Raw genomic sequence first — 113,660 nt, 5'->3', positions numbered from 1 at the left:
CCTATCTGCACCCTTTGTCACTGTAAATTCAACCTCATAGATCCTGAAAGCTTCAACCTTAATTTATCTAGGGCAGCAGCCAAGAGCAAAAGATTAAAAACAACCACTACAGAATAACTTCTCTTGCAAGGATGGGTTATTGCCCCATACATCAGTCTTTATGACTTGAAACTGTTACAATCTTTTTATTTGATGATGTTAACTTGATCTTCTGGTATTCACGTATCACTTATCCTCATCAAACACGTCAGTTGATACATTTGCCTCATAATTTATCTTTACTGTTCTCTGTGCACTTCAGTGTACATAATTTCTATCAGACCTGAAAGGTTGCACACATAGTCAAATCTCAATGATTCAAGTAATAGTTATGCACTTTAAAATTACAGTTGACCCTTGAACAACACAGTTTTGAACTGTGTGGGTCTACTTATATGTGGAATTTTTCAGTAAATACTGTAAATGTATCTTCTCTTCCTTATGATTTCTTAATAACATTTTCTTTTCTCTAGCTTACTTTATTGTAAGAATACAGTACATAACACATGTAATATACAAAATATGTTTATGTTTATGTTATTGATAATGCTTCTGGTCAACAGCAGTCTATTAGTAGCTAAGATTTTGGGGATTCAAATGTTGTTCATGGATTTTTGGGCGTCTGCACTGCTAACTGCTCTCCCCACCCACCTTGTTAAAGGATCAACTGTATTTGTATCAAATATTCAATTCTCTGCTTCTCACAGGCTCTTCTTTTAGGGGCAAACTCTTACTTTTCAGTTTTACCCCTGGATACTCTTCAGTATGCATTTCAAAGGAAAAAAAAAATGTTTTCTCACATCAGCACACCACATCTAACAAATTTAACAAAACTTCTCAGGATGAATCTTCATTTCATAATATTTTATCATGGCTATGTAATTTAGTGTGTGAATACCAGCAAAGTACAGATGGTACAACCCTGGTTTTCTGTAAAGATCTGGAGCAAATCTGGCCATTCCAAGATTAGCAACATCTGAAGATATGACAGGGGGGTTAGTCACCACACAGTGAATAGCTCCCTTGTATGGTCTGCAGCCCATCCCAAAAAGGAGTGAGACATGATTTACAATAGTGTATCTGGAAACAACTCAAGTCTTCAGCAGCCTTCATCATGTAAAATGTAATGAGGGGTTTAAAGACTGATTTAGAATATGTTTCTGGGCTGCTGGATGCACAACCCTTTTTATCTCAAAATAGTACAGTCATCATCAAACGTCCCTGTAGGGCAGGAATCCAGGAGCTGCCTTGAATGCTGCTGACTATGCTTTTAAGGAGGTGTGCCAGAAAATGCGATTAGGAACAAAAGTCAGTAGAAAGAAAGCCACATCAAGGTGCCTCCAGAATTTGGATATCAGGTCACCTTTTGAGAGTAAAGCTACTGAGAGTTAGCATATGCTTATTTCAAATAGCTACCTGCAGAGGGAATATAATTGTGGATGAAAATACGGAAAATACTCATTTCTAACAAATGAGCACTGAGATATTTGGTGGTGTTTAAGGAGTATGTGTCTAATCATACTTGGCTTAACTCTTTCGCTGCATTAATTGATTTCAAGTCTTTTTTTTCAAAATGTGTCAGAAATCCACAAAAAAACAAAAGTCAGTATTTTGACTATTTTATGCATTTAATAATAACAATATAAGTGATATTATTTGTATGTATAAAATTTTCCTATTGTTGTTCATTCTTGAAAAACAAAAAAAATACATAAAAATGTACATTGCTTTCCTAAACTTCCTTTCTGGAAGTTTCCATCTGCATTCAGTGGATGGAAATATTCATTCATTCAGGGGTAAGAGAGACAGGTCTGGAAAGAGGAAGATCTGGGTTCAAATCCTATTGTTTTCACCTAATTTCTATGAAACCTGGAAAAAATGATCTAATCTCTCTAACCCTTAGACAGTTGTATTAAATTAAAAATTAAATGAAGTAATTTTCAGTTTCTTATATACCTGATATGGAAAAAGATATTCCCCAAATGGCTAGTATGAATATTCTGGTCTCTTGAAATCTGTAACCCCATTGTCAATCGATGTATTATCTTTTAGTTCTACATAGCAATCTCTTTTGAGTTTGGTTACCTTAAAGTAGTATTTTATGGGTTCTGATAAGACCTACAAAACAGAGAACTACCATATGACCCAGAAATTCTACTTTTAGGTATATACCCAAGAGGAATTAAAACATATGTCCACACAAAAACTTGTACACGAATGTCCATAAACACATCATTCATAATAGCCAAAAAGTAGAAACAACCTAAATATCCATCAACTGATGAATGGTTAAATGAGATGTGGTATATATATATGATGAAATATTATATAACAATAAAAAGGAATGAAGTACTGATACATGCTGTAACATAGTTGAACCTTGAAAATATGTTTAGTGAAAGGAGCCAGTCATCAAAGACTACATATTTTATGATTCCATTTATATGAAAAGGTAAATCCATAGATACAGAAAGTAACTTAGTGGTTGCCTAAAGCTTGGGGGAGGGAGGCAGGGGGGAATGGAGACTGACTACGAATGGGTTCAGTGTTTCTTTTTGATGTAATGAAAATGTTCTAAAATTGGCAATTGTTGCACTACTCTGTGAATGTACTGAAAAACATTGAGTTATATACACTTTAAATGGGTGAATTGTATGGTATGTAAACTACCTCTCAATAAAGCTGTTATATATTTAAAAATAAAAACAGAACAAAACAACAACAAACAAAAACACAGGAACAGACCTTGGGGTTCCATCAAACCCCTCTTACTTTGTGAGGCTCTGCCTGAGATAGCTAGGCTCACTCTCTGACTTTTCTTAATTAAAACAACAAACAAACAAACACTGTCAATAAGTCAAAGAAGAAGAGTATGTTATATTAGCTTTTTCTACATCTTACTTTCAACTCAAAGGTTTTCAAGTAATTTAAAGCTTTGCGGTTTCATAGACTAGCTAAACAACATATATTTAATGATGCATAAAATAATAAATGGAGTACCAAAATAAGGATCCCAGGAAAGACATTTTGGAAGGGGGAAAGATGAAGTTTTCCTGGCAGTAAGATCCAAACTAAAATGAATGTTGAGAAATATAGTCACTGACATTGTCTATTTCCTACCTAATATCCTTTCCCCAATTCTCCCTTCCTATTTGATTTTCAGTTATCACCCCCCCCCCCCACACACACACACACACTTCCCTCACCTCTATATCTTTGGGAGGTCCTGGTTGACTTAAGACGCTCAGCAGATTGTATTTTTGCCCCTCCTCCCACCCCATCTCTCAGTTATTGACTCAGGAATGGGTATGTGACCTAAATTTTTCAACCAGAGAATCTCAGGACTCTTGCTTGCAAGGCTGGGGCAGGAGCTGTCTTTTCTTCTGGACCATTTCCTGTTTTGATTTAGTGTAGGATCTGAAACTGTTGCAGATAACTCATTGTTAGCCTGTGGATGAAGCTGCCACATGAGGACCAGGAGGATCACAGAGATGTGTGTGGAAATCCTGATCAGAACCGTGCTTGCTCTCTACCCCTTCACCTCTACATTTTTCTAGTTATGTAAGCCAATAAATGCCATTTTTGTTTCAGCCAATTTGACATTTCTGTTATTTACAGCCAAATACATAAAAATGAGACAATTCTAATAAACTCTAAACTCATATCTAAACCTAATACCTATTAAGATACTTAGGACAATGACTGGCGCATAGTAAGTACTTTCTAAGTGTTAGTTATAGTTATTATTATCAATAGAAGTGTTAGTATTATAAAATGGAGATAATAGTAATGACTAAGCTATCTATTTAACAAGGCATTATTAATAAGACAAAGAAAAACAAAAGAAACGTGTACCATTCCTCCTTCCATTATAAAAGTAATTCATATCCATTATAGAAAATTAGAAAAGCACTGAAATATATTAAGAAGAATAAAACAATCATTTACAATCCAACCATCCAGAAAAAATTCATGTGTTGGTTTTTTTCTTGTAGGCTACTTTAAATGTACAATTGAAATTATTCTGTATATAAAATTTTGCACTCTGCTTTTTAAAAAAGTTACCATATCTCATAAACATTTTCCATTATTTATTCTCATTTTGGGCTATTTTCCTAAAATGGAGTCCTAGCGATGAAATAAATAAGTCTTACAGAGTTCTTTTGAACATGAAATGAGATAATGGATACCAAAGAAATTTGAAAATTGAAAAGCACTATACAAATATGAACTCCTCTTATAATATCATTGTCTCTTCCACAGACTTGCTCTTCCTGCTTCTCTATTTTGCTGAATTGCACCAGCATAATCACCATCACTATAAACAACTAACCACAATTATCTACTACTGTATCAAGCACTTGCTATACAGTATACACTGGATAAAACATGTAAACACTTTATCCATTGTTTAGTCTGTATAAGATCCCTGCCGTAAAGGTGATATTATCTTATTTTGCAGAATGTTAAGGTTTGATGAAATTAAATCATTTAAGGTCACACAACCTGAAATTCATCTGAATCTAAAGTACCTGTTTAACCGGTATGTTATCTGCTACCATTCCCTACCTTCTCTCCAATGTGCATTTCTTCTGTGTCTCTCAGGTCATCAAGTGGGGCAGTTTCTAACCCTGTCACTCTCCTCTGCGTTTCTATTTCCTCTGTCCTGGTCCAGGTTCTCACTATGTCTCCCCTGGATTATTTTCACAGTATCCTGGTCTGGCCCATTCTGACTCTGTCCTGCTGCTGCCAGAGTTATCATCCTAAAATGCAAATCTGACTATCATTTAGTAGTTCCCCATAGCTGTCAAGATAAAGTTTAAAATCTTAAGTTCAGCACCTTTATTTCTCACAGTCTCTCTTCTCTCTGTCATTCCTAAATGGCGTCATGCTGCTTCGTGCTGCCCTCTCCATACTCAGACTGATTCCTCCACTTGGCTGACATCTGCTAACCATAGCCACCTTCTTTGTCCATGTGACTCCTATAGTTTCAAACGCAGTTAAAGCATCTTCTCCTTTGGGAAATTTTCCCTGTTATCATAACACTTGAACAAAAAGATCCTTTATTTATTAATCAAATTGAGAATAAGAAGTACATCATATTTCACTTTATATCCCAAGTAAAGCACATGGCATGCTGTAATAAGTATCTATTGAATGAATCATTATGTGACTTAGGCATTGATGTCTCATCAGGAAATGTTAGGTTGTATTAATAAAACATACACTGTCCAGAAAAAGGCCATTATACTCCATATAGCATGTGAAATATTGTGCTTTTTATTTACCTCTAAAAATACACATTTTTAGAGGTAAATTGGAATATATGCAGATGCACATAGATAGTAAGACGGTCTAGAAACAATGTCACAAATAAAATTAATATAGAAACGAGTCTGTTTACATTAAAAAAACACTTTGAGAATGGGGAGGGCTGAATGGGATATGACAACAATCTTCAAATATGTGATGAAGATCAGCTCAATAAAAAGACAAAATTTCTGATCATAGAGTTATGAGTTTCTCCGCCCTTCCATTATGGATGTTTTAGGAAGGACTTCTGCACAGGATAGAAAGATGACACAAATATCTTCAAACTCTTTGATTTGGGGCTTCTCAAGCTGAGTAATTTTCACATCAGCTTTCCTGAAAAGTAAGTACCATGAGGAAATCACCAAGAGTAAGAAGTTTGAGTGCAAGTTATTCCCAACACTGAGGTTTTTATCATCATTTTATGTTTTCTGCACTGAAGGCAAAATAAATCATTCAAAGAAGCACCAAATGAGAGCGCTAAAAAATGTGGCATCATTCTGGATGAGAAAATAGCCGTAGCACAGAGGCAAAACAGACCAAGTACAAGGGATGGGATGGCTTCTTTCAAATAAACACTCAGGGACAACAAATGAAAGTAGGTAAATAAAGAGGGTCACATGAAATAACAACTCCTCTAAAAGTGATTTGCAGCCAGAGGCAGCTTTTCTCAGAGCTAATAAAAAGATTAAGCTTCAGGGCCACTCTTTACTTCAGTCTCCTCCAGCGCCTTGGAAGAGACCTTAACAATTTTACATTGTGTGTCTTTACAAGGGCACCGAAGAGTGTATAAGTTTTAGGTCTTACAAACCTTCTTTATTTTAAGCCTGTAAACGAGTTTACCAGGAAAACAAAACTTAGTATATGCGTAGTGTGTTCAAAATTATTTTGTAAGCATTGTATTTCATACACACCTACATACCCAGATTGTAATCAGCTAAATCAATATTATTTTTGGAAACAAAAGATATTTAGAGGTGTACTTTAGGGCCAGGTTCTTTACTATGTCTAGACCCTTCTCTGGCATTATTGAATTTGGGTGCTCTGTCTTGATTTTAAGTACTGGACCTTTTTGTCTATTTGACTTGTTTGAAAACCAGATCCTTGTTTTAGTCTAGACCAGTAGGAGGTAGAAAGAAAGGCTTTTTAAATTAAAATATTTAAATCTTAATTATCTAGTCGTGTGGTAAAGGTGTAAATTATATGAGGTTAAACCTGTTCTGCTTCAAGCCCAATGTCCTTCATAGAAGTGATTCACCTGTTCAGCATCAGTGACAGAGGGAACACGGAAGCCATCTAAGCAGAAGAGAAATTTGGGACAGCTAAGTAACTTTCTAACTCTTTGAGTAACATTTTTATAGAGTGGCATCTCTATAAAATGTGATTTTACAGAATATCACAAAGCTACTTTAAAAATGCAAGCAAAAATAATAGCCAGTCATTGATACATTTTCTATGTCTCCACTGAGAGATTTATTAGACTTATACTTTCTGACATCTGGTATGGAGCTGGTGAGCATCATGTGAACAGAAGACCTTAAGTCTTTGAGTCACACAAACCAAGATTCAATTTCCTTCTCTGCTGGTTACTGGTTTCGGCTGTGGGCAAATTATTTAACCTCTCTGAGCCTCAGTTTCCTCATCTTTAAAATGAAGATAATACTCATCTTACAAATCTCAATGGTCTGTCTTGCATTTTCAGTTTCTCCCTTTCTCCCAGTGCCTCCTTATCAATGACAAACAGCAACAATAACAAAGCTCTCCACCCATACCTCATAAGAGCTACGCTACTAGTTAGCTCTTTCAACAGGAAACAGAAGAGACAACTGTACTTGTTAGCTCTCCCTTAGGAGCAACTTAAACCTTTACTTATTGCAAGTAAAGGTGTTTTCCTTACAGAGAAATGACCAATGGCCAAGTTCAATGGTCTCCAAGTTCAGTTTTCCTTTCTTAGTCCTCATCCAACTTGGCGTTTTCTAGCTTTTAACTCTATGCTGTGATGACAAGCACTGCTTAAATAGAAAAATAATGTATCCTTCTGGGTTTCTTTCTAACTCTCTTGCTGCTGTCCCATTGGCTATCTCATGGATTTAACTAGTAACTTGTGGCTAGATGACTTCCCAAATTCTAATTCTAATTCCAAGCTCTCTCTGAGCTGTTTTCAAAATAATTACTATTCACCTCATGCTGGAAATTTTGCTGGCATTTCATCATCTCAGCTCTCACCCCATCTCCATAGTCTTCTCATTTCTGCCAATGACATTGTCATTATCATATCCGCCCAGGCACCATGTTAGGACACTTAAGGTTCTTTTTATTCCTCCTCCCCTTCTGTTTTACTGGCTCCTGGGGCCAATAACTTACTTTTTGCATCTGTCTCCTTTCCAATCCCACTGCACCTCTCTTAGTTCTACTCATGTGTACTCTTTCCCCAATATCGCAAGAGGCTCCTAGCTGGCCTCCTTGCCTCTAGGCTCTAGTTTATTCCTTATATAGATGTCACACTTAATTTGCCTAAAAGCCAATTCTAGTTATAGCTTTGTTCAAAGATTACTATGGCTCCTCAGTATCTTTTTAGGCAGTCATAGTACCTACCATCCTATCTTTGCTGTTTATCACACTATGCTTCAATTAAGTAAAATATTGACATTTTCTCTTACCTGCCTTATGTTTTTCCAGTGCTATGTTTCTGCTCACATTGTTCCTTCTATGCTTCTTGTCATCTCTTGATACCATATATGCTCTACTGTGTATATTCCTAGGAAACCTCAGATATAATTTCTGTTATCCTTGCCTCATATCCTCAGCCAGATGTAACCAGCTTCCTCCTCCTCTTCATTCCCTAAAAAACTTAGGTGACTCTCCTCTTAGGCCATATACGACTTTCCACCTAGAACTATATTTATGTATGCACAGTTTTATCCTCTCTGCCAGATTGTAGAGCTCATTTAATTATGTGTTCACCCAGCAAATATTTTTTGAATGCCTATTAAGTACAACTAGTATCCTGGATTGTGAAGGGAAAGAAATGAACAAAACATGGTTCTTCCCCTCAAGGGACTCATGGTGTAATTAAGGAGACAGTAAAGAAAGCAAATGATTAATATTTATTTTACAAATAGTGTGTCAGAGGTATATACAGAATATTTGGAGGAGCACAAAGGAGGTGCACCAACTCAGTCTTGGAGAAGAAGGGGAAGAGCAGAAAACTTCCATGAGCAGGTAACACTTGAACCAAATCTTAAATACTGAATTCATTGTGGATGGGGGGGGATTGGAGGGGGATGCATTCTAGGTATGGCATATTTAAAGACTACCTGTTATAGGCCACAACCAAGGCATATAACCAATTCACATTTATTTCCTGTACTGTAATGTTACAATACCTGTGTTAGACCAGGACTATTCCAGGATAAAGTGTTCACCATTCTGATTTGTAATGAAACAAACAAAGGCAATGTATTGAGTGGTCAAAACAAAATCACATTGTATCCAGCTATTAAATTTTTAAATTATGACCATTTTTACTTTTTTTTGGTTAAATGTTCTTTCTTTAATGAAACAGTGGTGATAGTACACAGTTGTGTCTTAATGTAATGTTTTATTTGGAAAACGATAACATTGGTAATTTAAAATTAGCAGCTCCAATTAAACCATTTTTTTAAAAAACTGGTCCATGATATTCAAGAATCAAACTCTCAGGGCGGCCGGACGGCTCAGTTGGTTAGAGCGAGAGCGCTCAACAACAAGGTTGCTGGTTCAATTCCCACATGGGATGGTGGGCTGTGTCCGTGCAACTAAAGATTGAAAATGGCAACTGGACTTGGTGATGAGCTCTGCGCTCCACAACTAGATTGAAGGACAACTTGGAGCTTATGGGCCCTGGAGAAACATACTGTTCCCCAATATTCCCCAATAAAAAAAAAAAAATCAAATTCTCAAAAGTATTAGTGGATTAGAATTCCCTGGAGAGCTTTAACAAAACTGATTCCTTTATGTCAGCTTAGCCTTAGTGATTCAGAATTTCTGAGGCAGGGGCTTAGGAAGTTGCCTTTTCATAAAACTTCTTAGTTGATTTAGAAAAGCATCTTGATTTGGGAGCAACTACCCTAGCCTGGTTTACCTCACTTGAATAGGTGTTGGATAACTAAGTGTCAAATGAATGAGTGCGTGCTATTCATACAGGTATACATTTAGGGACATAAACTTTACTTTTCCCCCCAACAATGAATTGCACACATCTTAAGTGTACATGGAAGAGAACTCTTAGGAGAAAGTCTGACTCTTAAGAAGATAAAAGAAAATAGGAGGTTATTTTAGGACCTTTTACTTTTATGCCCAAAAGGTGATATAACGAAAGCACAGTACTCTTCATATGACTTGGTAAGTGATATGAGCATATTTAAGATGAAAAATTATTGTTTGAGAACTGCAAGACAAGGTATGGGCCTGTCAGTGACATGTAATAAAAATAGGGTAACATTTTAAAGTCAAGAACATTGATGAACGGGGCAATAAACTCTTATTAATGATCCTTCCGTGACCAGAAAATGCAAATAAACTTCTTTCAGGACCTAACTAATTTTAAATTGCACACTCCCTAAATCATTTTTCTATATTTCCTTGTCACATCCCATGATATTAGAACTCAGTCTTGAACAGACAACCCCAGAAGCATGAATAGTGAAGCCACTGCCCTGAACTCAGGTAATTTCACTTGTTTTATTTTCTTGGCATTTAGATTTGTAGGAATTTAGCGATCCCTGAGTTTCAGTCCCTGATTTTGTGGGCAGGGAAACAGGCCCCAGAGGTACTATAAGATTCACCCAAGGCTCCACAACAGAACTGGGACTTGCGCAGTCACTTGATATTGTTTCCACACATAACTTTCATAGAAACTTGCATTCAGTAACATGTTGCTTCACTCTCCTTTCACCCCTTAAAGTTTCTTGATGATTTTCACTATTGTACATTCAGTCTTCGTGGAATTACACAAATTGGTGAAGTGTGACAGGTTTTTAATATCCACACTTGACAGAGAAGGAAAGAGAGCCCAAATGATGAAGGGTTTGCCCATAGTTACACAGCTGTACTACTCAGCTCCAGCTACCATAAGGGATTACTACAGGCTGGGTGGCTTAAACAACAGGAATTTATTTCCCACAGTTGTGGAAGCTGGGAAGTCCAAGATCATGGTGCTGGATTTGGTTCTTTGATGAGAGCTCTCTTCTTGGCCTCCTTCTCACTGTCTCTTCATATGAGGGTGAGAAGGTTGAGGGGAGGGTGAAAAGAAGAAGCAAGCTCTCTGGTCTCTTCTTATAAGGACACTAATCCCATCATGGGGGCCCCACCCTCAGGGCCTTATCTAATTCTAATTACCTCCCAAAGGTCCCATCTCCAAATACCATGACAGTAGGGATTAGGGCTTGAACGTATATAAACTCTGGGGGGCACATAATTCAGTCCACAGCAACATTTCCAGAACTAGGACTGGAACCCAGCATAATTGGTTTCAGTGACACTGCACCTGACATACTGAAGTCTTGTCAGTGGCATAAGAGAGGTATGGAACTAACTAGGGGAGCAAGTGCTATAATGGGAAACAGCACTCTGGGGATTCAGGAGAGAATGACATTACATTCAATTGAGCAGAGGAAGAATGCAAATGCTTTCAACAGGTAGCTAGTTGGTGAAGAGCGGATATTGCAGGCCTAGGAAAGGCTCCTTGAGGGAAAGGTGTGGGTTGTCTTTAGGGAATGGGGCAGAGTCTGTTAATCCACCAGGAACTGTACATGTCATGCAGTGAGGCTGGAAAATCCAGCGTTCTTGTCATTGCTCCACTCTGTTTAATTTGTGGACTCCATCTTTTCCTTTTTACTGTTTCCTGACGTAGAGACCCTGTTCTCTATTTTTTGGATGAACCTAAAGGGACTAGCAAGGACTCTACAGCGGGTGGGATATAAATCACACGGCTATTGAAAGAAAACAAAGCCATGGTGAAGCCGTGCCAGTTGTGAAATGGGGCAGAAGAACGTTTTCCCAGTTGAAGTGGAAATGCAGTAGAGCAAGAAGGTACAGAGAAGCAGGTCTCTTGCTAGTGATCTTAAACCTCAAGATGAAAGAAAAACGATCTTTTCCTATACACAGGAAAGGGACCTGGGCTTTAAGGTCAAACGTGTTCCTTGCACCACTGGTCTCCAGTGGGAGGCAGCTAACTCTGGCTCAAGTGGCCGCTGGGAAGGAAGGGTAAGGATAGGGCCTAAGGAACAGAGGTCAAAAGCCTGGAAAACACCGCCTGGGAGAGCCGCGAGGAAAGGGCGAAGCCGGCTCCCGGTTAGCCGCGCGCTGGAAAGGGGCGCGCCCTGCGCAGGGGTCGGGAGAGGAGGAAACTGGCTCATTTACCCTTGCCCTGCTTCGCGGGAGGGCCTTCGGTAAACCTGCCAGGACTGGGAAAAATTCATCCTGGCTTTTTAATCCTGTTTTTAATAAAAACCATTTTTCAGAACCCAAAAGAGGGAGGTACCCAAAGAAATCTGAGAAATACCCCGCAGGGTGGGGGGTAGCGAGGCATGGCCGTATCACAAGGCTGCAGGCACACTGACTAACGCAGCGCAGACCGATAACCACGCGGGCGCTGAGGGTTGGAGAAAGCCCCCGTCAGGGTCCAGGCGGACCGCGAGCCCAACCCGCTCACACCCCTGAGCTTCGCCGCGAAGTCGGGCGGGGGCGGGGCCATCAGCGACCTGGGGGCGGGGCTGGCGGGGGGCTCGCGGCTGGGGCGGGTGGGAGGTGCAGCCTATTCGGTGCCCTGATTGGGTCTGAGCTGAACAAGGGGACGTGTCTTGGTGCAGTTCTTCGGGACGCTATTGGGCGGTGGAGGAGGAAGGCGTGGTTCTGTGAAGTCAGTTCCGGTTGGTGTAAAACCCCCGGGGCGGCGGCGAACGGGCTTCAGATGCTTCTGGGTCGCGGTGGGGAAGCTCTTTGGTACCTGTGTGTGAGAGTGAGAGCGGAGCGTCAGAAATACCCGGCGAGGGATGGCGGTGACCGGGACCGCGGCCACGGGCAGGTTCCTGGTCCTGCTGCTGCTCGGGCTCACGGTACCCGCCGCGGCACTAGCCGGCTACATCGAGGTGGGGAGCGGGCGAGCGCCCGAGCGTAGTCTCCTTCGCCCGCCGTGGAAGCGCGGCCTGCGGAGAGGGTAGCACCGCGGGGTCCAGGACTGGCCGGGCTGGGGGTGGGCACGTGGGAGAGGTGGTGGTCCGGCGCTGCGGCGGGTCTGGCGCTCCTTCCCCCGCCCCTGCTTGGCGCAGTGCTTAGCGCTGGAGGTCGGGCTGCCTCCGCCGCCGCAGAGGCCAAATGAAAGGCATCGGGCTGCGGGGGGCGACGGACCGCCCCGGCGGTCCCTGCCCCCATGCCTCCCGTGGCGCCACAATCTTCTTGGGGGGACCCCGCGCGGCCCAGAAGCCCACCGCGCCCTCCCCCGGGACCGTGCGAACCTTGGTCCGCAGTCCTGGACCTCGGGGGCGGCCCGGGACCGAGGGGGCCGAGGGGGCCGCGCGCTCCCCCCGGACGGTGGTGGTCTTTCTCCCGGGAAGCGGCAGATGCAGCCTTTGTTGGCGAGGTGGGTTCCGCTGCAGGATGCAGCTTCCCGGGTTGGCCCGTGGAAGTGCGGCGGTGTCGAGCGAGTGCGCTTGGGCTGCACGGTGAGAACCCTCCTGCACCGGCCGCGGGTGTGTCTGCTTCCTGCGCGCCTGTCTCCCTCTCCAGGAGGTCCCCCGCGCCGGCACCAGGCCTTGGAGAGGAATTGTTACATATAGCTGTTTGCCTGAGTCTAATAAACAGGGGAAACTCCTCTCTGATGTCCTTGTTGCTCCCTTTTAGAGTGAGTTTCCGCGAGTAAGGAAGGTAAAAACGGCTTTGTGTAATTCTTCTTTTCTGGTGTAAGAATTTAAGTAATTCTGCATCTGATAACCCTGTAAACATCTTTGTGCTGCGAGGTGGTTAAGTGGCCTGGATTCGTGGACGATTCTCTGGAGTTGAGGCCGCGGGAACAGGCGGGTCGCTGAGGTCTGTGTGGGTTCTGCGGCGTATCTGGACGACGCCACTTCACAGAAACCTTTTTGTTTCTGGGGAGACCGGGATCTTTGTTTTTACCTGCTTTCTCCAGATAGCACTTGAACTATTGGACTGGAATGTGTATTTCTGGTGGTGTCGTTGATTTCTTTTCCCTCTCCACTATTTTTCAAATTACAATTGATTTTGCGTATTGAGCTAATTTCAGAGAGAAGTGAACTGGATTTGATTACGTAGTCATTGACAGAACTTTTTAATAAAAACCCCAAGTTAGACTGTGTTCTGCTACAGAATATTTAAGTATTTCCACGGGAAAAATTAATAAAAAACAAGCCTTGTCCACTGAAATGGCCCAAAACGTTTGTATTCATTCTGCTTAAAGTTTTGTGAGTCTTTAGGGGGAAAAAGGGAGTTAAATTTTAAATAGAAATTGTTAATGTTTACATACAAATGCTTTTTTAGATTATGATTATTTTAGCTTCCACACAATGGTTAGATTTATATCTGTGGTTCCCAATATGTCCCTTGAAATCAAGCTAGAACACTGGGATAGCAGGGGAAGGGAAAAAAGGATTTTATATAGACTACAGACCTTAAGGTTTGGCGCAGGGTGTCGAAAACCATTGTTCACACTCTTTAACCTCACTTTCCCAGGGGTATGAGTAACTTCAGGCACTAGTGAATTCACAATAAAGGATTAATCAATTATGAAGAACATCTTCCGTTCAAGTTGAAGCAGAATATTAACACTTGTATATCTGCAAGGAAAGAAGGGCTAACAATATCAGCATTAGTTGTTGTGGATTAAATGTGATGTTACCCACAACATTGTTCGGTGGACAAGTCTGGCTAGACAGAAAGTAGGAATTAGACAATTTCCCTAAAATGGTTTTTAAATGCTATTTTATGGTTAACTTCTATTTTTTGAACTATGCTTTTGCCCACACTAAATTATCTTTCAAATATTTTTTTCCTTTGTCAAGCAGACAAAATTATATTCGCATGTATATATTTTTTCTTTATTTGTTGTTGTCAGGCAAAGGACTGCCTAAGCCTTAATTTAGATGAGAATGGCCTAAATTGGGATGTCTTTGGAAAGGTCCTCATTGAGATTAGCCAGAGGGATTCTAGCCAAATCCCTGATCAAGTTGCTTGGCACAGAATTATTGATTGGCGAATCTTTAGTGTTGCTTGGTGTTGACTGAATTAATCTCTTACACCTGTTTAAAAAGAAAAACCACCTCTGTACTCAGGGTCACTTCCTCTTTTAAATCCGGGACAAGTCCTGTAGTGTGCATGCTCCCATTTGGGATTCTCAAACGGTGTTTGTGCTGAAACTCTGTACTCTGTGCAGTGGACATTGAAGCTTCTGAGAGCCAGAACTTGAGTTCTTTCTCCCACATTTAAAAATAAGTGGGCCATTTAATAGCCAATTTCAGGAAACTCAAAGTATGACACCTGCAGCAGAGGATAAAGAAGGCTTTGTGTTGGTGTTTTTGAGTGTTGGTATAGGGAATGTCTGGTTCTGATAGGCGTATCAGTCATTATTTTATTATAACTCTGTTAAAAGTCTCTTGATAAATCTGATAAACTAAGTTTTATAAATCAGGTCTTCCTTTAATAGAGGGAAATTGTTTCATCACCTAAAGCTGTGCTACCCCGTAATGTAGCTACTGAGCTTGCAGTGTGGACATTGTGACGGGGGAATAAATTTTTCATTGAATTGAATTTTAATTTACGTTAAAAACTGATATTCAAATTGGTGATTGGAAAACTTATATGTTTGAAACAACTTGGTTATGTGAATCCACCTTTTTAACTACATTTTATGAAATCTAAATGCAGATAAAGTATTTCCTATGAATAGTTAGCATCTGCATGGAGATGTACTGTAAATGTAAAATGCACACCAGATTTCGAAGACTTAGTATGAAAAAATGTAAATTATCTCAATAATTTTTACGTTGATTACATTAAAATAATATTTTAGACATTGGCAAAGTGAAATATATTAAAATTAGCTTTACTTGTTTCTTTTGATTTTTTAACGTGGCTACTAGGAAATACTACATATATGACTCATACTATATTTCTACAGGACAGTGCTAATTTAATGTCTTGCTTGAAGTTGGTTCTGCATGAGTATTTTTATTAGTAGTTTCCCCCCCAGTAAAGTCTTGCTTGAAGTTGGTCCAGCATGATCTTAAGAGTTTTTTTTAGGACAATCTTAAATATTATTTTTTGTTTTGTTTTCAATTAAAAATTTTAGTTAGAAAAAATTTCAAGCTTACAAAAAATTGCAAATATTGTACAAACAACTCATACCCTTTACCCAGATTCACCAGTGAACATTTCCCCTATTTAGCATTTGCTTTATTATTCATTTTATTATTATGCATTTTTTGCTGAGCTATTTGAAAGTAAGTTGCATCTGTCATGCCCCTTTACCCCTGAAAACTTCAGTGTGTATGAGTATTTCTTAAGAATGGTGTGTACCAGTGTTTCTTAAGAACCAAGGACATTGTCTTTCATAACCTTAGTACAGTTATCAACCTAAGAAAATTTAATGGTGATAGAATGATCAAATCAAATACTGTCTATATTCCAGTTTGTCTGCTGACCTGATAATATCTTTTATAGCATTTGAAAACATAGTTATTTTTAAAGCTGAAGAGCTTAGAATTCTTGGCAGTAATATGTGAAGGGTTATTAATTATTTCCAAATATAAAAATCAGATTTTTAAACTTATATGATGTTGTTTGACTTTGGAAAATCTGAACTTGAAAATCTTTCAAGATTCTTTATGTTATTTACCGTTACTGAATTCTTGGGCTTTTACATTTTTTAAAAAAGATTTTATTGGGGAAGGATAACAGGATTTTATTAGAGGACTTTATTGGGGAACAGTGTGTACTTCCAGGACTTTTTCCAGGTCAAGTTGTTGTCCTTTCAATTTTGGTTGTGGAGGGCGCAGCTCAGCTCCAGGTTCAGGTCCAGGTACGGTTGTTAGCGGCAGGGGGCGCAGCCCACTATACCTTGCGGGAGTTGAACCGGCAAGCCTGTGGTTGAGAGCCCACTGGCCCATGTGGGAATCAAACCGGCCGCCTTTGGCGTTAGGAGCACGGAGCTCCAACCGCCTGAGCCACCAGGCCGGCCTGGGCATTTACATTTTCTTTTTAAATAATAGAAGAAATACTATATAGGTAGTACATGTTCATTGTAAAAATAAAAAATACATGTAAGCACAAGGAATGAAAAGTAATCTGAAATCGTATTATACAGGGAAACCTCAATGTAAACATTTTGGTGATGTGTATCCATATAGATCAATCAGTAATGCATTTTATAAAAGTGGCATAGATTGCATATTGAAGCTGGCACCTAACAATTATTTTGAATTGTCTTAAAATGAACTACTGAAAGAAAATAAAGTTTTCTGTGTGATGAAGCATAGGAATAAATATGGGGCAGCTGTTTAGCTTAGTTGGTTAGAGCACAGTGCTCTTAAAAAGAAGGTGTCTGTTGATCCCCACATGTGCCACTGTGAGCTGCGCCCTCCACAACTAGACTTGGAGGTGATGGGTCCTGGAAAAACACGCTTAAAATAAATAAAAGTTAAAAAAAAAAGTAGAGTTAAATATTTGTACAGTAATTGTAGTTTCTGCGGAGGGGGCCATTTGAGAGAATTTGAAATCGCCTACAATCCAATTTTCATGAGTTGTTTTATTTTTAGTGAGATAAACTAGATTACTCTGATGCTTTAATTAAATTTATTGTAGTTGATTTATGGCCTGGGATGGAAGTTGAACCATGGAGGCGCATTCAAGTAAAAATGAGTTCCAATCCTTTGTATCCAGTATAACAATAATTAGTTTTCTCTTTCTTTTTTTTTTAAAGATTTAATTGGGGACGGGGAACAGGACTTTATTGGGGGACAGTGTGCACTTTCAGGACTTTTTTCCAAGTCAAGTTGTTGTCCTTTCAATCTTAGTTGTGGAGGGTTCTGTTCAGCTTCAAGTTGTCCTTTCAGTCTTAGTTGTGGAGGGCGCAGCTCAGCTCCAGGTCCAGTTGCCGTTGCTAGTTGTAGGGGGCACAGCCTACCATCCCTTGCGGGAGTCGAACCGGCAACCTTGTGGTTGAGAGGACATGCTCTAAACAACTGGGCCATCCGGGAGCTCAGCGGCAGCTCAGCTCAAGGTGCCATGTTCAATTTTAGTTGCAGGGGGCGCTGCCCACCATCCCTTGCAGGAGTTGAGGAATTGAACTGGCAACCTTGTGGTTGAGAGCCCACTGGCCCATGTGGGAATCGAACCTGCAGCCTTCGGAGTTAGGAGCACGGAGCTCTAACCACCTGAGCCACCGGGCCGGCCCAACAATAATTACTTTTGCTAAGAGAATTTTTCTTACATAAGTAGTATCATGAAGTCTTTTTAAATGAATTCTTTTTAAACGTAACTATAATCTTTTTAAAATACGAGTTTTTATTTGTTATTCATTCTACTGGTGTTAGACTCTAAACAGTATAGTGCTAAAAACAAATAATGCATTGTGCTTTTTACTCTACTAAATGTACTTGCATGTGATTTCTAGGCCCCACTCCCAGAGATTCTCATTGAGTACATATGGGATTCTCATTTTCAAATGCTCCCAGGTGATTCTTATGTTCAAGTGGAGAAAAACAAAACATAACTCCAGCAAACCAAAAAGTGCCAACAGAACTCATTTGGGTACATTATCTTATATAAGTTCCCAGTCTGGTGAAGTAGGTATTCTTATCCCACCTAAAAAGGGAGTCTTTAGAGGCCAAGGGTTTAAAGTCATGCATCAAGGCCCAGGGTATGAATCAGTATGTGCTATTCTACATCTGTTGCTCTTTCTTTCCTCTATCAGGGTGTTTCATAATGTTTCCCTTTTGATTGCAGATTTCTTTTCATGCATGTCTACCTGTCCTCCTCACTACCAAAAACCCTGACAAGAGTATTTTCCTTAAAAGAAACTAATTTCATAGAAGCTACAACATAATATACCAAACTGCTAACAGTGGTTTAAAGGATATAATTACAGATGACTTTGTGTTTTTATATTTTCTATGGACTTCTAAAAACTTTTAACGCCTTTTAATATAATATGTAAGTTCTTTTTTATATTTTAATAGTCAGCTTGTTTCATCTTTGTATTCTGACAAAAAAATTTAAGAAAATGTGACCCCCTGTGGGGAGGCTTATGAAAATCAGGATATGGCAGACAATTGGATAAAGAAACTGGTACTTCATTTATACAATGGAATATTACTCGGCCATAAAGAAGAATGAAATAGACCCTTTGCAGTGACATGAATGGACCTAGAGAATATTATGCTAAGTGAAATAAGTCAGACAGAGAAAGACAAATACTGATCTCATTTACATGTGGAATCTAAAGAACAGAATAAATGAATAAACAAAACAAATAAGTCTCAGAGATATAGGGAAAAGAAAAACTGAGGGTTGCTAGGTGGGAGGGGGTTGGGACTGGGGGAGAAGATAAAGGAATTAGAAAGTACAAATCAGTGGGGTGGCCAGTTGGCTCAGTTGGTAAGAGCAGGAGCTCTCAACAACAAGGTTGCCGGTTCAGTTCCTGCTTGGGATGGTGGTCCACACCCCCTGCAACTGAAAATTGGAAACTGCAACCACCTGGAGCTGAGCTGTGCCCTCCACAACTAGATTGAAGGACAACAACATGGAGCTGATGGGCCCTGGAGAAACACACTGTTCCCCAATATTCCTCAAGAATAACTTACATCCTCAGGGTAGGAAAAGACTTCTCAAACAGGACACAAAAGAAAAAAGAAAGTACAAATTAGTAATCACAGTATAGCCACGAAGATATGAAATACAGTTTGGGGAACATAATCAGTAATGTAAAGATTTTGTATGGGGTCAGATGGTCTTGTTAGGGAGACCACTTCAGGGATGATGTAGATGTCTGAGCACTGCACTGTGCACCTGAAGCTGAAGCTGAATGATACGGAATGTCAACTGCAAGTTTATATATATGTGTATATATATATATGTATGTGTGTGTGTATATATATATATATATATATATGTATGTATATGTGTACACACACACACACACACACACACACATATATATAGTCACAGGATGTGGAGTACAGCATAGGGAATAGAGTCAATGGAGTTGTAACAGCTGTATATGATGTCAGAGGGGTAGTAGATTGGGGGAGGGACTTACCACTTTGTGAGGGGTGTAAATGTCTATTACATTGTTTTGTATACCTGAAACAAACAAACAAAAATCAGGATATGGGATTATTTGGAAGAGAAGAGGCTGCTGGCACCAAATTTACAATCACTAGCTGGTAGACAAAACATTAGGAAAAGGTTGACTCAGTAACCAATATGACTGGGATAAGACTGTAGTCCAGAAAAAAGATAATAAGAATTTGGAGTGGGGCACCTATAAGGTTGGTTAATTGAGCAGCTCAGCACCCTCTTTGTACTGTGCCTTCCTCAGCCTGTTGCCTGGTGGTTGCAGCATGTTGGTGTAGTTTCAGAGGACATGCTCTGATGTGATAACTCCAGGGGAAGAAGAAACTCTCTTTTCTTGTATATCTCCTTTTAAGAGTAAAGAAACCTTTCTCAAACCCGACCAGCAGAAGACACCTCAAGTCTTATCAGACAGAATTGTATCAGATGCTTCTAGCCAAACAAGACATAGGCGGGGGAATGGTCCCTCCATGATCAGCTTAGACTTCAGGGTGGGTTCTGTTGGAAAAGAGAGCTATGAATGTTCGGCAGATGATAACCCAATGTCTAGTACAAGGGCATTCTCCATTTGGGAGGTTATATAGCCAGACAAGCTAGAAAGAAAAAGAACTAATTTATTCTTACCAGAATTATCCGTGAGTTAAAAGTTGGCTGGCGAAAATGAGATGGGAGGAACCTCTCATACAGTGAAATTATTGGGATCGTGGTTCTTCATTTTGAGGGATATTGCCATCCAGAATAAAAGGGCTGGAATGGTGAAGTATATGAAAAATTTGACATGAAACTGGACGAACTATAAGGCAAATATTTGGCCTAGAGAAGAAGAAAACGTGGAATTTAGTGGTGGTGGTAAAGAACATAAATATTTTAGAATATTTTGTATGTTGTCTCTGGAAGGCTGAAGAGATGATTTGCTTAGGCTGAAGCAGAATTTTAACCTGGAAAATGAGCTGATAAAAGAGTATAGGACCTTCTTTAATTTTACTTCCTTTAATTATGAATATTTCCAACATAGTATAGTAAACATATAAGAGATACTCATGTATCCACCACCCCATTTTGGTAAATTTTATCACTTACATATTTGCCTTAGCCTTTTTTTTTTTTTTTTTTTTTTTTGAAGAACTGAAGTATAAACATTACAATAGAAAGGCCTTCAAACTTTTCCCTATCTCATTAACCTTCCTTTCCAGAAGTAACTCTTAATTTTGAGTTGGGAATTTAGCATTTCCATTCATGTTTTCATACTGAGAGAGACCCCTTTCATCTCTTTGGATGCCAAAGAAACTTGCTCTGGCTATTAGAGTTCTAATCAATATTTGTTTATCAGGGCAATTTGTTCAATTGTTTTACAGCTTTTTATAATGATTTTAGAAGGTAAGTGTACTTAAGATACTGGAACTGTAAGTAAAGATAGTCCCATATTTCTGAAGGTGCCAAGCATACAAGGCACCATTGCAGCCCTCCCTACCTAACGTTAGATGCCCTTGAGTATTTTTGAGTTTTTAAAATTTAAAAGTACACAAAAGAAAAAAATATATAGCTCAGTGTGTTTTTATAAATCAGGTACTTGTGTAACCACCGCCAAGGTCAAGAAATACACACTACCCCCAGTCACTGTTACTCTGATTTTTATTATATATAGTTACTTCTTGCTTTTCTTTGTAGTTTTACTGCCCAAACATTCATTCTTAAACACTGTAGTTTAATTTTTCCTGTTCTGTAGCTTTGTGTAAATGAAATCCTTCAGTTTGTATTTTTACTGAAATACAGTTGGCCCCTTTTACTAAACATGTTTTTGAGAGTCATTTGTATTGTTGAGTGTAGCTGTGGTTCATTTGTTTCCTTTGCTATGTAGTATTCCATTGTATGGAGAAACCACAACTTGTTCTGTTGATGGACATTTGGTGTGTTTCCAGTTTGAGGTCATTGAGATAATGCTATTCTCTCTGTGGCTTGCCTTTTCACTCTTAATGATGTTTTTTTGAAGAAGTTCTTAATTTTAATGTCTAATTTATCAGTTTTCTCTCTTAAAACTGTTAAAATTATTTAAAATGATGGTAGGTGCTTTTGTGTCCTGTTTGAGAAGTCTTTTCCTACCCTGAGGATGTAACAGTTATTCTTCTGTATTGTGGATTAGGAGCTTTGTTTTGCCCCGTCACATTTAGAGCTATAGTTTACCTGGAACTGATTTTTGTGTAGTTATGAAGTATCAGTCTTTTAATTTTTATCTTTTCCATATGGATATCTAGTCTGTACCATATGGTTATCCAGCTTGCACCATTTGTTGTCAAGGTCGTTGTCATGTAGGGACTCTGGTCCTGTTCCCCGCATAAGAATGCAGGACATGGTGAGGCCAAAAAGGAACACCAAAGGAGCCATAGATAGGGGAGTCATACCACTATATTCTTGCTGGCGGCTGGGTTGGAGATACAGGGAGCAAATATCCGTCAGTACCCCAACAAGGGGTCTTCCTGCACCCCAGTCTCCCTGGCGGCTGGGCGAGACACAGGAAGTAGGATCCACCTGATTGATCCTCAACCTGCCATCTGCTTCTCTGCCTGCCATCCAACCAACCAACCAAGGCAGTCATGGCAGTTATATCAGTGGCTAATTGGCTAACTGGTTACAGCTGACGGCCACCCAGTCACAGCTGATGGCCATCTACTACCCGAGCCCGCACCTTTCCACATGAGGCGGAGAACGTCTTGCTCTCTGGGACTCTGTCCCCACAGTCGTTCTTTCTCTTCTTCCATGACACCTTTGTTGTTGTTATCTATATGGATAATATTATCTATATGGATAATATAGATATAATATCTATATTATCTATATGGGTGAGTCTGTTTGTGGCCTCTCAATCCATTGTTGTTGTTTTTTATCCTAGTAAAAGTCCGCATTGTCTTAATGATTATGTGGTTTTATATCTACTAGAGCAAGCCCTTGGTTGTCTTGGTAGTGTCTTGACTATCCCTTAACCCTTCTCTTTCCATATATACTTGCCACATTTGACCCAAAGCAACCACTTGTTGAAATTTTGATTGGGATTGCGTTGAGCCTGTGGTTTATTTGGAGAAAATTGACATTTTTCAAATATTGAGTCTTCCAATCTAGAAACATGGCTTATACCATTATTCGGGTCCTCTCTAATTACCCTCAGTATTTTTACAACTTTTTGCATGGAGATCTTGTACATCTGGTGTTAGATTTATTAATAGATAAATTTGATTTTTTAAAATGCTGTTGAAAATGGCATCTTTAAAAAACTTCTTGGTTGTCATTTTGTTATGGATATAGAAATGCTGTTGATATTTCCAAATTGACCTTGTATTCGGTAGTTAAGCTTGTGTGTAATTCTAATAATTTATCGGTAATTTTGAAAATTTCTGTGAATTGTGAGGTTTTTCTTTTTCCTTCCAATCCTTGTGGTTTTTATTTATTTTTCTTTGCTGCATTTGCTAGGACTCTCATAAAATATTCAAGAGAAGTGGTATTAGCTGGTTGTATCTTTGTCTTAACTCCTGATCTCAGAGGAAAACTGTATTTCATTATTCATATGATACTTGTAGGTGTCCTGTAGATACCATACCCTTTATCAGATGAAGGAAGAGCTCTTTTATTCTAAGTTTGCTGAAGATTCTTGTCATGAATAAATGCTGAATTTTTTGGAAGCACATTTTTTTTCAACTCTTAAGATGATCATATGGTTTTTCTCTTTAAATTTTTTTTAAGTTAGTTTCAGGTGTACCAAACAATGTAATGGACATTTACACCCCTCACAAAGTGATAACCCTCTTCCCCCATTCTCTTTAATTTTGATAGTGTGAAATATATTAATTAAAAAAAATACAAAAACAACTTTGCATTCCTGAAATAAACCAAACTTAGTTTATTTATTTGTTTTTTGGATTTGGTTTGTTAATTTTTTTTAAAAGTTTATTGGGGTGACAATTGTTAGTAAGGTTACATAGATTTCATGTGTACAATTCTGTATTACATCATCTATATATCACATTGTGTGTTCACTATCGGTTTGTTAAATTTTTGTTCAGGATTTTTGCTTCTGTGCTCAAAAGTGGGTTTGACCTATAATTTTTCTCTTTTATAATATATGTATCAAAAGGAGTTGGAGGGGCATTGCCTCTTTTTATATTTTCTGGAATACTTTTTACCTTTTTTATTCAAGTATTGTAGACATAGAGTTTTAGGTGTGTAGCATAGTTATTTAGCATTTATAAATATTCTAAATGATCACCATGATAAATCTAACAATCATTTGTCAATTCTCTGGAATATTTTATCTTTTCCTTAAATGTCTGGTAAAAACTTAACAGTGAAGCCATCTGGAATTTTCTTTGGTAAGGTTTCTTAGATTAAATTTACTTACTAATTGTGGGATTATTCATACCTTCTTGTGTAAGTTTGGTTAGGTTTCTGTTGTAATTTATTTCATCGGACTATTTAAATTGACTATTTGATTGAAGTTGTTCATAATATGTTTATTGTCTTTGTAATGTCGGTAGAATCTGCAGTGATGTTCCCCTTTTTCATTCCTGACTTTGGTTATTTTTGTCTTTTTTAATAATCAGCCAGGTGTTAATAGTCTTTTCTTCTTATTTTCCTCCTCCTCCCCTTTGGCAACCATCAAGGTACCTTGTTCTGTGTGTCTATATAGGGGTCTGTTTCTGTTTTGTGATCATTCATTTTGTCTTTTTAGATTCCACATATAAGTGAAATCATGTGGTATTTGTCTTTCTCTGTCTGACTTATTTCACTTACCATAATACCATGTAGGTCTATCCAGGTTGTCACAAATGGCAAGATTTCATTCTTTTTTTATTGCTGAATCATACTGTATTGTGTGTATGTGTGTGTGTTGGTGTACACACACCACATTTTTGTCCATTCATCTATTGATGGGCATCAAGGTTGCTTTCATATCTTGGCTATGAACTAGTAATGTTGCAGTGAACATAGGGATACATATATCTTTTCACATTAGTGTTTTTGTTTTCTTTGGGTAAATACCCAGAAGTGGAATTGTTGGATCAAAAGGCAGCTCTGTTTTTAATTTTTTGAGGAATCTCTGTACTGTTTTCTATACTAGCTGCATTAATTTACAATCCCACCAACAGTGCACGAGAGTTCTCCTTTCTCTATATCCTTCTCAGCACTTGTTATTTGTTGATTTATTAAGGATAGTCATTCTGACAGGTGCGAGGTGATACCTTATTGTTTGAATTTGCATTTCCCTGATGATTAGTGATGTTGAGCATCTCTTCATATGCCTGTATCTGTTGGCCATCTGTGTCTTCTTTGGAGAAATGCCTCTTTAGGTCATCTGACCATTTTTTAATCAGATTTTTTTTCCCTGGTGTTGGTGTATGAGTTCCTTATATATTTTGGATATTAACCCCTTATTGGATGATGTATCATTGGCAAATATTTTCTCCCATTCAATAGGTTCTTTTGTTGATGGTTTCCTCTGCTGTACAAAAACATTTTAGTTTGACGTAGTCTCATTTGTTTAGTTTTTCTAACTTCTCCTGTCTGAGGAGACATATCCAAAAAATATTACTAAGGGTGATGTCAGAGTTTACAGCCTATGTTTTCTTCTAGGAGTTTTATGATTTCAGGTCTTACACTTAAATCTTTAATCCATTTTGAGTTTATCCTTGTATATGGTGTAAGAAAGTGAACCATTTTCATTCTTTTGCACATACCTGTCCAGTTTTCCCAACACCATTTATTGAAGAGACTCTTTATTCTTGTTTCCTTTGTGATAGATTAATTGATCATATAGATGTGGGTTTATTTCTAGGCTCTATTCTGTTTCATTGATCTATGTATCTGTTTTTATGCCAGTACCACATTGTTTTGATTATTGTAGCTTTGTAGTACACCCTGTTTCCCCAAAAATAAGACCTAGTTGGGCAGTCAGCTCTAAAGCATCTTTTTTTTTTTTTTTTTTAAAGATTTTTATTGGGAAAGGGGAACAGGAGTTTATTGGGGAACAGTGTGTATTTCCAGAACTTTTTACAAGTCAAGTTGTTGTCCTTTCAGTCTTAGTTGTGGAGGGCCCAGTTCAGCTCCAGGTCCAATTGCCCTGTTAGTTGCAGGGGGCACAGCCCACCATCCCTTGCAGGAGTCAAACCAGCAACCTTGTGATTGAGAGTCCACTGGCCCATGTGGGAATCGAATCGGCAGCCTTCGGCGTTATGAGCATGGAGCTCCAAACACCTGAGCCACTGGGCTGGCCCTCTAATGCGTCTTTTGGAGCAAAAATTAATGTAAGACCAGGTCTTATTTTACTATAAGACTGGATCTTATATAATATACTATAAGACTGGGTCTGTCGTGTGGGAGACTCTGCTTGCTGCGCCATTTGTCATGTGGGGCAGCCTGCGGGGCCTCCTGTTCCGCTCCCCACATAAGAACGCAGGATATGACTAGGCCAAAAAGGAACACCCATGGAGTCATAGATAGGGGAGTCATACCACTGTCGTCTCACTGGCGGCACTATAGTCTCACTGGAGGCTGGATCCACACGACTTGCAACCTGCGGTCCGCTTCTCTGCCTGCCAACTGACCGACTGACCAACCAGCGCAGCCGTGGCAGTTAATATCAGTGGCTAATTGGCTAACTGTTTACAGCTGATGGTCAATTAGCCACAGCTGAAGGCCATCTACTACCTGAGCCAGCACCTTTCCACGTGAGGCCGAGAGCCTGGAAACTGCTCTCTGGGGCTCTGTCCCCACAGGGTCTTATATTAATTTTTGCTCCAAAAGATGCATTAGAGTTGATTGTCTGGCTAGGTCTTATTATCAGGGAAACATGGCAATTCTTTGAATGTTTGGTTGAATTCACCTGTGAAGCCGTCTGGTTGAGAACTTTTATTTGTTGGGAGTTTTTTGATTACTGCCTCAATTTCATTGCTAGTAATTGGTGTGTTTAAATTTAGTGTTTCTTTCTAGTTCAGTGTTGGAAGGTTATATCTTTCTAGAAACTAATCCATTTCTTCTAAATTGTCAAATATGTTGGTGTATAATTGTTCATAGCTTTTTTTAATGATGCTTTGTATTTCTGTGGTCTTTATTGTAACTTCTCTTTCATTTATGATTTTATTTAATTATAAAACAGGGTAGGATTTTCTTCTTGGTGAGTTTGGGTAAAGGTTTGTCGATTTTATCTTTTTAAAGAACTAACTCTTAGTTTTATTGAACTTTATTTCTGCTCTGATCTGAACCTGTTTCCTTTGTTCTCGCTATTTTGAATTTTTTTTTGTTCTTTTTTATTTTTCATTCATTTAGATGTAGAGTTAGTGTTTATTTTGGAGTTTTCTTCCTTGAGGTAAGCCTGTATAACCATGAACTTATCTCTTAGGACTGCTTTTGCTGCATCCTATACATTTCGAAAAGATATGTTTTCATTTTCATTTGTTCCAAGAGAGTGTTTGATTTCCTCTTTGATCCATTGGTTGTTTAGTAGCATGTTGTTTAGTCTCCATGTATTTGTGTTTTTTCCAGTTTTCTTCTTTAGTTGATTTTTAGTTTCATACTGTTGTGATCAGAAAAGATGATTGATGTGATTTCAATCTTCTTGAATTTATTGAGGCTTATTTTGTGGCCTAATATGTGATCTATCCTGGAGAATATTCCATGTATAGTCAAAAAAATGTGTATTCTGCAGTTTTTGGATGAAATGTTTCAAAAATGTCTATAACTAGATGTGGTCTAATGGCTGTTATTTCCTTAATTTTCTGTCTGCATGATCTATCCATTGATGTGAGTGGGATATTAAAATCTCCTACTATTATTGTGTTAACTGTGAATTTCTCAGTTTATGGCCGTTAATACTTGCTTTATATACTTAGGTGCACCTACTGTGTTTCCACCAAAATAAACCTAGCCGGACAATCAGCCCTAATGTGTCTTTTGGAGAAAAAATTAATCTAAGACCTGGTCTTCTTTTACTGTAAGACTGGGTCTTATAATATAATATAATACAATATAATACAATACAATATAATTATAATATAATACTGAGTCTTATATTAATTTTTGCTCGAAAAGACGCATTAGAGCTGATTGTCCGGCTAGGTCTCATTTTCAGGGAAACACAGTATGTTGGGTATATAGATACTTACAAAAATTTTTGTATCATTTTCTTGGATTGACGCCTTTTATGATTATATGATGTCTTTTTCTTTTTTTTTTTTTAAAGTAATTTGTGTGGCATGAGCATGTTTCCCCAGGTGGTTTCTTTTCATTTCTATTTGCATGGAATATCTTTTTCCATTTCTTTACTTTCAGTCTGTATGTGTCCTTTGATTTGAAGTGAGTCTCTTATAAGCAGAATATGGATGGGGGTCATGTTTTTTAATCCATTCAGTCACCCTATGTCTTATTATTGGAGCATTTAATTCATTTACATTTATTGATAAGTATGTAGTTATTGCCATTCTGTTAATAATTGTTATATTCTTTGTTCCTTTATTCTTCTCTTGAACCTCTTCCCTTGTGGTTTGCTGGTTTTCTTTAGTGTTTTGTTTGAGTTCCTCTTTATTTGTGTGTATATTTTGTAGATTTATGTATACCATTGTTTATAGCAGTCTATTTTAAACTGACAGACATTTATTTAATTTTGAATATATTTTGTAAGGACTACATTTTTGCTCCCCTATCCACACTTTGGTTTTGATGTCATGTTTTAGATCTTATTGTGTTGTGTATCTCCTAACCCCCCTTGTATTTTGAGTTGAGTTTGATATTTTTTTTCTTTTGACCTTCATAGTAGCTTTTTAAATGTTTGTTTGCTGCATTAAATAATTTGGTGTTGCCTGTGAGAGTTTTTTTTCTTATTATTTCTGGTTATGGCCTTTCCTTCTCTGCCTAAAGAAGACCCCTTAAAATTTCTGGTAAAATTGGCTTAATGGTGATGCACTCATTTAGTTTTTGCTTACCCAGGATACTTTTTCTCCTCCTCAATTCTGATTAGTAACCTTGCTGGGTAAATTATTCTAGATTGTAGGTTCCTTTCGTTCAGTACTTTAAAGATGTCCTGCCACTTTCTTGCCTGCAAAGTTGCTGATGAGAAATCAGATGATAACCTTATGGGGCTTTTTTCGTATGTGACTCATTGTTTTCCTCTTGCTTCCTTCAGGATTGTCTCTTTAACTTTTGCCATTTTAATTACAGTATGTCTTGGTGTGGGTCTCTTTGGGTTCATCTTTTTGGGAACTCTGTGCTTCCTGGAACTGGATGTCTGTTTCCTTTCCCAGGTTAGGAGAGTTTTTAGCCATTATTTCTTTAAATAAAGTTTCTGTTTCTTTTCCTTCTGGAATCCCTGTAATGTGAATGTTTGAGTGCTTGATATTATACCAGAGATCCCTTAAACTATCCTCATTTTTTTAAATTATTTTTTCTTTTTGCTGTTCTGATTGGTTGATTTCCACTAGTCTTCAGTTCACTGATCTGATCTTCTATATTAGCTAATGTGCAATTGATTCCTTCTAATGTATTTTTCATTGCAGTTATTGCATTCTTCGGGTATGTTTGTTTCTTTTTAAATATTTTCTTAACTCTTAGTTGAAGTTCTCTCTCTAAGTTCCTCTATTGTACTCTCAAGTATGATGCGCACCCTTATGACCATTCTTTTGAATTCTTTATCAGGCACATTACTTATCTCTATTTCCTTAGGGTTTTTTTTTTTCCCCCTGTGGATTTTTCTTGTCCTTTCATTTGAGTTTTTTTTTTTTTAAAGATTTTATTGGGGAAGGGGAACCAGGACTTCATTGGGGAACAGTGTGTACTTCCAGGACTTTTTTTCAAGTCAAGTTGTTGTCCTTTCAGTCTTAGTTGTGGAGGGCGCAGCTCAGCTCCAGGTCCAGTTGCCCTTGCTAGTCGTAGGAGGTGCAGCCCACCATCCCTTGAGGGAGTCGAGGAATCAAACTGGCAACATTGTGGTTGAGAGGATGTGCTCCAACCAACTGAGCCATCCGGGAGCTCAGTGACAGCTCAGCTCAAGGTGCCATGTTCAATCTTAGTTGCAGGGGGCGCTGCCCACCATCCCTTGCGAGACTCGAGGAATTGAACTGGCAACCTTGTGGTTGAGAGCCCAGTGGCCCATGTGGGAATCCAACCGGTAGCCTTCGGAGTTAGGAGCGTGGAGCTCCAACCGCCTGAGCCACCGGGCCGGCCTATCATTTGAGATTTTTGTCTGTCTTTTTATTTTGTTTAATTTTCTATGTTTGTTTAGGTCAATTAGACAAAACAGCTGTCTCTCCTAGTCTTGAAAAAGTGGCTTTATGTAGAAACAACCTCTGTGTGGGCTGTGTTTGCCGGTGATTTTGGCAGGCTGATAGGGCCTGAGTGGGTGCCTAAGATGTCCGGGACACTGGCCTATTGAGCCAAAGCAGCTCTGGGCAGGGAGTCCAGGTCCCTGCTGTTCCTGTTTGCTCTGTTTAAAATTTTTTGGTAACTTTTCAATTACAGTTGACATACAATATTATATTAGTTCCAGGTGTACAACACAGTGATTAGGCATTTATAAACTTAGGAAGTTATCACCCAATAAATCCAGTTCCCATCTGACACCATGCATAGTTATTACAATACTGCTAACTATATTCCCCATGCTGTACTTTACATCCCCATGACTATTTTGTAACTGCCAATTTGTACCTCTTAATCCCTTCCCCCGCCCCCCACACCCACACCCTGTTTGCTCCCTTTGTTAGGAGGAAAAAGGTTCTGGGCATTGTAGCTTGGAATGCCCTCCAGTTCATGGTGCAGGAAGTTCCAAAGCACACAAATTACACAGTGCTCACAAATTGCAAAGTGCTCGAAGTGGAGGGGAGCAGTGGTGCTCACTGGCTCCTCCTGGAGAGTTCCCACAGCTGCAGGAGAGTTCCTGCAGTTTCCCACCTTCTGTAGTTGTTTTTTCTCCTGTTTGTTTTCCAGAAGCTGTTCATTTGGCCCTCAGTTTTCTCACAGGAGTAATTGCTCTATATATGCCGTGTTTCCCCAAAAATGAAACCTAGGTAGACAATCAGCTCTAATGCATCTTTTGGAGCAAAAATTAATATAAGACACAGTCATATATTATATAATGTTATATAAGACTTGGTCTTATAGTAAAATAAGGCCAGGTATATATTACATTGTATTATATTATAAAGACCCGGTCTTATATAATAGTAAAATAAGATCAGGTCTTATATTAATTTTTGCTCCAAAGATGCAATAGAGCTGATTGTCCACCTAGGACTTATTTTCGGGGAAACACGGTACATGTATATTTGAGTTTGCTTATGGGAGGGGGTCAGTTCAGCATCCTCCTGTGCTGCCGCCATCTTGGACCTCCTAACAGTCTTCTCAAATAATCAACTTTGCATTTTGTTGATCCTCTTTATTGTTTATTTTACATTTTATTTCTTTCTCATTATTTCCTTCTTTCTACTTTTTTTCCATTGCTTTGTTATTTTTTCTGACAATTTGAGATGACTGCCTTAATTCAACTTTTTTCACCCTTGTTTACTAATATACTTACCCAAAGCTATGAAATTTGCTCTCAGTAGGGCTTTGGCTGCAGTTAATAAGATTTTGTTTTAAAGCTTCCTAGTTATTTCTTGAAAATTGAGTTATAATTAACATAACATTTTGTAAGTTTTAAGTTGTACATTGTGTTGATTTGACACATTTATGTGTTGCAATATGTTTACTCCATACTCTTTGCTAATACCAGATCACGTCCCATAATTGTCATTTCTTTTTTGTGGTGAGAACAATTCAGACCTAGTCTCTTAGCAACTTTGAAGTTTATAATATAGTATTGTTTACTATACTCACTATGCAGTGCATTAGATCTCCAGAAATTTGTCTACTAGTTGTAAATTCATATCCTTAAATAACATACAAGTTTTGATATGTAATATTTTCATTATCATTCAAATAAAAAAATAGATTTTCCATTGTGACTTTTTTTTAAAAACTAGACCTAGGAAGTGGAATGTGGAATCACTCCATCCTCTTCTCCTTAAGGGGCTATCTAATGGTTAATGAATTTTTTTTAAAAAATGACTAAATAAAAACAAACCCCACACACACTCCCCACCCCACAATAAAACAAAACACTAGATGTCCCAAATTACTCTCCAGAGTGGAACCTGGGAGCAGCTTCAACAACCCAAATAAGTCTGTTACAGAGTCATCATAAGCATGCCTTGCTTTTAAACAAAAAACAACAAAAAATTGAAAACAAAAACTAATACTGGTCACTTTTCTGACAATACACAATTACTTAAAATGAACTAGTATGGGGGGGTGGGGTGGGAAGGAGCCATACATATGGGCCTTGTCTCACATGAGTGCATGACGGTGGGTGCAGGGCATTTGTCCTTATTGCAAAAACAAATTTTAATTTTTAATCTTTAGTTTGATTTAAACATTGCTTTTAGTGTGATGTCAACACCAGGTGTGCAGAAAGGACTCGGAAGAGATGTTCATAGCAGCACACACCTGTGACTCTTCTTTAGTTTGGAGGCTCTAGGGCAGCCAGTATTGCTTCATCAAGTACATTTTTTAGGCCTTTCTGTGTGAGTGCAGAACACTCCATATACTTGACAGCCTTCAGGTCCCCAGTCAGCTTTTTAGCAGTCTCTGGAGTGACAGGCTTTTGTTTGTTCTTGGCAAGTTTCTCAGTTGTAGAGGGGTCATCTCTCAGATCAATTTGGGTCCCAACAAGCAAGAAAGGAGTCTTTGGGTAGTGTTGAGTTATCTCAGGCACCCACTTTTCTTTCACATTTTCACATGAGGATGGAGAGACCACTGAAAAACAGACTAGAAATACATTTGTTTGTGGGTAACTCAGTGGTCGTAATCTGTCATAATCCTCTTGTCCTGTAGTATCAAAAAGTCCAAGAGTATTTGGCTCCCTACCAGTCATAAATGTGACTGCATAGTTTTCAAAAAAGGTACCTACTCAGATGGACATTTGTTATATAGGATATCAGGAGACATGTTTTACGAATCGCACCATCACCCACAACAACACACTTAATTGTTTGTATTGCTGAAATAGTTTTCTATCCACTTTAAATATTTCAAATCCAGTGACCTCAGCTTATGACCTGTTCTTAATGATTTTTAAAATTTCCTTTTTTTCTTTGACTTATTGAGAAAGGTGTGTTAAAAATCTCCCACTGTGTCTTTTCTTCTTTTTGTAGTTCTAACAATTTTTGCTTTCCTTATTTTGTGGCTATGTTATTAGGTGCATACAAATTTAAAATTGCTCTCTCTTCTGGAAGTACTGAACCTCTCATATAGTTTCCCTCTTTATAGTTGTCTTTATTAGTACTTTGTGTAATATTTCCGTCTTTATGTTTTAAATGTGTTTATGGTTGGGTTTTTTTTGTTGTTAATTTAGTAGACAATATTTGTCTTTTAACTGAAATATTTGGCCCATTTACATTTAATGTGATTGCTAAGGTACTTGAGTTTTCATTTACCTTCTTTAGTGCTTTTTGTTAGATCTGCCAGTTTTATTGCTTTTTCTTGAATTGAAATATAATTGACGTAACATATCAGTTTTAGAGATGCAGCTTAATGATTTGATATTTGTATATGTTGTGAAATGATCACCCCAATAAAAATCTATCGTGTTTCCCCGAAAATAAGACCTAACTGGAAAATAAGCCCTAGCATGATTTTTCAGCAAGACATCCCCTGAACATAAGCCCTAATGCGTCTTTTGGAGCAAAAATTATAAGATCTGGTCTTATTTTCGGGGAAACACGGTAGTTAATATCCATCACCACACAGTTATAATTTTTTTCTTATGAAAATTTTTGAGATTTACTCTCTCAGCAATTTTCAAATTTACAATGCAGTAGTATTAACTGTAGTCACTATGCTGTATGTTACATCCACAGGACTTATTTATGACTGGAAGTTTGTATCTTTTGACCCCCTTCACGCATTTTGCCAACCTCCATCTCTGGCAACCAGCAATCTGTTCTCTGTGTCTGTTTGGTGTTTTTAAGATTCTACATACAAATGAGAGTATACAGTATTTATTTTTCTATATCTGATTTATTTCACTTAGCATAATGCCTGCAAGGTCCATCCATACTGTTGCAAATGGCAGGGGTTTTTTTAATGGCTGAATAGTATTCCATTCTGTATATGTATATGTGTATGTGTGTATATATACCATATTTTCTTTACCCATTTCATCCAACAATTGGTTGATACTTAGGTTATGCTTGTCTCTTTACTTAACTCCTTTGGTAGTGGTTATTATTTTGTTTCTCTTATTACTTGGGGATACACACACACACACACACACACACACACACAAGGTCTGACAGTTAAGTTTGCAAACTTGTTGCAATGATGTTACTAATCTTTTTTTATATTGGAGGGATTATTCATTATGAATTTATTCATTATGAATTCATACCAAATGGGCAGTTAACCAAGTTTAACTGGAAGTGCTGAAAAGGCTGTGTGAAAAAGTTAGATAACCTGAACTTTTCGCCAACAATTCATGGCTCTTGCATCATGACAATGCACCAGCTTACCTGGCACTGTCTGTGAGGGAGTTTTTAGCAAGTAAACAAATAACTGTATTGGAACATCCTCCCTACTCACCTGATCTGGCCCCCAATGACTTCTTTCTTTACCCTAAGATAAAGGAAATACTGAAAGGAAAACATTTTGATGCCATTCAGGACATCAAGGGTAATATGACTCCATCTCTGATGGCCATTCCAGAAAAAGTTCCAAAATTGGTTTGAAGGGTGGACTAGGCGCTGGCGTCGGTGCATAGCTTCCCAGGGGAAGTACTTGGAAGGTGACCGTAGTGATATTCAGCAATGAGGTATGTAGCACTTTGTCTAGGTTGAGCTCACGAACTTAATTTTCAGACCTCATGTGTGAGTGTGTGTGTGTGTGTGTGTGTGTGTGTGTGTGCGCGTGCGCGCGTAAATTCCTCTAGTGGTTATTTTAGACGTTTCAATAACTTGCACTTACCAATGTCTTAAGTATATTGGTATTTTTACCCTTTTCCTGGACAATTGAAAGACCTTATGACACTTGAACTCTATTTAACTCCCTTTTGAATACTTTTGCCACTGTTGTCATATACGTTAACTTCATTTTAAACCCCAGGAGACATTATAGAAACTATGTTTTATACAGTCAAATGAATCTGAATCAGTGGTTGTCACCTCTGGAGGCACACTGGTATCATCTGGGGAACTTTTACAAAACACGGATGCCTGGATTTCAATTCAGTCAAATTACGTTTGGGTCTCTTGGAGGGAGGGTCAGGCGTACAGTCACGTGCCACATAGCGATGTTTTGGTTGATAACCGTTGTAATCCCATAAGATTATAATGGAGCTGAAAAATTCCTATTGCTTGGTGATGTAGCTATCAACGTTGTAACACCAATGGGATCCAGAGTCTCTTTGAGATGGCCTGGTGCACCCTATGCATCCTGCCTGTAGGACCCACCTCTTCCTCCCTCCCTCCTTCTCCCCTCTCCCTCCCCCTTGTCCTCCATCAGTCCCTTCTACACTGCACATGTCTCTCAGTGAAGTTGGAGAGGAGCCAGCTGCCTGCAAACAGGAAGGCACATACTTCCCCCAGGGCTCAGGCACCTTTCTGGGGACCTGGTCCTAATAGTGCAATGCATTACTCACTTGTTTGTGGTGATGTTGGGGTAAACAAACCTACTGCACTGCCAGGCCTATGAAAGTAGTGTACTTAGAATTGTGTAACAACTTACAATTGTTACAACTGCCTGTTTTCAGTACAGTAACATACTGTATAGGCGTGTAGACTCGGAGCAATAGGCTGTACCATACAGCGTAGGTGTGTAGTAGTAGGCTGTGCCATCTGGGTTTGTGTCAGTGCATCCCTGCCTGATGTTCACACGTCGGCGAAATTGTTTACCACACCCTTCCTGACCTGATCCCCACTGTTAAGCAGTGCATGGCTGTTTCTTAAAAACTCCCCGGGTAAGTCAAATTTTCAGTGAGATTGAGAGTCTCTCATTTAGATTTACATATTCTCTTCGTTATTCTTCATGCCTCTTGTATTTCTGACCTTTCTGGGGTAATTTTTTGTCTTCCAAAATGCTCTTCCAGAATTTTCTTAAGGGTAGGCTGTTTGGGGACATTTTGTTTCACTGTCTTTCTTGTAAGATAAGTTCATTGGGAATAGAATTTCTTTCATCATTTTAAAGATCTTTATTGCTCATATTTAATGTTATCCATATTGTCATGTTGAATCTTATCAATAACACCGTAAATGTTGCTCCTTTAGAGGTAATGTGTCCCTTCTCTCTGGCTACTTTTAAGCTTTTTCTCTTTGAATCTGGTTTTCAGTAATTTTACTATTGTATAGCTAGATGTGGATTTAAAAAAAAATGTTGACCTTGTAAAACATGGGGGTTAGGGGTGTTGACCCTGAACAACATGGTTAGGGGTGTTGACTCCCCCACCCCATGCAGCCCAAAATCCACATATAACTTTTAACTCCCCAAAAACTTTTAAGTACCCTCAGTATCCATGGGGGATTGATTCCAGGACCACTATCATACTGAAATCCCTATATGAAATGATATAGATCAGTGCACAGTTGACCCTCTATATTCATGGACTCCCAGCCATGGATTGAGAACAATATAGGTATTTATTTAAAAAAATCCACGTATAAATGGATCCATGCAGTTCAAACCTGTGTTCATTGATCAACTGTATGCTGCTTGTAGAGCTCCTTGAATCTGTGGTTTGGTGTTGTTTTAGAAAAATTCTCAGCTATTGTCTATTTAAGTATCTGTTTAAATATTGCTTCTGCCTAATTCTCTCCTTTTCTCCGGGACTCCAAAAACAAACATCTTAGACATTGTCACTGTATCCTCTGTGTCTCTCCATGTCTCATTTGGTAGGTTTTCTTTTGACCTGTCTTTTAATTTCTCCAGCTCTAACTAATCTACGATGTACTCTATGCATTGAGTTAATTTCAGTTATTGTAATTTTCAATTTTATAATTTAAAATTGGCTTTTACAGTTGTTTCTAGATCGCATTTAAAATTCTTGATTTTTGTCTTTTATGTCCTTGGACATGATAAGCATACTTGAAGTCTCTCTGAATTCCAGTGTCTGGTCCTCCTGTGGGTCTTTTTCTATTGTCTGTTTCAGCTGGTTTTATTTAATTCATGGTATTTTGTCTTTATGTTTGTCAAGTTATTTTTGATTTTGTGCCAGACATTTTAATTACACAGATGCTTAAAGATTAATTTGAGGCCTAGGCCAATGTTATGCTCTAGAGAGCATATGCTTTGCTTTTACCTGGAGCTTGAAGACACTAGTAATCCAGGATCTCATTCTCATTTCATGGATTGAGAGGATTGGAAGCTGAGCGGCAGTCTTTGTGAAGTCCTGTCAATTTCTGGGTTACCCTTCTAAGTTCAGCCTGCTTTGGGATATCCTCTCCAAACAAGTATGTTTCCTTTATCTGCTTCTTCCCCCCCTGATTCCAGTCCCTTTTCCTTTAGTCTTTCCATGCTATCAAAAGCAGTATTTAAGCTCTTCTCTTCAGAATCTTTCAGCATCAGGAGAAGAAAAAAAGCCCTGCATGCTGTACTCACCTTCTTGGGCTTCCATCCACCCCTGTGCGCTGACCTAGTAAATTTTCACTGTCTTTTAAGATCCCTACTGCCTTTAAGCACTTGCTTTTAAAGTATTTTGTATTGCTTTTCTAGTTGTCCTTATTAGAGTCCGTCTAAATTACCTAGTTGGCTGTAATTGGAAGCTAGTTTCCTCGAAATTAGATATTTACTAAGAGTTTATAGAGAAAGCCTAGTGACTTTAAGTAATTAAGGAAGAATAGACAAGCAGCAACAGAGAGGAAGATTCTGGTGGTGGTTGGAATATAATAATAAGTTATATTTATGGTACAATTACTATGTATAGTTTTCTCCATGTATTCTTTGAAGCCTTAAACAGGAACTATGGTTATCCTTGTTTTATAGATGTAGGAACTGGGGCATGTACAGATAAAGTAACTTGACCAAAGTCACAGGTCAGTATGTGATGAACTGACTTTCAAGTTTATACTCACTGGTAGACCAAGTGGCCTGGGTCAGATGCCTGGGGAAGAGATATCCTAGGGTGGCATGGGGGCACCAAAGGTCTGTGGAGAAGGTTATCAGTCAACATTTAAGCAAAAATTTGCAGTTGATTCTTAGTAATTAGAAAGTAAAGAGAAAACTCTTCTGAGGTTGTTTCTCAGTGTTCACTACCAACCCACTATCATGTCATGGGATTTAGATTTACAGTAATTGTACATTATGACTTGAACGTGTATGATCTAAAGGATCTCTTTGGTACTTCCTATAATCTTTCATTAAAAGTGACCATGAGATTCTAAATTGACTCTTAATAAATTATTATGGTGACTTGGTATGTATCATGTGTTAAAGAAGTATGAGGTCATTGTGAAAAAGCTAGAAAAATAAAAGTATAGCCCCCCCCAAAAAAGAAATTAACTCTAATTTACTATCCAGATAACTAATTTTTTTTATTTTTCTAATTTTGTTTTCTGTACATCTTTATTTTTTTAAAGAGTGGATTTCCCTTTGTGTTTATAACCTATCATCCCCCTCCTGTTTGACATATTGAATAACTTTCCAAGCCATTAAGTATTTTACAACATCACTTTTGGTTCAGTCACCGTTTATGGTTTGGGGCTTTTGAATTCCCTGGATTTTTATTTATTTACGTATTTATTTTTATCTTTTTCCCCCTTCTTCTGCCTCTCCCACCCCCTCCGGTTCAAGATGTTGTTTCTTAGTCTAGTTGTGTAGGACATAGCTACCATGCTGGTATTATTAGCCTTACGCCCCACCCCCACCCCCACCCCCACCCCAGGAAGTCGGTCAGCTGCTCACAGCTGGTCACAGGTAGCCCACGCAGCCTTTAGGCTCACCCCCAGCTCCAGGGAGAGCTGTTGTTCTACAATCTTAGCTGTAGAGGGCGCAGCTCACTGGCCCATGTGGGAATCGAACCGGCGGTCATGGCATTAGGAGCATGGCGCTCCAACCACCTGAGCCACTGGTGCCGGCCTTTCCCTGCATATTTTTTTTTTTTTTTTTTTTTAGATTTTATTGGGGAGGGGGAACAAGACTTCATTGGGGAACAGTGTGTACTTCTGGGACTTTTTCCAAGTCAAGTTGTTGACCTTTCAATCTTAGTTGTGGAGGGCGCAGCTCAGCTCCAGGTCCAGTTGCCCGTTGTTAGTTGTAAGGGGCGCAGCCCACCATCTTTGTGGGAGTTGAACCGGCAACCTTGTGGTTGAGAGCATATACTCCAACCAGCTGAGCCATCTGGCCTCCCGGGAGCTGAGCGGCAGGTCATTGACTTTATTCTAGTTGCGGAGGGTGCAGCTCGCTGGCCCACATGGGAATCGAACCGGCAGCCCTGTTGCCCAGAGCTCGTGCTCTAACCAACTGAGCCACCCGTCCTCCTCCACTCCCTGCATTTTTAAATGTGCAATATGTACCACTCTAAGTTGCCTTCCATGCACTGAATTTGGAGTTACTTAAGTTGATGCACATTTTGAGTTAGTGCATAAGGATACTGCCTACCAGCCCGTGGTTGGATATTGGCCAGCAGCATTGAAACTAATTTGAATATTTGATTGCATTTTGCCTTTATTTTGTAATTATGAGTGAAAACAATGGGAAAAGTGCTTATTTTATTGATTTGAAGCATGTTTTCATGGAGTTAGTGCTTATTTGATGCTTTCTAGGTCGAGAGTCTTTAAATTTGGGTGAATATGCAGTGGGCTCAATTATGTAGGAAAAGTTAAGGAATGTTTATGAAGTAGTAGAATTAAGTTTTCGAGGATTTTTTTCCCCTGAAACACTAGGAATAGTTGAGATTTGTCCAAATTATTATCTTTCTAGTAGTAGAAGCCCTAAATACCATGCGTATCTTTAAACTTGTTAATCTTTTCTGGAATACATTTTATGTAAGAGCAAGTGTCTTCCTGTTCTATATTTAATTCATTCCTTTATCATTCGATAGTATGTTTTAATTTTTCTCTAATGTAAACAATATTAATGGCTATACCTTTTTTATCCATTTGCTGTATCTTGAGTTGACATTTAAAAGAACCCTTGGATATAACTTGTTTAAAAGTTGAAGACTTTCTGTGGTGATTGGTTTATTTGAAGTTCTTCATAGTCATCATCAGAGACACATTTATTACATTGCTCTAAGCAAGGCATTGTCACAGGACTAATAACTCGCTGAAGGCAGCATAAGGTTCCTAAAATGATAAATGAAAGAAACCTTTTCTATTGTTGGAAAAATGATAGTCAACACTTCTCTAGTCATTTAAAATAAATTACTTTAGCTTATGTTTTTTTAAACCTTTTTTTATAGTGTTTACTTCCAGACGGTTTATGTTGTCAGCCACGAGATATAAATTTCTCTAAATTGTACAACTCAAATTCCATAGATTTTTTTTGTGTGTGATAAAATATACACAAAAAAATTACATTTTAACCATTTTTAAGTGTGCAGTTCAGTGTCATTAAGCACATTCACAATGTTATGCAACCATCAGTTCTCCATTTCCAGAATTTTTCATCATCTAAAACGGAAACGTTGTACCCGTTAAACAATAACTCCCTGTCCTCTTCCCTCTCAGCCTGTGGAAACCTCTCAGTGAATTTGTCTGTTCCAGATACCTCCTATAAGGAGAAACACAATGTTTGTCCTTTTGTGTTTGGCTTATTTTGCCTAGCATGTTTTCAAGGTTCATGTATCAGAATGTTTTCCCTTTTTTTAAAGCTGAATATCATTCCATTGTGTGTATATGTTCCACATTTTGTTTATCCATTCATCTGTTAATGGACATTTGGGATGTTTCCACCTTTTGTCTATTGTGAAGAATACTACTGTGAACATTGTTGGACATGTATGTGTCTGTTTGAGTTCCTTCTTCCAGTTCCTTTGGGTATGTAGTGAAAAGGAATTGCTGGATCGTATGGCAATAGCATGTTTAACTTTTTGAGCACTGCCACACTGTTTTCCACAGTGACTGTACCCTTTTAATTCCCACTGTCAATGTGCAAAGGTTCCAGTTTCTCCACATCCTCGCCAACACTTGTTTCCTTCCTTTTCCTTCCTTCCTTCCTTCCTTCCTTCCTTCCTTCCTTCCTTCCTTCCAACCATCCATCCATCCATCCATCCATCCATCCATCCATCCATCGTCCTAGTGTGGGTGTGACATGGTATCTCATTGTGGTTTTGATTTGCATTTGCCTAATGATTAGTGATGCTGAGCATCTTTCATGTTGGCCATTTGTATGTCTTCTTTGGAGGAATGTCTATTCAAGTCTTTGCCCATTTTTGAATAGAGTTTTTGTGAGGGTGGTTGTTCAGTTGTAGGAGTTCTTTATATATTCTGGATATTGATCCTTTATCAGATACATGATTTCCAAATATTTCCACCCATCCTGTGGGTTGTCTTCACTCCCTTGATAGTGTTCTTTGATGTACATAGGTTTTTAATTGATGAAGTCCAATTTAGCTATTTTTCTTTTGTTGACTGTGCTTTTGGTGTCATATCTAAGACATTAATGCCAAATCAGATGTCATGGAGACTTTTCTTTGTTTTCTTCTAAGAGTTTGATCTCTGTAGTTGTTAGGTTTAGATCTGTGGTTCACTTTGAGTTAATTTTTGTATATGATTTAACATAAGGGTCCGACTTCATTTTTTTGTAGGTGATACCCAGTTTTAACAGCAATATTTGTTGAAAAGACTTTCCTTTTCCTATTGAATGGTTTTGGCACCCTTGTCAAAAATCCTTTTACTAATATGTATGCGAGACTTCATTTCTGAGCTGTCCTATATGTATGTTTTATTGTATGCGTTTTTTATGCCAGTAACACTGTTTTGATCACTGTAGCTTTGTGATAAGTTTTGAAATCAGGAAGTGTGAATCTTCCAACTTTGTTCTTTTTCAAGATTGTGAGATTCCATGTGAATTTTAGGATGGTTTTTAAAATTTCTGTGAAAGATGCTGTTGAGATTTTTATGAGTATTGCATTGAATTAGCATAGTGCTTTGTCTCATATTGCCATTGTAATAATATTAAGTCTTCCAATCTTCAAATACCATAGGTCTTTAAAGTAAATTATTGTAATCAAATTTCTTAAAATTGACAGAATATGATTCATCTTAGTTTATACTATGACTTCTGAGTGTTAGGTGTTTGATGAATTTTACACTTTTAAAATTAACTGCCATCCCTCCTAACTGTGATGCTTGGTACATAAACTAAAGCAGAGATTGAAAATCTTGCATGCTCTCACCATTGTATGGCTTCATTATATTTTAAATTTAAATTAAACATCACTATTTCCAAATGACATGCATTTTAATATATAAATTCCTTTCCATTTTTTTTGAAGAAATTGGAAAATCTGGCAGCAATGCTGAAGTAGCAGCAGGCCCCTTTAGTTGTCAGAGACTTTGGTCTCCTTGAGGGAGGTTGAATGTGGGTTGCCATTTTTGTTTTATACTCCTGTATGCTCCTGTTACAGTTTCAACCTTTGTTGAAAAGAGGAGAAAGAGAAAGTTGGCTTGAAATCACCTCTTGCAATAAATATTTATTGTTCATGGCAGATTTCAAATGAACTAAAAACCACATCTCATAACTTAATGTTTTTTGATTGGCTGGTTAGATTCTGCCCTGGCCCCATCCCGTTTTGAAGAGGATTTCAGCTTAATGCTATATGAAATGTTCTTTATAGAAACTGTTCACCCCCCCCCCCCCATAGCAACTCTTAAGAAAATGATTATTTGAATCTTGATTAGCTTCCACAGGATCTATATTAATAAAATATTCTTCTGGGCTATTATTTTGAAAGATTAATCTTGCGAATTGATACAAGTTGTTGAGACTGAATGTTGTCTAGTGTTGATTTTAAACACTGGAACTAGTCAGGACAGATTAAAAGCAGATTAAAATGTTTTAAGTATTGATTTTAAAAGATTAAATGCAAAGCACAGACTGAAACCCGATAAGCTCCCAGACAAGCTGAGACATTATATGTGGTTTTACATGTGAATATGTAGTCAGTGAAGAAACTGAACTTGTCACAGAATGGTGGAAGGCATATTGCACCAGTACTGATCCCTTTGGATTAATGGATAGTTATTAAAATGTTCCTGTGGTGATCTGATAATTCTGTAAGCAGCATCTATGCCTGTCTCTGAAAAGCTAGAGAAAATAAAATAAAATATAAACTCCTAGTCAAGTTTGAGGTAATGAAGGTTGCTTCAGTAAACTTTATCATGAAGATCAAGTTACAGATATACCACTTGTAGCATTCTTTCTACTTGGTAATTGTGAAGGTAAATTTCTCTTGGATATCACATCAGTATTTGGAACATTTTGGAGTTATATGGAGAAAACGTCTGGAAGAGAGTAAAGAGACAAAGAAGTGATCAGAAAGGTAGAGTGTCTTATACAAATATAGATTAGATTACATCATTTTATACCAGCATAGGAAAAGTTCATTGTTGGCCAAGTAAAATATAATATTACCATGTTAAATATTACTGAGACTAAGGTAAGGCTTTTGTGATGTTATGTAGGTAACTGTTAGTCTTACATGTGTTTGGAAATGTTTGAAACCAGTTTTTCCACAGGGCCAAAGAAGTCACTTTAACCTAATATGAACACTTGTTTTCATCCTGGCAATAAGTATTAGAAATAAGTTACAAAAGTTTTCCCATTGAGCTTGTTAATAGCTGTCCCAAGAGATGAGGAGGGTGAAGAAGAATCATTCTAATACAAAGCCAACATGAATTGCCCAAATTTGGCTTGGTAGTAAGTGACCAGATAGCATTATATTAATATTATCTCGAAAATAAGACGTAGCCGGACCATGAGCTCTAAGGCGTCTTTTGGAGCAAAAATTAATATAAGACCCGGTCTTATATTACAATATATTATATTGTATTATATTTATTGTACTATATCTTATCTTACATAAGACATACTATACTATATCTTATATTATATTACATAAGTCTTATCATAAAATAAGACCAGGTCTTGTAGTAATAAGACCGGATATTAATTTTTGCATTAGAGCTGATGGTCCAGCTAGGTATTATTTCCGGGGAAACACGGTAGACCTAAGTAGCTGTTTGACCTGCCAGTCTTTGAAGGGTTCAAGGTGAACTAGTTCTGATGACTTTGTAAGACTATTTAAAAGAAAAGCAAGGAGGGATTTTTCTAAACAAAATGTGTGTGCTACACAGGTTCTCATAGCTGTTGAAATGTACCACAGTGCTTAAATACCACAGTGTTTTTTTGTTTTCTGTGAAGTCACTGTATATGTATGTTGTATATGTTGGCGGAAATAATTTTTCCTTTCTCCCTACAATGTTTCTGTTGATACATCATTTAGAGGGTAATCTAAGTGCTACCAAGGACATTAAACACTTTGCTTTTAGTAGAGCTAGTTTTTTATAAACTGGTTTGGTTGTTGGTGTTCTCAACCCATATTCAATTCTCGTGGGGTGAATTTTTAAGAATTACTGAATTTGTGTGTGTGTGTACTTGTGTACACATATACATATACACATACACATATATGTACTGGGGTTGCCAAAAAAGTGTATACACATGACTTGTTTCATCTTTTGTTATTGATATATATTGAGTATTACAATTTTAATACAGTTTTCACACATATATACAGAGGGTGCCAAAAAATATATATGCACATTTTAAGAAAGAAAGAAAATGTATTAAAATATATACATATATAAATATATATATAAAAATAGATATTACATATATACATACACATACATAAACACATATACATACACACAGACAAAAGATACTAATGCTTGCTCTAGGAAATTTTCAAGAAAAAGTGGTTTTTTTACATAGATATATATACACACACAAACACACACATATATACATATATATGTATACGTACATATGTATGGTTGTGGATTGTAATGATATATTAAAATTAAGAATAAAGACCATTTGGGAATTTTTAACTATAAAATACATAAAATCAATTTAGTAAGATGGTTTTCATTTTTTCATTCAAAATATAATAGTTTGGAATTTGCTGATGGTTGCCATGCTCTCATCTGCCTTTTATTGATTTGCTTTTAAGGAGTGCCTGAATTCAGATTAACATGTTATACAGAGTAATTGATTAAACTTGGTCTGCGCAATGTCTGTAAATCATCAAAGGAAGAAGGTTTTAGCACAAGGAAAGGATGGTTTGATTGTTCCATTTAAAAAAAAAAAGATTAGATGAATTTTAAGAAAATCATTGTTCAGGGGAAGACTACAAGTACTGGTACAGAAACATCGCAAAGTTTTCCAGAAAAATTAGCTGAAATTGGGAGTAAGAGATCGCTGAACATGTGTCTTTGGGAGAATGCCTGGCTCCCTCCTTGACATGATTGAAGCATTCAGGTACTACAATGAATTGGCAATGAAAATCATCCAGGCATGCAAACATGAAGGAAACACAAGGTGCTTAGAGCAGCAGAAGATACTAATGCTTGCTCCAGGAAGTTTTCAAGGGAAAGAAGTCATCTTCTTTTTGTACTTCATGAGATTTAAATATTTTAAGAAGCTTCAGCCACTCTCGCCTATAAAGGAAACACTTGAAAAGAACTTTCATGATTGAGATACTTAAGTTTATAACAACATTAGTGTCTGCTCTTTTTTCTCTTTATTTTCATGTTTGGTTAGGAATAGACTCCCAATTTATAATATTATGCCTATAGAAAATGGATACCATCATTGTACCTTTCATTGTGGCTTAACTTTTGGCTGTCATTTAGGAAGCAGTCAGATGTGACTGGGCACCTCTTATATGACAAGAGTTTGAGAATCTTTCCTTTTTTATTAGCATTATTTTGTTTACATGCTGTCTCCCCTACCAAGCCAAGCCTCCACACAGTTGAGGACGTGTGACTCATTCATTTTGTTTATCTCGGGAGCCTGCTCTCCTAAGGCCCTTACAAATGTTTATTGACTTACAACAAAAATAATTAAATCAGCAGTTCCTGTGTGATACGAACATCTTATGATATATGCTTTATCTGTTTTGGGTTTTTTGTTTTTGTTTTTATCTTTGGAAGATGTTTGGATTTTGTTCCGTGGTTGTTAGAAGCTTGGGAGAGGGTTGGTTTGTTTCAACCAGACATACACATATGTAGATGTAAAGAGTTGGGGGATGGAGGAGAGCATAGTGTGTGTGTTTGTGTGTGTGTCCCAGCAATTGAATAAAATAAGACATTTGGCTCTTGGCACTTAACCCACTTACATATAACCGGTAGAAAATCCCTTTTAAGATGAAATGTCTTGAAATCCCTTTGCCTGTCTAATTTCTGTTCGTTATGTTACTTCTAACCACTTGTCTCTTGAACTAGCCTGGCCTCTTCAGAGAAGCTTTGTGGCTGTTTCCTATTTAACTCTTGGAAGCTTGAGGATTTCTCAAGGAGCCATGCAAGTACCCATTCTTGAAATTAACAGAAACTCTAGCTAGGCTTCATAATGGAAGAAAGGAAAGTGTATTTAAATGGAATCTACAGGTGAAAGAAAAAGTGTCATTCACATTATGTCTTTCATAGCATAATGTTAACTGAACGTTTAACATAGCACTACAATAGAAATAAATTACAAGGCATATGTGTAATGTAAATTTTCCTAATTGACATTTTTTTAAAAAGCAAAAATAGGTGAAGTTAGTTTTAACAGTATATTTTATTTAACCCAATATAGTTGATGAGATATTATTTTAACATGGGTAGTCATTTATAAAGCTGACGTAATAAAATTAATGAGATATTTTACATTTAAAAATTTGCATATTAAATCTTTGAAGTTCTGCATATATTTTACATTTACAGCTACATCTCAATTTGGATGCTAATCTTCATAGGAAATACCTGTTATTTAGATTCCATAAAATAGACAGTTGGAAAAGTAAACTTATATTCTTTGTTTACTGAGACTGTATTTCCTTACATCTCATGTGCCTCCTTGGGCTCACGTGGTCTTGTTTCTGTCACTCCCTCCACCTTGAAGTGACTCGTGCTCTTATAACCACTGAAATCTTGGGCTGACGTTTCAGTTGCTGCTGATTCACCTTTCCTGGTTCTTCTCCCTCCTCAAGGACTTTCCTTCTGGATGCCCATTAAATGTTGATATTTCTTATGGTTCTGTTTTCTCCTTTTCATCTGCAGTCTCCCCAGATGATCCTACCTAATCTCTGGGTTTAAAATTGTTTCAGCCTGTCATTGAAGAGCAAATTCATCATTCCAGCCCAGATTACTCGCCAGTTTTTGTCTAGTAAATACCCCCACTATTGCCACTTGGGTAACCTTTGAGTACTTCAAATACAGTGCATCCAAATCTGAAATCTGTCCATCTCCCATCCTCTTTCCCCTCCCTACTAATGCTCTTCAGTTTCTCTGCTGATTATTAATTCCACTACTTCCCTAGTTGTCAGAATTAGAAAGTGGACTCATTGTGACCTTACTTGTCCCCTGTACAAATCCTATCAGCATCTCTCCAGTCTGTCCTTTCCCCACTGATGACTTTTTGTTCATCACCTCTCTCCTGGATGAATTCATTGCCTTCCTAACTGGCCTCCTGTCTCTCCATAATTGCCCCCCAAAAAAATATGCCTAGCAAGGTCATACATAACTCGTGCTGGAAGAGAGCCCAAGCACAGTTTCTGTGGAGAAGAGGCCATGAAGACTTTGTCCTGAACCTTGCCCCATAGTTATTTCTCTTCTGTGCTAAGCCCTGTGCCGCCTCTGTTGTAGCTCTTCTCAGCTTACAGTGTTCTCAGTTTTCACTTCCTCACCTCTCATTCATAATGTATGTGTTTTACTGTAGTTCTGGGTTTCTCTATGTCTGGATCCTGTCTCTAAAGACTATGAGCTCCCCCAATATGTACATTGAGTCTTACTAGTTTACCCTGTGTATTCATTTGCTAGGGCTGCTGTAATGAAGTACCACCAACTGAATGACTCAAGCAACAGAAATTTATTGTCTTCCTGTTCTGTTCTGGAGGCTAGAAGTCCAATATCAAGGTGTCGGCAGGACCATGCTCTCTCTGAAGGTGCTAAAGAAGGATCTGTTCCAGGCCTCTCTTAGCTACTGGTAGTTTCTTGGCTTTTGGTAGTTTCTTAACTCCAGTTTTCATGTGGTGTTCTCCCTGTGTGTGTCTGCCTTCACATTTCTCGTTTTTATAGGGATACCAGTCATATTGGATTATGGGCCCACCCTACTCCAGTATAACCTCATATTAAATAATTACATCTGTGATGACCTTATTTCTAAATGGGGTCACATTTGGTGGCAGTGGGATGTAGGACTTCAACATATGAATTTTGGGGGGGACACAATTTAACCCATAATGCCCAGTGACTAGCATGTTGACTGTAACATAATTGTAAAGTGATAGGATGAAATAATCTGAGTAAAGATAACAATTGTATTTTCTTAACTGGCATTATGTTTAAATAATAAAAAATAAAAGCTTGTGATCTTGTCAATACTTTTCCATCTCTCGTTTCCAAATATATTCATAGTAGCTTTGAATTGTTGCACCTCAAACGATGCAGGCAGAGGATTCTAGTTGTCCTAGCTCTGTCCTGATGAGAGAATGCTGCTTAGTTTTCCATCCATTTAACATATGAGTAAACCAACAAGTACAGAGAACAAGAGAGAAGGAAAGATGGCCACAAAAATCTTGAAGATGGAAAGCAGATAGACTTGAGTAAGTGAGCTAGTAGACCAGAAAAAGCTGACACCTACATGCAGAGGGAAAAGCCAACTAAAAGCAAACTAATTTGCAGAGCAGAACTTAAATGAAGGATGGAAGGCATCAGGGCTCTGAGTGGGTAAGGCCAGTAACAGGGAAGGGGTTTAAACTAAATGTGAGTGATTAGCCCCTCAACACCCCTCCCCCACTCTTCACCCCAGGAAGACTTAAGATTTACTCCTAATGGCAGGCCCAGCAGAAAATGAGGCAGTGAGAGGTGAAAATGTCCCTAACTAGGCCCCCAGGTCCCTGACAGCCAGACTCATGGGCCCCAGTCAGGGTGTAGGATTCTTCTCTGGAGAGGGGAATGAGAGTCACTGGTTGACAAATCCATGTACAGAAAACTTCTAACCAGCTTTTCAGTGTCCCCTTCTTAGTAGTATTTAATGGATTCGGTGGTTTAGGATCACCAGCTATTTCAGGAACGCCTTGAACATGAACAAGAACCAAACAGATGGGGGAAAAGGCAACTTGAAGACAGTGCAAGGAACAGATAAAATCAGATAAGTTTTTGATATATACCTCAAAGAGGAGAAGGTACTATATCAGTGAAATAATAGTTCGCAATAAAATATGGCTTTCAGAGAACAAGGAAGAGTTCTTGGAGATTAGAAACATGGCATCAGAAATTTAAAAACATAGAAATCTTTCTGAAAGAAGGAATGAAAAGAAACTAGAAAAGATAAGAAAGATAGAGGATTGATAGATATAGGAGGTCCCCAAGATGCAGCTGATAAAAGTTTCATACCGAGAACAGAGGAAACATACGACTGAGTGTGTCCAGGTTGATGTGGCGCCACTGAGAGCTTAGGTACGCAAATGACAAAAACCCAGACCAAGGCACCTTATATTCAAATTTCAGATTGCCAGAAATTGTAAGATCTTAGAATTTACTTCCATATGGGGGGAAAAACAGAACTAAAGGATTAGGACTCAGGAATCAGTGGGCCTTAGATTTATCAGCAGTGCTGGAAGCTAGAAGACAGTATCTCCATATCTTGAATTCTGAGGGAAAATTTTGTTCAGCTTACAATTTAGTGCTTAACCAAATTACCAATAAACTCTGTGCATAAAATAGAAACTTGTTTTGAGAACCTGTTATGTTTGAAACTTAGCCATTCACATACCTTTTCTCAGGAAGATGTAAGTCACTAAAATAGGCAGTGAGTCAAAAAAGAGGAAGGTCTTGGGTCAGAAAACAGGAGAAAAGTGGAAGGAATTTTCAGGATGGTTATAATCAAAGTCCCAGGAATGGTCGCTGTGCTCAGGCCTATGTGTAGGTGAAGCAGGAAAATGGTGGGTCGAGGGAGAAAAAAAGGAAAAAAAACCTGTTAGATTACCTAACGCATATGACTGCATTGAAAGGAACTTCACAGATCTTTTTTTTTAAGATTTTATTGGGGAACGGTGTGTACTTCCAGGCCTTTTTTTTTTTTTCCCCCCAAATCAAGTTGTTGTCCTTTCAATCTTAGTTGTGGAGGGCGCAGCACAGCTCAGCTCCAGGTCCAGTTGCCGTTGCTAGTTGCAGGGGACACAGCCCACCATCCCTTGTGGGAGTCGAATCGCCAACCTTGTGGTTGAGAGGACGCACTCCAACCAACTGAGCCATCCGGGAGCTTAGTGGCAGCTCAGCTCAAGGTGCCGTGTTCAATCTTAGTTGCAGGGGGCGGAGCCCACTATCCCTTGCGGGACTCAAGGAGTTGAACCGGCAACCTTGTGGTTGAGAGCCCACTGACCCATGTGGGAATCGAACCGGCAGCCTTCAGAGTTAGGAGCATGGAGCTCTAACTGCCTGAGCCACCAGGCTGGCTCTTCACAGATCTTTTTGACAGTCTTGAGTGTTAATGATCAGTACTTGTGAAACCAAGCAAATAAAAGACTCAGTTGTGGACCCAAAATGGGAAAAGACAAGGTCTGACAATTAAGTTCGCGAACTAGTTGCACCGACGTTGCTAACCTTTTTTGATACCAGAGATTATTCATTATGAATTTGAACCACTTGAACAAACAGTTAACCAAGTTTACTATTTGGAAGTGCTGAAAAGGCTGTGTGAAAAAGTTAGACGACCTGAACTTTTCGCCAACAATTCATGACTCTTGAATCATGACAATGCACCAGCTCACACAGCACTGTCTGTGAGGCAGTTTTTAGCCAGTAAACAAATAACTGTATTGGAACACCCTCCCTACTCACCTGATCTGGCCCCCAGTGACCTCTTTCTTTACCTGAAAATAAAGGAAATGTTGAAAGGAAGGCATTTTGATGATATTCAGGACATCAAGGGTAATACGACTACATCTCTGAGGGCCATTCCAGAAAAAGAGTTCCACAATTGGTTTGAAGGGTGGACTAGGCGCTGGCATCAGTGCATAGCTTCCCAAGGGGGGTACTTGGAAGGTGATGGTCGTGGTCTTCAGCAATGAGGTACGTAGCACTTTTTCTAGGACGAGTTCGCAAACTTAATTGTCAGACCTTGTAGCTACCTAAGAAAGGAACTGTAATCAGTACATTTTTATGTTATAATAATGTAAATTGGAGCATTGATTTGACTTAACGGGACAAGAGGAAGCAGGCAGATGAACATAGGGTATGGTGGTTTAAGAGTTAAATCCTTTTCTAATAGGAAGTTGATACTGTCTGGACTGAAAAGATACAGAAATACAGCATGTTTGGAAATGTGGAGGTAGAAAGCACATAAAAGGGCCAGAAGTGATGCTCCCTTTGACAGGGGTGCTCACCTGGGCTGGAGGACTGCTCCTCCTCCAAGAGCCTTGTGTTATGTGGCTTTTCAAGCTGTTTACATGGATTCACTTGGCAAAAAAATAACGAAATAAATAAAAATAAAAACTTGCCATACCGCATAAGTTTCTTTTTAATTTGTCATTCGTTATCGGTCTAGTTATATGAAGACTAGCACAGTGTTAATCACTTAGAAATCGCTGCTGAGTGATACCTGCTAATTGATGCTACTTTAACTAAATGTCTTGATAAAAACAAGGAGGAACACAGGCTTTAGAGTCGGACAGTCACTTTAGTGGAAATGATTACCTCTATATTCTAGGTGCTGTTTCCAGATACTGTGGTTAGAAAAACATGAGGGTCTCCTTTAGGGACTTACATTCTCATGAAGGGAGTTGGAAAGAGCAGGTGAGTGAGCAAGTAGTTTCAGATTGCTTGAGGGGGGAGTAAAACAGCAATGTATTGGGGACTGTCCTCAGGAAGGCCCCTCAGAGGATGCACATCTGACCTTTGAGAGTCTTGAAAGGTGAGAATGTGCCTGCTTAGGGAAGAACAGGGGAAGGGTGTTCTAGGTGGAGAGCCTTGAGGCTAGAAAGACCCTGGGTGGTGTGTGGACACAGGGACACAAAGAGGGTGGCGCTGAGCATAAGGTTGGGTGATGGGGTGAGGCAGGAGTCCTGTTAAAGAGTTGGAATCTCTTGGAACCAAAGAGTGATGTGTTCTAAGATGATTTAGAATGCTGTGGGGAGAACGGAGCATGGAGGACAAGAGTGTGGACACAGCTCCCCAGAGGCCCACCTGACAAGGAGAACAGTAGTGCTGTTATACTTCCCACTCTGTGTGTGCGTGTGTGTGTGTGTGTGTGTGTGTGTATCTGTGTGAGCGCGTGCTCACACACGTTTACGTTCTTTTTATTCATTCTTTTTACTTTTTACTTTTTTTGCTCTCTTTTATGTGCTTACTTAGTAGTTAGGTGGCTTGAACCCAGGAAGGCTAATTAATGGCCGTGGCAGCTCGCAGTAAACATACTAACTAGCGGCTCAAACTGGCTTTATTACTTTATTTTTTTAAATCGCTGATAATTACAATAATGCACATGGGCATGGGTCCCAGACCGGAAGAATTATTGTCTGCAAGCAGATCTGGTGTGAGTTGATACTACAGCCTCTATTTACTTTCAAATTTAAATGCTTCATAAATCATAGGAAAGATGCCTTTTGACTTGCTTTGAACTTGGAGAGGGTGGAGCGCTTTCATATTTTTGTTATCTTCACAGTTGTTTTAATGGATTTAGAAATTAAAAGTGAGTCGTTACATCAAGATTGGTATCTGAATTGCTTGTACCTAGAAAACAGTAAAATGTTTAGCAGAATAGCATGTGGAAATTGCTGTTTGTATTTTAAAATGTGAATTTGCCTCTTCCTGCTCTGTGAAAGTCATTTTGGCAAATTGTCTTATTTTCTATTTATAAACAGAGATAAGGATTATTCACCTAAGAATTTTTGCCCTTTCTTGACTTTCGGCATCACAGACCCTTAGAAATAAAGGTTTTCATGGGCTATAAACACTAAGAAAAAATTTTTAGATAGATAAGGTTGTCAATTCTTAATATTACAGAATAGTTTTTAAAAATATTACTTTTAAAATAATACCTACTTAATTTAAAAATAATACCTACTTACTTTTGCCATCGTTTTATGAAAAACATTTTAAAACAAAAGGTGGAAAGAAAGTAATCTTAGCATTCAGGACAGTCATTTCTCGAGAGAACAGTGAGCGGCTCTGTACCCGGACACTCATAGCCATATGTGCACATACACGTGCACTCGAGACTTTTCTTATTTTTCAGGTCACTTAAAATCTGTTGTAGACCTGATTAGCCCCCTACTGAGTGTTAGGGAACCCTTGCTTTAAAACACTAGTAAAAACCATCCTACATATTAAAACATGAATGTTTTCAGCTGCATGGATTTGTTTTCTTTTCCTGTATATATTAGAGGAAAAGAGATCCAGAGGAATAAATTTCAGATTTCTGACATTGGCCTTTCAGGTTTGTGGTTGTAGCATGTTGAAGTCAAGATTTCAGCCAAAGTGGACGTGTTGGATAGTTTCCCACCTTAACCTTGGTAAAAATCACTAGATTGAATATTTATTTTAGTGAAATGGATCTATGTGGAGAATAGAATACTTCTTTAAAAGATGTAAATTATTACATTTCAAGTACATGAAATATGGTAAAGAAATACCTAATTTTTAAGGATTGTGACACTGCATTTCAAATACCAAATGCAATATCATAGAGCTTTGGATCAACCAGAAGTATGCTTATAATTTCTGAGACTATGGCTAGGTTTGTGCTTGGATATTCTGCAGAAAACCTCCCATCATTTGAATTATTTCTGTCTTCTGCAAATCAGTAAAAATGATTTAGAATGAAGGTATTTAACGATTAATATTTAGTAGTAGTACTTCTGGGTGTTTGTTACTGGAATCATTTCAACCCTTTGAACATATCTCTATACGTTCCCCCCAACCTTGCACACACTATTTACTTAGCACACCCTTAGTAAATAACTGCCTAAGTGATACTGGCCAGTGAGTTCAAAGGTTAAGCCCAAGTTCACACCATTTAGATCATCCTATATTAATGTTTAAGCCTCTTGGCTCTCTGACCTGCAGTTAGCTGGCCTTCAAAGTATGACACGTTACTGCTTAGCTTTGGAATCATGCAGATTCTTATTCAGTGAGGATGCGGTCTTTTTGTTTCTAAGCCGTGTTTCTTAGGCATCAGGAGTTTTAGGAAAGGACAGTTCTATCTGTTAGAATGTGAACCAAAATACAAAGTTAATATTGTGGGTGTCATTTATTGTAATAACTAAAGTTTGGGTAGTGCCATATTTATGTTGCACACAAGTGACAACTAATGTCAAGAGAGAGTGAGTAAATAACTTCCAGGAGGTCGCATAGCTAGTAACTAGGGGACTATCCCTCAGGAAAATGCGTTTAGAGAAATAACGTACATAGTGCTTTTGATCATAACAGTGTCTCAGTAGGAACTGCAGATTCATGTTGAACTCACTTCCGTGCCAGACGGAAGCCGGACCAGAGCCAGGAAGCCAGCAGCTCCCGGTGCTTTTCCTTTAAATAGTAGGGCAGTATTAAATTGTTCATGTAAGCATTTGGTCACTGAATTCCCACAAAATAAAATATAGAGTATTATTGCAGCCTGCTTTAGGCATGTCCAATTTAACAGGCAAAAAAAGAAATGTGCAGTCTTTTAAGCCCATTTCATGCCATCCTGGATTTGGGGAGGATGACTGGTCGCGTGAGGATTTCATGCTTTTCCCTGTGTGCCCATGATTTAAGCCCCAGTTCTTTGTAATTGTAGCCAGAGAATTAAATCTTCAGGAGCCAGCCCTGTGATAATGATGCTACCATCTGAGTGCTTGCTCTGAGGCCAGCATTATGCTTAGTGCATTATTGTAATTTAATACCCAAAACAAGCCCGAGAGGAATATGTATGTTAGTAGCCGTGTTTCGCAGATAAAGAAATTTAAAGCCTGGTAATAATAGCCACCAACACTTGAAGAACTTCTATGTAACGAGCACTATTTCAAGCACTTTACATGTGTTAACTCATTTAAACCTCAAAACAACACTGTGGTGTGCAGTTACTATTGTCATCATTTTATAGGAGAGGAAACTGTGGTCCAGATTGGTTAGGTGACCTGTCAAAGGTGGCAAGCTAGTCAGTGAGGGGGCTGGAACTCAGTCTCAGTTTGTCTGCCTCTTAAAGCCCATGCTGTTAGCATCATGCACTTCCTCTGAGGTCTGGAGTGAAATGAGCAGAAGACCAATGGTTGGACAAGGTGTATCCATATTGTCTGCATACCTGTGTAAATCAGTTTCTTAGATTCCTATTTTCTTATAGGAAATTGGAAAGAAAGGAACCAATAAAGAAGCTGTTCACTTGAGAATTTTAGTCCATAAACACTGTTCTGCATCTTTTTTTACATAAAAGTATTCTATGTATTTTTAATAACTTCATTTATAAAAGACTTCCTGCTGTCATCTTGGACACACATACAGAAAGATCCCTCTTAAATATTGGTGCTTGGATCCTTACCAGTGTAATCCAGATGGACAAATTGCCACGATCCTACCGGTATAAAAAGCCTTGGAGACAGTCTAAACTGTTTCCAGTCTTGAAAATGATACCTCATTTATACTTTCATATTTAGAGCTCTAATACAAGCAGGGATTATTTGTATAAATTACTGCCTCTGAAAACAATACCTAACAGCTGGTATATGTCAGTGGAAGGATAATGGCCTTTTTACATTTGGAGTTTTTTCCCTCCTAAACCCAATTAACCAGCTTCTAGTCAGAATTAAGTTCAAATGTAAAAAAAGACCAAGGATTTTCAACTGGTGTAATGCAAACTGTCACTTTTAAGGACAGGTTTTCTGTTTGCTGCTAAAACTGGGAAATGTTTAATAATAATGATAGTGAGTTGAAATGTTTGAAGCTTGGACTTTTTAAAATTGAAAGCTTCACTTTTGTACCGTTGATGAAGATACTCTAAAGGCTCCAAACTGTAGGCACGCTTTGACGGTAACAAAAGTGGACTTTCTTATATCTTAGACTCTGGGCAGAATTGCTATAGTCCTTCCGTTGGAGAGATACCAAATTTAATACTTGTGCACAGGGGTTTTTACTACATTATGATGCATACCCACGTGTTCAGAATAAATAGTAAGTTTTTCATGAATTGGGCCTGCTCTGATTATACTTACTAGTTGCCCTACCTGAAAGGATGTCTTCTCTGTTTGACAGATTGGAACCATGCAATCACAATTGAAATTAAGGCAGGTCATGAACAAGATTAAAAACCAAAACCACTTTATTTTGAACTAATTATAGAGTTTTTAAAAAAGTTGCAGAACTACCACAGAGAGTTCCCCATACCCATAGACCTCCTTCCTTAATATTAACATCTGATATAACCACAGTGCAGGTACCAAAACGGGGGGAATTAACATTGGGACAGCACTATTAATGGGTTTGCAGACCTTATTCCAATAATTGCACCAGTTTTCCCGTTAATGTCCTTCTCCTGTTCCATGATCTTGTCCCCAGGCCCCCACTTTGCATTTACTCGTCATTTCTCCTTAGGCTTTTCCAGCCTGTGATAGTCGCTCGGTCCTTCCCCATCGGTCCTCTTAAATGTCTTACTGCTGGTGAGGATAATGTTGGTGCCTTCACTGTGAAGTAATTTGTCCTACCTTTTATAGTTAATAAATACCTTGGGGGGAGCTACCGTGAAACTATGGGTTTTTAAAAACTTGGTTCAGTCAAGTAAATCTTAGGTGCAGGTTTGTGGACACAGAAGTCATTTGAATGTATGAATTGTGAAGTAGCATTTAGCACTTTGAACAAACAGGAATGCGTTAGTATAGAGGGTTTTTACATCCATTAATAGGTTGTCATTTTACAGACTTGACAGTTTTTAAAAAGGGTCTTTGAGTAAGAGTGCTGTTGTCTTCCCATATCTCTGTCATTCAGGAGGTAACTAGTTGCTTGTTCAAGTGTTGATTAGAACTAGAACTGTGTTAACGTGCCTTCCCAGGGTGAAGCTTGGGCAGTTGAGTGGCAGTAATGCAGCACCTTCCTATCCAAGGAAACATGATTCACTCAGTCATAGGATAAAATCCTCTTTGGAATCAGCTTCCTCCCCTGCAGGCACTTTCACAAACTCTGGAGCCAGATTAGATTCTGGGGCACTAGCTTCAGTGAGGAAGGAGTAACGGGCCTACATGTTTGCTTGGGTTGGGAGGCTGCATTGGTCCAGAGTGGCTTTGTGAAAGGAGGTAGGGCTTAGGTGCGCCCAGGAGTTGTGTCTCTTAGTGATGATTAAAGGGCCTGGGTTAGGTTCAGATAGAGATTTATTTATTGCTCTAAGCCATTTCAGGTTTTCAACCAAGTTACTAGAAGCACTTTTTACCAAGTTGAATTTGTCCTTAGATAGCTAAACTCTTCTTAGAGCCAAATTAATAAGATGGAATTTCTTATTAAGAATGAATTATTAAGTAAAATGGAAGCACTGGGCTGGGAAAGCAATTGATGCAATTTGTTTTCAAAGCCTTCAAAGTACTGCAGTGTGCATAGATCACAAGGACTGGCTTACGTGCCAAAGCACGGGCATTAATTTTCTTTCAGAGCGGATTCCAGGTTCACAGGATATCAGAAGTGCTGACTTGGCAGTGAAATCCCATTTGTAACATGTTAGATTAGGAAACAGATTGATTTATACATTGATGTAATGGATCAAGGCACAGTGTGTGCTTAAGAAAATGGAGAGTACATTAAATAAGAGCATTTTCAAAGTAAAGCAGTACAAACATAACAGAAAAAAAGATCCTGTTATCCTCTAGATAAGGCTGGGGTATGTTTGATTAGTTGATTCCTAGACATGGTCCACAGAGGCTTTTTATGTTTCAGATGATACCTTCTTGAGAGTCTCTTATGACCACAAGGATTAATCTTTCTGAACTCAAAAGTGAATCACTATAGCATATTAGCTGTCTGGAACGATTCCAGGTTCTCTCCTTTTTCTCGGTGGTAACTGATGTGAGGAGCTGTCCGCTGCTTAGTGGCCTCTTCCTGTTGCTTTAACCTCTGGTATTTTAGATTCTCTTTAGGGAAGGTAACGCTGACCATCTCAGCACAAAGATCAAATGCACTTACCACTGCTGTATTGACCTCAGTGGTTGACCCATAAACTGAACATTTATACAGTTGGAACTCTGTGGTCTTTTAGCCAGCAGCCATAATGAGTAACATGTGGACATAATCTTTGGTGCTGATAAATGGCTGCCTGTGCCGTTTTGACCACTCCACAGCTGTGGCTTGAGTGACCTCACATAACTTACTGACCCTGTGCCCTACCTGTATTCATTTTTTGGAATTTAAGAAGTAAAATGTCCCCATCCTCCTCCTTCCCCCCATGCTTCTGAAAAATTAAACACCACACCTGAAAGTCTACTGTTTAAGGGCAGCCTTTAATGTTAAAATAATACAAGGCCACAGACAATGTAGGAAATACTGCTCAGCATCTTTCAGATTTGACTGTCTTAGTTCATATAAAGCTGGTTTAGGAAACACTTCCTTTCTGACCTGTCAGTTTAGCTTTCTTGCTTACATGTTTATCATGTCTTCCTGGATTTTCCTCATTTCCTTCTGTCTGGGCTTTTGAAATAGGAAGGAAAGAATTTGAGGAGAACACTGGTTTCAATACACAGAAGCGTCCGTGGGGTTTCCTTGCCTTTGTCTCTCTGTGCACCCGTTTTACATGTGCCTGTTGTCCTCCGAGTCACAATCAGAGCTTCTAGCCCCACTGCTTAGCTATGGCTCCCAAAAGAAGAATGGCCGACACAGGAGGCCTTTTGGTTCATGTCTTCATGTCATTGTGAGAATTAACATACTTGCCTTGAGCGTCCTTTTGCCTTTTAATGATTCCTTTTGATTAAAGACCATTGCAGTATTACCTATAAATAAGTGTGTGTTCCTTTCTGAAGGTATCTTTAAATGTTTTTTTCTTTCTTTGGGGGAGACAGCATTTCACCCTAATCTGTAGCTTCACGTGCAGTTATACTGAAGGCTTAGAATCTGCCTTTTACTTTAATAAGTGATTATTACTATTACAGCAGGGCTACAATCGATTCTAGTTAATAAAGTTGCTAATTATTCTCCTCATTGGATTTAATTGGTGTTTTTCAACCTGGATTGATCTAGGCAGCATTTTACTTCCAAATTAGTTTTCTCCCAGCGATCCGACAAGTGTTTATGCTTCCTTCTCTTGTACTAGTAGAAAGCAGCTAATTTTCCTAAGTTTCAAAGCAGAACCTGTGTAGGTGGTACATCTGTCCTGGAAAAGGATCACAATACATTTCAAAATCAAATGTAGCCTCCTGATTGGAAGGATCGTTCACATCTGTGTGGCTATCAGCGTAGATCCATAAGAGTTGCTTAGAAAGCATACATTTCCCATATGTTTTAAGTTAAATCTACTCTTGCTGGTATAGGAAAACCATTTTGTGTTCATTGCTCTTTTTAAAAAGAACAATATAAGAGACCACACAATCTAACCCTGCCTTCACCCCCCCACCCCCCAAGTGTTAACATTTAAAAAAAAAAAGCTGTTTAATTTTTATTTTGAAAGAACTTTTACATTAGGGCAGACCACAAAAGTCCCCTGTGGATGCAACCGTGTGTTGGCATATTTCTGGATGCTGGGATGCCTGTGTTTTTTCTAGTGCAAGAGACCCTGCGGGAGCCTTACTGTCATCATGCCTAGATGTTAGTTCTCACCTGTAACCTGTGACCTGTTAATAGCTACAGTCTTTCTCAAAGAAGAGAATACTAGTCAAAGACAGACCGTGCAGTTGATTACTTTTACCTAACACGAAATAAAATTGTTCACGAAATCCCTCAGTGTTCTGTTTCCATAACTGACATCATCAAAGCCAGACGTGACGTCTTCCTCATCACCCACCCTGCCTGAGCCCAGGCTACCAGTGTGTCTCTCTAGGACTCTGCAACTCCGGCTTCCTGCGCCATTCCCCTGCAGTCAGTCTGTTTACCCTGAAACTAGAGAAAGCATAAGAGCTACATTTTGAAAATACTAACTTTGGGCTTTAAACCTCTTTACACTTCTAGTGATAAAAATCAAAATCCTTTCTTGGTCTACAGACTGTCTAGTCTTGTCCCTGCATGCCTTTCCTCCCCTTCTCTACCCACCTTCTTTCCACATATGCTCAAAGATCTACGCAAGTGCCATTCTCTTCTGGAAGCTTCCTTGATCACCTTACCAAGCCTAAGGCAGAGTCCCTTCTTATATGCTTCTTCACTGCTGTGTTCTTTTCCTTCTTAAGATGTCTGGAAATGTGAGCACACTTTTTTGGTGTGAATTTTGTCTCCTGCATTAGACCATAAGCCCCATGAGAGCAGGGGCCATAACATTTTGCTTACCCTTGTGTAAGCATTTAGCTTGTTGCTTTGCATAATAGTATTTACTCAATAAAATTTTGTTGTGTGAATGAATTGAGTAAAATTTACTGGAACTTTACCCATCCTATACTTTTGTGGTTTGATATATTAAGGAATGGAAAGTAGATTTGCTTGTATTAGAAGAGACCATAGTTGGATTTTAGGTTCCCAAGCTGGAAGTATCCAGATGGGGAGTAGGAGTTAGATTTCCCATTGCCCTTTCACTTTGATCCTATATGTCCAAAGGTCATTTTTATTCTGGCCTACCTTCTAGGAGAAGGATTTGTTTATGAAGATAAAAATAGTAAACAGTGAAGATTTTTTTGAAGATCAGTTCTACTGTCACAAACCTGAATGCCTGTGCCCTTGTGCCAGCCTTTTTGGAGTAAACCTGTTTTTTTCTTTCCCTTTGGTAGGCTCTTGCAGCCAATGCTGGAACAGGATTTGCTGTTGCTGAGCCTCAGATAGCAATGTTTTGTGGGAAGTTAAATATGCATGTGAACATTCAGACTGGGAAATGGGAACCTGACCCAACAGGCACGAAGAGCTGCTTTGGAACAAAAGAAGAAGTTCTTCAGTACTGTCAGGAGGTAAGAGTGTTACCAGAAAGTTAAAACTGCTTTTTTTCTGGGTCAAATTTGAACCTGTTTGCCTTCGAAATGGATATTCTGTCATTCTTCCCTTGACCTAAGACCAAGTTGCTAGTGACGGGCACACGGGGCCTTTTGTTTCTAAGTGTATGCTATGATTAAGACTTCTCAAAGGCTGTGCCTGTGTGTGCTGTGGACTTCAGTTCTTTCAGGAAGGAATACTGCAGAAGCCTGACACGCACCGCGGAAGTGCAGCCTGGTTCTCTTGGCTTCCCACTTAATATGGGAAGATGTGAAGCAAAACATGGCATGTGTATGCTTGTGTTTTCCACTTGCTGTAAGTGATCATGTCAGGTCTGATTAACTTGGTTGGGGTCAAAACGTGACCTTGAAAAGGATATAAGATGTGTGAACTTCTTACATAACCAAGACTAGCATTGTGGGCCAGGGTTGAAGCATTATTCTATAATTTCATTAACAGACGTTTCCATAGACTTGCGTCTAACATGTTTTAGTTCATGAACTCAGCTACTTACCTGTACCCTGCAAGTGGCCTTGATACGTGATAGATTTATTGAGCTAAAAGCTTGCAGCTTTTCTATGTCCTTAAAGATTCCTTTCTTCAAGAGAATGCATTAGAGGTAGTCAGAAATCTGCCTGTCACAAGAAAACTAATCTGTACATTATCTTCTTGCTTGAAGAGTTTATCTGGAGCCAGGGGCAGCAGAGTGGAACTTGAGATTTATAAAGGATAATGGTGACACTGAGTTGAACATAGATATTCATCCTCACTTGCGAGTGAATGTCCATTTATTCTGGACCAAGCCATTTAATTGTGGATGTGCTCTTTTCCCTTGCAGATGTATCCAGAGCTCCAGATCAATAATGTGATGGAAGCCAACCAGCCAGTCAGTGTGGATAATTGGTGTCGGAGGGACAAAAAGCAGTGCAAGAGCCACATTGTGATCCCTTTCAAGTGTCTTGGTGGGTACTTCTCACGAGGTGGGGTCCCTCGTTTTTAAATTTAATCTTCTCTTGACTCACAGTGAAATACCTACATCTGTTCAGAAGCTGCAGGAATGTATTGTAGGGCTTTCTCTCGAATGTTTACTGCTTCCTGTTATCAATCGTTGACTTGTCTTCAATGGTCGCTAACTCTCCGTCTCCCATTGTGCGCATCCTTCTATCTTTTAAAGATGAGTCTTTTCCATGGCACTGACTGAGAGTGCTGCCCTCAGAGTAGCCCAGCTTTGCCTCCCAGGGAGAGTCTGAAAGTACTGTTTTACACTCACAGTGGAGCGGTACTGAAGCAGCCCAAGCAATAGAATCTTCTGTTCCCCCATCTCATCCTACCCACGTTTTGCAAGGTACCAAAATCCTGTCTTGTTAACCACATGAAACTTGTGGTAGCTTTCAGAAGTCACTCGGCCGCCTGTGGACATTTGGGCATGCCCAGGCCAGGCCCTGTGCTGCCTGCCATTCTGAGGGCTGGCAAGGGTGTTAGGACTCTGTGTGGTTGGTGTTAACAGTCAGAGCCAACTTGAGTAAAACCGTCACATTTTATTACCCAGAACAGAGTTGTTGCTTCAAATGCTTTTAGTTAATGTATTCATCCTAACCACTCATCACTGACACATCTGAAGTATACTCACATATCTGTACTCTGGGTGATTCAGGAACAGATTTGGTCATAGAAACTTAAAAAGGCAAAAAACAGTTTATTTTAGATGATCCATGATAGGATTAATATTAATATGGCATTAACATAGACATCCTGGGTAATTCTATGGATGTATTTAATTTTAGCTATGAATTTAACTTATTCCTCTCCTTCCCTTCATTAAAACCTTTCCTAAAATGGAATACGTTGCTTTTCTCATCCTTACATGTAGCAAAATAACAGGAAGAGTCAGCACCTGAATAACAGTATTTAAAATATGTAGCAATTTCTTTGTTTTAAAAGGGGTAGAGAGAGACACTACGTGTGCTTAACTTCGCTTACTTTAAAATTGAAGCACCATGCTACGGACTTGATAAAATTTTGTGTGATGTGGTTTAAGGATGTTCTTTCTATTTGGCTCTAGGAAATCTCGGCGTATGAGGTTTCATTCATTCTCTATAAAATTCTCATTAAACGAAGCGAGAATATTCCTGAATATTTGTAGATAGACAGTATTTGGAATCATTTCTGCCCTTTGCACTGTTATCCCTAAAGACTTTGCAGCCTGGTCTGCCCCCTTCTGTGTGTTTGTCTCTTGCTGGTTCCACTACCCACCCAGAACTCTGAGCTTGAGGTCTGGGAGACCGTTATCTCTGCACATCCAGTCAGTTTTCAAGCCAGCCTGATTCTTACCTCTTAAATATGGCTTATATCCATGGTTCCCAAACTGCACTGGAGCACTCCAGGGCATTGCAGCAAACTCACAGGGACATCGTGGGATATTTTTGATTTTCAAGGGAAACATCTGTCAGACGTCCTGTGAACTGCTAGCTGAGGTATTCACAGTTTCAACACCACATCATTTCATTCCTTTCTATGACCACATATCTTTTTGGAGCTGTATTTTAGTGGTTCCTGAGATGAAAAGCCAGCATCACACAAAATCGCTGTAGAAGAAATACAGGTGATGGTGTTCAATCAATTGCAACGTTGGAGGCGTTACACAGGGACCAGCAGGCACTAAGTTGTTAGGACATAAGTACTTATTAAATTGCTGGACCTAACTACTTAATTTGGGGGCACTCTTTTGGTCTGGGGGTGCTGTGAAAAAATTACTGAGCTACTCGGTGCTGTGGCTAGAAAGTTTGGGAACCTGTGGCTTAGACCCTCCTCCATCTGATTCCCACTTCTCTCGTTCAGCCTTTCATCATGTCCTGCGTAGGCTGTGACTACGGCCTCCATGCATATTTCTCAGTTCTGTTGTCCAGACTATTGCCCTCTGATCTACAATGAAGGTTGAATTGTCTCTCCTGCACGTAAAACCCTTTTGTAGGTCTTCTTCACCTAAAAACTAGTGTTTAATTAAGCTCCTTAGCATGGGTTAAAAAATTCCATAAAGTGGTCCTTGCTTAGCTCTACTGAGTCCCCCACACCCTCCCACTCTGTGCTTTAGACTCGTCTCAGGACTCCTGGTCACTTACCCATCCAGTTCTCATTGTTTAGAATGACTTGCCTCTACTTACTTTTCTTGGGGAGTTCTCCCTACAAGACTTACCTCAGGGGATGCCTCTTTTAAAGGAAGCTTTCCTCCTGGTTGTATTTTCTGTCTAGATATTTGAAATTCTCCTTGTTGTTGCCATTACACCCGTCACTGGACAGTGATGTCTCTCTCAGTTTATGTAAAAGATACAGTTTATGTATCTTTCTCCAACTGTGTTGTAAACGCCTTGAAACCAAGGACCCTGCTTTAGTCTTTTGTCTGCTCAGCACCATGACAGTGCCTAGAATATAGGATACACTCTTAATGATAATTACAAGGCAAGACCACAACCATAGCTAGTACACAACAATTCTATTTTACTTTATTCTCCAAATGCTATAGTGTGAATTTATCAGTGTATTACAGAACCAGACAATGAAATGATATTGTCATTAACTAAATGCATAAAAGACAGTGTGACTGTAAACCATTCAGTAACTTCTTTGCATTGTGGTCACTGAATAAAGAAAGCAGTCTTTCTTTATTATACAGTCTTTGATGTTACTTAATTCAGACAATTACTTGTATTTACACCAGTATCCATTTAAACAGTTTCTTAACCAGTGAGTAGAGCTACCCTAAAAACTGTGTTTTGAAATGAATACAGTTTGCCTGAGCCTAAGGTAGTGAGGGAGCAGCTGACTGGAGTTTAAAGGAGGTCATAGGAAAGAAACATTGCTAATTCTTCCGTGTCATCATTTAATAATGTCTCCTGCTGTCCTCACCCCACCTCCCCTTAGAGTACCCAGGTAGAACTGATGTTGGCTAATAATCAGCAAGGACCATCTCCCTTTTTACCATAGATTCCTTAGAAAGCCTTTTGGTGATGGTCTTTTAGAGTTACTTTTGCCTTTTTAAATTAGAAATATTAATTTTAAAATAACTTCAGGTTTACAGAATGGTTGCAAAAATGTACAGAGAGCTTTTGTATACCCTTTCTTCAGATTTCAGATTTTCTAATTGTTGACATTTGATTAATAATGGTAAAATTAGTCTTATCATTTGTCCTCCCCCCCCCCCCCCCCACATACACACACACTAATTTTCTGTTTTCTTTTTTTCAATCATTTAAGTTGCAGACAGGATGTCTTTTTTTTTTCTTTTTTCTTTAACTTTTATTTATTTTAAGCGTGTTTTTCCAGGACCCATCAGCTCCAAGTAAAGTAGTTGTTTCAATCTAGTTGTGGAGGGCGCAGCTCACAGTGGCCCATGTGGGGATCAAATTGGCAACCTTGTTGTTAAGGGCACCGCCTCTAACCAACTGAGCTAACCAGCCGGCCAGGATGTCCTTTTATCCCTTAATACTTTACTGTGTATTTTCTAAAAACAAGGACATTCTTCCATGTAACCATAGTGCAGTCATCAAAATCAGGAAATTATCTATCCAATATCTAATCTACAGACCCTGTTCAAGTTTCGCCTGTTGTTCCAACTGCACTAGAATCTAATTCAGATCTCATGTTGCCTTTATTTCTCTCCAAAGCCTTTCCTTGTCTTTCATGACCTTGACATTTGTATAGAGTACAAGCCAGTTACATTGTAGAATGCCTTGCAGTTTGAGTTTGTCTTATGATCCTTTTCATGATGCCTTTTTCAGAGTACTGTCACAGAAGTGCTCTCGCTGCCTCGTACGGTAGTAGGAGTTGCATGGTGTCCGTTTGTTTCATTGCCGGTGTTAACGTTTATCACCTGGCTAAGATGTTGTCTGCATTCATTTATTTATTTCATTATGGGATCATTGTTGTTCAGTTTGAGCCAGTGGGAGCCCATTTATTCTAGTTCTTGTGTCTTTTTACTATGTCCCTGTCATTCTTTGAAAGCTTCCTTACTTTCTGGTACAAAAAGATGCTCTAGGCCAGGGGTGTCCAAACTTTTTTCAACGTTTTTCACCAAGGGCCCTATGCGGTAAAATACACAAACAGCCGGGCCACTCACTCGAGGTGAAGTACGTATTACCTCACCTGGTTTATTTAAGTAAACTAAATATATTTTTGGAATTTGCTGCAGGCCAATTAACAATGAATCGTGGGCCGCAGTTGGCCGCGGGCCGCAGTTTGGACACCCCTGCTCTAGGTTCATCCTGTGTTTTGCCTACTCCATCCCTGGAGTCAACCATTTCTCTGAGAAGCCCTGGTTTCATTTAGGGCTTTAGATTAGCCCTAAATGAAGGGGAAGGGTATTTAGATTTGCCAAGATCTGGGCATTAGGTTTGCCTACTGCTATTATAATGTTACTGCTTCTAGGCCCACTCAGGAGACAGAGCTAAGAAATATATGTATGTGTATATTAGTCACACACAAATCTGTATTTCTGTATGTATCTAGTAAAAACATTGTGCTCATGTTGATACCTCCAATTCCAGTGTCTTCAGTATGTGTTTTTAATTTTCTCAGTATCCCCTGTAAATAATCCGTCTCTTCTCTTTGTGACTAGGTATGTTGAGATATAATTCACATACTATATAATTCACCCATTTTAAAGTATGCAGTGTAATGATTTATGGTACATTCACTGAATTATGCAACCATACTCAATTCTTTTAACATAACAAACTGTACTAAAAATTAATGCATACATTTTATTCATCAGAGTAACCATAGTGAGTCCTTTTATGCATATTAAAATGAATACTTGTAAGAAAAAGATGGTAGTAGGTAATTATCTTCATCCCTGAAACCCCTTTTCAATACTGCTTCCCAGCGAACGCAAATCATAGGCAAGCCAGAGGTGTTAGACGGTGGGAGCTGGGGAGAAAACAGGATGTGTCTGTATTGGTTGGGTGCCTCTATGAATTGGTTTGGATGTTCCAGGAGCCTTATCTGTGTATGCAGGTACTGTTTTTGTTGTTTTTTCAAGGTTGAGGGGAAGGATGTGTCTTGATTAGCACGCTTGAAAACAGTTTGAGAATGAATTTAGGTTGCTAGCAGTGTTTGCATCAAATCTGATGTTGCACTGTCTGGAGATGTCTGTGTTCACGTCATTCAACTCTGCTCTCCTCTGAGAGCATGCTTAATTACCCATCAATGTGACTCTTTTAACTGATGCGTGGTATATTCGGTGAGAAGTTACAGTTCACTTTTCTCCTCAAAATGAGCCTTTATATCTCACGTTACTACTAATTGCCTCCCGTTCATCTGTAAAAATTTATCTAAATAAATAAATAGGACGATCTGAGAAGGACAGAGTTGGTGGTGTGTGAAGAAGCAAAACTGCTGGTATTTAGGGGAAGGAGTTAGTCATCTCTGACATTTATATATAGACTGGATCCTGGACTAAAAGAAGAGAGCTGTGCAAGCCCAGGACTGTTTTCGTGTTTGGTTATTTTTGGGAGAAGATTTGGACAGGGAGTGTTACTGTGGTGTGAAGACAACCAAAGGAACTTTTCATTCTCAAAAGCTTTGAGGTGCAGTCTTCAGCAGCCGTACCTTGGTATCTCAGCAGCTCACCACTGCAGGGGTCCGTTTGCAAGTCATCTTTCCCTTTGAATTCATGATAGTCCATCAGCAGTTCACCCTGTTCCCAGTGTGGATACCTGTGCCCGGTGTATGTTCCTGCTTGTGGGGATTATTCTGGGTCTTTAACTTCTCAGAGCCTTATTTATCTCAGACACCTGCTAGGGAGGGCCACCAGACCTCAGAACAACTTGCCTGGGGTGGTTTACTCTCATTACAAAAGGCTTTCTCCCACCTGCTTACAGCTTCCAAGAGCCCCACACATAACCTGGTCTTACCATTTGCAATTGGAGAGTACTTTTGCAAGTAGGTTTATTTATAATAATGTGAGTGTTGGTGTTGGGGGCTTCCCTTGTTGGGTAAACAGTCTTATTGTTGGGTAAACAGTCTAGCAACTCTGAAAACCTGATGTCTGCCATGGCCCTGCTATGGGGAGGTGGTATAAAAGAAAAACAGTCAAAGGGAATGGATAGAGATTGGCAATAAATCAATAAATGCAGCTTACATAAAAGCTGCTCAGTTTTTGCTCAGTTGCCATATATGTTGATCAGCTTGTTCAATCAAATAGCAAAAACAATATAGCTTTTTATTTGGGATATACTTGGGAAATTGTGGCCATTATCTGTTGTACTCCACTGATTAAATTGAGGACTTAAAAATTTGGATAAACCTTTAAAGTATGACCATACCATTTTCAGTGTCCTTCTCTAAAATAGAGTAATACTGATCTGCGTAGGCCATTTTTTCCCTAGGAGCTTCCGATACATAATTGTGGCAAACGCAGAAGTGATGCTAGGATTGAAATGTGTTCCTCTTTTAGTTTACTTGCTTGAAAAGTTTATTTTTCAATAAAAGAAGTTGGGAGGAGGGAAGCAAAAACAGTCATTTCCCATTTCTGCACTCAGTTAACCATGATTAACGTTTTGTTGTATAATTGAGACTTTTCTTTTCAATTCACGTGGAAGGAAATGTGTGTACTTTCAATGCATTTTTTTCTAAATAGGATCACACTGCACATTCCTTTTTATTGTTTTTTTTCTTTTTTCTTTTTAAGTTGACATTTATTGAGCATCTGTTAGTGCTCCTCTTAAGGATACATGCACCTTTGAATAAAAGACAAACTTCAGGAGTTATCCAGGCTGAAGGAGGAGGAGGATTTGGGGATATGGGTGTGTTTATCGCTTTTGTTTAATAATTTAAACATAGACATAAACCGTATTTCTTATGACTCCACAGTACATAAGTAGCATTATTTAACTAATTCCCTATTAATGGACATTTAAGTTGATTCTGTTTTTTTTAATACTAACACTGTGATGAATATCTTTGTTCACTTGCTTATTTTCTTAGAATATATGTTTAGAATTAGAATTAATTGAATCATAATACTTTTGTTTTTCTATTTTTATAGTTTATTTTCAAATTCAGTGGTATAAATTCTTTTGTGGTTTTCAGAGGTCAGACAGATCGAGTCAGTCATGGAATAGCTAAAGATTGGTGGCATTTCATTTCATGATTAATCATGGAGTTAATTAGTAAATTCCTGGCTTTTAAAAAAGTTGTAATATTGGGCTGGCCCAGTGGCTCAGGTGGTTGGAGCTCCGTCCTCCTAACTCCGAAGGCTATCGGTTGGATTCCCACATGGGCCAGTGGGCTCTCAACCACAAGGTTGCCGGTTCAACAACTTGAGTCCTGCAAGGGATGGTGGGCCCCGCCCCCTGCAACTAAGATTGAACACGGCATCTTGAGCTGAGCTGTCGCTGAGCTGCCGCTGAGCTCCCGGATGGCTCAGTTGGTTGGAACGCATCCTCTCATCTACAAGGTTGCGGGTTTGACTCCCGCAAAGGATGGTGGGCTGCGCCCCCTGCAACTAGCAACTGGCAACTGGACCTGTAGCTAAGCTGCGCCCTCCACAACTAAGACTGAAAGGACAACAACTTGAAACTGAACGGCACCCTCCACAACTAAGATTGAAAAGGACAACAACTTGACTTGGAAAAAAGTCCTGGAAGTACACACTTCCCAAATAAAATCCTGAAAAAGGAAAAAAAAAAAAGGTTTAATTTTAAACTTTCGATTTTGAAATATTTCAAGGCATGCTGAAAAGATAAAACAATCTGAAGGTCACTCATGCACTCACCATTCTGATTTAAGTTCTTCAACAGTTTGCCATCTCCATAAACCATTTGGTATGTCTCCATTTTTTTTTTTAATTTCTTTATTTTCCATCTTATTTTTTAATAAAGGATTTAGATGTTCCAAAGTCTCATCATTCCACCTCTTTCCCCTCCTCTCTTCCCTCCTTCCCTCCAGAGGTAACCACTACCCCATTGTTAGCATGTATCATTCTCATGCATATTTTTATACTTTTACTACATCTATAAACAATTTGTTTTTGTTTTAAAACTTACATTAATGGTATACTGTATCTCACCTTTACAACTTGCTTTTACTTTATGTCATTTTGAGGCTTATCTAAGGTGTGATGTAAGTAAATTTAGTTAATTCATTTTAACCTGATACATAGTATTCAGCTATATTTTTTAAAAACTCAGCTTTTTTATTGTTTCTGTAGAATATATATCTAGTAATGAAATGAGTGTTTTAATTTTTTCTGATGTTGCAATTGTATGTATAAAATTGAGATTTTACAAATTATATTAACTGTTCCCTCACTATAGATTTTTAAAAATTAACTGTGCGTTGTATAGTTTGCTTTGTATAAGACTAGTTACTCAACTCAGGACTTTAAACGAATAACATTAACATCAGTACTTAGAGCTAACATTTATGTAGTGCTCAGTGCTTCCTATGTACCAGATTCTGCTGTAAGCTTTTCATGTACTCCTGTTGTATATATTGTCATTTCACCCTCATAACAGGATAAGGAAACCAAGGCACAGAAATGTTAAGTGACTTGCCTAAGACCACTCTGCTGGTAATGATGGTGCTGAGATTGAACCCCGGCATTTAACTCCGTACACACTGCCTCTTGTTGCTTTTTGTCATAAATTAACAAAAAATCTCCTCGTCAATATACAGTAATCACATTAAACAATGAGAGTTGGTGGTTGGATGGCAGAATTTTTGTGATTTCTACTTTCGTTGAGTATCAGGGGTGTCTCTCCCAGTAGAGGCAAATCCTGGTTTACCAGGAGATTTTTGTTTTTCTAAGCTTTGATTGTAATCTGGTTGATTGGTAAAGTTTGTGTACATGGGTCTAACTTACCTTTGTGTTCCTGCATTCGTGTCAAATTGAGCTGTTTGGCCCCAGAAGTCCCTATACTAATAGTGAAATCTCACTACCATGAATACTCTCACTCCCCATGTGTAATATGGGGAGGCAGTGTTTACTGCTCTAGTTGTAATGTCAGGAGCATATCTTCCCCTTATAGTAGATCAGAGACTTCCTTTACTTGCCACTTGGGTAGTGGAAAGGCTGGCTTCTCCTGCCCAGAGATGAGGCCGACGGGTCCTGAAGGAGCAGGCAATGATGACGAAGCTGGGGAGGGGTCTACATAGCTTTCACACTAGCTCAGAGCCCTAAGGCCTTTCTGAGGCCAGATGACTTTCTTACTACACTTTCCTTTTTTTAAACCTCAGAAGTTAGCTTGCCTGCTTCCTTCTCCTGCCCCTGCTTATTGCATCTCTCCCTGAGCTAAGTACATGTCTCTCCTTTCCATGGTTTTCCACCCACGTACAACCTGTGGGAGCATATCGGTGATGCACCAGAGTCGCCTGGGGTGTTTGCTTGCTCAGTGCAAAGTACTGTGTCCCAGTTTAGACCTACTGAATCAGAATCTCTGGGTGATAATCTGGTGATATATAAGTTTTTAGCTTTTTATATGGAAGTTACAAACATACCTAGACATAGAAAACAATACCATTCACCCTCACATCCCCGCTGTCAAGGTGTGTAACTCGTTAATTCGTGAGCCACTCCTACTTTTTATCTATGGTCCTGCTCCCACCTACCCCCTGATTGATTTATCTGGAAACAAATCACAGATACCATTTTTTTCCTATAAATATTTTTTAAAAGATAAGGATTCTCTTTTCGAAACAGCTATGTGTATTTTTCCTCCAGATTTTTATTTTTAAAGTTTTAGACCTATAGAAAAAATGTAGTAGTGAATTCCTCTGTACCCTTTATATAGGTTCTCCAATTTTGCCTTATTTATCCATCCCATTATGTGTGTGTGTGTATGTCTTACATACTTTTCGTCGTTGTTGAACTATTTGAAAGTAAGTTGAGACGTCATGATAGTTCACCTCCAGGTACTACAGCTTGTTTCTCCTAAGAGCAAGGACATTCTATAACTAGGATACAGTAATCACAATCATACTTGGAACAATTTCCCTCAATGTCCAAAGAATGTCCTTTACAGCTTCATTTTAAAAGGGATCACACATTATATGTGATCTAGAACAGTGCCTAAGGCTTAGTTTTTTAAAAAAATCTTTCATGACAGTGATATTCTTAAAGAGTCTAGGTCATTTGTTTAACCAAATATCCCTGAATTTCAATTTGTATTATTGTGTTACCATGATTTGTCTTATTGTGCCTTATTGTATTATCATGATTTGACATACTTTGGCAAAAAGACTGTAGGTAATACGTTCTTCTTAGGACATGGTATATGTCACCTTGTCCATGATTGGGGATATAAAGCTGGTTACGGTCGTGTCCACCGGTTTTCCATTGCCAAATCACTTGTTTCCCTTTGTAATTAGCTGTCCATTGATGATTACGTGAATCAGTTACTACAATGATGGTTGATCTTAGAGCTAGGTACACAAAGGGCTAGAGTAAGATTCATCTGTAGTTTAGGAGAATACCCATTCTTAGTTTCCTGGGCATTTTGTTATTAGCACCACTGTGGGCAGAAATAGAGACGTAAGAGGCTGGGATTATTGCATGTGAAGTCAGAGGTGGGGAAAAGTACCTGTGTGTGTTTTGGAGGTCATGGAGGGGGGATCCTATTCCTACTGCCCCATCATGTGTTGCAATAGCTCTGCAGCAGGACTATGAGGGGAGTCAGGGAAGAGTGAGGAAAGTTCCAGGCATTGTGGCTATAATGGAAAGTTGAGTTCTTGTGGCTGTTTGCCTGGAGCTGTAACATCCAGTTGGCCTTTGCAGATGACAGATGCTGAACCTGTCTACACCTGACTGCAACTGTCATAATCTGCAGTAAGGGTCATTTTCACTGTAATTCAGATTTGCTTCTGACAAAACTTTTCTTTTCCAGTGGGCGAATTTGTAAGTGACGTTCTGCTAGTTCCAGAAAAGTGCCAGTTTTTCCACAAAGAGCGGATGGAGGTGTGCGAGAATCACCAGCATTGGCACACTGTCGTCAAGGAGGTAAAAGAATGGATGGGAAAAGTCAAGGGTTGTTTTTTTCCGTTAGGAGAGAAAGTAGCATTTTCCTCACCACGTAGCAAATCGCACCACGGTTTTAAAGTAATTTTCTTTATTTTCCCTTTCTCCCTTCAAAGTTTATAATTACTTGTATCCTCTAAATTAAAAATAATCTGGGAGAAGAATAGATGTTTTTGTAAGAAGTATGGTGTTGACAATCCAGCCTCTAAAGTTAAGGATATGAAAAGGATCGTTAGGCAAGGACACTGTCAGCAGGGCTTTAAGAAGGCCGTCCTAACCCTCAGGCCTCAAGGGAGAAATGACCCATTACAGAAACTCTGTGTCTGGACACACACGCTGACAGGATTAGATGTCATTTCATTCTTCTAGTGGTGAGAAGTAGTTCCCTTTCTTAGCACTTGTCTTCTGTAGTTAAGTCGGTTCTCCAGTCGGTGGTCAAACTGGTCAATGTCTGAAGCAGCGCTCCCCCTCACAAGTTTGGAATGGAAGTGATCACTGGCCACCTCTAACTGGTGTTGATAATTACTAGAAGAAACTCCCTTTCCCTTAATTTTTTCCAGCTTTGGGCTTTTATTATTTTTGGCTGCAATATTGTTTGCCCATTGCAAGTTAAGCAAAATTTGTCAATCTTCTTAAAGTAATAACATCCTAACTTTTTGACAGACAATCTATGTGTCCACAAGAGAAAGCATTGCATAGTGTTTTGATAAGGGTTTCTTTTGGATAAAGCTGGGAATCGGGTATGTCCTGATGTGGGTCTGTGGGTCTCTTTCAGGCCTGTCTGACTCAGGGAATGACCTTATACAGCTACGGCATGCTGCTCCCTTGTGGAGTAGATCAGTTCCACGGCACCGAGTATGTGTGCTGCCCTCAGACTAAGATCATTGAATCTACTGTGTCAAAAGAAGAGGAGGAAGATGAGGAGGAGGAAGATGAGGAGGAGGAAGAGGAAGACTATGACATTTATAAAAGGTGAACTCTTGTACTGAGCCCGTGAGGTTATTTTGTTGGTAGCTGTGGGCTGCTGGCCTCTCATTTCTGGATGCAGTGGGCATTGCTTTGTTCATGCTGGCGCTGAGCCAGCTTGCATTTCATTCCAGCTGGAGCCAATCATGGGAGAACCAGTGGCTTTTGGCTTTATGTTATTCTGGGCCACATTATTTTCTACAGGGTAATGTGGTCTCTGTTCATTAACTCTTCCTATTTGCTGACGTAGCGGGGCCGAGGGCCTTAGTGGCGCAGTTAAATGCGAGCTGAGCTGACTTCCTGTCTCTCTTTGTGTGTTTCAGAATAGGGAAGGGAATCATTGTTGTGCTTTGTGCAGAGGAATTGGTTAACCTTCCTCTTTTATTGTGACCTTAGTGAGTTTCCTACCGAAGCAGATTTGGAAGACTTCACAGAAGCAGCTGTGGATGAGGATAATGACGACGACGACGAGGATGAGGACGAAGGGGAGGAAGTGGTGGAAGATCGAGATTACTACTACGACACCTTTAAAGGCGATGACTACACCGAAGAGAACCCCACGGAACCCAGCAGCGATGGGGCCATTTCAGAAAAGGAAATCACTCACGATGTTAAAGGTAACCCGATGTCGAGCGGTGGCTGTAAAACCCATATGGTAACTGTTTACTTAGAACTGTGGTCTGCATGCATCACAGGTAAGTCACAGAAGGAGAGGTGGTGCCTCTGTGCACTGAAGGGGAAGTCAGCTCTCCAGCACGCTGGTGATGCCAGCTTGGCAGTGGGCGGCTGGGCCACCTCAGGGTCTGCCAGTTGTCACGTCCAGGGAGAGGTGCAGAATTGAATCAGAAAACTATCTTTTGCATTGTAAGGACTTAACTGGAGAGTAAGAGAGACCACAGGGTCTACCCTGGGGCAGGCTTGTTCCACATTCAGCCTGAAAATGTTCTCTCTCGAAGGGGAGCCCCGCCTCCTCTAAAGGGGCTTTACTGCTAAAGCCCCTACCTTCTGGAGTGGAAATAACTTTCTTGGTTCTTCTTTTCCTGAGTGTGTTCCAATTTGTAGGCTGCCCTATTTATCCATTAGAAAGATGTTTGTAACTGGGAGGGTGGAATTTAATGGCCTATTGGGAAGGAATTGGGACCCACAGTTTTTTCATCTTGTGAATTTTAGGGTTGCGATAGTTCTAGAACCGTTTACCCAGAGCCTCCTGCTGATTGTGTATTTGAAGCCAGTTAAGAACTAAGGAATTATTTAGGACCAAGTAGGGAGAAATTACTTAGTGAGCCTAGAAGTTTATGATTCACCTTGGAGGACTTAAAAATGCACACTCATCCTTTCCAGGTGCTTAAGTAGCGGTTGCTGGGGTCATCACTGCTGATGCAACCTGTTCACCTGCGTTCTCCTTTGGGCCTTGACCCCACCAAGACAGACAAATCAGGCACATACCGCCACCTAACTGGTCAGAAATGTGGGGCTCACAGAGCTATGAAATAAGGAAATTCTCTATGTCAACCTATACATCAATCTAGACTCAAGACAGCACAAAATTTTTTTTCAGTTCATAAATGACTGTATTGCCTCCGAATGGAAAAGGAACGCATCGTCAGAAATGACTGGCTCGAGCTGGTGAGATAGTCAGCCAGGGCGATCAGGTTCTGTCTAACCTTAGCCTTCACTGTTGTTAAGTGTCACCCGGTCCTTCCTCCTCACCTGGCCCAGCCCTTGCAGTCTGTAGCGTTGTGAAACATTTGAAGCTGCTACCTCTGTCCTGCTGACATTCTGACCGTTTCCACACAGCTGTCTGCTCCCAGGAGGCGATGACGGGGCCCTGCCGGGCCGTGATGCCCCGTTGGTACTTCGACCTCTCCAAGGGAAAGTGCGTGCGCTTTATATATGGCGGCTGCGGAGGCAACAGGAACAATTTTGAGTCTGAGGATTATTGTATGGCTGTGTGTAAAACGATGAGTAAGTCCCACCACGCTGGCTCTGTGCAGCAGATCGTCCTGTCCAGCGTTCTGTCTTTCCCAGCCGTCCTCGTGACTGCATCTGTGTAGTGCTCCCTGCCCACTCAGGTGTTTGCTGTCAGTCGTTTTTCCCTCATCTTGTGCTTTCTAGATCTAGACTTGCTTTCCTGTGGGTAGTTGTAAGCTCAGATTTCCATGTCCCGTGCTCACTGTGGGTCTGGTGGTGGTGGTGGTGGTGGTGGTGGTGGTGGTGGTGGTGGTGGCGGTGGTGGTGGTGGTGTGTTCCCTTCCTGGTACCCCCAGAGTGCCCAGAGTCCTGTTCTTTCTCATCTCGCTGTGTAGTCTGCAGGCGCCCAGTGCACTTTGTGTTGTTTGGGAAGGCAGCCATGCCCTTGATTGTCTCTAGTTGAAAGGCATGAAAGGGTAACCAGATCTGCCATGAGTTCTGCATATGCTTGTTTCCAGGCTTTCCCTCTCATTCTTGTCTTTGAACTAACCTCTCTCTGACCCCCATGATGCCCGCTTTCCAAAGCAGTGGCAATGGGGATATTTTTGGGAGTCCAAAATATTGAAATATTTTGCTTTATGCACTCTAGGGAGTGAACTCTGCAGCTAAGTGGTAGTAAGTCTGTTTCTCCAGTATTTTGGCAACACTGGTTTATGCAGAGCTTTAGGTAGTGAAGGAATTTTAGTTTGTGTGTTCTTTGGTCACAAAGGAAATTCAGTGGTTCAGTTCAGTTGGGTTTACTTAGATAGGAAAAGTTTTGCTTTTCTCCATGGTTACCCCTTTTCTTTTTTAAGACTCTGTTTCTCTTACCTTGCAGTACTAACCCAACCCATGTGTTTGGAAAATCTTCAAGCCAGGCAGTCCTTTCTTGGTTCCTATTCTGAAATGCATTAGAGTAATGAGTTGCTGCTTGTTCCTGGTATTTGGCTGTAGCTTCTGATGTCTTTTCATTCAGATATCTTCATGGTTCCCTCTTTCTTCCCCCCACACCAAAACATTTTTGAAATCTTAATATAATATGGTATATTTTTAGCACTTCCACTCCAGCTGCGGCTTTGTGAAAAGACTATTTTGATTTGAGATGACTGAAAGGTGGAAAATAAATGAGTTCTTAGGGAACTTGGGCAGAGACTTTTTTATTCAGGAAAGATGTAGGGATAGAAATTGTTGTGATATTTCCTGCTTTATAAAATTACTTAAACTAAGAGGCAACAAGACATTTGTTTTGTGTTGAAGCCTGAGGAATCACGGATTGTTAAGATCTTGCTGAGCATGCAGATGTTGTCCTTTTCCCAAAGGATCAGAGAGGTAGTGCCACAGCACACTTTGGAATGGCAGTTCTTCAGAGCATTAATGAAGTCCGCAAAATTGTGGTTTCCTATTATTTGTGGTAGGGGAGGCGTGCCAAGGAGCAGTACTCGTGGGGCCCCTGGCTGGAGTGCTCTGCAAGCCCAGAAGCATCACTGTTCCCGTGGTCAAGTTGGTGTTCCTCCTTGAAGGGGACTGAAATGGGTGAATGAGCTGGTTGTTTTCACACGGACAGGGGATGTGGTTCTAGGTCTGAGCCCATGTGTCTTCAGAACCAAACTTCTAGGCCTACTTCCTCTTCCCCCTTTGTTCCCAGGGGGTGGAGGCAGCTTGCGTTTGGTATTATCTTTATCCAGCCTAGTGATATGAACCGAAGACTCTGTCTCCAACACATAAGCCTTTAAGCTGCAGACGTGCTTAGTGTCACGGTGGACTTCCGTGCTTTGAAATTCTCCTAGCTGAACTTTGGAGTATCATGGGGAATGCGGTTTGTGAAGCTATGTATTTTAATTTAGTTAATCTGAAAATTGGCTATTGAGGTTCTATTTAAATGAATGTATAATAGCAACAATTCTTTTGAAGATTTTAGTTGTACTTTATAGGTTTAATAAATAAAAGATGCTCTGATGGGAAACTAGAGTGGCTGGCGCATGTGTAGTTAAATTCGTCAGTTAATCAGTTGTTTTAAAGTTACATAAAGTGACGCAATTCTGGAACTTAGGTGAATTTGTTTCTGAATTAAAATTCATTGAATGTGGGCATTTGCTATGCACTTAGCTCTAACATTACATCAGGATAGAGCAAGTTGTGCCAGCAAGTTGCATGTCATCCTCCCTCGCTTGGGAAATCTCGAGTGAACTGGACTAATAAATTTTCATAGATATTTCTTGAGAAGTTGACTAAGTTAACCTGTCATCTCAGTCCTTTCCTTGATGGGGTTAAGCTCCATTGTGCAGATACTTCCTTGCCTGGAGCCATAAGAATCTCTGTTTGACTATCAGTGAGGAGTGGTTATTCTAATGGGTTTGTTCTCTGGGTGATGGCCTGTTAGCCAATGAATGTCACGGATTGAAAATCCCAAGGTATCTTCACACTCTGGTAAATCCTTGTCAAACAAATATAGCAACTTTGTCCTTGCAACTTAGTTTTATCCCTGTTTCTCTGTTATTGGGGGTGGGGCTAAGCGTCCTTCAGTGATAACTGAAAACTGAACGACTGTAGCTAGAGCTGTTGGGACTTTCTCTACCTAGTCGATCACATGCAAAAAACATTCAGTTGAATCAGTTCCCCAAAGTAAGTTCCAACCTAAAAATAGCCAGAAGAAAGGAGGAAACCTGAGCACTGAAATTCCTTTCAAAATGGAGAATTTGTAGAAGTGCCTCTACAGGTCTGATTTCAGGCCTCGTCTCTGGTCAGATGTTATCAGTGACAGCAATAAGGTAGTTATTTTTTAGGATTTAAGACTTCAAGAACTGAGGGATGGTATAGAAGTGATTTCCATTTCTGCTCCTGGAGTCCTAACTAAGTAGATGCCTCGCTGCTGCCGCAGTTACCAGGGGGCCTGGACTGGCCTGGTGGGTGAATGTCATGTGAGGAAGATGGACCAGTGTATCTGACAGAGCCGGGCCTTGGCAGATAGGAACACCCTGTACTTTGAACGTGATACAAGACAAACTAGCCTGCTCTGCAGTCCTGAGCTCGGTTTTCTTCCTAAAGCACAGTGCAGTTTCAACATTGGGCCTGACCCCCAAAGAGAACACCCTTTGTCGTTTTGTTTCAGTTCCCCCAACTCCTCTGCCAACCAATGATGTCGATGTGTATTTTGAGACCTCTGCAGATGATAATGAGCATGCTCGCTTCCAGAAGGCTAAGGAGCAGCTAGAAATTCGGCACCGCAACCGGATGGACAGGGTAAACCTATGCACTTCCCTTACCTTCGTGGTGTTTGGCATTGGGTAACGTGGTTTTCATAGCTGAAGAAAAGGGCTACCATCTCCCTAGATTGTCAGGCTAACGTGCCACTGTCACCTAGGACAGGTGAGGTGTGAGAGTATAAGGGGAGCTACTTTCTGGGTAACTTCCTCCCCTCCCCCAACTCCTACCTCCAGGATAACATAATTACCCTCTGTTCCAGACTCTGCAGAACACTTTTCCAGTAACCATTATGTTCTTGTTGTTTTTCTTTGCCATTAATTAGCTTTAAAAAGTTTTTATTTTGAAGAAGGAACCTGTATATCACTGTTGTAAATAGAAAGCTAGTATCATTTACCATTAGAACAAACTAACCATAAAAATATATTAAGTGAAAGCAAACATGTATTATTAATATAGTCTAGCTAGATCCCGTTGCCTGGTAAAGGTTGTGAGCCTCAGGGATGTGTCCTTTTCTTTTAAAGGGTTGTTAAGTGTTAGAACCACGTGAGCACTGTAGTGCAACTTTCTCCTAGACTTATTCAGAAGGGTTAAAAGAAAATTAAAAACAGAATTCCTTGCCAGGTCTTGAGTGCCACGTAAAATCTCACACATCACCTGTGCTGCGTTTATACTTTGGGAAACGCTCATTATTGGAGTTTATCCACATCAGTTCTGAGACGTATTTACTAACCCCCTCCCCCCTTTTCTTTGGTGAGGAGAGTAAGGCACAGAGACTGTTAAATAACCTCCCCAAGGTTATAGCGCCAGGAGATCAGAGGATTGAGACTCTGTTTGAGGATATTTGAGGCCTGGGCTCTTAGGAGGCGATAGTTTTATGAATAAAACAACCCTGAGCTCATGAAGGGATCATATGTGTGATTTCCTTTTGCACAGTTTCCTACGTTATATTCAAGACCTGGCTGTATTTTTAGAAAATGGGGGCACTGTTTTAGAGATTACTCTCTGGTTAGAATGGTTTGACCTTTGTTCTAGGTAAAGAAGGAATGGGAAGAGGCTGAGCTTCAGGCAAAGAACCTCCCTAAAGCGGAGAGGCAGACTCTGATCCAGGTAAGATGCATTCTCCAGGGACAGAGCTCCAGCCTGACCCTTTGAAGTACCGTCAAAGTCAGAGTCCCAGGAAGTTAGAGTTTGACACCTCCTTTTAGTCGACAGTTTATGTTACAAGGAAGTTTTAACTGGCCTGCTTTTTTTTTTCATCCCCTAACTGGTGTTCTCTAGAATAGCTCACCTATGGTAGACGGAAAACAAATCCCGGACCAGAGCACACCTAATTCATGCCAGGAAGTAACCTTAGCTGGGCTCCATTTGTTAATTCTGCTTCCCTGGCAAATGTCCTCAGTCATCTTCATTCTTAGGCTGCGACTTGTTTTTTTTAGCAGTACTGAATTCCTTTTTTACATACTTATTGGAAAGTCAAAGGCAGAAAATAAAGCTCTCTGGTACCAATTCACCTCTAACTTTGTAAGCGTGTAACCGTAGAATCACAGCAGCAACTGCATTCTCCTTGGATAGAAGGGGCGTTGATAGGAATAGAGATAGTAATGCACAAGACAGACTTGGGTTTCATAAAATTTTTAAACATTTTAAATCAGTTGGTGTTTATGTTTAGCTGAAATCTCTGTTCTCATGATAACCTTTATCAGAACACCTAGAAAATCTACGAGTGCTAATTTCTAGATAGCCATTGCATCCTGTGCAAGGAAATTAATTCAGTAGCTTTAAACTATACCTTTAGGGGCAGCCAATTGTCTCAGTGATTAGAGCACAGTGCGCATAACACCAACTTCTCTGGTTCGATTCCCACATGGGCCAGTGAGCTGCACCCTCTACAACTAGAGTGCAAACAACGACTTGACTTGGAGCTGATGGGTCCTGGAAAAACACACTGTTCCCCAATGTTCCCCAGTAAAAATTTAAAAAAAACAAACAAACAAAAAAATCCCTATATTTGTAAACGTTGGCCAGGCACCTCACAGATCACAACTTGCCCTTCAGGACTGCAGTGTGAATGAGTCAGCCAAACCCACCATATTCCTGGAATATGTTTTAAATACATCTCCTATTAGGCTGTGGTGTCAGGATTTGGAAGTCTGTGCCTTGCTACAATGTGGAAAGCAACTGCCTTCCTTTTCTTGTAGAGTATGTGGAGAAACGAGTAATGTCACTTACGGATATGCTAAGGAGTCCTTCTGCCACTCGATTTACCATGCTGTCATTAGACAAGGAAGTGATTCATCCTGACAAGGCAGATAAAGTGTACCCGGTTCTCGAATCACATCATTTCATTCAGTATCATTGTAGCAACTTAACTCTTGTTTATATCAATTAGCCTATGGTGAAATTAGTTTTGTTATTCGTTATTTCACTTAAAGTCACAGAAGCTATCAAGGATGTTAAGTGAGGACTTACTTTATACAATACTTAGATCTTCTCCTTGCTCCACTCTTTGAACTGGTTCCCAGCGTGCCCAGGCAGCATTGGGCTCTAAAGTTGTTTGCCTAGACTTCCTCCAGGTACCATGAATTACATATATCTTGTTCCTACGTCCTGGGTTTAGCACTTCCAAGCTATGGTGAAAGCTTTAGAGAAGGAAGCAGCCAGCGAGAAGCAGCAGCTGGTGGAGACCCACCTGGCTCGAGTGGAAGCGATGCTGAACGACCGCCGCCGAATGGCTCTGGAGAACTACCTGGCTGCCTTGCAGTCTGACCCACCACGGGTGAGTCATTTTAAGAGCAGGTCACTGATGAAGTGTCACCTGCCCTGAAGTAGTGTTTGTGTAGAACCAACGCATGACACACAGGTCAATAAAATGACGTTTTTATGACAAATTCTGGCAAAGCTGGAGGTAAGGAAAGAGGAAGGAGGAAAAGGTATTAGTTGTAGTCTCTGCTTATGTAAGCTTGGCATTATCCTTACGCCTACAAATGCCACCTGTGGCCTGGAAGCATCTGACACCAAAAAAGCATAACCTCAGGATATTGGTTGGTAGTTATCCAGTTACTGAATTTTTGCGGCAGCCTTAGGTTCAAAGACAAAAATATGCCTTCCATGGACAAAGGCTTTTGAACCACTTCTATTCTAAATAAGATGAAGAAAGAGGTAAAGTAATTTATACAGAAACCTTTTTGTGCTGGTGGTCTCAAAACGTTTTTATCCCTTAATTCTAACCTGTCTTGCTTTGGGGGACGAAAAGTATTGAAAAGGAGGATATCTGTATCCTTCTTAGGTAAGCAAGTAAAATCTTTTCTGGGTGACACAGGGACCGCCTAGCTTGTAATTAAGGTGTTGGAGGCTGAGCCAACGACAGAGTACACATTGAAGAGGACAGTGGGCTAGAGGTTCTGGAAAATACTGTTTGTTAAGGAGCAAGTATAACTTTGGAACTTAGTTTTTGGTACTTTTCTTAGAAAGGTAGCTTCTTGGTACTTGACAAGTTGAAAGCTTTTAAAAGTACAGCTTTCATTCTTGTGCCTCACTGCGCTTTACATTCTTAATGAATCTTCATAGCTTTGTTTTCCTGCCTGTGTTCACTTCCCTGGTCTTTGGATATAAAACAACTGTTCTTTCTTGCAGCCTCATCGCATCCTCCAGGCCTTGCGGCGTTACGTCCGTGCTGAGAACAAAGATCGCCTGCATACCATCCGTCATTACCAGCATGTGTTGGCTGTCGACCCCGAAAAGGCAGCCCAGATGAAATCCCAGGTACACTAGACATAGTAGGAGAGTGTTTCTAGTGGAGAGAGACTGCTTTGACTGACAGTTGGACAGCACTGATAGTTCTGCTTGATACCAGGCCTTAGAAAATGATTTTTGATTTCCAGAGACATCCTAGGTACAAGACTTGGTTTTTGCAAAGTTACTATTTTTAAAATCTTTTTCCATACTTTTTTATGTTAAGTACTTTCTACTTAAATAGTTTCTGAAAGTTCAGGAATGCATGATTATGTTGAATTGAAGTCTGTTTCTATCAGTTTACTTCTGATTTAGGGTACCACCAGAATTAATATTTGAAATCTTTTTTGGGCAAATATATCAAGCAGATCTTAAAAATTGGTTTCTTTTGTTTTGTACATCATAGTTTTTGTTTAAACAGACACTTTTACATTCCTGGGTTTTGTCTTATGCTGGGTCTAGCTTTTCTTTACAGTCATCTACAAAAGTTTGTTTCTGGACCCTCTTTCTAATTCAGTATTACCCATATATTACCTTGAGTTTTACTCTCTTGTATTCATTGAAAATGAACTTGCCTACAAGACTGCTAGCTCTCCTTTTGAATCAGGAAGTCTAATAATTCAGCCTGTTAGTTTTCCTAGAGGGCGTCGTAACCATGTAACTGATCTTACTGTGTTTCCTCCCATATTATAATACAGCACTGTGCTGATTGTGAGCACCCACTATATGTGGGAGGCACTTGTAAGCGCGGGTCCCTGCCCGTCATCCCAGGAGCTCCCCTTCCTAGCCTCTTGTCGCATGTGTGTTATGATGGGAAGGAAATCTGCCTAACGGGTCTAGGAACAGTGCAGTAAGGTTGTTATTGCTCCATTTGTTGAGCAGAAGTTTATGTGCTTCCTGTTCACCTGCCAAACTCTGCACTAGCATCTCATGATAGAAAGTTGAATCAATCCCTGTGCACCCTTGAGAAGCAGAATTAATTCACTATAAAGATGAAGAATAACTGTCCTTAAACATACAGAGTTCACTTTAGCATTTGGATGTTGGGAGACATGAAAGAACTTGGGCTCCTACAAGGTGGAAAGAATGTAGACAGGAGATGGATCTGGGACCACAGTGGGGATATGGTATAGGCCTGGGGCTCAGTGGTTCCCTTTAAGCTGGACGGAGTAGAAGAGAAGGAGAAAAGGCCAAGAATCTCCTAGATTGGCTCCCAGGAAGCTTAGGTGGAACAATGCATGCATCTTGACAGGTTAGGTTTTTCAGGTCTACTTGATTTTTTTTAAATGTAATCAGTTTTTCCTTTTTGTGTGTGAAAAACTAGACTACTGCATAGTATTTTATGGGCTGGGGGAGCCTGTCCTATGTGGTTAAGAGTAGAAGGAAAGGAGAGACCTGATCAGTATATTAAATTAACAAGTAGAGAATGACTTATCTACAGGCAAGATCAGAGTGCTACACTAGGTCATACAAGTAGAACCCTCCTTAGAAAAATTTCAGGGCGGAGGAACCCAGTTCTATTGTGTGATACTCACTGTCTGCTCTGACCCTTTAATTCTAGTGAAGCTTGGCCACTGAATTTCATTAACCTTTTATCTGTCCCCTATTCTGTTATCTGGACTCTAGAGAGCCTTGAATATTTTCAGCCTATTACAACATGTGCGTATTTGGTTTGGGTGTGGGTGATGTGGTGCTTTCACCTCATGCTATACAGCTCAAGGGTTCACTATGCAGATACTAATGTCCAGTATCCCACCGTGTGGTTTGTGTGTCCTCATTGGGTATATGAACCATCCTCTCTCAAATGGCTTCTTAATTCATCTGAAGAAGTATAACAGTGTCAACACATGCTGAGGCTGTGGGTGGTCCATGTTTCCATTTCCATTTGCATTTTGTCTCTGAGGCACTCACTCTTGTACTTTCCCATCAATTTACTTGATTAAAAGAATAGCAAATACAAAATTAAATTACTTCTCCTTGCTTTTAAAGGTCAGAGAGACATCAATCTACAATAAAAGCATCTTTCCATTTAACTTTTTCTTTCCATTTTGACCCTTCATGTTAATGGCATCAAATCCACATAATTAATCCATTGGTTTAGAGCGCCCTCTGTTGGGAGAGCTCGACAACTGCAAGTGTAACCAGGCAGGACAGTAGCTTAGGGGGAGCTACAATGTGCCTCGCTGTGCCATTGGGGTGGAAGTTAGCCCAAATCACCTTTCATTTCCACCCTGAAAAACTTTAAAAGTAAGTGACCGGCTTTAATGGCTTTTTTTGTTTGTTTTTAAGTGAATAATCTTGGAACTTTTCATTTAGAAAAGGTAGTAAGCTATGGAAGACAGGTGGTAGATAAGTCTTCCTTTATCACCCCTTAAAATCAGGTTTATTTATATCTCAGTGCAAATTTTTGAAAGATTAGCTAATTTAGTTAAATAGGAATAAACTAGTACTCTTATTCATCATGATAATCATTTTAGTTAATTGCTTTACTAAGCAAAATCCATGAATGTCCCCCAAATCTGTTTTTTAGCTTGTGATTTCATTCTTTTTTTTACCCCATCTAATCTGACCAGTGGTAAAAATTGGTCGACTCTTTCCCATTTTCACTCAGAAAAACATTATTGAGTACCTGGCATTGTAAAAATTAGGGTTCTTTTTAACTCATTCAGTACAGTTAGTAAGTTCCTCATATGAAAAATCAACAAGTGGCTTGTGAAAATTTTAAAGTTTTCTTTTAACTTGGAGTTCTCTCTGGATAAATTCTAAGGTCACTGAGGGGTATCACACAGTCTGAACACATTCTTATACTTTAGGGGTCAATAAATATTGTGTGGGGATTAATACATTCCCTCTGACCAGCAGCTTTGCTGGACGTTGTAGAGAGCATATGTACCTTTTCAGCTGGCCTTTGTAGAAGTGTGTTTGGATGTCCCTCTTGGCCCGATGTTTGGGTGACAAGGCCTCTCTGCCATACTGTACTTCCAGGTGATGACTCATCTCCACGTGATTGAAGAAAGAAGGAACCAAAGCCTCTCTCTGCTCTACAAAGTACCTTATGTAGCCCAAGAAATCCAAGAGGAAATTGGTGGGTGCTGACTGTGTTTGTGTTGAGGTCAGGTGGGACTTCTTGCTGAATCTCGAGAATGACAGCTGTGCTAGATTAGAGAAATAGCACAAGCAATGCCATGAAGCTGGGTGTTAGCACACCATCGTTTCAGAAGTCTGGAATTCACTGGAGCTTGTGTGGCAAGGTCAAGTACTGGCTCTGAGCCTTGAGTTTCATTGACCTTCACTCTGTCACCGGAAGAAAAATCTAGGCTGTGAAATGGCAAGGGACTGGGGGAGTCTCTTGTTACCCTTTCCTTCCTTGATTGTTGATACATTTCAAGGCATTTATTTTACACACATGGCCACATCCTCTCCTTCTGTCTCTATCATCTTTGTTTATTCAGTAAGTATTTATTGTATCTGCTCTGTGTCACAGAGTAAAATGGTGCACATGCAGACAGTGTCTCCTGGAGCGCATGTCCTAGTAGGAGAGAAACAGACAGCAAAATAAGTATTCCAAGGGGACGAGAGCTGTGTAGGGTGGTGCAACTAGGGTGAGATTGTGAAGAATGGCTGGGAGGTCAGGGAGGCTGTCTCAGGGATAGTAACCTGAGACCACAAGGAGAATAAAGCCTGTTAGCGTAGCCATGGCTACTGCAGAGGCCTGAAGTTTAAATCAAGTGGCAGCACATGTGAGTAGGGCAAAGCGGGAGAAATGAGGCCAAAGGAAGTAGGCAGAGGCCAATTTGTTACAAGCAATTTTTAGCAAAATGAAGGAGTTTGTATTTTATTCCAGGATAATGGAAAGCTGTTAGAGGCTTTTAAACTAGTGACTAACTAGATCTGGATTATGCTTTTTAAAAAGAACGTGAATTAAAGAAAAGATAATGGGCTGCTATGTGGAGAGTTGATTAAAATTGGAAACCACCCAGGAAGCGATTGTAAAAGTCCAGGAGAAGGGTGGTTGTGTGCACTAAGATGGTAAAAATAAAAAGGAGACAGAGATGGGGTGGTTTTCAGGAAATGGTTCAGAGTAGGGTGAACAGGATATGCTATGGGTTGGATGGGAGAGTAAGGGAAAGAAAAGTATCAAGGATAACGCAAAAAAAAAAAAAGAATGCCCAGGTTTTCATTGTGAGCGATTGAGTGGATGGTGGTGCCAAACTTGACTGAGGTAAAGCATTGCCTTTACACACGTTAAACAGAAATTCCTGCTGGATATGAAGTGGAGGTGGAAGGTGGGCTAGTAGATTGATGAGCGTAGGTCAAGCCGTGGGTGCAGGTAGGTTTGGGAGTCATATGTGGGTGGTATTTAAACTGAGTGAATCGATAGAGAAGCAAGGGGTGCCCAGGTTGGAGCCCCGGAGTTCCCGGTGCTGGGGTTCTGCGATGCCCCAGAATCGGGGGAGCTGTTTCAGGGGGGAGGGAGGGGGTTGTTGATTGTGTTGGGAGCTGGAGAGGTGCTCCCCTCGGCAGGTCTCGTGTTCTCTGATGACATGAATTAGCCTTGTTCAGACTGTTAGTCCTGTGCCTAGAAACTAGATCTTGCTGGAAACCTGGTTCCCTGCCATGTCTGTCTTTGTCAGATGAGCTACTTCAAGAACAGCGTGCAGACATGGACCAGTTCACGTCCTCTATCTCAGAGACCCCCGTGGACGTCCGGGTGAGCTCTGAAGAGAGTGATGAGATCCCGCCATTCCACCCCTTCCATCCCTTCCCGTCCTTACCTGAGAACGAAGGTGTGTATGATGACATTACAACTTCTTGGCAGTGGGGGTGGAGCGTGTGCGGGGAGAAGAACACAGTTAGAAAATTGAGGTCAGATTTTTGAGCCTGCGTTGTGTTGGGGAGGCTGTGATTCTCGTAGAGACAGGCAGAGAAAGGGAGACTCAATTCATTGAGCACCTACTCTGCGTAGACACCATGCTGGGTGCTTTCAGATAGTTGGTTTCAGTAGCACCATGAGGTTAATAATATTTCTCCCATTTTATAGATGGTTTGCTTAAATACCACTGATTTTCCTGGTCCCATCAGCTTCCCCAGTGTGTGTAATGCCTTACATGTGGAAGTCATTTTACAGTTTAAATAGCACTTTCATGTTATATTATGTCATTATCTTTTCATAACAGTCTTGGGAGGTAGGTAGTGGAGAGGACAGCAGTGACACGACTCGCTCAAGGTGACACCTCTGGTATATGAGGTGGGGATAAGCTGTTTCTCCTCCCAGTCACGCATGCTTTCTTCTATTCCCTTGCTCGTTCTTGATGTCTCGAGGGATCTCTAAAAGCTTCTGCACCAGAAACAAGCAAGCTGCTGAGACCAGTACCCTAATACCAGGGTGTGGAATTAGATTCTACTTATTTGTCTGCTGCTGTTGCTGCTGATGGTGGTGATGGAAAAAATAGTGGCCACAGCTATGCCAGCTTTAGCTAAGCATCGGTCATGGATGCTCTCATTTAATCCTCAAAATAATTCTCTACTGGAGTATTTCCATTTGGGGGTTCCCAGACAGAAAGGTGAAGTATCTGCCCACGGTCATGTAGCTTGTAGGTGGAGAGTAAGGATTTGAACCCAAGCTGGTTTGGTCCTGCAGTCCTAGGCAGTCACTCACCTCTGACCAGATAGCCTAGTGGTGGACGAAGGCCTGAGAAAAGCATCGGGGGGAGAAGGGGGCATCCAGCTTAGCCTTCAGACCTTAAATGTCTTCTCAACTAGTTATCTCAGAAATACCAACTCAGTACAGTTGACTCTCCAATAATACAACAGAATCTGAGAAAAGAGGTGGATAAACAAAGAGTGTTTATCTGTGTTCCTAAAACCTGCACTTCCGGGGGGGCTGTACAGTGGCCACGCCCACACAGCTTATTTGGGACCAGGGCATTTGGACCTGTCAGAACTAGGACTTGTCTGCTTTTCAGAAAATCACAATCGATACTAACTTCTGGTTTTGTTGTTGTCTAAGAAAAAGAACTTTGTGGGCTAAACTAAATAATTTGGGAATCTCAAAAAATTTCCCCCGAAGACCCAAGACAGACCTACTTCTTTCTCTCCTACCTTCCGGTCATTTGCTGTAGTTCTTACCGTTGGTTTGTTTATGGAATATCTCAGGCATGGTTCTTAAGGAAGGATACTTTTTGCTCACATTATGGAGAAATTCTAAGATAGGACATTTGAAAGAAGCCGTTTTCTTTCTTAATCTCCTTTTGTGCTATTTTGTTTTTATTGTTTTCCTTTCTGCTAGACACCCAGCCGGAGTTGTACCACCCAATGAAAAAAGGTTGGTTTGTCAGAGATGTTCCCTTAAAGACCGTCATTCCTGTCACTTCCCCAATGTGTCAGAAGTCTCATGTTCTGTTTCATAACATCACCGATTTTTCCACCTCATTTCTTCAGACATGGCTGTGTGTGGAGCCAGAGTGGCCCTATCTTCAGTACCTAGAGTCCAGTGTCAGTGGTATTGGTTACACAGTGGCCATCCTGAGTTTTCCTTCTGGATGTCCAGAGACTACCAGAGTAACCAAAGTAGATTTTTCATAAATTCTTTCAATCTGGGTAGACTTTCAAAAGTATATCCTATTTAAACAGATTGTTTGAAAATTGCTAGTATGTGAACAAATATGCTTAATTTATGGTCAGGTGGAGAGTCATTTTCTTTCACCTCTTGTTTTCTCTGCTCCTCCCACTTACAGCTTTTCCCTCTTTAGCTATCCCTTGCCCTTTGTCTGTGCCCAACTGTCTGTTGCCAGTTGTCTCATGTCTCCTGAATTACAGCATTAATCAAAACGTATTAGAAACTGATGGATGAAACAGGTGGAGACAAGTGAACTCTTGCTGTAGTGAATCTCCAATTTTCAGAAAAATGTAACATTATGTAAGCACTGTGCTAAATGTTTTGTATACTTGATCTCATTTAATCCTCTGAAGCCACTGTAGTTAGTATTTTCAGCTCTCTTTTATAGATTGAGCAGTTGAAGAAGTCTTACAGATTACAGGACTTGCTTAAAGTCATGAGTTTAAGAGGTGGAGGAACTAGAATTTGAACCCAGTTCCCTCTGTCTTCAAAGCCCATGCTGTTTCGGTTACATAAAATGCCAGTGTTGGCTGCTGAATATCCCCAGGTTGTTGGGTAGTCCACAATTGCTAGAGTCACTGAGTCAGTTGAAATGTTTTGTGTTCTTAGTGTGTGTTCTATGAGCCTGCTCCTTTGGCTTTGGCAGATGGATTGTGGATGGACCGCTAGGGTTCCCTGGCTGAGAATGTGCTGGTGGTTTGTGCCACAGCTTATTCTCAGAATGTAAGGGTGTGATTTAAATCTTCTAAAAATCGCTTCTATGTAAATACTTTATTTTATTCTGCTGGGATATGCCTCTTCATCAGTGTGTTAATGTGCCTCTGAACAGTACATCTTAAGATTCTTTTAGTGCGACATGAATTTTCTAGAACGTTAACTGGCTTTTGCCCTCATACATCAACTGTTATTAGTTGGAATAATTGAAATACTAACTTTTGGTCTTTTAAAGTCAACTTGTTTATGCATTTTGTAAAACCAAAATGGTTTTGGTCAGTGTTTAAGAAACACGTGGGATATACCACCAAAAAAGTATTCGACTAGCTTGGACTGGTAGTAGGACTTTAAATTAGTGGGTTCAGTGCCACATTATTTTTCAAATAGGATCTTGTCCTTATGACCTTTAAAATTTTGAGGAAGAGATGCTAAGGAAAAGTGATGGACAGAGCTGAGAATTAGAGGTGATTAGCTTTGAGCATGAGCATCCTAGCTGAGGCAGCGCTATTCCCCTTTCTCAAATAGTTCAAGTGCAGTGTTGCTGTTTCATTGTCATTTTGAGACTACAAAAGCCAGTCCTGATTTAACTTACCCTAGAATTAAATTGTGAAATTATTTAAAATGAAAGCTTTAGGAAAAAAAACGCACCATTTTTGGCTGCGTTCTAATGAGTTACTACTGCATTAGCTGGCCTGCAAGTTCAACTGCAGTAGCTGTTATGAATTGCTCCATCAAGAACGAGTCTAGTTGTAAGCTGGAAAGCTTTGCTGTGGCTGGCCCAGTATCGTTGCCTGCCTTTGGCAAGTACAGGGACAGCAGTGCTTTGCACATACTCATGTTGGAATGTTCCTCACTTGCAGGTGGTCACCTTACAATGCCGAGTATGCTGTCGGGTTGAGCTATTTATAAAGGTTTTAATCATAGATGTTCATATAGCACTGTGTATGTTATTATTAATAAGAAACTCTTAGGATAGCTAGAAATCACATGCTTTGGAGCTAAAAATAAAAAGGCTTGCTCCTCACTTTTCCTCTCTGGGTTTTTTCTGGCTTCAGTCATACTGCACCTTCAGACACTGTCATTTGGAGTGCTACACACAAGTGACGTTGGCTCAGGCCACGTCTGACCTTGGCAAGAAGAGAGTTGCTATTCTTGATCCTTTTATAGAAAGGTACCTTCCACCCTGGTGTTAGGAGTCCGCCTGTTTGTGGAATGCTTCCTTCCTGTTCATTCACTAGTAACCATCAAAGGATGTGACTGTGTGTAGTCTAGGCCCTGAGAGGATCACAGCCTATTGGAGACACAGGAGATTTTAAGTGCCATAACCTGGGATTGTCTCCTAAGAGCAGATACAACTTGAAGGACAAATAGGAAGGGTTTAAGGTCAGGGAGGGTATTTCAGGCAGAAAGAATTGCCTGTGGGATCAAATACGATGCTGGAGGCGAACATGCAAATTCATTTCTGGTACAACAGTGATTCCATTCAGAGGGAACCCCGGGTGTTGAAGCAGTGAGTTGTGGGCTAGTAGGTGCTCGGTAATGTCTCATAGGGTGCTACATGTGTTCCATGTTAGAATGCCTTTGGATTCAGCTTCTCTTTCTTACAATAAACATTCTCTTCTAAAGGCTTGTATTCCATCTTTCCGAGTTGGATACAAGTAAGCACTCTCTCTTCATTATTCCCATTGGCCCTCTGAAAAATGCCTGTTTCATTCATCCTTATAGAGCATAGTATGTCCTCAAAAGTGGGAACCAAGTAGCATATCGAGTCACAAGGGGAGGCATTCAACGGGGGCTCCCTGCCCTCAGGAGGGTGTTTGCTGCTTCTGTGGTCAGCCCATCCTGGGAAACTCAGCTATGCTCTCTCTCCACACAGGCTCTGGAGTAGGAGAGCAGGATGGAGGACTGATTGGTGCTGAGGAGAAAGTGATTAACAGTAAGAATAAAGTGGATGAAAATATGGTGAGCCATTTCTCTCTTCTGCCCTGCCCTGTTTTAATTTTGAGAATAATTAAAGTAAGTGACATTGTTTTAGATTCTTCCCAGATGAACCACCATGTGTTCATTTTCCATATGATAGAAAATGGGTGGGCTCCAGCTGCTCCCACAGGATTGCTGTATTGTTTAGCATCTGGGTATGAGAAGGAATAAATAATTATTTTTCAGTAGCTCATTATTACTATACTGTGGGAAAATATATTTGCAACTGAAGAGATGAATGAACTATCAGAGGCCATTTTCAAGTGAGTAGAGGTTTCATAATGAAAATGGGGTAGAGGGCCAGCCCGATGGCTCAGGTGGTTGGAGCGCTGTGCTCCTAAAGCCGAAGTCGCCAGTTCGATTCCCACATGGGCTGGTGAGCTGTGCCCTCTACAGCTAAAATTGTGAACAACGGCTCTCCCTGGAGCTGGGCTGCCGTGAGCAGCCAGAGGTTGGCATGAGCTGCCAAGTGCTGCTGTGAGCGGCCGCCGACTGACCGCCTTAGAGATGAGGGGAGGGGGGTGCGGCGCAAGGTTCATAATACCAGCATGGGCTAGGGAGCTGTGTCCTACACACCAGACTGAGAAACAATGGCTTGAAGAGGAGTGGGGGCAGGGGGGAGGGAGAGGCGGAAGAAGGAGGGAGGAAAAATGGAGTAGAGCTGGGTTTGGTCCTTACACTGCCTTAGGTTTATACCACCTATTCATTATTCTTCTAGCATTTTCTCTTACTTAAATTTCTGGATTATCCTTCACTGAATTTGATATTTCAACCTAGAAATCTGTCCTGAAATACCTTTCCACAACAGTTTTCTGTGGGAAAAAGGAGGTGAAAGCCCTTAAAGGACCAACTGCTGTATAATAGTCTTCCAGTCACACTTGGTCCTTCATGTAGGGGTTTGGTGAATGGATTTAGATAAATGTGACAGAACTGATTGATTAGTGTATTTCCATCAGGTATCATCTGCTTCCCTCTACCAAATAGTAAATGGAGTAATGTTTATACTACATTTCCCTTTCATCCCCGTTACTGACATTTTCATACTGTTTCAGGTCATTGATGAGACGCTGGATGTTAAGGAAATGATTTTCAATTCTGAGCGAGTTGGAGGCCTTGAGGAAGAACCGGTATGTGTTTAACTCCAGAAACTAATGCCAGGTTTTTATGTCCATCTCAGCTATTTCTCTTTCCTGACATCTCATTCAAGTAGAAAATGGGAGAGATGCTCGGTGTCTTAGGTTATCAAGGACCCTCATCCCATTTTTCCATACTTTGGGAGAAGATATCTAAAATTAGAATCTCCAAGGAGACTGGAAAAAGTGGGAGTTCTCCCCATGTGGATGGTTACCTGGAAAGCAGGCTCTTGGGGCCCATTGGTTCTAGAGACACACTAAAGGAGCATGGCTCTCACTGAGTTGCTCTCCTCTTGGCTGCCATCTCTCACGCTGTGTCCATGGTCACTGGGACTGTCACACATCTGCCCTGTTGTTTTAGGAATCCGTGGCGCAGCTGAGGGAGGACTTCAGTCTGAGCAGCAGTGCCCTCATTGGCCTGTTGGTCATTGCGGTGGCCATTGCTACGGTCATAGTCATCAGCCTGGTGATGCTGAGGAAGAGACAGTACGGCACCATCAGCCATGGGATTGTTGAGGTGAGTAGCTGAGCCTTTTTCCGACTTGGCTCTGAGCGGGCAAGGCTTGCTGTCTGCTGTTTGGAGTTGTGTGGAGTTCAGATGTCTGTACTTGTTGGGTGCTGCACATCATGGAAACTCCTCACTGGATTGTTAGGTCACGTTATGGAAGTCGGCTCCAACTGAATGATGTTGATCCCATGACAAAGGGCTGTTGCCAACTTTCAGCATTAATTTGGGCTTTGACTGTGAATGTGAGAAAACGAAGAGCATTTTATGCTGCAGAGGATGAAAACTGTTCTCTGCAATTATTTCCTTAGTGTTTCCCTTTTTTAGGTATGTTTGATATTTGAGAATGAAGGACTCTTAATACTCTGTTGTTGTTGTTGACTTGTTTTATAAGGAACAAACCAGGTATATGATAGGTCAGGCAACAGTGGCGATTATGAGTGAATTAAGCCTTAAAAAGATGAACTGGGAATAATACTCTTCTCTTTTAATGGTGAAAAAAGCAACAGAAATTTAGAAAGAGCCAGAGCAGGCTGTTTCTGTTCCATCGTTTGCTGATTTGTAATTAGAACTGCTTATCACCGTATTTTGGTGGGTGGTGGAAATGTCCAGTCTCTTGATTCTAGAAAATGAATCCAATAAGGAATGTAACATGCACTGGGAAATTAGTTTAGATGCATGTCTTAGTTATTTGGTTTCATCTCCCGCTGGACACAGACCCAGTTGTAGAATTCCAAGAGCTGGAAAAGACCCGATAGAGCCTCCGGCCCACTCCTTGTTTTACAGGGTGCTCGCCTAGGCTGTCCCAGATGGTAGGTAGCAAAACAGAGACTTGCTGGTCACTGTGGTTCTAGGAAATTCAGTTCACTGTTTTCTCTGACTTGGACGAAGCTTTTAGGACTCCAGCTTTCAGAAGCGTTGCCTCTTGGACCCTCCTCTTTTCTCTCTTGTCCTCCTGTGTCCTCACCACCTCACCACCAGCTCTTTTTTGGTTCACCCAGTGGAAATGGGACGCTGGGCTGATTTTGGTCCCCAGGGGATTGCACAGCAAACAGCTCAGGTCTTCTGAACCCTGTGCCATTTTCTTAGGTGCCCCTTAGTCGTTGTTCCTCTAGGTTGACCCCATGCTCTTAGGTGATCCTTAGTCTTTGTTCCTCTAGGTCGACCCAATGCTCACCCCCGAAGAGCGTCACCTGAACAAGATGCAGAACCATGGTTATGAAAATCCGACCTACAAATACCTGGAGCAGATGCAGGTTTAAGTGGGAGAAGGCATGTGGCCCCCCCGTTGGAGTGCAATGGTGCAGGTGGGCCAGAGAGGTCCAGCATTTGGGATTGACTACTGACCAACAATTACTTCCAGAGGATTTCATCTTACATTCAGACCTCCTGGATCATTAAGACTATAAAGTACTACTGTAGAATCACAATTTCCATTCTTTTAAATGGGTGAAAAAAATGTTAATATAACAATATATGATATATAAACCTTAAATGAAATGAGAAAATGATCTATTGCAGATATTTGACTGATGTAGTTTTCTGTTTTTAAATTAATCAGGAATCCCACTTCTATTGTATTGTTTCACACGTGCTCTCTATAGACATGGAAAATGTTGATTTTCAATGATAGACTGTATATGCAGGTTGTTTGTTCCAGTTGCATTGTATAAATCAACTCTTTAAGGCTCATTCACTGTCCTGGTTTTTATTTTTTTTTTAAAGGTATTCCCTTTTAAAATGGGCTTTCAGGAAGTTGCTGGGAAACTAAATGAAATAGGGAACTGTAAGACCATTGAAGCACATCTTGATACCCTCTCCAAATTATTTTAAAGGACCGGTATCTCGGGAGTCTGGTGTTCGACTGCTGGGTACCTTGGTGTCTCCACACAAGTCCCGTCACCAAGGAGGTTAAAAGCATTTGAGTTCCAGCATCTTTAAGCAAGCCTAATGTATACAGAATAGGGCATCCACTACTGCTTTCCTTCTAAATCCAGTTCTTCCACAGAAATTAGCCTGTAGTTTGTATATGAACTTCACTGTCCACCATTTATTTACCGTAGCTTTTTACAGCTCACTTCCCTCCCAAGGAATGTCCGAATGTGCTCTTTCCCTCTTTGGACATTTCCCTCTGAAGGCACTGATTCTTGTCCCTCCCCCTTTGTACCTTGACTATTCTGCCCTCCCTCTCCCATCACCAGCCTTGTTGGTGTTCACTCAGAGAAGACTGTCGTCGCAGGTGGCCAGTGGCCGGGGAGAGACCATGGGAGGTTTGCTTTCTGTGGAAGGAGAATATTCTCAGTTACACCTGATATGGTCTGTAGACACCATGGGAAGTGGTGAAGATTTTGTTTCCTTCACACGAGTCTCTGTAATGCTTGTATAGTTGGCATTGATGCTCACAGCTGTTTCTTATTATGCTGAAGGTTCTGGTAACCTGTGGTGTATTTTTTTCTATTTCCTTGTGACTTTTTTTCTTCTCCCCTCCTTTCCCGTATCCATGTCTCTTCACACTATGCACAGATAAACTGTACCTACAAACTCCTTAATCTGATCTGTGGAGAATGTACAGAATTTAAACACATCAATAAATACTTTAACTTCCACCAAGACTCCTTGTTTTATTGGCCTTGGTTTATTATTCTGTGGTGATGGTTTCAACCCTACTACGTCCAGGACGATGGGTTGCCAAGCTGCTGGCAGAGGTGGGGATTAGTCTGCTCACACAAGTTGGACTCTTGAGCTTGAATTCCATTAAAGTAACAGGGAAAGTGCTTTCAACCTGAAGGCAGGTGTCTATTAACTCAGATAAATATTCTTTCATTATGTCTTTAATGCTTTCCTCCACTGTATTTTGCATGTTTTCTAAAATTATAATTGGTTAGACCTTGGACCTCCCTGATGGCTTCTTTTGCTTTAGTTTTATTCTGTAATCTGAGTGATTGCTTTTTCTTTACCTTTCAGCATTTCTAGTGAATTTTATAATCATATTTTTAAATTTTGTAAGGGCTGCTTGCTTTATCTTACTGTTTTTTTAAACATCCCTTTTTTAATGATGGCAAACCCATCTGAGTTTTTACGTTAGAAATTTTAGTTTTCGTCTAATATGTGGTGATAGAAAGAGAACTGACTCTGGGTGGTGAACACACAATGTGAGATATAGATAATGTATTACAGAATTGTACACCTGAAATCTATGTAACTTTACTAACAATTGTCACCCCAATAAACTTTAATTAAAAAAAAAATTTAGTTTTCTTCCCTTCTCTACATAACCTGTTTTCCTTTTGAGCTATTGGTTTCCTGTAAATGGATAGCGATCATTTGTTTGATCAAACTTAAGAAAGTACAAGGTTAGCTTAAAAAATAAAATAAGAAGGAAAGTCAGCCGCGAGTTTTTGTCCAGCAACATTTAACTTAAGCTACCAATATTTATTAATGAGACTTTGCTTCTTGATACTGGAAACAATGAGGGGAGCTTGTGGCTGAATTTTCAGAGAAATGTTTGCAGTCTCCATTTCTGAGTTTCTTAAACAACCTGCCACTAGGAGGCGATGTTTTCTCATTGAAAGAGGTTTGTTTACCTGTCAACTGCTTACAGCCACCTTGTTCTGGGGGAGGTTTTCACTGGTGACTAAATCTTTAATGTCTGGTTACATGTATAAGAGTAAAATTGGCCTAATCTCAGACTCATCACTCTTATTTAATGTAATGCCACTTTACATATGTGGCGCAATGAACATTGCACATACAAATGTGTGTAAATGTACGTGTGTACATGTATGGTGTTTCTTCCTAGGTTACTGGAATAGGGAGTGCGCATTTTGTGAGCCTCTGGCCAGGAAGCACCTTGGGACAAACCAGTTAAACAGGCTGTTTCTCTGTAATGATTAGCACTTCCCCATCTGCCTCTACCTCCTGCATTGGCCATTCAAGTTGTGGCCAGAACAGTCATAGAAAAGATGAAACTTTATTTTTTGAATCCAGTTTCTGCCACTGCTTGGAAGAGTGTTGCCATTGACCCTGTGTAGTATCAGCTGGAAAGGTGTGGATCTAGCATTCATTATCTTATTTATTTCAGTGCCTGCCACCTGCTAGCTGCTTTACAAGCAGTGTGTCATTTACTTGTCTTAACCTTTATAGCATGGGCATTCTTACTGGACAGAAAGCTGAGGTTTTCCTAGTCTAGCGGAAAGGGATGGAGCAGAGAAACAAATCAGCTGTTACAGTCAGTCCCTTGTTCAGTATATGTCAGTCGTGGAAGACAGTGGGTCACCTCACAAGCTGGTGCCAGTCAACTACTGGGACTTCAGTCTGTTACTGACATTCCTGTTGATGGGCCTGGGAGACGTCTGGGGCCGGTGAAATTGCTGTGTCTTCTGTTTACACATTCATGACCCAAATGGGGTCAACAGAGATATTCAGGGTTAGAGTTGAATGCAATGGCAACCAGGCTCTCATATCTCCCTCACCCTGGGTTGACACAGATCTGTAGATGTAGTTGTTCTGTAGAGATAGTTTTTGCATTTTGAAAGAAAATGTCACGGAAATGATGTAAGTCTTGGACTGGCCGGTGGGCCTCACCCTAGACCAGCTCTATCCCATCCCCTCATCAGGTATTGAAAGAAACTTACCTCCTGGTTTCTGCCTTGGTGACTCAGCTGTGCTCTCAGGAATGTGGCCCTGCCTACCTAGCTGTCAGTCTCGGATGATGACAGCTCTCAGCTGACTTGGGTGCGAGGTCCTTGTACCACCCTGTCTGCTCACAGTTACAAATTGGCACCAGGTGTCCTGGCAATCTGCTCTGGTTTCAGTTGCTGTGACACTGATATTTTAGGAGACTCAGACTGGGATGTGATGAGTCCCTCAGATTTTATGAGATCCAGGGGTTCACTCTAAAGGAGACTGCTGTGTTGTGTTCCTTGTTAGAAGTGATAGACACGGACAAAATGGATAGAAGGAACTAGAAGGGCCCTATGGCTTGTCTCATTTCACAGCTATAACATGGCCACAAAGTCCCATGCTGTTCAGCTTAGAGCCCAAGTCTGGTATGTGCAACAGGATCTTTTTTCTGGGACTAAGGATACTAAGTACTTTTTTTTTTTTTTTTTTAAGATTTTTTTATTGGGGAAGGGGAACAGGACTTTATTGGGGAACAGTGTGTACTTCCAGGACTTCTTTCCAAGTCAAGTTGTCCTTCAATCTTAGTTGTGGAGGGCACAGCTCAGCTCCAGGTCCAGTGCTGTTGCTAGTTGCAGGGGGCGCTGCCCACCATCCCTTGCGGGAGTCGAACCGGCAACCTTATGGTTGAGAGCCCACTTGCCCATGTGGGAATCAAACCGGCAGCCTTTGGAGTTAGGAGCATGGAGCTCTAACCGCCTGAGCCACTGGGCCAGCCCGATACTAGGTACTTTTAAAACAAGGAGAATGGTATCTTGCCTTGTTACCTACTATGAAAAAAGGGGAAATCGTGTCTGTCCTCTGTGGGTACTTGTATCAAGCAGACCTTAACAGTTTCAGACTGTTAGTGCATCTGCACTGTGGAGTAGCCCCGGAATCCAGAGAATGGGACAGGAGACATAATTTTTTTCCCCCCCTAGAATCCTTGAAATGAATGGGGCAATGACTTTCTTGAATCTTCTGGAGTTCTCTGGCCAAGTTTACTCAGGTCTGGTTGAACTTAAAATATTGAGGTCAGTGGCTCTTTCTGATTAGAGCAGCAACCTGCATCAATAAAACAGTTTCAGTCTGTACCTTATGTGTATAGTTATTTTAAAAGTATATATATATATATATATATATATATATATATATATATATATATATATATATATATATACACCCTTAATACAATTTTTTCCCAAAAAATTTTATTAAGGGTACATAGCCTCTGGGGTGCAGTAAAATATTACTCATTTTAGTACAAGCAAAGAGAGTGCCTCAGCCAGGTGATCAAGGCCGGCGTCCACAGTGACAAATCATGGCGACAGCCAAGTACCTTTGACATGGTGTGGTGAATATGGCACTTTAACCTCTGTGTCTTCCTCCCCAATAACACATAACCCCAGGGTCTTATAAGAAAAACATCAGACAAATCCCAAATAGAGGGGCCTCCTACAAAATACCTAACCAGTGTACCTCTAAACTGTCACAATCATCAAAAACAAGGAAAGTTGGAGAAACTGCCACAGTCAAGAGGGTCTTAAAGGGACACAACCAAATACAATGTATTCTGGGACAAAAAGGACGTCAGTGAAAACTAAGGAAATCTGAATGAATTTATGGACTTTAGTTGAGGGAGTAAGGGAGGGAAAACTTTCTCATTCCCTCCAATGTGAAGTTCCCTCCCCTCCCCCTTCCCTCTTTGGAAGGAGGTCACTATGTGTCACTTATACATACAGAGTGGAGAGTTATGCTCTCCCATAACTTACTATTTTTTTTAAACTGTGTTTTAACACTTTGAAATAGAGCAGTTAGAAAGTCTGCTTCTAAAGTTTATTTGTTTCATTATTGTATTTAATGGCTATTAAAGCTGAAAGAGTTCTTGATTGTAGTGATTGTTTAATGGGTGTATATATATTCGTCAAACTTGTCACATTGTACACTTTCAATATGTGCAGTTTTATATGTCAATTATACCTCAATAAAGGTGTTAAACAAAAACACCTGGAAGAGACATCTTGCAAAAATAGGCTGAAATGGAAGAAGCGCCTCATTGGCTGTGCCTATTATAATACAAAACTACATTTCCAATCGTCTTTACCAATTCTACTTCCAAATTTAAATATACAAATAGGTCTTTTAGTTGAGACATCACTTTTGACAGCAAGATTACCCAGAAATGGAAATCTTTCCAGACTTGTTTTAAAATTTCTCCATAGCATGAGTTTCTTTAGAAAAACAGAACAGGTGTTTTTTTTAGCTTGAAAAAAACACACACCAGTAACATATTTAAGCTCAACAACTCTTTAAATACTGTCACCAGATGAATCTCCTCTTGGTCACTTACAATCTTACTAAAAATATTAGAGCCAGCCCGGTGGCTCAGGTAGTTGGAGCTCCATCCTCCTAACGCTGAGGTCGCTGGTTCGATTCCCACATGGGCCAATGAGCTGCACCCTCTACAACTAAGATTGTGAACAACAGCTCTCCCTGAAGCTGGGCTGCCATGAGCAGCCAGAGGTTGGCTGGGCTGCTGTGTACTGCCGTGGGCTACCATGTGCTGCCAGGAGCGGCCAGCGTGAGCTGCCAGCAGCCAGCAAGAGCTGTCGTGAGCTGCTATAAGTGGCCGACCAATGACCGGCAACCACCTGCCTCAGCCGGGGGGAGTGCAAGGCTCATAATACCAGCATGGGCCAGGGAGCTGTGTCCTACACAACTAGACTGAGAAACAACGGCTTGAACCAGAGTGGGGGGAGGGAGGGGGGAGAAGGGGAAAAAAAATTAAATGTTCCTAATTCTTGTCAAAATAACTTCATCAAAGACATTTTTTAGCATTTTGTGCATTTATGGTATCCATGTGAACTAGCCTCAAAATCTTATCTGGAAATATTTACTCCAAAGTAGTCAGTTCATCAATATTAAAATTGTCCCAAATTTTTCATATTTTCCATAAAATATGAATAAAATTTAAGAGTCAGCTATAATGTTATAAATGGGAATTATGAAACTGTAACGCAGGCACTCAGCTCCCGCTCCCTGCACAAGAACGCAGAATATGGTGAGGCCAAAAAGGAACAACAACGGAGCCATGGATGGGGGGTTCACAACACTATATTCTCAATGGTGGCTGGTCGAGACACAAAAGCAAACATCCACCGTACCCCAATGAGGGGTCTTCCTGCACCCCAGGATCACTGGCGGCCGAGAGAGACACAGGAGGTAGGATCAACATGATCCACAGTCCGCTTGCTAACTGCACTTGCTAGCCGCAATCCGCGCTTGCTAGCACAGCCACGGCAGTTATATTAGTGGCTAATGGCTAACTGGTAACAGCGGATGGCCATCCAATCACAGCTGATGGCCATCTACTGCCCGAGCCAGCACCTTTCCATGTGAGGTTGAGAGCCTGGAAACTGCTCCCTACGCTCCACCCCTCCAGAGTCTCGCCTCACACCCTACACAACCAGCGTCTTTTACGAGGGGCCCATTCCAGGAACCCAGCTCACTAGAAAAAGTTTCAGTCCAGTTTAATGTCCCAGGCAGTGAGCCTCAGTGTCCACCTATACAGCCGTTGCTACCTGGAGTGGCGAATTTTCCACAGCAACCTGGGGGCTCAACTAATGGGCAGTTCCGTGCCGGTCTGACAAGATGACTGACTCGCCACACCAGTAAAAGTACAGGCCCAATCCACTAGCGTATTAGCCCATAGGCACCTACTGGCGGAAAAAAATAGTAGTCGTAGGAACCAACAATGGCAAATCGCTTCCATCTGGGAGGATACGTGCTAGCTTTTTGTCCTGGGAAAGGAGGGTCGCTGCCACTGGCACCTTTCCCAGTTTGTGGTACCAGACCTTTATGGCATTGCTTGGGGTCCCTCACGTAGTTTCAACATGTAACAGAACAGGGGACCCCATAATAGGCCATAGTGAGAGCACATAGGTTTCCGGCAAAATCATCCTGGTATCGGGACCTCTGTATACTACAGTCACTTGTGGTGGCCACTCCGCCACCACCCCTGGCGTTACTTGCAAATCATGGGTCAAACCAGCCCCCCATGGGGCTGTCAGGCCCAACCACCAACAGTGGGGGCTTTTGATCCACCAGGGCCAAGTCCATTGCTGCCGTTCCCCTGCTTTCAAGCATGTGGGTGCTGGCAGCAAACTGTTTCCATTCCTGCCATGGCCTGGCCTTAATAGAGTCTCACTTGTTGTAACCTGTAACTGAATGGGAGATGCTGTTCGATATAGCAGAGCCTCTACTGGCGCAGGCCCTCCCTTCCGTGGTCTCTCATTCAGGACTCTCAGGACGTCCCATAGACGCGAGGCCCAGTCATGCACCGTGGGAGGGTGTTTCAATACCTGGAGGCCTTGCTTCAAAAGGTCGTTGTAGCGTTCAATCATGCCAGCTGCTTGTGGATTGTACGGGGTATGAAACAACCATTGCACGTCCATCCTGGCAGCCCAGCACTGCACTTCTTGCCCCATGAAATGAGTACCCCTGTCACTTTCAATGACTTGGGGGCGCCCATAGAGGGCACACAGCCGTGTAAGGGCGACCACTGTATGCCGCTGATCCGCAGCCAGACAGGGCCAAGCTGTGGCAACAAAGCTTGCTCTATAGCCTCTGTCCAATCCCATGAGACCCCCTTTTTCACCATGGAATACAAGGGCCTTGTTACCTGTGCTAAATGGAGTATAAACATCCGCCAATACCCCAGCAGACCCAAATACATCTGCAGTTGGGAGACCTTGGTTGGCTGCGGAAATGCTTGTATCTTATCAATAACAGCTTCAGGTATGACCTTTGTCTTACCCGACCACATGACACCCAAAAACTTGACAGATAAGCCAGGGCCTTGGACCTTTTCCTCATTCACCGCCCAACTACATGACCAGGTGATGGAGAAGAGAGGGAACTGCTTGCTCTAAATCAGAAAGAGAATCTGATGTTAATAAAATATCATCGACATAATGAAACAAGGCCACAGAGGATGGGTGATCCCACTGTGCCAAATCCTGGGCCACAAGCCCGTGGCAGATAGTGGTGCTGTGCAAGTATCCTTGCGGAAGGACTTGAAAAGTCCACTGCCGTCCGTCCCAAGTAAAAGCAAACTGCTCTTGACACTTAGGTGCAATGTCAATGGAGAAAAAAGCATTGGCCAAGTCCACTACATAGTGATACGTCCCCAGGAGGATAGTCAGATGATCCATCAAATTGTGAATTGAAGGCACTGCCACGTGCAAAGGTGGCGTCACCTTATTTAACTCCCTATAGTCCACAGTCATTCGCCAGATTCCATCTGGCTTCTTGACAGGCCATACTGGGGAGTTAAAGGGACTGTGCGTTGGCCTCACAATATGTGCTTTCTCCAATTCCAATACTGTACGACCAATCTCCTCCTGCTCTCCTGGCAGGCGGTACTGTCGCACTGTAACCACGCGCCAGGGCTGTGGCAACACTTGAGGAGGGTGGTGAGCATGCCCGCGTGTCACCACTTTCACCACCCGGATCCGGAGATGGAACTCTCCTACCGATGTCTGTAAGTGGATGTAGTACGTCCACCCCTAGAATATACTCCAGAACGGGGGAGACATAAACCTTGTAGGTACGAGGGGGATGGCTTCCTATACCCAGTGGTAAGGAAACAGCTTTTATAGTCACAGTCTTTCCCCCATAGCCATCAATTCAGATTGCTGGTCCGGGGAAGAGTTCTGAGTTCCCATAAACAAGGCTGCAGTCTGCGCCAGTGTCAACTAGGGCCAAAACCCTCTGCACATTAGAAAGGGACCAATATATGGACAGTTCCACATGGGGCCTCTGGTCCCTGCTCGTCCCCTCTGATCGGGTACCTTGGCCCCACCCCTAATCAAGCTGAAAGGAGTCAGCCTTGGGCGGCCACATGAAGTCCTAGAGGGACACGGGTCGTGCTTTCCCAGATTTCTCCTTTAGGCTTCGCCGGAATTGCTGTTCTGGACACAACTGTTTCCAAAATTCCAACAAGAGTGCATTGGGTTGTCAGTCTATTTATTCCCGATCAACCCCTCCTGCCACAAGATCATACTACATCTGTGTACACCTTACTCTGACCCTAATGACTTCGCCCCCTTGCTTCTGATTTGGGTTTCCTCGTCTTGGCTTCTTGGACCTCACATCTTCCCCTGCAGCAGGCTTTCAACATCCCCTAGGGTTGCCATGGCGATGGTAACTTCATGGATCCGCTGCCCCACATAGGACATAAGAATGGCAACCAGGGATCCAAAAGATTTGCAGGGGCAGTATCCAAAACCAGATCTCTTATGCTGGCTGTAAAACGCTCATCATCCAGACCCCACGTATTAGGGTTGAACATAGCCTGTCTCATACCCATTTCACAGATGATTTCAGCAAGTTCAGCAAATGATTGCCATTTACTCACAGTGTCTGACAGCTTGCCAGCCTCTCCCCACACCGTGCTCACCACAACGATGAGCCACTCCATTAGAGTGTGGTTGCCCTGGCCTTAACCTACGGCCGTTCTGTAATCGGATGCACCGTCACGGAGGCTAGCTTTTCCATTTCTCCTGGGGAGCAGAGAATGTTCTCTGCCCCCTCATCCCATAAACAGTAGCCAAGCTGGGAGCGGCTCTCCACGGTGCTGTCAGCACCACCTCTGCAGCTCCCGCAACTCAGTGGGAGTATAGGGGTGTAGGGTGAACTCAGTCACTGCTGGGCTGCTGGCAGTAACGCCCCTGGGGCCCAAAGGCTGCTCATGCTTTACCTTTTGCTGCACGATGGGCCGGGTGTGAAGGTGGGGAGCTACATTGTCTGCACTTGCATCGTTCACCTCTGCGTCAGAGTCTCCACTGTGGGGCCCCTCCTCTAACAGGCGGACCCGGGCTTCCAGTGTCTCCCCCTGGGACTGCAAGTCCCGTACCTGGGTTGCTTCAGTAAGCGCTTCCTCCGTGCTACGACGCAAGATGCAACACGGTGAGGAACATCCAGCCCACATGGCTGGCTGTGCTTCTCGTGTTCTCCGGCAACTGCTCAGTTAAAACCTGCAGGGCCCTTTCTATGCTGGCAGGAGAGCCATCCATGTCTTCCCACCCCTCCACGGGCGTCCAACTCCTGAGAACAGTGGCTACCGGGTACCACACACTGTGTGTGGACCACATGTCCTCTTGCCCAGAGTCAGACATCACTCTTACCTGGCCAGAATCTTGCTTGCCTCACTAGGTATCTGAGTGGGTGGGCCCTGGCGTAAGATATCCACAACTCTAGGAGCCTATGGCAGCAGTGGACTACCAAAAAGCAGGCAATGCCTGCTATGGCCAATAGGGTGGTGTGCCATCCGGAGGCTCAAGAGGACCATCAATTCACCAAGGGGTCATGTTTCTCCCTGGCAGATCATATTTCCTGCCTCCGGCACCGCTCCTCCTGGTCTTCCTGAGACTGAATGTTCACATGCACAAACTGCTCCACCGCCCTTCGGAGAGCTTTGGCTGGCATACCCTGCTTGCTGCACCATGTGTCGTGCAGGGATTCAGCTCCCACTTCTCGCACAAGAACGCAGGATATGGTGAGGCCAAAAAGGAACACGCATAGAACCATAGCTAGGGGAGTCATACCACTATAGTCTCGTTGGCAGCTGGGTTGGAGGCACAGGAAGCAGGAGCCCACAATCCACAATCCATACTCCACCGTGCTAACTGCAATCCACTCTTGCTACCTCAGCGACCATCTTCTTGCTAGCCCCCATTTTCTGCTAGCGTAGCCATGACAGTTATATTAGTGGCCAATAGCTCACTGGTTACAGCTGACGGCCAACTAGCCACAGCTGATGGCCATCCAATCACAATTGATGGCCATTTACTACCTGAGCCAGCACCTTTCTACGTGAGGGTTGGCTCAGTGGGCAGGAACACAGCACAGACCTGCAGTTCAGTGCAGGCTTCTCTCTGAAGCGTGGCTTATACGAGAGGTCCCTGTTAACAACAACTGCTACTCTGTAAATTTGAGCCAAATTAGACACCAGGAGCCTTTATTGGTTGGTATCGTCTTTCTCCCGGTCAATAATAGAAACATCTGTACTTTTATCTGTTCCTTCCATACTCTTGCATTGTGTTTGGTTAGTTTCTTCAAATCTATGCATCTTCCAACAGCATTTACTGACAGAAGAAGGGATTATAGTGTTGCCATGTTGTTTCTGTGTATTGTCCCTCAGCTATTTTCACTGTGGCAGGAAAAAGTGATTCTATAATGGTTTATGGCTTTTTTCTTTGGCTTTTAATTAAGAAACCTCAAGCTGTACATTATCATTCCTTAGTGAAGTTTTATAAATTGCCAAATTACATTATTGCATGACTTTAAGCACTAAAAAAATTGTAGTGGCTTGTCTGCATGCACTGGAAATTTAATCTATAAGTCTCATCAAGCATGTTGGTCTCATAATATTCGTTAAAACCTCAAGACCCAACCTACATTTGGAGAGAGCAATGTCATCATTAGTAGTGAATGTGAATCCATGGTCTTGATAGCTTATAACTTTTTGCCAACTTTTTATCGGATGATAATTGTTTTTACCTGATAATGTGGCCATTGAAGAGTTTGTACTAGGAGTAGAAATGTCAGTGTTGGTCATTCTCTTGTTCTGTTCTTGCAGTATTAGTATTATCTTCAATCGCAGTGAAGATAATATGTTGCAAGAATCTTTTAAAGCCACACACATATATTTACATTATCTGATTAAAACTTCAGTGCCTTTAACTAGGCACTTGAGCACTGAGCTCAGAACGTAAGCAAATGAGTCAACATACTTTGATTTTTAAAAAGTCTCTGTAGGCCACATGGGTCAGGGAGTAGGCTGATCAGTACCGTGGGTCAAAGAGTGGGCTGGACATAGCTACACAAAGCAGATGGGGGAAAGAATGAAATGGGATGTGCTGATTATGTGGACAGGGCAGGGGAAGTCAGAGAAAGGGAAATTCTCAGTGATGCTCTCAAGACAGAGCCCTAAGTAGCTCAAGCTGATAAAATGTATTTCCAGAAAGGCTCCGAGGATACACTCCCAGACTATCAGCTCAGAGTATCTGCATTTGCCCAGTGTATGAACACCAGGGTGTCTTTTTAGCAGTCCTCCTATATTTGGAGGGTTTCCATATTCTAAGTTCTGCCTACCAAAGTCAGGAACCAGAACTTGAGTTCTCAGCTGGCTTGTAGGTAGGGCACAGATGTAACTTAGGATCGCCAGTGAGATGCACTTATAGAAGACTTATTCAAGAGGGAAAAAAGAGGACGCAGGCCACTCTCTGGCTAGGATGTCATTAGAGGAGTGTGCTTTCAATTGATGGCCATTTGTGTGTGCAGTCAGCAGTGGTATCGTTACTGGTCTCCAAGTGGGGTCTCCCTGGGACTGGAGCAGTGGGGGCTTCCTGAGCAGCCTTGGGGTGTGGTCGGCTTTGTTCCTGGCTGTGTCTCTTCCCCTCTTGCCTTTCTAGCCCTCCCAGAAATTCTGTGAGTTTCCTAAGAAGCTTTTAATAATTTCTTCTTTTCCCCCCCTCAAATTAGCTAGAGTATTCTATTGTTTGTGAGCTGACAAGATGACAAAAACTCAATTATTATCAAAGAGTGGGTTGGACAAATTCACTGAATTCTAATGAGAAAACTGTACATGTCATGGTCATTTAATAAAGGAGATAGGACTAAAAAAAAATGACATGAGAACAAGGAATCTCAGTGTGGAAAAAAGTAAATACAGATAAAAGAATCGGTTCAGTCAATATTTGAATCAGAAGTATCAATATAAACTTGGGTATTTTATCTCTTAAATAAATTCCTAGCTTTGTCCACCAAAAGCCCCAGGAACAATGACCAACTCTGTAGTAATGAACATCCCTTGTGCCCAGATGATTGTCTTGAAATACCATTTTTCACTAAAAGACACCAGGATGTCTTGAAGAAACGGCTGTGCAGGAAATGTATAAGATGAACTTGGAACATCTTACCAGAAAGCACAGAAACAATAAAAAATGAGTAGGATTGGGTCAAAAGGACTCAGAGCCAAGTGGAAGAGGCTCCCACCGGCCAAAGAGGAGACAAATTGAACATCAAGGAGTCTAAAAATGATAATGGACCAAAACATATCAAACACGTGTAAATCCAAGAGTTCATAATCAGAAAAAACAAGCAAAAACCAATTGGTCCCTTTGGAAGATGTGCGGGAATTAATTATTAGGTTGGTGCAAAAGTAATTGGGCTTTTGCAATTATTTTAAACCTCAATTACTTTTGCACCAACCTAATATTTTGAAAACTACTAAATAAAGAGAAAGAGTCAGACCTTTCTCCTTCCTTTCCTATACAAATGTTAGCACTGGGTAACCACATAGATGAGAAATTTCTCTTTATAGAAGTATTTCACATAGGCAACAGTTTAGTGGTTACCGGAGGGTATGGGGGCTGGAGGTGGTGGTAGAGGAGGGAAAAACAACAACAAAAAAAGAAGTATTCCAGCAAGTAAATAAACAAGGAATGATAAATTGAAATGTTATGGTCACATTTCCTACTGAAATTAGAATCTAAGCATGGAGATAGTGATACAAAGCTAGAGACAGCCAGACATGTGCCTCATGTTGAAAACCACACCAACCCCTAGGACGGAAGCTTTTCTCTGAAAAAATCAAACCTTTATCTGATTAGGCCTCTAGATACTAAAATTTTCATGAAATACAAGGGGCCAGGGAACTCACTAAATTGACTGCACTTTGAGAACAGAATCAGCAAAATCCTGACTGTGTGTGTGTGTGTGGGGGGGGATCTGCAGAACACATGATTTGACAAAAAAGATGCAGTGGGAACCTCTGGATTAAGAGAGACCTAAAAGATATATTTAAAACAAAGAGACAAACAAAAAAGTAGGACAAAGCTAAACTGCAGTGTGTAGACATTCAGACCTGGATGATAAAACCACATAAAGAAAACTGAGAAAGTAATCACCATGGAAGTCAGTAGAGTGCCTGCTCTTAGTGGGGAGAGTAGGGACTGTTTTGGTGGACAGGCACATGGAGGGCTGGAGGTGGGAGGTCTGCTGGGCTGGGCTCTGTAGGGTTCTGTTCCCTCTCACAGGTGGTGGTGACAAGGGTATTGCCTTAGAATAATCCGGTGAGCTGTATATTTGTTTTATGCTGTTTTCTATATTTGTGTAACATTTAATAATAAAAAGTTTTAAGCGATGACAGAAAACATTTGCTTACATTTTCACTTATTCATTTATTCTTTTAATAATTTAACAAACACTTCTTGTGTGTGAGCTGGGGAAACTAACAGATACTGACTTTGCCTTCAGGAGCTTTGTGTTTTGAGAAGGGAGTGATGCACGTTGAGTATCTTTCACTGAAACCACATCAGATCTGAATGGAGTCGAGTGGAAGAAGGTGGAGCACTGAGGAGGCCATGTGCAGTCCAGGGAGGAAGTGATGGTGGCTTGGAATAGGGAGACTGCAGTAGGGAAAGAGAGAAGTAAATAGGACCCGAATACATTCAGGAGATAGAACTGACAGACAAGATGATTTACTTGTTTGTTGTTATTTGTGGGTGGGACAGGAAAAAAGAAATCATAATGTCTTTAGAACTGTTTAGCTCAATGGATGATGAAGACATTTACTAATATGGTTGGATCTGATGTAACATAAATGAGATGGCACTCATGGCACTAAAAGCTGCTGTTCTGCAAAAGAAGTGTCTCGTATTGTCTCCCAGGTTCCTAGAGTGTCATCTTTTATCTCAAGGAGCTAATAAATGCTTTGCATATAGAAGGCACTCAGTGCTGTCATTTGGACATAATACATATGCAATGCATTACTGCAAATCCAGATTCAGAGAAAGCGACGCAGATCAAGAGCCTTTCCCTACGCTCATTGTGTCATGTCAACTTACTGAGTGCATGCTATGTGTGTGACAGAGGAGGAAGTGTAACCATATGTCATGACATTAAACCCATTTGGCTTAATCTTCATAAAATTATGATATATGAGGTAAGTGCTTTTAGTCCTACATTTTAAGTGAAGACACGCAAGAGCAGAAGCCAGATCTGGGGCTTAATCTACTGCCACCAACTGGCCTCACCTATTCTGTCTTTCTTTTTCTTTTTTTTTTTTTAAGGAGGGCACAGCTCACAGTGGCACATGAGGGAATCAAACCTTGGTGTTATCAGCACCACGCTCCAACTAACTGAGCTAACTGGCCACCCCCTCACCCGTTTGTTCTTGCAACAACTTTCGAGAGCTCTTATGTGTACCAGGAAAATCAAAAGGCCCTGTAATGTAAGCTCTCACTGAGGACTGTACCAGTTTCTGGGAGAACTTAGGAAGAAGAGATTAACTATGCCTGCAAAAAGTTCCACAGAAGTGATATTTTAGCTGGATTTGGATTTCACTGGGAGAAGAGACAAAGTGGGCTAGGGTGAAGTGGGAAGGATTCAGGCTGGTGGACTGGCACCTTAAAGGTGAGGGGTGTGGGAGAGCATTCAATGTCTTACAGCTGTGCACTGGGTAATGGGTGAGTGGGGATTGTCCAGGGAGAAGGTAGCGTCACCTTGTGGCTACTAAACAACTGATATCTACAAGGTACATTTTTACCTTCCACGAAGCACCTTCCACAGGGCTTTGCTAGAGCTGCAGTAGCACAAAAACCAAAGTGGCACTAGGCGTCAAATATATAAATCTTGTTGTTCCAGAAGATGTAGATCCGTTCACGGATGACGATTCTGTAACTGGTTCATTCTGCCTTGCTCCGTTCATTCTAAACCTTGCCCACACCCCTTGTCTGTAGACTTCTCCCTGCAGGAGTGGGATTTGCCCACAGGTCTGGCACAATCTGCTCTGGTTGGCTCTGCCGCCTGCTCTTGGACAGTAACAGAGCTTGGTGATTTTAAACTTGGGCTGGGTCTACCTGATGAGTCCCACTCTCTCCCAGTGTTTTCTGGCCTGTGATCAGGTCCATACTTCTACACCCTGTAAGTGGTCCTGGGCCCAAGGTCACTGGGTTCAGTGGAGAAGCCCTCTGAGCAGTCCCAGCAGGCAGAGTCCTGGGGTGGAGAAGAGAAAGACTCCTCAGAGAGATGGCAGGTTTGGAGTGGGAGTGTGGGGGGCAGGGAGGAGGATGGGGATGGAGGCTATGCAAGTTGGTCGCTGCTACACACAAACGATAACAGGCCTCAGGCTGAAATCTGGGTTTGAGTCTGAATCATTTCTTCTCTTACGATTTAGGAATAAAAGTACCTATTTCACATGTGATAATGTTGTATTACAACAAATGGGTTTAATGTAAATGGACATGTCAATCATAGGGACAGGCTCTTGAACTGCATCACTTTCTCTGAATCTGGATTTGCAGTAATGCATTGCATATATATTATGTCCAAATGACATCACTGAGTACCTTCTATATGCAAGGCATTTATTAGCTCCTTGAGATAAAAGATGATGCTGTAGGGCCGGTGGTTGGCTCAGTTGGTTCGAGCGCGGTGCTTATAATACCAAGGTTGCTGGTTCAATCCCCACATGGGCCACTGTGAGCCGTGCCCCGCACAACTAGATTAAAACAACTACTTGACTTAGAGTTGATGGGTCCTGGAAAAACACACTGAAAAAAAACAAACAAAAAGATAAATAAAATGATGACACTCTAGGAACCTAGGAGACAATATGGGACACTCCTTTGGCAGCAAAACAGCAGGTTTTAGTGACATGAGTGCCATCTCATTTATGTTACTTCGGATCCAGCTACTTTCAATCACCCAAATTAATTGAAGAGTATTGTCCCACTGGTAATTGTAGTACCAGTGTAGCACCTACAAAGGACCATAGGTGATTTTGTCCCACTATGCAGAAAATCATTTTTTGATATCTTCTATTTAGCTTTGGAGCGCTTTATATAATGGAAGATAACAGATTTATTTTCCATTATAAAATTGACACAATTTATTATGTTAGTCATTGTGCTAGGCTCTGAGGATTCAAAGATGAGTAAGACACTGACAGGGATGCAAAGAAAAGGTGATAAATTCCACAGTAGAGGTACAAACAGACCTAGTTGTGGTTTAGAGGGAAGGAAAATCTCACTGAGGAGGTAGAATATCAGTCAGGATTAGGTTTGCTGCAATAATGAGCAACCCTTAACTCTCAAAGGTTTAACATCCTCAAAGCTTACTTCTCATTCATGCTACACATTCCATGCACGTCACAGGGGTCTCTGCACACTGCAGCCACTTAGGGTCACAGGACGACGGAGGTTTTATATCAACATGTGCTCCCAGGATGACCTTGCAAGGAAGTAGGTGTGGGAATTTGCATTTCCCCCTTGTGCTCCTATCTATAAGTGATGTGTATCCCCTCATTTGATATTACCTGGGCCACAGCTATCCATATGGCCACAGGAGTTCAATCCTATCCTGTGCCCTGAAAGTACAGAGCTAGAAACACTCAGTGAACCCCATTAATGACTTCAGTGAACCACACTAATAACTACCATGGGTAACTTTGTCCCAATATACAGAGATGAGTGTGAAGGAAGAGGGCTTTCCAGTGTATGAGAAGCATTAGGAAAGGCAAAGATTGGAGAGCCTGGCTGCAGAGAAGGGGTCCAAATAGGAATGCTGGGAGCCAAGGTAGCAAAGGAAGACAGGTCACATTGTGACAGCCATACAAAAGAGGCTGGATTTCCCCCAGGAGACACTGAAGGTTTTAAAGAAGCTGTGGTTGAGGGAGATGAACCTGATTGCCATGTGTAGGAGAGATCAGAGGGAGCAAAGTGGAGGCAGGAGATCCACTCACTTCTTACACAAATCCAGGCAAAGGGTGATAAAGGCATGAATAGGAGTCTTCTAAACGGGTAGGAGAGTCCAAGATGATTCCAAGGTTTTGAGCCTACAATAATGATACTATTATATAATAATTAGAGAAAGCCGTGGAAGATGGGCACGTCTGGGAAGAGAACTTGGGGCTTGTGGATTGCAAAGTAGGGACTTTTATTTTATTTACTCTTATTTCCCAGCACCTAGAGGAGTGCTTAGCATATAATATGTGCTCAGTAATATTTGTTGACTATGTAATACCAGTAGAACACAAATGGAGAAGTTCCCAGGCAACAGTTAATGCAGAATTGGCACTGTTTCATGACGTCAATGCTAGGAAGGCAGATTTACC

The 113,660-nt window shown here is 40.6% G+C and overlaps 1 protein-coding gene and 1 pseudogene across 4 annotated transcripts; one reads left to right on the top strand and one right to left on the bottom strand.

Moving 5' to 3' along the window:
* The first annotated feature begins 12,299 nt into the window (after positions 1-12,299).
* On the top strand, positions 12,300-96,426 carry APLP2 (amyloid beta precursor like protein 2). 4 transcript variants are annotated; one of them, XM_019713972.3, is made up of 18 exons: positions 12,300-12,479; positions 60,812-60,985; positions 61,846-61,969; positions 72,887-72,999; positions 73,793-73,989; positions 74,380-74,600; positions 75,781-75,948; positions 79,043-79,173; positions 80,170-80,244; positions 81,755-81,913; positions 82,771-82,899; positions 85,855-85,954; positions 87,504-87,656; positions 89,159-89,194; positions 92,079-92,164; positions 93,235-93,309; positions 93,677-93,832; positions 94,981-96,426. In XM_019713972.3, exons 1-18 carry the CDS (start codon positions 12,384-12,386, stop codon positions 95,080-95,082), a joined length of 2,295 nt encoding a protein of 764 aa, XP_019569531.1. In that variant the 5' UTR covers positions 12,300-12,383; the 3' UTR covers positions 95,083-96,426. The 4 variants fall into 4 exon arrangements, with proteins under 4 accessions (XP_019569531.1, XP_074177739.1, XP_019569532.1 ...); XM_074321638.2 differs by lacking the exon at positions 75,781-75,948; XM_019713973.3 differs by lacking the exon at positions 89,159-89,194.
* LOC109435843 (cell division control protein 42 homolog pseudogene) lies at positions 32,196-37,366 on the bottom strand (annotated as a pseudogene).
* Positions 96,427-113,660: the final 17,234 nt, after the last annotated feature.

The sequence above is a fragment of the Rhinolophus sinicus genome, chromosome 9 (genome assembly GCF_057876585.1).
Source record: "Rhinolophus sinicus isolate RSI-liver-muscle chromosome 9, RSI-T2T, whole genome shotgun sequence".
NCBI lineage: Eukaryota > Metazoa > Chordata > Mammalia > Chiroptera > Rhinolophidae > Rhinolophus > Rhinolophus sinicus.
This window is presented reverse-complemented; position numbering and strand designations above follow the sequence as displayed.

What these genes read in the sequence shown, in the direction of transcription:
- APLP2 (XM_019713972.3), top strand. Translation starts at nt 12,384, where the DNA reads ATGGCGGTGACCGGGACCGCGGCCACGGGCAGGTTCCTGGTCCTGCTG. An exon ending in GATCCCTTTCAAGTGTCTTG is followed by an intron (nt 61,970 to 72,886) that starts GTGGGTACTTCT and finishes TTTCTTTTCCAG; the next exon opens with TGGGCGAATTTGTAAGTGAC. An exon ending in CAGCCCAGATGAAATCCCAG is followed by an intron (nt 82,900 to 85,854) that starts GTACACTAGACA and finishes CTGTACTTCCAG; the next exon opens with GTGATGACTCATCTCCACGT.